General features: G+C 47.4%; 1 protein-coding gene across 1 annotated transcript; it reads right to left on the minus strand.

Annotated features, from left to right (window-relative positions):
• Positions 1–50,414: 50,414 nt before the first annotated feature.
• Positions 50,415–116,512, minus strand: TEDC1 (tubulin epsilon and delta complex 1). The gene is made up of 8 exons (XM_053950911.1): positions 116,357–116,512; positions 115,400–115,478; positions 109,489–109,691; positions 98,207–98,365; positions 92,564–92,662; positions 73,866–73,952; positions 70,618–70,830; positions 50,415–51,640 (listed from the first exon to the last, which is right to left on the minus strand). The coding sequence occupies exons 1-8, from the start codon at positions 116,510–116,512 to the stop codon at positions 51,284–51,286; spliced, it is 1,353 nt and encodes a 450-aa protein (XP_053806886.1). The 3' UTR covers positions 50,415–51,283.
• Positions 116,513–121,896: the final 5,384 nt, after the last annotated feature.

Here is a 121,896-nt window from a genome sequence, read left to right on the forward strand (position 1 = left end):
TGACACAGGCACAGGGCGAGCAGCTGTGTCCCCAGAGGACCCCCCATGCCGTGGGGCACTGGGGGCTGGCAGCTCCTGTGGGCAGCACGTCCAGCAGGGATGGCCCAGCTTGTGGCTGAATTGCCCTCCCATGGGTGCCAGGCTCGGCCAGGAATTCCTTTTCATTAGCAGTTTTCCAGGCTTTTAGGCCATCAAGCAGCCATGCCTGAAAGACTCTGGGGTGAGCCGTCATTACTGCACAAAGGTAGCTGAGCTCCTAAATCCTATTAGTGCAGAGGAAAGAAGCACTGGAAACGACCTGAGGCAAGCAGAACCCAGCTGTGACAGCCAGGGAAGGGCAGCAGCACCTTCCTCACACCTCTCTCACCCCACACCGGCAAGGCTGATGGTCCTTTCTCCCTCAGGCAGCTGACCTGGTGCAGCCTGCACCCTTCCAAAGCTACCTGACCTCCGTGGTACCCCCATCCTCACTGGGACTGCCCATACCATCACCTCCTGACACCATTCCCCAGGCTCCTCTGCTTGCTCCTCCCTCCACAAGTGCCTTTACACACGGAGGAGCTAAACTCCAGCCCCAGGCTCCCCCATCAAGCACGGCTCTCCTGCTAACATTGACTTGGCAGGTGAAGGTTACTGTGCAAATTAACTATATTTATCCCCCCAGGTTTTTGCAAGACACTTGATTCAAGCATTGCGTGACATTTCTATTTTTAAACAATAATGCTGCCTAACATCAATGAAGCTTAAGTCAAGAAGAGGCAGAAAAATTGGCCAGGCTGGAAACTGCCACAAGCAGGGAGCTGCTGCCACTGACCCAGGGAGGCCCCAGGATGGGCCAGACCAGGGGCAGGGAGCGATGCCAGGTGGTGAGCAGTGCCCAGGAGTGGTCCTGTGGCCCTCACACACACACACTCACACACACACACTCACACTCACACACACACTCACTCACACTCGGCTGCTGGATGGGACAGGGCTGCAGTTTCACTCCAGGAGGCACGAGGAGAGCTCTTGTGCACAGCCCCTCCTGTCTCGTGCTGCCCATCGCACTGCAGGAGCTTCCTGCCCTCTCTGCAAGCCCTGCTAGCAGCACTCACTGAGATACTTCAGATTTCTCGGGTCTAATTCACCCCCCCCCCGCCCCGCTCCTCCTCCTGTCCAACAGCATTAGCCCATGAGGCTTTTAAAAGTGCAGCAGCATCAAGACACCTTCAAAGTAACACATTCCCTGCAGCGAGCAGGCAGCAGCTCGTCTTCCCAAAAGTCATAGAGACGCTGAATCCCTCCCAAAATGAGAAGCCCTGTGGGTCGGGGCTCTGCTGAGTTCCCACACTGCCATCTTCCACTCTCCAGCGCTGACTTGGGTCCAAAGGGCTGAAAAGAGTCACAAAAAGGAACGGTGGGCTGACTTTTCTCTCCAAGCAACTTTTATACTTCTGTGATTGCCTGGAGTGTCCCTTGGGCCTTTAAGTGATAAGTTGACAAAAAAAAAAAAAAAAAAAAGAAACCACCAAAAAACCAAAAAAGCTAGTGGGGTTTGCTGTTTTTGTTTCCCTCTTCATGGCAGAGCACTGCAAAGGGCTTAACAAGCCACCCCACATGGCACAGGGTCACGGTGTCTGTCCTGCATCTCAGCTCGTGAACTGGGGACACCGGGAAAGTCTTCATTCACCAGAAATTCCAGCAGAATTTTGAAGAAGAATAATGCCATTATCCAGGAGGGACCGTGGCTGTGGCTGGAGATGGAGAGCAGGGAATTTGCCAAGGAAATGCTTGCTTGTCAGAGACATGCGGGGCTTCCTTTTGGGCTCAACACCAGACCACGATTTTGGGGAGCAGGTGCCGATGTCAGACCACCCTGAGCCCTTTTACTTTGCATTTCCCACCCTGACGGTGCAGGTGAGGCTGGAGAGGGGAGCACAAAAGCACAGCCATGTCTAGGGAGCTTTCTGACACTTTCTGCATGTTATACTCTCTGTCAAGTGATTTTCACCCCCAGCAAGTTCGAGGCAGCGTGGTGTGCAGTGAAGAATACAATAAAATTGAATTATTCTGGTGTGAGAAGTTTCCCTCCTCCCCATTTGTCAAGCTTTCTGCATCTCATTCCAGAGCAAAGAAAAATCACCCAGCGATCCATCAGGAAGGGGAAAAAACATAAAACCTCCACAGCAAGTGTGTTGGATGGCACAGCATCAGAGCAGTCCCTGGGGTGCTCAGGCTCCCTGCCAGGCTCCTGCACTTCCCCCAGCTCATCTCCCTGGAGCTGTGCCCCTCTGACCCCAGTGCTGGGTGATTTCTGACAAAATAATCTGCAGTGGAATGGCTGCAGTGTTCTGCAGGCCAGTCCCAGGTGAGGCTGTTTCTAGGGGCAGGTTTCCATTGCCCCCAGGGGGACTGGAAGTTGGAAAGTGTTGCAGATGTTGTGCTCTCTGAGCTCCCCCCTCCGCGTGCAGCATGCCAGGGAACTCAGCTGCAAAGATGAATTTCATATCGATTTCTATAGCTCTGCTGAAATTCTTTATTAGGGAGCTGAGCAGCACTCGGCGATGGGAAACTGCAGGGATGGCTTGAACTGCTGAAGGGTTTTCTGAAAATCAACAAGAAGCTGAAAGAGCCACTGAGGAGGAGGGGGAAAACACTCGGCTGTAAAAGGCACAAATGGGGAGATAAAGAGTTTTGCAGGCTACATGCTTCTTCTTTCTTCTGAAGGGAAATTATACCCAAATTCACATCTTCCTCCAGAAGCTTTTGATGAAGTAGCAATTTTTGAATTGAATGACTGTGTTAAAAGGTGTCCAACCAACTCTATTCTGCATTACCACATCTGTTTTATCTGTGAACACAGACCAAGGACTTTCTTTCCATTTGCCTTTTTTTCTTTTTTTTTTTTTTTTCTTTTGGGACTAGAAAAGGTCAAACTTATAGTTTGTACTGAACTTCTTAGAAGAAGCTGTACTGAACTTAGCAGGTGTCCTGGGGGTGAAGGAAGCAGCAAGATGTGGCTCAGGGGCTGGAGGGGTGAGGGGCTGGGGAACAGGACAATTCAGCCCTCAAGGCAGGGCCAGGAGCTGGACTCGATGATCCTGGTGGGTCCCTTCCAAACCAGGATATTCCAGGATTCCACGATTCTATAAGCAGAATACCAGCAATGCGAGAAAACTTCATCCTTTCCTTGCAAAAGGGTCAACTTTGCCTGCTAAGGTTTTGTTCCCTGCCCACCCTTCCAGCTCCCTGTGTCTCCTGCAGTGCAGTTCATCTCTGGCTGAGCTGAGGCTGCCTGCACCCTGCCAGCTGGCAGGAGTTCCCTTTGACAGCCAGAATCTGTCAGCAGCCAAATACCTTGAACTCTGGAAGGTGTCGTTACAGACATTAAAGAAAAACAAAGGGGTTGTCCTTTCAAGGAATTTATTTCTTAAAAAAAGTCACAAGCCTTTTTTCTGTTTAAATAAATTTAAAAGTTAGTGCTTTTTTGTTTGTTCTGTGTACTGCTGTTCTAAAAAATTGCCTTTTAGAGAGGTGCTTTGCCCTCGCCCAGTGATGACACCTAGGGCTCTGCCTCAGCACCACTTTGGTCTCTGTGGGTGCAGAGGTGGACAAGTCAACAAAATCTCCGCTCTTTTTCTCCTCTGATAGTTTTGAAGGGTAGGAATGATCTGTCATGGTTATTTTGTGTCATTGTCAACAAAATAGAACACTTCTTCTGTGACTTGCAAACAGCAAATAATAATGTCATGCCATATGCAAGAAACCATTTCCTTGACTCTTAAATGGAAGAGGTTTCCCATTGCAACTAGTTTGTCACTGTCCTTTATGACTTGCTTTGAATAGAACCAAGAATTCTTCCCATTAAAAAATGCTTCCCATTTACTTCCCATTAAAAAAAAAAAAAAGGAAATATTATCGGGGTCAGAGGGTGACCCAGTGGTGAATGCTTCACCACTTTTTTTTCTCTTCTTTGGGCAAGAGGAGACAAATCCAACTTTCCAAATTCTCCTCCAAGACATTTGGCCAAAGGTTTCCCTCTCTCCTGGGCAGCAGTGCTCAGGAACCCCTGGCTGGGAAAACAACACCAGGAGCTTTGCTGCTACCTTCCATCTCTTCCATCCCCTCCATCCTCTCCCTCCTCTCTCCCAGACAGCTGTGGGGAAATGCTGCTGCTCCTTGGCAGCCACAGGCAGGCACAGCACAGCAACCTCTGTGCCCACCAAACCCGCTCTCACATAAGCAAGGAATACACATTAATCTAACCATAAGCATCCTGTAGGAGCAAATATTTGGCTAAAGAAATCAGGGTAAAAGAGAGCTGACCAGGCTTTATACAAATGACATCCCTCCTGACAGCAGTGTCATTCTCTGTCTCGTCCCCAGCACGGCTCCTCTGGCTGGCCAGGTACCTCAGCCATGAGGGACCTCTGCACCTTTGTGCTCACAGAGCAGGACAAATTAGGCCCCCGTGTCAGTGAGTCAGCGATGCTGGTTTAGTTTTACCCTTTTTCTCTTTTATAGAGTCTCTGGATTCTTTACACATATACGTGTAGCTTTGTAGCTTCATATCGTGGCTTAGTTTCAACCCTTTCCTAGGCAGAAAGACAGAACAAATTCCAGGATCCCTATGCTATCTTGGTTCTCCTTAGAAACCAAGGCTGAAACCAGCTTTCTGTAAACAGGGCCTAGATCTCATCCTAAGGGAGGAGAGTGTAGAAGGGCCAGAGAAAAAGACATCACCAGAGGTAACATCTGGGAAGCACAACCCTTTTTCCAAGGCTGCCACAGCCAGAGCGCCTCAGCCCCAAAAAGCCACGAGCAGGGCCAGAGGGGGATCTGTCCTGGCACTCAGCCCCCAGGCATCACCCAGAGGTGCTAGGATCTCCCCTGGAGTTCTCTCTATTGGGCTGTGCTGGCTCCACTCATTAAACTCGATGATTTCTCTGGGTATTTCATGTTTCTCTGCAGCCCCGAGTCACACCTCAGTGAGGATTAGAAGAGCCATTGCTCTGCCACATTGCCTGCAGGACCAGTTCTCTGCATCCCTCACAGACCCCAGGCAACAAAGGAGAGGGACTGTCCACAGGGAAAACAAGAGCAAAGCCTTTCTTGGAGAACTGGCCTTAACTGCACACTAAATTAAGGTTAATTATGAACACATGCTCCAAGATAAAACTTGAAGGAAGAGCTGAGCATCAAATACACAATGAATCTAATTAACGTGAACACAGCTAATTAGATTTGAATCTGTTCGCAGTATTGCATGTGCGTGCTTGAAACTGCTGGCTTTATGGGAGTAATTTAAAAAGTTAAGTAGGGTTGGATTCACAAATTCAGCAGCCCCAACGATTTCTTTTTAGGCATGTGGTCTTTCCATACACTGTAGGTTTATTTTATTTCTTGAAGAAGCTGTTACTTGTGGATCATTTGCTCCCCCAGAACCTGACAGATTGGAGTTCCCAGAGGTGCTGCTGCTGCTGCTCCTGAACGGGGGGTGGGGATCTGCAGGAGGAGCCATTTGGCACATCCATTTAGGGGAAAATGTCTCCTGCCTGGGAGGCTGCCTGCAGAGCAGCAAGGGAAGGAGCCCAGCAGCTGTTTGGCCAGCTTGGGATGGCCAGATCCAAACTTGGCTCCCAGGGGTTTCCCGAGGTTGGGAATGATGAGCTCGAGACAGCTGCTGCCCTTGCAGGCTATCCTCCCTGCCATGAGCTGAGCCTGCCGTGCTCTGGAGCCTGGCCCGTGGCTGCTGAGCACATCTGGGCAACACTGGGAATGCCGTGGAAATGCCCCAGGGCCGGCCCAAGTGATGGGAATTGGTATGGGGCAGCACTGCTGGGGGAGAAAAGCAGTGCTGCCCCATTCCAGGCTCATGGGGATATTTTAGTGGTGGGAGTTGGGTTGGGGATGTAGCACGGGCTCTCAGAGAGAAGCAGCAGCTGCTCTGGGAGGCTGCAGGGTGAGAAGCTGGTGAATTGATGGCTGAAAACATGACATTTTGCTACTTCTCATGGTATCTGTGGGTTAAGCAGCCTGCTGGGACAGCCCCTCTCCCTGCGAGGGAGCAACCAAGGGATGAAGCCTCTTGAAGCCCCACTGGGCTGAGCCCACAGGTGAGGATGCTCCTGAAGAAGGGCTGTGTGGGACAGCCAGCAAATTCCATTAGTCCAGCCCAAAGGCCAGTGCAGCTCCTGGGGTCCCTTGCAGTGTGCTGCTAGTGATGGAGAGGGTCTCTGCATGTCATGGAAGCACATGTGTTAAATGAGATGTACCACAGATCTTGGAAAGGCTTAGCCCCCTAATGAAATCGGACTCAGTCCTTAAAGCTGTTTCTTTCACAATTTTCTTCTGTTTTTTTTACATCACTTCTAAAGGTGAGACTTTTTTAAAGGAACTGTGCTTTTGGTCTGTGTTTTATGCTTCTTACTCCTGCTGCTGCCTTTCACTGTCACAGAAAGACTGCTCTGGCTAAGGCCCCGTCAGTCCCTTTGTAGCTGGAAATCCACTGCAGCTGATGCTGTTGGTTAAAGGTTGCCCTTGTGATCTCGTCCCCTGATCAGTGGATCCAGCCTGGACCAAAGCCTCACACAGGCTCTGCACAGTGTGCACAGCCCCTGATCTGCAGTTCATGCCCCACTCCTGCTGCCTCAGGAGCCTCCTGCCTGCTTCTGGGGCCTGGTTGTGTTATGCCATACCTGAGGGGAAAAATCGGAGTTTTGTTCAAGCTCAGCGTTTACAACGAGGAAATGAACAGAGTGGGGGAGATGCAATGGAAACTTGCCTGGGAATTTTGGACAGTAGCACTTCCAGCAGAGGCAGTTGGCTTTACTTAATTAAAATGATCGTTGTGCTGAGATACCTAATTAGATTCGGGCACCTGTAGCCAAACAACCACAGTGCTGTGCACTGGCTCTCGTGGCAGAGATGCTGCTGCTCTCCCGCCTGACACCGTGTCAGACGGATGCTCTGCTTCGCTGGGCTTCTGCACGTGGTGGGCCCGTCTCGGGGACAGCTCTGCAGAGCAATTTTCCAGCACGAACAAAAATTAACTCGACCTTTTGCGCACACCTTTCAGCCAAAGTGCTCGAGAGTTTAGTTGATCAAGAAAGATCTTCAGTCACCACCCCGGTAGCAAACACTCAGTGGCCACTGAGACAGCCCTAGCCATGGGTTTCAGGGAAGTTGAGGTTTTGAAGCTCCCAGCCCCAAGGTGGGAGGCTGGAAAGGTTGGATTCGTGGGATGTGTGTCTTGTTGGGAATGCTCAGCTCACACAAACATCTCCAGGGCTGCGAGGAGCTGGGGCGGGCAGTGGTGTGAGCTGGGCCAGTCACTCGTGGTCCTGGGGGTGGACAGTGCTCTGAAGTGGCCACGGCCTGGGGTTTGTGTCCCTGCCTTCCACCACGGTGCAGAGCTTCCTTCTGCCCCTGGCAAGCAGACCCCAGGGCCTGCAAGCTGCCTGTGCAGCCCTGGCATTGCACACAGACCCTCCGAGCACCCTGTGCTGCACCCTGCAGAGCCCTCCTGAGCTGGGACAGGGGTCCCCAGGGCCCGGCTGGAGAGGCTGAGCTCAGCCAGCTCTGTCAGGCCGTGTGTGGGGGAGCTGGCTGGAGTCAGGACCAGCAGATTGCCAGGTGCTGACGCGCTGCTTTATCTTCCAATTGATCCGGAGGCAGAGGGAGCTGGGAGTTAATGAAGCTGGCTGTGGATGTAGACAGGTGAGGATTGCTTTCGTTCCCTTAATGGGCATGAATCACCAGTGATGGCTTCCCATTCCTTGCTGCTGGAATGCAAAGGGCTCCTGCAGCCCCACAGCCCCTCATGAAGTTCCACAAGGTCATGACGCAGCTTTTGGGCCAGGCAGCTGCTGCAAGGGGGACATCCCCTCCTCTGGGGATGCTGCACAGAGAGCGGCAACCGGGGCACAATTTTGGGTGCTGGGGCAGAGAGTGACACCCCTGAGCCGCTGGAAGAATTTCATGTGTCACCGCGTCCTGAATTTCACTGCAGCCCACCCATCTGTCATGACTTGGCTGCAAGACAGAGCCGTGAATGAGTGATCTTCCCACACAGAGCAGAGCAGAAACAGACGGGAATCCGCCCTGCACTTCCAAAGTGGAGGTTTTGATTACCACAGAGCACAATAACTGACAAGCTCCTTGTGGAGTAATTACTGTTGTGAAAGTAAAAACCAGCGGCGCTTGCCTTCACACGTGCTGCGAGCGCTGCTCTGTCGGCACAAGGAGCAGCTCCAAGAGGGGGATGTCTGCACACGAGGAGTGCCTTTGGGGGGGAGGCACAAGGGGGCTAACGGGGAGAGGGAAACGTGGAGCCCTTGTCTCCGCAGGGCGTGCCAGCACCTCCGGGAACGCAGCCAGGACGCGGCAGGGCTCCAGCAGGAGATCCTGCAGATCACGGTAATGTGCCTGTGTCTTACAACTGCACGCTGTGGGTAGGAGAGGGATGTCCGGGCCAGCTGAGCCTTGTCCTTCCCGGGATGGCAGCTGATCGATCTCCCTGCTGGAAGCCCTCTGACAGGGAGGTGATGCCCACAAGCCCTGATGCTGGCAGCAGTGCATGGAGAGGCTGCAGGAGGCGGGCGTGCGGTTTGCTCCTCGCGCCCAGCCCGTCTCCTTCCTGTCAGAGGTGCAAATTGGAGTTATTGCCACAGTATTTCCCAGTCTTCTTGGAGCCAAAAGCACATCAGAGCTTATTTTGTTTAATTTACGCTTAGTTTCCTGCACGGAGCTTCTTGCAGTTCTATCCCCAAAAATATGTTCAGAGGAAAAGGTCAGCTCTTCAGGGCCCAGCACTCTATAAAGCCCACAGAAAGGGACTATAATAGAGCAGATAGAGCAAAATTGGTTTCTCTGTTGCTGAAAACCCCGCAGGTCACTGGCTTGTTTGCCAGGCTCTGAGTAAATAATTTCTCTCCATTTCAAGTGTTTCCCAAAGTACTTCCTAGAGGGTGCCCAGCACCTCCATTGCCCAGCTCAGAGCTGCAGGGTTCAAAAGCCTCGCTCCCAAGTCTGGCAGTAGGATATAACTGAGTCTGGAAATTGTATTTGACCTTCCTTGCTCACAAAGGCTTTGCTAGTGGCAAAGTGCTATTTCTGTGGGGGAGAACACCCTCTTCATTACCTGGTGAACAGCTCACTCACTTACAGCTACTGCTTGGGTAGTACCAGGCAATTTTGGAACCAGTTTTTGTCCAAAGTCCATTCAATTTCAGAGCAAATCAAACTCTGGCTGTTTTCTACCAATTGTGTTTCTGGCGTGTGAGGAGCAGAGCCATTTCCAAACAGAGATCTTCCCCTTGAATGCTAATGACTACTGGGTTTTACAGAGCCATCAGAGACCTTCCCAGAAGGTTCACCATACTGGGCTTTCTTGAGAGGGGTGGGGGAGAGATTATTCTTTTCCTCTCCTAGCTCAGGGGTCCTTTTCAAGCCAGCAGTGGGTAGGATGGCTCCCAGCTCCCCGATGATTCTGCACATTGTGCAGGACACCCAAGGGCACCTTGCCCTTCCCAAGAAAAAGAAGCTGGTCCATCCTCCAGCGACTGCCAAGCTGGGGAGGGATGTACAGGGAAGCTGGCATGAGCCTGGGTGCTTGGGGGAAAAACTGGTTGTCAGGCTGAGTCCTGTTTCCTGAGAGTCTGGGTGAAACCTTGAACTTGTATTCAGGAAGCATCCAAGCAGTGTTATCAGCCAACTTCCCTCCCTAAACTCATTTGCAGAAATTAATTTCAAGTAGCATTCTGGGGAAAAAAAAGAAATTCTTACTGTTTCACTGACCAGAGATGTGTTTAAAAAAATAAAATCCTTATTTCACATTGAATGGAGCACTTGATTCCACTTATAAGCAAACATGTTGGTAAGTACTGCAGAACAAACCCATTCTCATTTAAATTTAGCTTGATTTCTAAATGAAACATTTCTAATAGATCACTGGAGCCTTTCAGGATTGTTTCTATTTAACATTATGACTTAGCAACTACCACATTTGGTGGGAGGAAAAACACTTTGCCAAACGTACAGTCGTTTAGGCAAGCCTGAAATGGTGAACAGCCTCTGCACAGATGGCCATGTTTTCTGAGCCTTGTTTGGGCCCACTGACACTGAGGTTGAGCTTTTGTCCTGGATGTTTCTCCCAAGCATGGAAAAGTCCCAGGTCTTCCTCTCCGTCCATGAGAGGCTGGGTGATATCTGGCAAGACGTGCAGGCAGGGAACCAGTCATCATGGGCAGGCCTTTAAACCTCTTCCCCATTTCTCCCCCTGCCTCCCACAGCCATAAATTATTCACTTCATTGCAGAGATCTCATGAATTATTGATCTCAAATTTGGTGTCTCCTAGCAACATGTTTACTTATTCCATTGCCATCCTTGTCCATCTCTTGGACACACAGGATGCCTCTGGCCCCTCTCCACTGGCTGCCCTCTCTCCCCCTGCCCCAAGCCAGGTGTCACAGCATGGCTGAGCCCCTCTCTCTGCCTCTGGGGGGGATGTGGGAAGAGTTTGCTTGAAGCTCTCAAGCTGAACTCTCTTCTAAGGGCAAAACCCGTGGGCTTTGTGCCATTCCAGGAAGGGTCAGTGCTGCGCTCCACAGGGGATGCTCCTGCCTGTCTTGAGCTGGATCCACTGCTCCAAAGCTGCTCCCAGAGCCCAGGTCACTGTGCTTGAATCTGGAAGTCGCCTCTAGGAGTTTCCTGCCTCTTGGGAACCAGAGAAAGGAGGATCAAGGAAAACAAACCAGCAGGGTTCAACTTTTTCAAATAGTGTAGCTGGAAGGGAAAAAAGACGCCAAAATCACCTCTGTCTTTTAGCAAACTCTCTTGTCTGGTCATTTCCCGGGGAAAGCAGATGAGGAGGAGCTTTGCGGCATCTCCCAGCCGTAGTGTCCCCCAGTGTCTCCATCCCTGCAGCCTGCATGGCCATTGCTGAAAACCTGCCTGCAGCTGGATGGCTGTGCAGGTGGGCAGCAGCTGGACCCACCTCTGGCAGCTCTTGGGAGCTGTCCCCTGCACCCAGCTGTGGGGGGTTCCCGAGGGGGCAGGGTGAGCACTGGAGGATGGAGCCAGGTTCCCTGCTGAGGGTGCTTCAAGCCATGCCCAGTTAGGCAGCCCCTTGGCACAGTTTCCTGCCTGCAGGCACCGTGCTCAGATGAGTGGGATCCAAGTGTGTTGGGACTGCCCCCGTGCCACACAGGACTGGTGGCCACTGAGCAAAGGGAACCTTGCATCGCCATCCGCCGATCCTCTATAGCTCCCCCCTGAGCCTCCCTGTGCTTGAAGTTGAGCTTGGCTTTGGGGTTGGCATGGGTCTGGAGGGTGTACTTGCAGCAAATCTTTCCTTCCAGCTCCTGCTGGAGCAGTCCCACACTCTGCAGGTACCTGGCTGGACCCCCAGTGCTGTGTTAAGAAGGGGCTGATGCAGCCCCATGCTACAATCTCCTCTAAAATGCCACCTTCTCTCATGCATAATTCAGAGGTTCCTCTAAAAATAAAGTTCCTCAGGCAGCCTCTGAAGCCTGAGTAATTTGCCTCCTGATCACAGGAGAGGTGAAGAGCTCTGCTCTCCCTCGGGGCCGCTTGCTCGAGACCTGGCTGAGGTCCCAGCCCTGCACTCGCTGCTGGTGCAGCTCAGGGAGCAGAAACCTTCCTGGCACGGGGCAGGATCACAGTCACTGCTGTGTGGGGGCATTACTGGGCTCTGCCTTTCTCTTCTGCAGGGACAGCAGCCCATGGAAAACATCCACTGACCCTTTTCTATTTTTTTCCTGGCTGTGTTGTCCTACCCGTGACCTGCAGTGACAGTAATGCTGTGGGGGCTCCAGGGGACCCTGTCATGCAGAGCAAGAGCAGCAGAGGCTGTTTGTTAACAAGGCAACAGCAATGAGATGACTGCATTGGGCTGTTGCATGTTGACTTATACACACAAATGCCTGCTACCAAATCGAGGGCTGTGCGAGGTAGAACACAGGACACCTGCCCATGGGAAAGTGTTTTGAGTGTGATACATCACCCCCAGCACAAGATTTCATAGCCCTAAGCAAGTTTTAACAAAAAAAGGAAATCCCAGCCTTCCTCCAGTGCCTTCAGCTCCTCTGAGATATTTTGATGGTCTTCTACTTTACTGAACCCAGGTATGCACCTAGGTCCTAATATGCAACTAGTGGTCATCATTATTTAGTGACACTCAGTGTAACATTTAAAAGATCAGAAAACTCTGTTCCCTCTTGTTTGGTTGGGTTTTTTTAGCATGCTGGCAACCCAGAGGTTATTGCTAGAAATTCTTTTCTGATCAATGGACTGATAAAGACATTCCTTATGCTGTCAATTATGCCAATTACGTTTCCCTCTGCCGAGGAAGATATCCCTGCCAGTTTGCCTGCAAATCTGCAGCAATGGCAGGCATTTCCATGGGTGGGAGTGACAGGCGGTCAGTGGAGAGGATGTCAGTTCTTCCTTTGGTTCATGGACTTGCTGGCAAATCCCAGGAAAAGCAGAGCATGATGAAAGGAGCCCAGCAGCACTGCTCTTTGGCCCTGGCTGTTTCCACCCTGAGCAGTCAAGAATGGGTGGATTGCTCAGGAGTAGGAAAATGACGGGCAGCAGACAGGAGCCCCTTCGCATTTTCTGCCGGTCTGTTAGTCACTTCCTGATTTCCCAAAATAGCAAGCAAAAGAAATAGTGCTTTTGCACTGCTATGACAATAATAAATAGGTCTGGAGGGACTCTGTGCTCCGCTTGGGCAGGGTTGCAACCCTGAGATCCTCTGAATAAAGCATTCTACTGCATGTGCCAGCATGGTCCCAAGGCCAGCCCAGGCGGCTGTGCTGGGGAGGGAGGGAAGGGCAGGACAAATCCCTGCATGTTGGACACGCTGGCTCCTTTCCCCATGGTGGGTTACTGAGGCACTGGGCCCAGCAGCGCAGGGTGCAGTGAGTGCTGAGCATCTGCACGGCCTTGAGATGTTACTGAACAAGTAATTGAAAAGAACCCGGCCCCAGAGACTTGCACACCTCCTATGGATCCTCCATCTTCAGGACCCTGTGACAGGCAGGGGTGTGGGGATGGCTGCTGCAGACTAAAAGATCAGGGGACTGCAACTGTAGGTAAGAAAGCACCTGGGGACTATGTAGACAATGACTCTTAATTTAAAATATCGTTTCCAGACCGTGGCTATTGGTGTGGGACTTCTCCTCCTGACACTTTCGGAAGCTGACCTCATCTCATTTTTTCCTGTTTTACTCTGATATAACTCCCTGGGAGACAGTGGGGTGAGCCAGGGTCTCACTGGAGGTCAAGGGTCTCCTTGCTCAGCCTAATCCTGGGTCCACAGCCCCACAGTGTGGCTTCAGGGAGGCTGGGAAGTGGCTGAGATATATCTTGTTGGACAGGAAATCAATACCTAGTTTTAAGATACTTTTCTATTGCTGTTGATTGCTTTATATTATATTAAGAGCCCTTCAGGGCTCTGTCTTGGAAACAGTGCTCTGTAGTATCTTCATCAATGGCAGCGACAATGAGTTTGCAGATGACACAAAGCCAAACAGTGTATGACTCAACAAAAGGAAGGGATGCCATCCAGGGGGACCTGGACAATCCTGAATGGAGGGACAGGAGACACTGAAGGGTGGGAGAGTGTCCAGCAAATGGCAACAAGTCTGGGGAAGGGTCTGGAGCATAAGTCTGAGGAGGAGTGACTGAGGAGTTTTTGGCCTGGAGAAAAGGAGGGTCGGGGGGAACCCTTTCACTCTCTACAAATTCTTGAAAGGAAGCTGTAGCCAGGTGAGGGTCAGGCTTTTCTCTCGGGTAATAAGTGACAGGACAAAAGGAAATGGCCTCAAAAGGGTTGTGCCAGAGGAGGCTTAGACTGGACACAGTAAAGAATTTCTTCCCTGGTTGTCAAACATTGGAAACAGACTGCCTAGGGAAGCAGGAATTCTCCCTCATCCCCTGACCTTCTCTGTTAGCCAAAATAACACTCTTGCTTTGCAGCTATTGTTTTCAGCATGGAAAACATGTGTAAGTGAATTGGAGACAGCTGCTGGGATTTGCAGAGAGCCTGAAAGAGTTTCTGCAAGACACCCACAGCTGCGTGCACTTGACTGTGCTCCCAATCACAGTGCAGGCAGCACCTTCATTACTTTCACTGGCATGTCCACGGAAGAAGAGATCAGATAGTAGAGCTCTAACACAGGAAAAGGAAGGAGGTGGGGAGATGTACAAGTTTAGCTGCACCATCTGGTAGATGAAGATATTGAAGAAATATCCCTGGGTCCTTGGATGGTGCCAGGGTGACCAGCGCTCCAAGTTCCTCCTTCCCCAGCGTCTGGAAGCACAAACCTTGTTGGGGTCCAGCACGGATTGAAGGGGCAGAAAACCAGAGAAGTTCCCCGTCTTTCCTACGCCAGATAAGGAGGCAAACCCCTTGGCTGTAGAGCAAAGAAACAAAAGCCACAGTCCTTGGAGTGCTGGGACATGAGGCAGCTGTTTTTTCCTTTTTGATCTAAGCAAAGCAGAGACCTGATGGGGATGGCAGAGCACAAGTGCCTCTCTCAGATGCCAGAGGGCTGTGCAAGCAGGAAGACTGCAGCACCCTTGAGGACTCTTTTGTCTCAGGAACAGCAGGATTTGCCTTTTGCTGTGTCTCTCCACATAATTACTGAGCACTGCTGGCTGAAGCACTGTCAGAATCCCTCCCACAGGCAGCAGGGAGGGCAGAAGCTCTGTCTGCACCTTTGAGCCGATGGGCAGCAAGGGCTAAATGCCAGAGCTGACCTGAGGGAGGAAACAGCAGGTTTAGATCTCCACAAAGCCATCAACCCTCACAGCCAGGAGGGGAAGGCAAGTTATGGCTCACACAGGCTCTGGGCTGCACCTCTGCTCTCCTCCAGCAAGACACACCGTGGGCCAGGCCAGCACCTGACACTGGTTCACGTTTTATTTCCTGCGAACCGGGCGGAGAACGGGAAATTCCGGGCACACGGACAGCCCCTCCCCATGTCTGTGCTGGGTGAGAATGGGATCGTTTGTGCAAGCCCAGCTCCCTGCAGAGCGTTTTGGGCAGGGCTGGTGACATGCTCTCCCTTTTGCTCAGAGACTCCATGGGGCCCTTTCCGAGCTGCACACAAAGCCATCCCCTGTCTCGGGGAGCATCTCTCTGCCACACTGGGAGCGTGCAGAGCATCACAAGAGCCTGCCCTGCCAGCACACAGCTCTACTGTGCCTGTGCAGCGAGCCCCACGCCCGGCGTGTTCTCCCCAGCCCCGTGCCCCTCAGCCCTGGGCGCGCTCACCCACCCAGGGCTGGGCAGGTGGCACCTGCTCTCCTGGGGGCTGTGTCAGACCCCAGCTGGCTGGCAACCAAACTGGCTTATTTGGCCACTGTTGAGGGCCTCTGGGAACATGACCTGCCTTGCCAGTGCACTTGTTGCCTTGCACAGGAATTTGTTTGCTCTGGCACCTGATGCTGCAGCTGCCAGTGACAGAGAGGCTTTGGATGCTGCAGCATTCCCACATCTGTCCCTTTGCAGTACTTTAGGAATTTAGCTTGAGAATATTTGTTTTAACAGCGTGACCCATTTAGCACATTCGAATGTCTCCTGCTGAAGTGACAGGTTTAACATTTCCCTTTAACCAGTGCAGATCGTGCCACCTCTGGGTAATGTGTGAACAGATGCCATTGTTAGCACTGTGTAACAAACCACTTTTATCTCGTGCTGGGAGAAGCCAGCGAGGCCTCGCCGACACCACACTGGCATTGAAAGCTGGGGGCAGACCTGAAACCAGCTGATATTGGCTGCCCTGCACTCTGCACAAAGGTTGAGCCTCCAGGAGGGAGGTGGTGCTGCCTGAAATGGGAGAGGGGATGCCACAGCTGCCAGGGGTGCTGTAAGTGCCACAGAAATGACCTTGGCATCACCTGAGAGTGGACAAAGTGTCAGAGGCCAAACTCCCCTTTTGCCTCCCGTCACTTGCTCCAAAGAACAAGGGGAAGGCAGCAACAGTGAACACCAAATTCTTGGGTGGTGGCAGCCCTGCCAAGGCCATGCTGCATCCCCACATGCTGAAGACATCCTAGTCTGCAGGTCCCAGTCAGAATAAAGCCACCATTTGATGCCCCTTTCAAATCCTGGTGGTGAGAAAATGGGACAAGGTACCTCAGTATCTCTCCAGAGTCTGTTGCAGGTCTTTGGGACAGAGGACCCCAAAGGAAGATTGGTATGATATATTTATTATTCCCATAAAAGCTAATTTTTCAGGGTTTTTTGCCAGATGGCTCCTTTGATAAGAACCTGTTTATTCACTGGGGTGGTCAGATCTGTGTAACTTCATACACTGGGAAAAAGGATAAGCACTAATGCCATATATATCAGCTTGCACTGACCCTAACAGCCACAGGGCATATTTGCTGTTTAAGAAGAGGTTTTTAATGTACTTTGCATGCTTTAGCATCATTAATAGCTTAATGAACAAGGCTAATAATGACTTTTGAGTTGGGTATAGGCTTCCATACAGATGTTTAGCATCCTGCATGGGACTGAAAAGATGATTCCCCTTTCCCTTGAGGCAAGCTGGGAAGAGGAGGAGATGCACAGTGGCTGAAAGGAGCTGGAGATGTGCTGCTGTGTCAGCAGCACTGGTGGGTTCCTGGTTGTCCCTAGGAGAGCTCTGCAGCTGATGGAGCCCACAAAAGCAGGCTGATGCTGCTCCAGGGAGGCACAAAGGGAGGGGGTTTCCTGCCTTTTGGGAGGGAGAGGGAGAAAGAAATAGGTGTGGGGGTCCAGCAAGAGAATAAATGCAGAAGACAGAGCCTGGGACTGGGTGCTGGGGAGAGGAGCTCTGGTGGCTTCAGGTCCTGCTGGAAGAGCACTTGGATAAAGCTGCATGCTCTGCACCAAGGCAGTTTCTGGAGCATTTAACCATTAACATCCTGGCACAGCTGGCCACGGGCTGTGGCCCAGACCCACCAGGTTGGTGGCCCAGCAGCCTGCACTGTCCTGTCCCTACCAGAGTCCTCCAAGGGGACTCTGTGAACCCTGTCCCTGCAGAGCCTGGAGCTCCTTGGTTTGGCTCTGGGCCCTGGGATGCTCAGGGCTGTTCTCACCCCAGGAAGGACTCGGCTGTGTCTCTGCCTAAAAGTACAGGATGCTGCTTCCAGCTCTGCTGCCTGCGTGGTTTTTGATTCACTAAGTGGAAGAGAGGAGGAACTGGTGCGCTGTGGTGATTTTCCTCTCCGTGCGTTCGGCTGCTCATCGACACTGGCTCAAACACGAGGAAGCACATCAATAAGGAGCAGCAGTTGCAGGGCAGGCTCTCAGGAAAGCCTTTCATCTCCAAACTGGGCCTGGCTGCATGGCTGCAGGCTCAGAGAGAAGCAGTCCTGCCCTGGACACATAAGGAAAAGGAGCAGAACGAGAAGGCTGTGGATATGCTGGAGCCAGCCCAGTGAGGTCCAGCAAGACTTTGAGGTGGACTGAGCACAGGTGAGGAGAGGCCAAGACCACCAGAAGGCCTGGGGGATGCTACTGCTGGCTGGAACTGCAAAATGGGAGGGTTATTGAGGGAACAGGTGAATGCCACACGAAGAAATTCAGAGTAAAGCTTTCCAAGGAAACAACCCAAAGGAAACGAGCGCTTTCCATCATCTCTGCATTCTGCGCTCCCATTCTCCTGCCCCTCCTGAGCTGGCAGAGCATCTCACAGGGATTTTTGCTTCTAACCCTCCTGGTGCAATCTCTTTCTCTTTAAACAGCACCATGTGGGAAGGTGAGTTATGTCTGCCTTGTGAAGCTGCCAGCTGGAGCTACAATGAACTTTTACTTGTACCATAAATCTTGAGCCCGACCCCTCTCTCAACCACGGCTTGGCTACAACTTCTCTGTTGTGAAAAAGAGTCGAAGGGTGGAGGCAGCACTTTGTCCTGGTCAGGAACAAGAAGCTCACAGCTTCCAGCTGGCACTTGGGTGAGCATAGGTTAGCCCTAAGCCCCTCTTAGAGGCTTATCCCTCTAAAAATATCCCTCTGGTGATTCAACGGGGCATTGATCATGCAGGCTTTTATTAATGGCTGAGGACTGTGCTGATCAGCCAGGTAGCAAATACGGTGTAATTCTTCTAAAGTGCTGTGCAGCTGGGGATGAAGGCACTGTCAGGATGCAGGGGAATTATGAGTGCTCATGAGGAGTTTAATGCTGTGCACAAATGGACTGGTGAGATCTTTGGATGAATAAAAAAGGAAAAAGCTGAGGAGAGATATGGCTGATATTGGCATTTACTGATCTGCCTACACATCTAAAAGCACAGGTAGGAAAACCCAGAGAGCTCAAAGAAGGGTCATTTCTAAAAGCCACTTTACAGAGAGAAACTTAATGGTTTCAACCTATTTAGTTTGTCCTGAAGATTGAGAGGGTTTGAACAGAGTTTTGTAAAAATCTGTGTGAGGAGATTATGCTTCCAAGTCTATTTATTTAAAGGCTTGTTTATACACAGGCCTTTTAAAGCAGGCAAAGCCATAAAAAAGATTAAGGACAGGATGCCCTAATGTTTTTTATGCAGGGAGTGTAATTGACCCTCAGATGTTCCACCACAACTCCAATCAAGCTGTTTCATCATGTGGCATTTCAAAGACAGATTTTGATGACTCTTCAAAGAGCCAGGGTGTAGCTGGAACAAACTGTCTGGAACAAGCTAGAAATGATGGTCTGAGCAGTGTCCTGTGCGGGGTCTCTTGGAGCAGGTGCCTTTGCATGGAACAAGAGGGGTGGCTGGGGACTGTCCCCACAGCCTGCCAGGGAGGGGGCTCATTGCACAACAGCCTCCAGGTGAGTGCTGGGAGGAGGACAGGTGGTGCTGGTGGCCCAGGAGAGGCACCAGCAGGACAGCCACCCTTGCACCTGCACCTGAGCCCACCAGGGACATGGGGAGAACACAGGGGAGAACATAGGCTCTGCTCCTCTCCCTCCTCGCCTCCTGCTCCCTTTATTTTCCCCTGCCTTGTTGCCAGGTAACTCTGTTTGCCCAGCATGGAAGGACTCTGTTTTCAGAAGAATTCCAAACCAAAGCCTTTCTTCTTCAAACATAAGAAATGATTAATCAGAAACTTTGCTTGGTTTTTAGGTTTAGATTTTTTTAATGCAACTACAGGCAGCAGGGAAAAAACAAAAGAAAAAAAAAAAAAAAAACTACCAAAAGAAAACACCAAAGAAGGAATATGCTTAAAACTTTTGAGTACAAACCGGAACGGATCTGTTTGCTGCTCTTCTTAAAATGAAATCCAACTTTGAGGTTTCAAGGCTGTCATAGGTGTGGCAGCACTTGAGACAAGCAGAGAGTGAGCCCTTGATGTGGCATACAAGGGGACAGTCCTGACCAAGCAGGGGTTCTTGCCCTGTTTTCAGACCACGGGCTGATTTTTACCTCAAGCACAACCCTCTTCTGCTGCTCCTCCTGCATCATTTGCAAACTCCCAGAGGTTCTCTATGTTTGGTACGCAAAACAGGGAAAGCTTCAATTTCTCTCGTCCTTCACAGCCTGCTCGTGGGTCTAACTGCAGGCTTAAAGTCAGCTTGAAAAACGTGCATCAAGTCAGACCTGCCAGTGCTTTCTGAGGGAACAGGTCACCTCTGCCACCTCTCTGCATGGGTGGTGTTTGCTGGGAGCCAGCAGCGCCTCTGCCTCGCACACCTGGGCTTCCCCTGGCAGATTTTCCTCTCCCCAGTGCAGACCAGATGAAACTGTTATCTCCATCTAAAATGCGACAGATTTCTCTCCTGCCTGCCACAGCCCTGTCAGAAGCAGATCTTATATCACAACACACTAATCAGACACCTAACAGGAAATGTTTAGAATAATGAACTGAGAAAAGCCGTGAAACTCATTCCCTGTGGCAGAAGGAAAGCTGCAGGGAAGAGAGTTTGCTGTGGTCCAGGAAAGTGCTGTATTTCTCAGAAAGAGAGATGTGAAGCAGCCCCACGCCTATCTCCTGACTGTTACTTAGCAGGCACTAAATCAGGTACAATGAGCATGACAGGATTTTTCACAAGGCAGTGGGTCACTGCCCAGCTCTCCTTGGGGAGCATAAATAAGAGCATGTAGGGGAGAGTCCATAAATAACAGAAAGAATTCAGAAGCTGCAGAGAGGCAGCTCTGTGCCCTAACCCAGAGCAGCATCCCAATGTCCAGGTGACCTTCCTGAGCTTTGGGGCACACCCTCCTCCTCCTCATCTTCTGTGTGAAAAATGCATATTTTATGATTGGCTTTTCGCAAATATTAAAATGAATATTATATGTGTGATGTTAGAAAGTTATGCTGTATTAATCCTCTTAAGTAGTGTGTTAAATATAATTTTAGGTTATAACACAATGTTAAAATAGAAACTCTGCAATGTAAGATACTTTTTAATTAGCTCAAGAAAGGGATGAGATAATCAAGAAACTCCTCGCACAGAGACAACAGCAACAGGAAACCTGAAGAGTTCCAGCCTCCTTATCAGAAAAGACAAACATTCTTCCACCTTCTCTCCGTCGTCATGGAACCACCAGGATTAAGGGGAAGAAGTTGACAAAAACCAGAAAAGTTCTTAATTTGCAAGGAATTTGTGCATCATGTATGAGATACATGAATATGCAACAGGCTGTTGCTTTTAAGGGTTATTCCTCTGTTCACAAGGCATGGTTTTGGCAGCTCAGTGCCCAAAAACATCCAGACGTCCGTAATTCTTTGCTTTTATTGTCTTGTAATTGGCCTAACTCTAAATTTTTATTACTCTAATTGTATTACTGTTTTTATAACCATTTCATTATTATTAAACTTTTAAAAATTTTAAAAACCAAGTGACTGGCGTTTTTCACATTCTGCCTCTGCTCCTCCTGCCTTGGAGCTGCTCCCTGCCCAAGCCCAGCACCAGGCACTGCCCAGGATCCAGGGCCCTGCTCATCAAAGAACCGCCTGCTGAGGGATGCAGCCTCCTTGATCTCATGCAGACTGGGGAGAAATACATAATGTGTGGGTTTAGGCAGAGCTGCTTCTTCCCCAGGACATTTGAAAGCCTCTTTGGCTGTGTGGGGCCTTGGGCCAGCTCAGGCATGGCTGGCTTTGCCAGCTGCAGGTGCTTCCCGTGATGTTCATGGGAGTCTTTGCTTTTCCCCACCCTCATTCTGCTTGGGCTTCATCTTCTGCCTGCAAGGCCAAGCAGCACAGGATTGCACTCAGGAAATGCGTGTGATTTATTGCACCTGCCCGCAGGAAAGCAAGCACCAAGGGGAAGCGTGATCGACATCAGTGTACATAACTCACAGAATCTTTTCATCTTGCTGATATTAGCAGCTCTCTGGTCCCAAATTCCTCTCAGAAGCTCTCCATGGGATGACTTCTCCTGTGTATGGCATGCCTGAACTGCAACCAGCTCCACCAAATCAATGGCTGAGTAAAATGAGAGGCAACTATTTTTCTCAGTAGCTAATGCTTCAAAGTGCTGGGTTTGATCCCCACCAGTGGGGGAAGGACAGGGGCCAGGTGAGCCAGCATTCCCCCTCCATCCTCCCTGCTGTCTTGGCCAGAGAGGGATTGAAATCCCTCCTTCCCCTGGGATCTGCTCCTTTGAGCAGCTGCCCTGGCCTTTTGCTGCTGCACAATCATGCTTGATTAGTTCCTGGAAATACAGAGCATTATTTCCATTGCAATTTATTACAGTCACTGAGACGTAAACCCAGGAGGAAGGGAACAAGAGGATACTGCAGGTAAAGGTTTTCAGAAGGCAGAGGAAAAAAGGCAAGAAAATTAAACCCTTGCCATCTAATAGCTCAGAAAAGCTCGCTGTAAGGTAGTGCTGTTGAGGAGCCATGCCAGCCTGAAGAGAAATTTGCAAGGACACTGCTGGGAGGCAGTCCTGAAGGGAAGAAATTGCATGGCAGAGCAGAAGAGAGGGGGCAGGACCAGCAGGGCACAGCAGTGGGTGTTGTGAAAGGGCTGGCAGGAGGAGGGGAGCTGATTGCACCTGGAGTGGGTTCAGCTGCTGCCTCAGCTCCTGTGGGATGCATTGCCCTTTGCACCCCCCTTGGAGAGAGGGAGAGAGGAAATGCACTGCTGAATACTGAAAATCAGTGCTTCTGCTGGTATTTAGAGAATTACTGCCAGGTGCCACGTGCCAGCTCGGTGGGACAAAATGGAGCAAAATGTGCCAAGAGTTGGAGCTTGCTGTGGCAGCTCCAGAGTGCCCATCTGGGACCACGTGCCCATCCCAGAAGCAGCATCCCACCTTGGCAGCGTCGTTTTTGTCACTGCACGGATGCCTCCTAGAGCAGCAGGAGCAATCCTTCCGTGGGAGGAGGAGGCACTTCACTGGCACTTGGTTAAATTCAAACTGAAACCAGCCTGTGGGTGGTTGCTTGAATCCTTGCCAGTGGGAAAGAAGGTGGAAAAAAATAAAATTATTGCTTTGCAAATGACCTTTTTCTCTGGGTTTATCTAAATTCTCAATGTTATTCCTGATCGGCCAGAAAAAAAAGACAAAATGAAAGGAAAATTCATTTAATTGAAGCATGTCTGAAAAAGAAAATGTAATGATAGTGTAAATGTCCAACACAATTCATTTTGCAAAGCCAGGAGGTGAATGGTCCCTCTGCAGTCCCTGTAAAAACTCCAGAAATGGAGAGACACCTGAATGAGGGAATCCCAGGGACAGACTGAGCCTGTTTTGGCGTGCTTTGTGAGTGAGTCATGTCTGTGTGAGAGAGAAAAGCTGCTTAGGACATCATGGGAACCTTGTAGCTGTGCATTTCCAGCAGCCATCAGCTGGGCCATGCTGGGCCATCCCACTGGGGGCCAGAAGAGCATTGCCCTGCTCCAAATTCATCCTTTCCATAGGGTCCAGGCAGGCAGGACAAGGGCTGAAGTGTGTTGATTGCTTAATGCCAACAGATTTATGCAGCAAAGAACCACGGGGGTTTTGCTCAATAATGAGCACACAGGGAAAAAAAAAAAAAAAAAAAGAAAAAGAAAAAAAGCTATGAATTTAAAATTATTTGCGATTGAAGCACTTTTGTGATTGTGAGCTCCTTCTGCCAGGCTGGATCTTCAGGCAGGTACAGCTGTGACAGGCAAGGTCCCTTGCTCCTTCAGCAGCAGCAGAGGCCAGGGAAGAGGAGCATCCTGCAGGAGGGATGTGTTTGTGAGCAGCTCCCAACGCCAGGGCAGAGCCAGCCCTCAGTGCAGCAGGTTTAAGCACGGGGCTCTGTGCTGAAGATCACAGTCATGATGCATGAAAGGGCAGAGGAATGTGAGGGTGAAAACTCTCCAACCACCAGGAACACCTCTGCAGAGCTGCAGAGGTCCTGGATGGGTGGGGTTAAAGGAGGGAGTGGGAGATGCTGAGGTTTTCACGGGCTGACTGAGCAAGCAAGTGGCTTAAAGGATGTGCGAGTTGCACAAGGTCCTGGCACATCACCCTTCCCTTGCCACAGAGAGCCGTGGGGAGAAACAACCATGGACGCCGAGCCAGGGAGGAGGGAGAGGGAAGGAGCCAGCAAGTGTTCCCAATATTCCCCAAAAGCTGCAGTGAGGCTCGGCTAGAAGTGAAGCAGGAAATGCGATGAGGATGGAGATGCCAGTGCAGCAAGCTCCACACTCAGGCGGCCACCAAAGTGTGTCAGTGACACACCTTTCGGTGTCCCTGTGGCCTGAAGCAGCCCTGGGTGCCAGGAGCCCAGGTAAGAGTCTCTGCACAGAAAGGCTGCGTGCTCAGTGCAGGTGCAAAACTCAGGTGGGGCGAGGGCTGTGTGCCCACGCTGCTGGGCCCTCTGGCAAGGGAGCTCAGGGCTGCGAGGGAGGAATTACCAGTGGCCTGCAGCACCCTGGGACTCAGGGCTCTTGATGGAGGCAGAAATCTTCTGAGCCGTCTTTCTGACGGGTGAGGGGAGTGAAAAGAGCAGCCAGAGCCTGCCATGGCAACAGTGGGTGATGAATTGAACTGTGCTCCAGCCCCACGGGAGGAGCTGCTCTGCCTCACAGAAGATGAGCCTTGACACGGGGCTCCAAGCAGGCCAGGCCAACCAGCACAGCCAGAAATGCAATCAGAGATGGCCCTGCTTGTGTCAGCGCCTCACCCAGGGGGCTGCCAAAGGCAGCAGGGCCGAGGGGCTTGCGGTGCCCAGGCTCCCAGGGCTGCAGGGGAAGGTGGGCAAGCCCAGGCTGTGGGCAGGGGATGGCTGGCACCAGCAGCAGCAACAGCAGCAGCAGCACCCACGAGGCCCCAGCACGATGCTTCCCTGGGTTTTGAGCCTGGCAGCACAGATGGCTCCACGGCTGCAGCAAAGCTCATTTATTCGGAAAGCTCAGCTCAGACCCTCTGCGGATAACCCAGCCTGCAGACAACATCTCAAGCCCTGTGAAGGGCCAAGGCTGATTTACATGCTCCCTTATAAATTTAGTAACTTGGAGTTAACAAGAGCAAACAGGCTCAAACCATAAACACTGGCATGCGGATGACAGGCCTCTCCTCCCTCCGCAGAAGCAGAAGCCTCTTGTGGAAATATTGCCTGAAATGAGATTTTCTGTGGTTGAAGGGATTTGCATTTGGGGCTGCGCTTGGGGAAGCAGCTCAGAGCTCCCCAGGCTGCCCCTCTGGCCCTTGGGGAGCTGGTGGGGAGGGGGTTCTGCTGCCAGCAGCACCCAGGGGATGCCCCGTGAGGGCTCAGAGGTGTTCTCTGCCAAGTAACAGAGCCTCGGTGTTAAGAACACGCCGAATAATTCATAGGGATAAATTAATTATTAAATAACTTCTCATTATTGCCATCCTAATTAGAGACCGTTAATTTCACACCTAAAAGGTGCTGAATCATGTCTGGCTGGTCTCAGATCTGAGGGTTTCAATATGTCTGCAGTGTTGGAAGGTAAAAGCAAAGCTGGGGGAGCCAGGGCAGGGACCCCAGGGGCCATTTCACCATTCGCTCTGCAGCAAAACAAATAATTTCGAAAATGCCTTTTCCCCAAACCCCGGGCAATTTCCAACACCTCAAATCGCCTTGCTGCACACAACTGCAATATATTGTACCAGAAAGAGCAGTTTGGAAGCCAGAGGGTCAGTCTGCAGGACATGGATCTATTTGTGGGAAGCCAAAGTTTGTCCAAAGGGTCTTGCGGTGGCCGGGTACCCCTGGGAGCATCCAGGCTTGCCTGTGATGCCTCCTCAGCCCCGGGGAGCTGCCTCTGCCAGGTGGGCTGACCCTCTGGGACCTCTCCTGCGGTGGGCTGTGTGCTTTGGCAGCTTCCCCAGCATCAGCCAGCATCTCCTAGGAACGCTGCTAATGGGCTCCACGTGGGTCCCGGCTGCCGAGAGAAGGAAGGATCACTCTGGGGAAATGGCAGTTTTGCCTGATTTGTGTGAGTTTCCTTGTGCTTTTATGGCAGCCCATAAAACGGATCATCTGTCTTAAAAGAGATGGGCAGGTGATCAGCAGCTCAGCTGAGCTCTGCCTCGCGCCCTGGCGCAGGCTGGGGAGCCTGGGAGCACCCAGGGGAGGCTCCACGTCCTGGGCTCCATCTGGGCCCTGTCACTGCTGCATTTTTCACCAGCAGGCTGAGGGATCCGGGGGCTTTTCAGGGAAAGCGCCTGGGTGGGGGGAAATGCTCCTTTCTCCTTAGGAGAGCAGGAGACAGCCACAACTCTATTTTCAGCGGAGGTTTCCAAGGCACTTGTTTACCAGCACTGCCAACGGAAGCTGTTATCACATTGGCACTGCTGACAGCTCTGTCTGCAGCTGATTTTCCAGGGGAAGCACCTCAAAAGTGCCGGAGGCAGTGTGGAAGGGAGACAGCAGCTGCACGCACTTGAAACCCATAAATCAGCACCTGAGTCAAGGGACACTGCTCTCCTTATCCTTGCTGGACAAAACCTGTCCCTGCTGACCAGTGCCAGGAGGTCAGGAGGTCCCCCTGGGGTGCTGCCTGCTCTGGGAGCAGTGCCTGGCAGCTGGGTCCTGCCCAGCCATCAGCAGGGTTCGGTGCCAGGGGTGGCCAGTGCCATGACCATCCCCGCCGAGCATCACCTGTCGCATCAGCTAGATCCAAACCTGGCCTCCTGGCCGTGCCTGGGGTGTGCAGGGGCTCTGGAGCAGCCCTCCTGGAGGCTGTGCTGTTCTCTCTGCCGTGTTTCTCTCGGCTAGTCATTAGGTAATTACCTGGGAAGTCAATTGGGCCTGCCTGGATCCATTTATTTACCGCACAGCCATCCTGCTGATTTCTCCCAGGCCCACGAGCTGTGAAGAGCTGCTCCCAGGCACTGATGCAAGAGGCTGGCACCCTCAGGATCTGCGTCAGGAGACATTGAGCTGCTCTGGTGGAGCAGAAAGCAGCACCCACCCTCTCTGCGCCCTTTTGCAGGGTAGCATCTGTGCAGGAGCCTTGTCCTGTCCTCCAGCCTGCTGCTGTTTCTGCCAACACCCCCATCCCGGCTGCCTGCGGCCACGTCTGGGCACGCTGGGGAGCTGGCACGAGGCATCTAGCCCTGCTCTGGCCGGGGTCTCCATCCCTGCAGAGCGGCCACGGACACCCAGGGCAGCCAGGGGACACTGCTCCCGCAGAAAGGGACGGCACTGCGGGGACAGGAGGGATCCCGGAGCTTCTCTGGGCTGTGAGGTCCCATTCAGCCCTGGCTCAACAGCCCTTGCAGCATGGTGGGGCAGGCAGCTCAGGGAGCATCCTGTGAAGATTCCAGCCTTACGTCAGTCTCCCATCCATTTCCTGGAGTAATGAAGAGGTAATTAAATTTTGCAGTGGAAGGGAAGCTTCTCCAATGGCGAGAGCGTATTGTAGCTGCCGAGCTCATCAGGGGAAATGCTGGGCTCCAAATTAAATGCATTTACTGTTTCATGTACCCTCACTTAGAGTCGTTGTAATGAATCTGGGAATTAATTGTTTGCCCATTTAAAACGAGTCCCCTCTTGCACTGTGCCGTGCTCCCCTCCTCCCAGCCCTCTGTAATTTGATATTTCAGTTAGAAAACAAATTGACATTCACTGGAAAATCAATCTTTTCATTGTTTAACTCTCATTTCTCTGGGGAACGTGTGGGAGTGGAATTACATCCTCTGATATGAACCCTTCCTGAATGCCTAATTGGGGCTGGGGAGCGGGGGGGCTGCTTGCCCCCCAGGAGCCAGCAGGACCCGCTCTGGCAGCATCCCGGCCCGAGAACACGAGCCAGTTGCCTCGGTAATGAGCCCGATAATAGAGCCTGTCATTTATTAGCTGGGATAAAACGGGAAGTGCTTGTTGTGGCGGGGGAGACGACAGCAAAGAGTGTGAAGAGCGGCCCGAAGACACGCCGCCTTGTGTGTGTCTGGGCTGGGGAGGGGAAGAACAAACAGAACGTGGCATTTTGTGTCAGTCTGAGAGGAGCACGGCACGCTCCTGCCACCAGGGTCCCCCGGGACAGGGCTGGCGGGTCCCCAGGGTGCCCCCACAGCCTGCGCCAGCCGTCCCCTTTGCAGGAGGACAGAGCAGTGCCCGCCCAGGGCTCCGCTTTTTCCTTGGCGCTTTCTGAGCACCCCGTGCAGCTGGCCTGGCAGTGATCCTTCTGCTTCCCACGGAGACACTCGATGCTGGAATAAACTGCTATTTTTATGGGTAACATTGGTTGTCTTTTACGCTTACTGCCAGAAAATGAATAGCCACTTTTATGCAAAAAGGTTTTACTGCGGTATCAGAAAGTGCTAATGAATACACAGAACCAAATTATAGGGTACCCCATGAGCCAAAATGCCTGGGCAGAGATTTACAGTAAAACGAGTGGCAGGCAAAGATAAAACCCTGCAACCAAAGTGGGTCATATAATTAACACTGGGGATAATAAACTCCTGAAACATTGAGCTGTCAGTCCCTTCCATCCAAACTCCCAGCTCCATTTCAAAGCTATGTAAGTTGTAGTCCCAAGGAGTTAATGCAGCAGACAAAGCCCCACAGCTAAAGCAGCTTCTGCATTCGCAAGGGATGAGGTTTCCTCTCCCAGAGCATCACGTCCTGCAGGGCACGGGCAGCCAAGGGGCTCCCTGACCTCCTGCCAGAGCTGCACTCTCTGAAGGGGAAGCCAAAGAGGGACTCTCCATCAGAGTCTGTAGTCATAGGACGAGGAGTAAAGGGTTCAAACTGAACCCGGAAAAATTTAGGTGAAATAGAGGGGGAAAAATCTTGACGGTGGGGATGGTGAGGCACTGGAAAAGGTTGCCCTGAGAAATTGCGGGTGTCCCATCCCTGGAAGTGTTCAAGGCCAGGTTGGACGGGGCTTGTAGCAGTCTGAGATAGTGGAAGGTGTCCCTGCCATGGAAGGGGGGTTGGAACAAGGTGATCTTTCAGGCCCTTTTCAACCCAAACTCTTCCATGATTCCGTTTCAAGGGACTCCCCGGGAGCCACCCCACAGCCACCCAGTGGCGGCACTGGGGGGAACCAGCCCATATCCAGGTCCTCCTAAGAGTCCGAGAGGGAAGACTAAAGGTCCCCAAAGTTTAAGGTGCAATCCTGCTGCTGGCCCCATATCCAGCCTGCCCCTCTCCCACTCCAGCCCTGCCGTGCCTTTGGCACAGGGAGCAGTGGCAGTGGTGCTGTGAAAGACAGCGTGTCGCTCTCTGCAGCCCCATAATCACACTCCCTCCCTTTTCTCATATTCTCACTTAGCAGCACCATATGAGCATCTTTGTCAGCTGCATATTAGGAACCATTCGTCATAAAAAATTCAGGGCTATGAAAATAAAGTGACCTCTCCGAGGGCTTCAATTACACTGGAAGGTAATTGTGTCTTCCCCGGGCCTCCATCAGGGTGTTTGGGAGTCTTCAGGAACAATTTATGTATTTATTACAGTTTAAGCATCCTTAGCCCTCAGCTCTTTCCAGTAATAAAAATATATAGCACAGAACCCAGCAAATAGAGACTGAGCCATGTGTAAAATACCTCGGCCATGGAGAGAAGTGGCTGTAACCCCCACCACCCCCACAGGCTTCACAGCTGCTCCCCCAGCACCTCCACAGGGCACAAACAGGCAGCAGGGCAAGAGCAATCAGGGGCTGAAACCATTCAGTCTGGGACTGGTACCATGGTAAGGTAGAAAGCCTTTCCCAGGGAAAAAAACACAGATTCATTATTGTTCTTGGCACTAAAGGTTGCTTGGAATTGGGACAGAAAGGCAAAGCAGGCTTTATTTCTTTGTGGGTTGGGTTGGTTTCTTTCTCCAAAGCATTTTTTTTTTTTTTTTTGCAGGCAAGGAGCAGCGAAGAGCTGCAGAGGCTGGAGGCAGGTTCAGCTCGTGGCACACCAGGAGCGGGGCTGGGGCTGGGGCTCTTTCTGCCTGGGGGTTTCTCTGAGGCACAGGCAGGACAGCGAGGCTTCACCTCACCTCTGAGGTGCCACAGGTGGGCTGCAGGTGACCCCTGCAGCCGTGCCCCGCTGCTGAGCTGCTCCCACGGGAGCTGCTGGCTCTGGCCAGCACTGCTCCCTCCCTGCCTGGCACCGACACCACCAGAGGAGAGGAGATGCTGGGAAAAACAAGGCAATTCAGGTCCTCCCCCGCCAAGTCCTAGCCTTGAAGGGAGTTGAGTACATTGGTAGCAAAAGTCATCTGAAGGGCTCAGGCTTTCTTTCCCCTTCAGCTCTGAGGAGCAGGTCTCCCTGGACCTGCACAGCCAAAATCTGTGCTGAAGATGCAACAGAAAAAAAAAAAAAAAAAAAAGAGCCTTCTAAGATGCCACTGGAAAAAGCAAGACAAAAAGCAATTTTTTTTTCTTGTCAGAAAGACACCGAGTCCTACACCTTGGGTGAGAAAGATTTGATTTAACAAGAAAAAGATGTCACTAAATCCCTGGGCTATAAATCATTCCTCTTACAGTCTTGCAGCAAAAACACTTAACAGGCCTTCTGAGCAATGCCCGTGTGGGGGATTGCATCTGATCCAGGATAAACGGGCAAACGGGCCCAGCCACTTGTTTTATGGTTGTAGGAGAATTACACAGCACCTGGGAAATATTTCCTGCTCCTGCTGAGTTGCAGGCTAATGTCATGAAGACAATGCAGTCGGCAATAGATGTGCCGGAAGATTCAAGGGCTGCACCCTGGGAGGAGAGTGTTAAATAAAAATAATACAAAAAATAAAAACCTTTTGATCACTGATGCAGGTGGCTTCACCTGGCAATTTACAACTTATTTAAATTTTTGGCAAGTAAAAAGAAAAAAAAAGGAAAAAAATGTCTGCTGCCTTAAAGCAGAAATTGGTGCCAGCAGCCTCCCACCCACAGGGTCCAGGTTCTTCTCTGGGCATGTGTGTGACCAGGGTGAGTGTCAGGAGAATTTCCAGAGGGTTCAGACTGACATATCCTGATACAGAAGCCACTAAGCCAGATGCAAGAGGATGCTCTATGGCTGCATTGATTTAATTGCTAAAGAAGAGGTAATTGCTTGGGGAGTAGTGCCCGTGATCCGATTATAGTCGGTAGGAGCAGAGGGCAGCCCCAGCCAGCAATAGAGCCTCTCACTGCTTCAAAAAATGCTGAAATAAATCAGGGGAAATCACCAGCAAAACTGACTGGGTGGAAAAAAAACAGTAACTAAACGGCTGTGAATGGAAAGAGCTCTTTAAGAAGTGTTGTAGAAACAGTGAAGGGAACAATTTAGCCAGACGTTAGGCTGACAGCTGTTAGAAATCAGAAAATAATAGCTGGGAAATGAGAAAGGGAAAGGTGTCTGAAGAAGATGGCATGAGAAGCACAGGAAATTGGGATGAGAAGCAAAGTAATAATAAAATTTTCACTGTTAGTGTAGATGCCACTGTTCCAAGGAGGCAAATTTAAACAGAGCGAGGAAAGAGACAGAGGATCCTCCTGTGGGCAGAAAAGGCTGGCAGTGTGGAAGAGGCAGGCAGGTGTGATTGAAAGAAGGAGGGCATGCATTTATACCAGCTGAAGGTGATGGATGCTCTCTCTTCTATTTGCACCAAAGAGGCATATTTAAAATTGGCTGACCTACCTAGCTGCCTGTCTGGAGCCTGCAGCACTGTCCAGGTCACTCCAGCCCCGGGTTTAGTTGCTGAACCAGGCTGGAGCTGCTTTCAACTGCCTGGAGCATATGGGAACGGATGGAAGCTGATGGGCTGGGACACCATCCGAGGTGGATGGCAGTGAGTACTGTGTCCAGGGCGTGGTGATGCCACCCTCCTCCTGCCCCCTGCTCCCCACAGGTCCTGTGCAGGGCTGATGGCCCCAGGTGGTGATGAGGGGCACCGTGTGCCCACCAGTGCCTGTGAACTGTGTGAGAGAGGGCCAAGGGCAGCTGGGAGCCGAGAAGATCCCACCAGGCTCTTGGGTGCCAGCTGTGGTCCTGATGTGACCCCCTGGAACTGGGCTCTACTTCTGCTTCAAGCCCACATGAATGAAGGCAGCTTCCAGCTCCTGGCTGCAGTAGGCAACATCTCCCTGGGGAAAAGCCCAGCTGGTGCAGGTGAGGAGCCACATCCCTGGGGATGGCTGTTTCCGGAGCACTGCTGCTCACCCACTCTTCTCCCAGCAGTTTTACTCATTTGAGGGACACCACCATTGTGGTAAGTGACTGCTCAGCATCCCACTGCCCTTTCTGCCTGGCAGAAAGCACCACAGACCCCTCTGCCCTGGCTTCCAGGTTCCCATAACCACCAGAAAGCAGATCTGCCGCCTGGCCCACATGCATTTGGAGAACCGCTGGCATGGCTGAGGACATCCCCTCCTCAGCTCTCAGTCAGCCTGCTCTCCTGTTGGACCAGAACAACTTCATCATGTTTTTTACTTTTGGTTCAAATCTTTCCGCTGTTGATCCCAAGGAGAGCAGCAACGAGTTAATGAGGAGTCTTTGTTTTCCTGAACTCTGAATGTGCCACAGCAGTGAAGGTGTAATTACTGAGAGCTGGGCATTAACCTCCACATGAGCCTGGTCTCGCTGCCTTTCATTCCTTTGGTGTTATTGATCCTCCTTTCTTGACTTGTTCTTGCTTCCTCTTTTTTAAAGACTTAGAAATAAATGGGCAGCTCAAAGGAAGCACTGCTGCTGTAATGAAAAAAGATAGCAGTTCAGTGCTCTAACTTTCTGGCTGTTCTCTGGGGCCCTCGTTACGTTTGTTTCCAGCTGAACCATTTCCGCACAGCGGCTCCAAACAACAGCGTATTAGCCTTAATTCTGACCTGGCTGCAATTTCTACCAGAAAGCTGTTTCAGCTCGGAAATGGGCAGATTTGTTCTTCAGGCCAATGAAAACAAGTCTGCAAGGTTGAAAAGAAGATGTCAAAATCAGGCACTAAATATCGCTTTAAATGATAACAGTTGTACTTCAAGCAAAAATTATATACAAAGCTTTCATCTAGCAATTTTCATCCTCAGGCAGCAAAGTGCTTTACAACAGAGTTCACTGTCAGCAGCCCAGTTTGTAGAGGTGAGCAGAAATATGGCTTTTGCTTTCTTTGCTGTGTTTCTCTACCCCAAATCAGCTTCTTAACCAGACCCAAAGGCTTTCCTGCTCCTCCGGGACGTGTCAGTGCCCACCTGGCTGAGCAAACACGTTCCCAGTGATGGCACCACAGAGACTGGCACTGGGGCCAAGGAAGGGTTTGCCCCTGCCTGATTGGCTGAGTCCTCCTTTTTCCTTTTGTCTTCCCACTGAGTAGAGAGAGTTGGCTTTGATTTGAGAGGGAGTAAGCAGCTGCCTGGCTTCTGTGCCCTGTTGGCTCGTCCTCATGCTGCAGAGGTAGCTGGACCCACCAAAACATGTCCTGTATCCCCAGGTCCTCAGCCGTGTGGCTACCAGGCCCTCTCCCCCTGTGTCTGAGCTGAACCTCGTGTTCATTTCAATGGAAAGGGTTTCCTCAGCTGCTGGAAGTGGGTGGATTTTTCCCAGGCTGCCCGATGGCACCCTGACACCTGCCCACTGGTTTTCCTCATACCTCCTTACTTCTGCAGAGTATCTGGTGCAGCAGAAATGCTGCTGAGATAGCTGCAGCGGGGTTTTTATTTAACCCTGAGAGCTGGCCAAGGGGTCAGAGGCTGCACCTTTGGCTGGGCTCCTGCTGGGCTTCCCCTCTTCACCCCCTCTCTGCTGGAGAAATGCTGGCACCGCAGGGCTTGCTGCCGAGAAAAGCTCAGCAAGGAAATCATTCCTGCAGGAAGTTTAATTGCAGCCATTAAGCCTTTAATCTAAGTGTGGTGTGCATCTCTAAATGGCGATGCCATCCCTGAAATACAGGCACACAGCCACACTCCTGCTTGTCGCTTCCTCAGCGTCGTGTTCACAGCTATTTTTAGTGACCCAGAAGCAGGTAGCTCCACACTTGGCCAGAAAATTAATTTTCAAACAAACAAATAACTCACACACACAGAGACACACCAGCAGACCTCTCTATCCTTGGAGAACATCCTCCCCCAGCCCGCAGTGCCAAGGACCGTGAGCGCTGATGGCACAGGGGGTTCCTGCTGCTGAGGCCTTGTAATGAGACATTAATTTTGAAGAATTAAGAATTTTAGGAAAGTTCGGATGATAGTTAAATTAGATGTTGCTGAGTTAGTGGAAGTAGATAGATAGGCTTTGTTCATAGTTTTAGCAGGAGATCTTAGATAAGATATCCAGGATCCAGTAACTCATTGCTTGTCAACTTTCTGTTTGGGTGGCTGTGCTTATCATGAAAAACAGAATGTGATAAACAGATTTCAGGGACACAAAAACAGCTGCAGACTTCCCATATTGAGGAATCCATTGAACACAGGAAAACTACAAGGATTCATTTGTCACCTACGCATTGAAAAGGCAGAAAGGTCAGAAGGAGGAGGACTTAGTTTACATCCTCATTTTGGAGACCCCTCCCCAAAATGGGCCCCCGACTCCTTTCAGGGAACAGAACTACGCATGCTCAATGGCCTTTTTGCCAATTAGCATACCGAGCGGAGCAGAGGGAGTGACAGGGATATGAATATGCATTCATAGTTTGTGTATTCAAGACTTCTGTGATTTTTGCAGTGTGCATTAGGGAATTATCCCACGTTGCAATAAACACACGCTTTCTAACTTTGTTAGAGAGTTTTTTGTCCGTCTCAGTTGGCTATCGATATTAGATCGATATTCATACTTTAGTAAATCAGTGGCCTGACCCCCCTGGGACACAGAGCCCCCACCCTGCTGGCCCAGCCCCTGGCCACAGGCACACGGGTGGAGGGCAAAGGTCTCTGCCCTCCCTCACCACTGCAGCCCAGCCCAGCCTGACCCTCCTGCTCCCCTGCCGTGCCTGCGACCCCAACCTCTCCTTGCTGTCCCCTCGCTCTCCCTGTGGTCCCACCAACACGCTCGTGGATGCTCCCGTTGATCCCAGAGCCCAGGATCAATGTGCTCCAGTGCTCACGTTACAGTGACGTGCTGCAAGGTGCTAAAAAAGGAGGAGCAGTGTGACTCGCCTCGGGGGCTGGGGAAGGACTTGGGCTCGTTCACCGGTGGAGCTTCGTGCTGCAACTGCTCTGCAAGTCCTTTCCTCTGGCTCCTTGAGGTCTTCATCCACAAGGAAAAAGCCCAGGAGATCCCTACAGAGCCCTTTGGGGATGTGTGGCAGGAATGAAGCTTGCCCACCAAGAGGAGTGGCTGTCAGAGACACGCCAGCTTCCAGGTGCACAAAGAGCTTTGATTTTTGTCCAGCCACACCTAAATGAGCTGTCCTGTGAGAAAACAGACACTAAAACTTTTAGAGAAACATGGACAAATTGGGATACCCCCCAAAAGGCTGCTTTTAATAGAGATTTCATTTAATCTGGATGTCTTATTGCAGTGAAATCTTATCTGCAAGTTTCAGGGCTGCCTGGGAAATCTGGCTGCCTCACCAGGGAAAAGGATATTTAAAAAGGATTAAATCTGACAGTCTTATACCAAAAGTGGATTTTTAAGACATAAGCAAAGACTCGAGATGGAAAGGTTAGTGGGCTGTTGAAAATGCATCTGCATTTAAGCGAATACAACTTAATTTCTAGCTGGTTATTAACAGGCTGGGTGTGATGAGCCCTGCTGGTCGCTGGGCTCGGCTGCTGAGGAAGGCAGGCAGGTGCTGTGGCAGTGCTGGGAAGAGAGGGGATCAGAACTCCCCCTTGAGCACAGACTGCCCCCAGTCTCCCCAGATGCTGCTGAGGTCCTGGCTGGGCAGAAGCAGCAACAGCAGGCTGGTGAAAGCAGGCACTGGGGTTGGTAGATGGAGACCCCGCCAGCAAGACAAGTTTTGACCCAAATCTAAAGCATATTGGACACCAAAGAGTCCACTTCTCCTTCCAGATGGGAGGTCTCATCACCCCTCCCCTCACCCCACCGCAGAACTTGTGCATTAGTTAGGGCTTGGTTCACCCCACAGCTATGAAGCAACTCAAATCAATCAAACACATCCTCTCCTTGGCCATTAAGGCTTGCTCCAATTAGCTCCAGCTTTAAAACAGAAAGAATAGGATATAAATTTTGTTTCACAAAGCTCCCACCTACATTTCTCTCCAAATGTTGAAATGACATTTCTGCCCACTGGAAATAGGACCTTGGAAAAGACTCTCTGGATAGTTCATTTGCTGGAAAATAGACTTGACAGCCCAATTAATCTCACAGCCTGTGACTTTTAAGCCAGGGCTGTGGGTGTAGGTGCTCTGGGATGAGAGATCCAGGAGAGGCTGGATAAATATCACAAGATGCTGCTGTCCTGGAGATCTCCAGCCTCTCCTGGTGCCTGGCACGCTGCCTGCTCCGCCCCATGGTCTGTGTGGCTGCCAGCACATCCACGGGCTGCCCTGAGCCCAGACCTGCATCTGTCCCTCTGTGCACAGCTGGCATGTGGGACAGGGACTGCTCACCAAACGTGCTGAGCCAAGTTGTGCTGTGCCACAGAGGCACCACAGAGGCACCAATTCTGTCAGCCAAAACTACTGCCCCCTGAGGGGACCCAGAGCCCAGGGCCAGCACGGAAAGAGCCCCAAAACCAAAACACTTTGCTTCCCATTTTCCTTTACAGACAATGGTCCCAGGGAGCTCCGCGGCCAGCCCTGACACAAGCTGCAGACACAAACACCCTTGGTCACTAACTGGGCTCCCACTGCCACGTGGCTCAGCCTCACCAAAGGAGCCCACCAAGCTGCTGGCCAAGGCAGCTCCACCTGCCCAGGGCCAGGCATCACCACAGCTCTGTGTCCCCTCTGCGTGGATTTAGGGTCATGGCTGACACCATTGTGCCTGGCACCACAGCAGCCACATGTCAGGGATGGGGGGACAGGAAGGCAGTGAGGGCTTTGCAGGCAGCAGGATGTGCCTGTGACCTTCCCAAGAACCAGCCATCCCTTCAACTCCCACACAAATTATAGGATCAGCCTCACAGTCCATTCAGAGCATTAATACCTATTTCCTCATGTTGCTTTTGTTATTCTTATTACTATTTATTATTATTATTATCATCATCTTCTTCTCCACAGGTGTAGAAACACCTCAGGCTATCAGGTTCTGTTGTGGCAACAGCTCAATTCCTCTCTGACTCCTGCACGGAATCCTTGCCATAAAAAAGGCATTTATGGGGAATGACTTTCCTCGGCTCCGTCTCTGTGTGCCAGAGGAAATGGCAGCACTTCCCTGCTCCTTTGTTCTTGCTGCTATCTCCTGATCTGCAGACTGAATACATCACACTGTCATCTCCCAGCCTTGATCCCGAGGCAGGATCAATGGGATTAAACTCCAGCTCTCCTTAGAACCTTTCTCCCAAGAGCTGGCTGGAATAACGCGTTGTGATGTCCCTCAGTAGCCCCGGCCGCACCCCAGCAGCCGCAGGCATCCCCCTGCATCCCTCCCTGGCAGCAGTTTCCAGGCTGGAAGCTGTCTCGGGAGGGCAGGACAAGTGCTGCTGAGGCGTGGCTGTTGTGACCCAAGCTGTGACGGGTACCACATGTCAGAGCCCAGCACATCCCTCTGGCTGCCCTGGCTGTCTCCAGACCCTGGCAGGGGGCTCAGAGACCTTGGCACGAAGTCAAAAACACCCATGGCTTCGATTTTAGCCTGTGGAAAAAGCTGCCAACTTTGTATGAGGAATTACAAGCCACAAGGGTTTGAGTAGTGCGATATTTGAATTAACACAGGGTGGAAAATAGATTTTTGGGGTTTTTAAGATAAGGGTTACAGGGGACAAGAGGGAGGGATTTGGGCGTGTCCTGACCTCCTTCTTGTTCTTCTTGCCCTCCATGTCTTGCTGTGATGGTGACACTTTTCTATTGGTTTAAGGTAGGGACACACTGTCCAGCAGAAATGATAGATATTGGTAATAAATTGTAGACATTTTATACATAACTTTTGATATAAAAGGTAAACACCGCCTGACAGGGGAGGGCAGAATGCCACGGCTGCCTTGCTGAGAGGATCTCGGCAGGTCAGAGAAAGAACGTTTATAGATAAGAAATAAGAAACGACCTTGAGAACACAATCTGAAGCATTCCAGACTCCTTCTTTGGTGGCTCAGGCTGGGAGAAAAAAGGACTTTTACAATCTTGGGGTCATCAAGACTTCACAGAGACACAGACCCCGAGACCAGTGAGAGCCTGGGAGGTGCTGGGAGGCGCCTCTTGTCCCTGCCCCTTTCTAAACTCACCGGGAAAGGGAGCAGCTCATTCCAATGCAGACTGAAAATTCCCAGTGTGGGCCCTACCCCGAAGGAGTGAGCCCTCTGCTCTGCCCCCAACACAGGGAAAAACTGCATCTCAGCCCTGCCCTAACACTCAGCACCATTGGGTTCCTTTAGAAAAACGTGTTTGCTCTACTCTAATTGCTCTGAATGGAGCAATTGCGTTCTGCTCCCTCGCAGCCCTTGTACCTCCACCAGCTCACCGAGTTTGCCCCAACACAGATTAGATCTGAGTGCTCAGGAGGTGGAAAAGTGTCTGCCCTGCCTGACACCCCCTGCTGGGAAGGATGGGTGCAAAAAGGCCCTCCCAGGTTTCCCAAACTCACGATGCAGGCTGGAGGGGAGGGCCAGGAGGCGAGCAGGCTGGGCAGGGATCCTCACCCAGCCTCACCAAGGGTTAATTTAGGGTGGAGGGAGACCAGGCAGACCTTCTCTGTTAAGCAGGGGTGCAGCCTCACTACTTTCCTCAATCCCTGCTCCCAACCAGAGCTTTGGAGGCTGTTCCCGTGTCCTGAGCTCAGCCTGGCTCTGCTCCCGTCCCAGCAGGTTCCCAGGGGATATCTGGAGCCTTGCAAGCTCCAGACAGTAAGATGTCACTTTGGTGCCACAGCACTTAGGGAAACGAGCAGAATAAATGTCCTTACAGAGCTGGCATGCTAAAATATGATACAAGTTAGGCCATAACTCACCTGACCTTGCATTTCCACATAATTTCTAGTGACATTTGTCATGAATAAATAGCCTGTCACTTCCCTCTGCTCTGGGGCTGCTGCTGCAGAGCACAGGGTGTCTGTCCCTCCTTCAAGCATTTACCCCGGGGAGATGTTCCCTCCTGCCATCATTTTCCCATTCAGCAGCCAGCAAGGGGCAAAGGACCAAAGGGCTGGAACCCCTCTGCTTTGGGATGGCTGGGGAAGGGCTGGGCTGGGGCTGGCTGTTCCCTGCACCCCCAGCCCCCTGCACACACACACACTCGCTCCTGTCTGCTCGGGAATCTGCCCATTGCCATGGAAACCGTGCTGACATCAGGCACTGCTAACGTTATTCCAATGACTAATTGCTTTATCAACGGTGAGCCAAATCACTGAAACAATTTCCAGGCCCCAGAGATCTGTATTTAACATCCAGACACATGCCAAAAAGGGTCCCTCGCCTGCAGGGATGCCAGGCAGGGCCGTGGGAGCACAGCTGGAGACTCTTGTCCAGGCTTGGGTGTGTGGCACAGAGGGGCTGTTGAATCCTAATTTTCTGTGCTCCTTGAGAGCTGTTTTGTACCTATCTAAGCTGCCTGGGTAGTGCCAAGACTCCAGTTCAGGGGGTACTCCTGTTTTTCCAGCTCACAGGGATCTGTGGTACTTGCTGCTGCTGACAGCAGTCTGCCTGGTCTTTTTACTCTCTTGTTTTCCTCCTTACATGCCTTCTTCCTTCTCCGTGGCTCTTTTGAGTCGAAGGCTCACAGGACGAGGCTCCTGTGAATCCTCCCAGAAAGTGCAGCTTTCCAGCACGCTGCTTCCAGCTGCCCCTGTGGCCATTTCTGTCGCTGGCTACGCCATTGGAAGCTGCACACATGGCAAGTGCCTCCTTGTCCCCATCCTTCACGGGAGCTGCTTCTCCTGCTCCTACTCCAGAACCCTTCCCAGCTTCCATTGCCGTGCCCAGAACCCCTCCAGGCAGGGCAGCTGCGGCTGTGCAGCTCAGAAAGGGAACAGCAACCCCACAGTGCACTCCAGGGCTTGCATCCACAACGGCTAACCCCAAAGAGGAAGAAGAAACTGCTCGGTTTCAACAGCAAGACTGAAAGCTGATGCATCACTTGCCCCCTCCTAATGCTCAAGGATGGTGTGAGAACCATTGTTGCCTCTGGCAGAATCAGAGAATGTGGCAGAGACACCTTCTGCTAAACCAGGCTGCTGAAAGCCCCTTCCAACCTGGCCTGGAACACTCCCAGGGATGGAAGCATCCACAGCTTCTCTGGCACCTGTGCCAGGGCCTCTTCACCCTCATAGTGAACAGTTCCTTCCTAGCATCTAATCTAAACCTGCTCTCTTTCAGTTTGAAGCCATTCCCCCATCAAATGTCCCTCTCCCTGGTTTTCAGGAGTACTGGAAAGATGCTGGAAGTTTCAGGTGCTGGAGAGAGGCCTGAACAACCAACAGTGAAGGCAGGCAGTGTCTGGGATGCTGCTTATCCCAGCAGTCTGTAATTGCAGAGCATTCATCAGACTCCCGAACAAGGCAAAACTCCAGGAAGAAGGTGCTTTGCCAGCAGAGCTGACGTGAGGGGCACTCGGGGGGTTGGCCTTTCAATGATTTCATTTTGAAATAACAAACAGCATAAAAACGCCCCAGTCAGAGGCATCTCACAGGACAGGACAGCGAAGCTCCTGCTCTCAGCATATAGCTGTGGGTGCAGGGCTCACAGCTTGTGGGCTGCTTTTCCCTGAATTTGCTGGATCCTGCAGCCAATCTGATGGAAAAAAAAAAAAAAAACAAACCCAAAACCCAACCAGGCCAGCTCTGAATATTTATTCACTTAAATATTTTAAATCCCTTCTTTAAGGATATGTGATAGCTTATTGCATCAGCAATTTATAACCCCTGCCTCCCTACAGCATCCTAACTGTTTATGGCTCTGTGTTATTCACTGCCTGGCACCGAAATAAGAAACATTATGAAAATTTGTTCAGTAGTATTTCGGGTGCCCAGAGGCAGGGGGGAGGCGCTGGCACAGCTGTGGTGCGTGGAAACCTCGGTGCCCAGCCCGCAGCAGCAGGGCCCGCGTCCCTCCCGCATCCTCCTGCGAGCCCTCCGCAGCATCATCACCTTAATGAGTGGCAGACACCGATTGCACCCGTGCCGCTCCGGGAAGCGTTAATTACGTTAATTACACCGGGCTAAGGCTGAGCTGCTTGTCGCTGTGCCCGAGCCCCCGGTGACACCGAGCCGATGCACTCGGGAATTTTCCCAGTACGTTCTCCGCGGCTGCATTTAGCACGGCAGCCCCACTCACAGATCCCCATCCGTCACCAAATGTCAGGCCCTCCCACTGTGACAAGTTAAGAACAGACCGGCCTTTTTTTTTTTTTCTACCGTCAGACAAAAAAATATTAGCATTTCTCTTTTTTTTTTTTTTTTTTTTTTTTTTTTCTTCTTTCTTTCCTTCTAGACACAGAAGTGCACCTTCCCGCGCCGGACAGACGCACGGCTTTCCCCGTGGGCTGCCAGGGGCTCTGGCTGAGCTCTTGCTCATTAATAGGCTCATTTAGGCAGCTGTCCCCCGCAGCGCCCATTAACACACATGAGAGAGTGCCCGGAGGTGAGAGCTTCACTAATCAAATGTGCTATTAAGATCCTAATCCATTTCATTAGCTCATTTCATTTGACACTTAGTGAGGCTCAGAGATGCTCTGCGTGACGGGGCTGAAGGCACACGGCCTGTCCTGTGGAAAAATAATCCTTTTTATTAGACCCATAATTCCCTTTTATCTTGTATTCGTTTGTTTCTCGAACTGGAGGGCGCCTGGGATTTGCAGCTCCGGCAGAGATGCCAGGGATTTTCCCTTCGTGTGTGAACGTGTCATCACACAGTGCAAGACTGGGAGGGCAGCAGCAATATCCAAAAATAAAAGGAAAACAAAACAAAAAGCAACAACAACAATAACAACAACAGAAAATCCAACTGAAAACCGGGCCACGTGATTATTTGATTACACATTACCGGGCTGTATTTTGGGGCTGATATCTAGATGACCCTTCAACTGATATTTTGGAGACTGAAATGATTACAAGCTTCAGGTCTATTTGAAATAATTCCTGATTTCTCTCTTGCTTTGAGTGACAGCCACGTGAGAGGTGTCGGAGTTGAGCAGAGGGGCGGGATGAGGAGCGACGCACGCAGGGAGGCTGCCGAGGCGGCGAGCTGAAGGTGCCGGGCAGGGGCTGACACCGCCTCGTTCCCTGCACAGATCCCGCGTCTCCTCCTCCAAACAAACGCGCGTGAACACGATGCTGCGGGAGGGGATTCTGCCTGGGAGCTCTGCAGCACCCCGGGGATTCTGAGCGTGGGAAAGGTCGTAAGTTATCAGCTAAGCGGGTCTTCGTTGTCAAATATGCATCCCTAAAGGTTTGTACTTCCCACACAAAAACACACTTGAAACGGCATTATAAGTTCGTACTATTAAAGAAATATTTTATGGAGCAATAACTTTGTGGGTATAATGTTCATCTTGAGGAGTGGATTGTGGCAGTCCTTCAGAAACAGCTGAGGGAAATGCCTCCATATCACTGAAATGTTCCCACTGAGCAAGGCTGAAATGTTCCAACCGCAGGATAAGCAAGCTCCTGCCTGAATGCAGCCTTCTGCCTGCACTTCCAGGGGTTCCTTGGGAGCAGCCCCATGCGCCAGCAAGGCTTCCAGGCCGTGCACTGGCACCAAACCCTCCCTGAGCTCACCCCACATCGCTGCCTCTGCTCCCTGGCAGGGGAGAGGAAACGCAGGGGGCATCCAGGCTGGCTGGGCTCGAAGCAGGTCAGTGCACCCCTGGAGCACCCTGTGCCACCCTCTCCAGCAGCACACACCTCAGCTCCCATCCCCAGGGACGTGGGGGAAGACAGGAGGTACAGCCCGGTGAGGTCCTCTCGCTTTTCCTGGCTGGGGCTGCTCCTGAGATGGGTGAGCAGGGACAGGCCCCAGAGCCAGAGGTGGCAATGGAAGGGATGAGTGGCAGCCACAGCATCTCTTACAGCAGGACTCTTAGGGGGACACAGGTCCTTTTGGCAATTTATTAGCACACAGAGTCCCTGCAGCCAAAACAGCAAAATCCCTGTTCCTTGCTCTGTTCTAAGCCAATTTCTGAGCAATTGATGGGGGAAAAGAAACCACCTTTAAAAAAGCACTCTTAGAAATTCAATGCCATCTGCTCCCTCAGCATTGCCCAGGGCATTTGCCTCCCCCTGAGCAGCCAGTGGATGGAAGCTGGCTCCCACCTGTGCCCACCCCCGGGCTGCCACAGGCACTGCCGTGCTCTGTAGGGCCCCTGGCAGAAAAACAGAGCTCAGAGCCCGGTGCCACATTCCTGTGCTTGAGAAAACAGCGTTGAGAGAGAGGGAAAATGCACGGCACTGCTGGTGGCAGGGAGCTGCCAGGGCCCCCAGACCCAGCAGTGAAGTCGGGGCCCAGTGCAGATCCAGTCAGGGCTCGTGTGGGAGCAGCACAGGATGTGGGCAGCAGTTGGCACAGGGGGAATGTCCCCACAGGGCAGGCTCGGCATTTAATGCCCACATTAAACACACACAGCTTGACTGCAGCCAGGGCAGCACCAGGAGACTTCTGCCCTGGCTCTCTCCTGAAGTGGATGGGAGAGAGCTGGTTTTTTCAAAAGCACCATCGTCTCCAAAGGATGTGAAGCACAGGGGAGCGAGGAATCCCTGCTGTGGGACCATAAATCACTGCCACCCCTGAAACATAAACTTGAAGAGATTTAGAGATTTTAGAGGAGCTAAGATTTTAGTTAGAGATAAGCCTTACTAGAGTTAATTAAAATAAAGGGATTCTGTAAGTAGGCCTTGATGAAGTTAAGAGTTAGTAGTTAACTAATAATTGATTGCTTGTCAACACAATGTTTACTTAGCTGGGTTTATAATGAAGAATAGAGAAACTGACAAATAGCTTTTAGGAACATAAGACAGTTGTGGGCCTCCTCTGTTCTGAAACCAATTGAAGACAAGGAATGGGAGTTCTACCAAGGTTCATATTTGCATTGAAAAGGTAGAAAGGTCAGAATGAGGAAGACTTCATTGACTTCCTCATTTTGGGACCCCTCCCCATGAAAGGGACCACCGACCCATTTCAAGGAACAAACTACGCATGCTTAATAGCTTTTGAAATGATTAGCATAGGAAGCGAGGAATGGCATGTACCAAAATGATGAATATGTCTTTGTATTTTAAATATTCAATTCTTGTGTGGATAAAAGGACTCTGTAATCATTGGAAAGGTGCAGTGTGTATTTGGGAGCTATCCCGCACGCTGCCCGGCGTCGCAATGAACATACACTTTCTAACTTTAAAACTGTTAGAGAGTTTTTGTCCGTCACAGTTGGATATTGGTGCTAGATCAATATCCATATTTCTTTAATAAATCACCCCTATCCCTGCCGGCCGCAGGGGCTGCAGCACGGCCCTGGCTGGTGGGCAGCAGTGTGTTCTTGCACAGTGTGTTCTCCAACCCCCCTGGGGCTGGGATCTCCTGCCTGGGAAGCCTCCCAGCCTGGGGAGCCTGTTCCTGTCCCCAGTGCAGGTCCCAGGGGAGCAGCAGGGCAGCGCATCCCGGGCTGCCTGTCCCCACAGGACCCTCACAGGGATGGCACCTTGGGGTGACACTGTCCCTCCCCAGTGCCCTCCCCGTCCTGCAGCCCCCCTTTCCCCACAGCACTTCCAGTCCAAACCATGGCATTTGCCTTTCCAGCAGGGCACCAGTCTGTGTCCATCCCGTGCCATCCCCGTGCCCAGCCCGGGAGGTGGAGACCCCAAGCGTGTCAATGAAAAGCTCTTCCTGGCTTAGCAATATGAATTGCAGCATGATATAAAGGCCTATTAAAGGCTGATTTCTAGAACAAATGCTGCCCCCGTGGCTAATCAGAAGAATATTTCCTTCATTGAGAGAGAAAATTAATATTGTAGTTTGGCAGATGCAACGATGCCAAGCAAATAACTTGCAGTCGAGCTTTATTGTTATGACGCCTTTGGTTGCTGGCCTTGGCCTCGAGAGGGTAGCAACAGAAATGGGGGAATACAAATGGAAACCTCTACAATCCTGAAATAAATGCATGCCCTGAAACTGCAGGGAAGCAGGGTTTAATAGGAGACATCAGCATGCACAGCACAGGCTGGGCACGCTGCCCTGGCCCCTGTGGTGGCACCCAGCAGGCAAGAAGACAGGCACACAGCCTTGGCCAGGACATCTGCCCCAGCCTCCAGGCAGCCTGGACCCCTCACTGGGGGCTTTACAGTGTATTTGCATTTTTAAAAGGGGTTTGGGAAGCAAGAAGGCACTGTGTCAACACCATGAAAGCTGGCATTAATCAAGGGTGATAGCGTGGCTTCCTTGCCAGTGGTTAGCATTAAAAAATACATATTAGCATTTTTAATATTAATCAGTGTAAACAAGAAAGATCCTTCTATAAAAATTAATTAGAAAGCTCCTTTCCTTAGAGGACACTGGTGAATTAAAATCGCACCTCAGGGCTGTGAAGTGTTCTCCCAGAGCGAACCTTCTCAGGCTCGTGGCTCACCCACACCTCACGTAAGTCAAGGCTCATTCCCTTGGGTCAGAGGATACTCCTGCCCCAGGAGTCTCAGGCCACCATGAGCCACCAAAAGATGAACTGGGCTTCGGAGCCCGTGGTCAGTCCAAGGCTTCTTCCCCCTCCCTGCGGAGCCCGTGGCAGGAGTAGGTACAACCTGGAAAAGCCGAGCCATTCCAGGGCCTGAGGCTGTCGAGGGGCCTGAGGCTGTCGAGGGGCCAGAGGCACTGATTGCTGTGCTTACAGAAAGCACACAGTCTTCCACCTGCCTTTCATCCCTCCCTGCCATCGGGGCCACAGCAGCAGGAGCCTGAGGGCTCCCACACCACACTCCAGGCCAACCGGGCTCAACAAGGAGCCTTTGTGGAATAGTACCCCAAGAAAACCTCTGCCCCCTGCCCTTCCATAGCCAGATCTCCCATGCCCTGGGTCCTCCTGGGACCTGGCTGTCAGCACAGCCCTGGCACCCACTGGCTCATGGCCCAGGAAAGCTGCAAGTGCCACGTGGAGGACAAGAGGCTGGTAGGATTAAGCGAAGTCCTCTACTTGCCCCTGCCAAGTGCTGGAGATTTTGCCAACTGAGCAGTTGGAATGGCAGAAAATACCAGCTTTTAACCTCGGATTTGTATTTGTAACATAAAAGGTGTTTGGTGGCTCCTGCAGGACGAGCCCCAGGGCTGGCACAGCCCTGTTGGTGCCCCACAGCCCACTCCCTGCACTGCTCCACTGAGCCTTGCGGTCTTTCCAGAGCATTCGCAGCTCTGCTCCCTCCAGAGCAGCTGGGGGCTGCTGCAAGGCAAAGCAGGCATCTTGTGAAACAGCCAGGCTGATTTAATAAGGTCAGATGGGAGAAGAAGAGCATTAGCAGGGCCTGAGAGCCCGCTCTGACTCTACCCCAGTAAATCCCTTGTTTGCTGGTCTCCGATGCAGGCAGCCACGCTCAAATATTTCTTAGCTGTACTTGATGCTAAATGAAAGCAGGAGCCATCAAGAGAGCCTGGCTTCTTCCCAGCCCCACTGCCCCCCCAGCCCAGGCTGGTTGGGGGGCCATGCCTGTCCCCCTCCTCCTGCTGACCCTCCCAGTGCCCAGGGAACCACAGGGGTGGCTTTCCCCAGCTGCTTGTGTTCCCTTTGTTCAAGTTGAGTGTCTAGCTGGACCTCCAGGAGGGGTATTTCTGGGCAAGTAAAGGGCTCTGCAGCCCTTCAGAAGGAAGCAGGACCAGATGCAGACCCTAAGATTCACACTGGGAAATAAGCTGGCACAGTTGACAGTGAAGGTACCTGCTGCCAGTGAAGGTGACAGCTCCTTGACTGAGTGGGACACGGTCACCTCATGGCTGGGGGATGATGGCGTGGCTGGCTGAGCCATTTGTAAGCACAGATCCCATCAGAGACAGAAGCTGGGGCCAGGCCAGACATCCCCAGCTGAAACAGAGATTTTTGGAGTTAACAAATGAATTAAGCATTTATAATTTAGCTTATAGAGGTGTGTATTGAATTTTAACCTTTTACTTAAGAAACCTCTGCCTGGTACAAAGGGCATAGGAAAATGCAAATTTCTGAGGCTTCTTGCATAAAGAACAATACCAGAAGAAGCAAAGAACCCAGATAAAGAAGCTCCTCTGTCTCCAAGCCTATCAAGACTGACAGACGTACTCAGATAAGCACCAAAGGACCGAAAGCGCACGCGCAGAGAGGAAAAGTTCAAAAGTTCAGTCATGAGGAAGAAAGACCACAATCTTCAGCCTCAGGACCACCGAGAGACCCCCGTGTGACCACCACAGGAAACCACGCGTGCCCAGAAGGGCGTGGACTTATTTAGCATGAGAGGCGAGGACAGGCGGGGCCAGGGGTTGAATATGCATGGAAAGGTTGTGCAATGTATTGCATATGGAACAGCTTTGGGAATAAAGGTGTGGGTCAGACTGAGGCTCGGGGCACAAGTTTTGGAGGGCTATCTCACTTGTGCCGGGCGCTGACATACAGACCCACTTCAGAACTACCCCAGGCTGTGGAGTCTGTTTGTTTATTCCGCGTATCGCCTCACAGCCTGGGCCAGGAGCTTTCATGGGAGACTGGATTCTCACGTGAGGGTGCACACACACCTTTGTTTTCCCTGCCTCCCATTTCAGAGCAGAAACAGAACAGGACACTGTAGGGATAGGAACAGGGATCTGGCCATGGCCTGATGGCTGGGATGCAGGCTGGCTATGGAGGGGCTGCAAGGACAAGGATCTTCCCAGCCTAGAGGTGAGACACTGGCAACCAGGGCTTGGGCTGTGAGCTGAGGAGCAGCAGCACTGTCAGACTGCTCCATACGAGCTCTTGGCTCCAGGAGGCGAAGCCTGAGGGTGAAAGGCCCGAGGCTCTCACTGGAAGAGGCTGAGGGTCAGAGGAGAGGGAGCTGAACCACCAGGCATGCATTAACTCCCACGGAGCTGCACCACGCTGCCACACAGACACTCACACCAGCTGCCAGCAGCCCGTCCTCCAGCCGGGGCTGGTGGAGGAATCCCAGAGGGAGCCCAAAGCACTCCAGGCTGGAAATCACTGTTCACAGCAGCTCTTATTTTAAACACAGGTTGCAGCTCTTATTTACCAGCAGGCTCAGCGTCGTCGGGAGCAGTGACTGCGGGTGCCGCGCTTGCCTTTTGCAAAGGGAACCTCCTGTTTTGACTGCAAGCTAAATGATGCTCAGTTATTTGGGGAGGAACATTTCCAGCTACACAGCGTGAGCCAGAGTTATCAGCCAATTAAGTATTTATGGCCAATTCCATTTTCCTAGCGAGATGCTTGGAAAGCAAGCCTCAGTTACATCAGAGCAATGGGTTAAACTGCGCCGTCCTACAAACACCTCCATGCTGACCCACCAGAGCCTGCACAAGTCCTGTAAAAACTTCTCTTAAGGCTCTGCTGGAAAACAATACTCAGCAGCGTGGTTTAAACACTGCAGCAGTATCTCAGCCTGCCTGTGGTGAAGCATCAGCAGAGCATGAAGCAAAGGCCAGGTGCTCCCAGCCCCACAGGGAGGGTTAGCTGTGATGGGGGCTGCACGTGGACAGGCTGTGCTATCAGCTGTCTCCAGGTGAACATCTGGGACAGCTCTTCCCTGCCTGACCCTCACCAGGGGTATCTGACGAGCACGTGCAGCATGGTGCTGGTTTAAACCTGGTCTCCTGCTTTTCCAGCATAGGCTCCTCTCTTTCCCAGCATCACTTAGTTCCCAACTGGATCCAAACCCAAACTGCACCCTTCAGGATTCACCAACAAGGAGAACTGCTTCAAACAAAGCAGAAAGCAAACCAAACCCTGCTGCCCACCCCAAATGCTTGGACAGCATCAGCACCAGCCTTCCGCCACCACTGGAGTTCAACATCCACCTGCACACAGTGGGACACTCCCACAGCTTCCCTGCCTCGCACCCACCTACTCTTCTCTGCTGAACTCCATCAACAATGTTAGGGCAGGCTCCTGCTTTCATGGGAAATGTACAACCAGCATGGTGGTATGGCAAAGGGCAAACCTCCTAACAGCTTCTGGCTTTGTTTTCAGTCTGCAGGGAGCTGTTTACTCTGCAGTTTCTGTGAAGTAATGCTTAACATTGCAGAAGCATGCAGGAGCCCATGGATGGCATGAACCGCTTGAGTCCCCCTCCTCCTGTCACAGCATCTGCCACAGACAACCAGGCACGTGGATGCTGGCTGTCACACAGCCATTCCCAGGGCAGCCATTCCCCCTTCTGCAGCATCCTCAGCTGCTGACACAGGGCCAGGCCTCAGGGACTGAAAGGAAAATACCACAAATGCCATGCTAACCGTGTGAGGTCACAAACACCTATTTGCTCCTAAGGCATGCCACTTTCAGTGTAACTGTGGTCACTCCGTTCTCTTTCCTGCCCTCACTGCAGCTGGTGTTAATCCAGGGATGTTTTCCTGGGCTTTTAAGCGGTGTTTATCATTCATCAGTTCCCAGCAGCATTGGAGAGACAGCTGACGGCTCACCGAGCTCACGAGGACTGGAGAGCTGTATTCCAGATGCATTGATATGCCTCAGAAGTTGTGACCAGTCACCAAAGCATGACCAGAGCTCAGCCCCTGCATGCCCAGCTCCTGGGGAGGTGCTGCGATTTTTAAAAGGAAAAATGACCCTCCAAAACTCTGTGTGGGAGAGCACTAAGCCCTCATAGCATCTCCCACTTTGCACACTCTGTGCTGAGAAGAGAGGCAAAGGAAAGAGGAAGCTGCAATACTTTCTTTAAAACCACTGCCAGCTCAGAACAGACCGCTGACCTTCACCAGGGCCCGCAGAGCAGCTGTTCTGGTTTAAGCTAATTGGTACCTGAAACACAAGGCAGTGCAGAATCGATGCCAGAAGATCCAAACAGGACTCGGCCACGCTCGCAGCACCCCAGGTGGAAAGGTGAACCTTTCAGCTGCCTCAGCTGCAGCCCCTCCCGATGGACACTCCAGGACAAGCAGCTCCAGCCCACTGGCTCTCCTGACAGCTCCCGTGTGGCCACTCCAGCAGAGTGGCTTGTGCCATGCAGATTTCTGCCACTCACTGTGGGCACTTTGCACATCACACACACGTTGTACAGACACACTGAGCACTGCCATTCTTGACCTGAGAAAAAACCACTTCTTCAGGGTCAAGCAGGGGCAAGGTGCTGCCAGTTGCAATCTCTGCTGCAGGGGGCCCTCGGCTGGACACCGAAGCACAGGGCACTCAGTGTGTGTGTGGTGACAAAGGGCTGATCCCAGGAAATCAGTCATCCCCAAGTGACTCCTGTCAGGTTCAGTGCACGAGCTAGACCGGCACTGGAATCTGAGAGCTCTTGAATATTTGCCCACTCTTCTCTGCGGAATATCCCAGGAGAAGGAAAGATCTTTTGAGGGCAACATTTTAAACCTAAATACGATGCAGTATGAAAATTTCCCTGTATAAAAGCTAAAGGAGGATATATAAAATACTCCAAGAGAGAGAGACTGGTGCTGCACTCTTGCTAGTTCTGGGATATACTGCTTCACTCCCATTCACAAATAATCTTCTCTGAAACCCGTGTCTGAATGAGTCCCCTTGTACATTAAATGCCAACAGTCCTGGAGCCAACACCTGCCCAAAGTTGTACCAGCCTGAAACAGGTACCCTGCACCTACAGAGATGGCTTGGAAAGCAGAGTGGTGTGGATTGGCTTTGCAAAGCCACGGAGACTCTTCCAGGAGCAGCAGCCTGGGGCCACCTGCCCCAGACATGGATCTTGCCAGTCCCACAGGGTTTTTCTGCTCCAGGACTGTGTGTCACTCCCAGTGTCAGCTGCCAGCAGGAACACTGGCTGTGACTGACAGCCTTGCACAACACACACACAAACACCCTGCTCCCAGGGGCTGCTTCCCCAGACAAAAGAAATCCCACTGCTCATGGCAATTCACAAATGAAAAGCAGACCAGTTTCTTTAAATATTATTTATTCCTCAAAGTGTACAATTAGAACAAAAAACAATATTCCTTGGTGAAAGCAAACCAGAAAAGGGTAGGAAATTAAGGCCAAAGGAAAGGCATTTCACTGTTCCAAGGGAAGAAGCCTTCAGAGACAGAGCTTGGAGACTCCTCCAAGCTCTAAGCTTGGAGGTTAAGGTCGTGTTTCTGTAGCACAGACACTCCCTATAGCAGGTCTGTAAGTTATCCGTCTCATTGTGACTCATAAGCTGATGGAATGGGTTTCTAGTTTGTTCTCTTTGAGAACCCAATTACTTCAAGTGCATCACACCAGTAAATGAAATCAGTGCAGTGCTTTATTTATTATTAGGCATTTGTTTTTCTTTATTGTGACTACATTATAGCTGCCACAAATACTCCGAGCAGCTGAATTAAAACAACACACTCCTGAATATTTCCAGTCTCTCTAAGCCTTGGTATTTTTCATGTTCTCCAATACTTGGATTTTTCTGACTAATGAACTCTTCCAATTGCTGGAAAATATTGAATGCAATCAGTACTTCAATGCACAGCCTCGATGTACGCCGTGCCTCGCAGCTGAGCACTGTGAAAGAGCCCGGGGCTTGGCAGAAGAACTAGAAATCCAGAAGATAAAAGGGAGATTTATGCACACTCCCACCAAGGCCTAATGCAGAATTTAATTGGCAGGGTTAGCAATAAAGGGGCTGCAGAGAGAGCACTGAGGTTGTGGTCCCAGTACAACTCACAAAGCAGTAACAAGTTATGATTCCCAGGCTAAAGAATTAGAAATTACATTTGGCTCCTCAGCTCACACACGTGACCAAGCCACTCTACCCCCTTGCTTCTTCCAGCCCAGGTTTCTCTCTTCAAGGGGAGATACAAATCACTCCCTCCAAGCCTCCTGCAATTCTATCCAGCCTGTGCCTGCACTGCTGCCGCAGCTGCTGCAGCTCTCTCTGCAGGCTGGCCTCTCTCACCTGCAGCTCTGTGATCACCTCTGCAGCACTGACAGCCTCAGCAGCCTCCTTGGACACACACCGACCTAAGCTCATTTTGCCAGCAGGGTGTTTGCTCCTCAGCACCAGCCTGCACAAACCATGTCTCTTGTTTTTCTTTGGAGCACAGAGGGATGTGACCCCTCCCAGTTTTAGTTCAATGCTTTCCCGTATCTTTCTAGCAGTGGCAGAGAACCTCTCCTTCTGTAGCTCTTCTCTTGTTGCCACCTGTAGAGGGAAGAAAAAGAACAGGAAGGGAAGAGTAGGGCACATTTCTGTGAAAGAAATCCTCCCCCCAGGAAACAACACAAAACGTCATGTTTGGACTAGGACCTACCAAAAAGAGGAGCCAGCTGTGAGTGTAAACTTAAGCATGTGGCAGAGCAAACTGAATTAAGCCATCGTGTGCTTTCAGCCAGGCAGCAGCCTCAGTACCCAGAGAGCTGCCTGTAGTCATTTGTTTGCAGATTCCCAGTCCAGCAGCCCCTCCAGTGATGATTTACATAGTCTGCATTCTTCCCTCTCACTGGGGAGTGGGTGGGGTGGCTTCAGAGCAAAACACACACAGCAAAAAGGGAGACCCAGCAGTCACCTGCATCCCTGCGTGCTATGAGCCACCAGGTTGTCATAACAGATTAATTGCCTGGTGAACAGCAGCATTATTTCCGTTTGCAAATGTTTCCTGCGCTTGGCAATGGTGAAAAGTAGGGGTGACAACTGTAAGCAAGCAATTCCTTAATTCTCAGTTCTCAGGTAACAATTAGGAAAAGGAATATAATGGAACAGAGTCAAGCAGAGGCCAAGACCCAAATGAGTACCAGGCAGCACACTTTCACTGGAGACAAACCCCAATAAAATAAAAGCTTTTTTTGTGACAGCATCACAGTCTGGATTATAAAAGCAATTGTATATACTGGGATTTTTCCAAAGCATTTGATTTAATGTTCTCTAACAATTTGATTTGAAGAACTTGCAAGACGGTAATTGCCTTGCCAATTTTACTAGTGGATTAAATATGAATTCAGTGACTCATCTCAAAATGCACTTGTCAGTGGGGAAACATCTGTAAAAGAGGTACCCTGCTAAGGCCTTCAGGGAAATGGTTCTTGCCCCAATGGGATTTTCTGTTTCTGCTATGGCAAAGAGCTGCCAAATCAACTTAGTCAAAAAGCAGCAAAGTTTCCCAAAAGCAATGCTGCCTCGGCAACCTGCATAAATCCCAGAGCTCTCCTGGGACTTGTGCACAGTTCTGGAGTTTGTGCCTCAAAAATCCACCGGGAAACAGAGGATTCACAGGCAGGGCATCCAGTGACCCACTGCCAGAAAACAAACCGTAGACTGTGAAACTTAGAGAGTTCAAAATATTCCATTCATGGAGACAGACACACAGTTTGTTTTACTTCCTAAAAGGAAGTGGGAAAAAAAGGTGGTAAAGTTCAGACTTTGCTGACAAAGCCGTAAGAAGATCAAAATTCGAGTTAAGATATTCAGCTTCAGAGTAAGACACTGTTTCCTACTGTGAGGATAATGAACCATGAAATGCTTCAATGCAGCTCCAGGGATGAATCCTTTGGCCAAAGCTCAGCTCAGGTCAAGCTCAGTGCTAATGATACCCCTTCCAGCCTCGAAATTGCTCTGCAACCCCTCCCCTTCCTGCCCGTGGGTGAAGCTGAACAACTCCTTGGGGTTTTAAATCTGCAGATCTGCATTAAGATATCGGTACATCAGACATCACAGCTTTGACAAGTTCCCTGTGAAGTCAGGGATATTTTGGCAGTTCTCTGAAGCATCAGAGATCAGGCAGAGCTCAAAGCAGCCCCAGCTGCAAGGACAAGAGTCCTAAGGTAGTGAAGCACCTGCAGCATTTCCCCCTGTCGAGCTACAGCTGCTCAGGGTCAGACCAGCTGCTCTCTGTGAGAAGAAAAGGATTTTTATCCCCCAGATCAGGGGGGAAGGTTTTATTACTGAAACAAGTTCCAAAGGGTATGACATGCAGGGGATCAGTCTGCCCTCTCTGACAGTGAAACACTGCAGGGGTGACGGCTGCAGTCACAGTTAAACTCCTCCACTGACACCAGCTTCACCACAGCTTCGCTCACTCATCCCACATCTTCCTTCAGAATATCTTCATGAGTTTTGCAGCCAAGTAATTAATCCTCTCCATAGTCTTCTGATGAGTTATTCTCACCCCTCAGCCTTGGCTTAAAGAAGATTAAGAAAATCAATCAAATCAGAAAAGGAGTAAATTTCTCTGAATTTTTACTAACACATTAGAGGCTTTATCGATGCAGAACCATCTGTCAAAGGAGACCTCTGTTGAATAAGGCATTTGAACAGAGACTTGAAGCTGAGGGAAGTCTATCTTTGTCCTTGTCCAAGAACCAGGGGTCCCTCTTTATCATAATCCCCAAGGAATCCCAGGGACATCTCTTGCTGTTGGCTGTAAGAATAACTGAGGCGCAATCCTCTAACACCACTTCAGAAGGAACAAAACTGAAAAAATAAATTCAGTGTTATCTGTTCTCCCCACAGCCAATGAATAAATGGAAAATGATGTTTGCACAAAGTGGATTTAACACTGGAATCCAGGATGGGAAAAATTTCCAATCAGTTACAAACAACAACATCAGTCAGCAAACAGAGCCCACAAGATGTTATTTATTTTTCACATTAAACTCCAGCAGAAGCACAGTAAGGCTGTATAAAAGCATTCTTAATGAAACATAGGTTTTCATACTCTCCACCAGTCAAAACTGGAGAATTTTATTATCCATTAAGCAAGGCACATGATGGAGGAGCAGCATGCTCCTCTCAGCACTGAGTGCATCGAGTTCTAACCCCCAGCAGGGATAGGAATTACTACAGGGAAGCAGGAGCAGTTGCAAGGACAAGGACAACAGCCCTGGAGCCAGGGAAACTGAAGTGTAACAGAACCTACACCCAAGTATCAGAAGGATGTTGCACATGCCATCTGCTATAAAGAGGAGCAGTGTTTCCTGAGATAACATCAGATAAAACTAAAGAGGGGAATTTTTTAAAATTATCAATATTAAATAAGATAACAAGTTCAGCAAAGCACTGTTTATTTCCTATCAGCACAATCTGGAACTGGAAAGCTAACTCCAGTTCTGTTCTTCTTGGAAGGCTCTGCAAACATATGTATGGCCACAGATACTTTTGTTGCAGTTTATAGATTTCAACTGCTAAAAATCTCCGAGGGTTACCTTCAAGCAATATCCTTTACTCTTCACATCCTGAATGCTTGTGAAAATACTCAATAATCTCCTCCCGTATGGTTAATTGATGCTCTTTAACAGCTTGCTGTCTCCCATTAGTCAGCACACAATGATTATTCTACTCTGCAAAACAATCTCAATAGACCACTTTGTATTAAACAAACATATTGTAAAAGATTAGGAGCCTCAGCAATTTGTGCCTGCCCATTTCCATCCCACAGCTCTGCCTTTCAGCCTCAATCTACCAGCTGGAATTTGAATTCCCAATTAGGTGTGTAGTGCCGTCTGAAAACTGCTGCACATCCTCTCCAAATAAATACAACATGATAATCATCTTTTCCAGTTGTACAGAACCATCCTCATCCAAAAGGGACCCGGTGCACTTTGAGAAATTCACTCCAACCACAGAGGGAATCGGCTGATGAAGAATCAGCATCTTCAAACTGACACATATCCTGGTCTGCAGGGGGTTGGCTTCTCCCTTCCCAGCTCTTAATTTCATGGCTGCTCTTTGGGACAGGACAGTGGCCAAACTGCCCTGAGTGTGCCCAGATGTTTTCCTTTAGATAACTTCAGTCTTCAAAAGGTATTAGGAACTAAAAGCTAACAGGAAAACTGTAATGACTTAGATATTCTAAGAAGAAGCCAACAAACCAGTGGAGTTGCAGGGAGCAGTATTGCATCTGAGATCAGACTGAAAAGGGACCAAAGTGACAGCTAGCCTGGGCTGTCCTCCCCAAAGCTGGCACGGTGCTAAGGGCTGCAGTGTGCACAGGCACAGATCCTGCTGGCACATCCACAAGCAGGAATGTGCAAAGGAACAAGCACTGTCATGAAACAGACCTCTCCAACATCGGCTGGAGGGTGGGCAGAGACTGGTGGCGGCATGGTGGAACCAAGCCAGGCAGGACACTGGGCAGGTATGGAAAGGATTTACCATCTCCCTGGGACATCACTGAGATGCTGCCTCCACAAAACCATTCAGGCTGGCATCTGATTGAGGAAAATGGCCAAGCCAAAGCAGAAAAGGATGGGCCCAGTACAGAGCTGGAAAGGGGAATATCCAAAGGGGAGGCACATCCAAACACCAGGCTGAGCAGGCAGCTTGGTTAATCCACCGTGGTGGATTAACTCCTGCACCAATGCACAGAAGAGGCTTTGAGCCTGCAAGCACCTACACACATGATTAACTCCTCCAGCACCTCCTCAGCCCAACCTCCTCTGAAATGTCTTCTACCCAAAGATAGCTAGCTGAATGAAAAGAACAGCCAGTACTACCTCACCTATTTTCAGCCCTGGGAATCCTCTGGCTTTGAATAAATCTTGTAACAGTGACTCGAGTGGGCAAATCACGGCAAAGGTAACATTGCATCTTTTGAGGAAGCTGCCTTTCAGTTTCTTTGCATGTTCCACAGCTTTGAGGCCAGAACAGTGTTACCCCATTCACCTCCCCTGGCCATGTGACAATTTGCCCTGTGGACAACCCCACTCCTCCTGCTGCCCACCTAGCGAAGCTCTGCTTCCATCACCTGCTTGGACGCCCCACACACTCAGCTCAGCTGATCCCTCCTCAAAAGGAGACCTTCCAGCCCCTCAGCTCCCTCACACTTGCCTGCACCTTTCTGGTAATGAGCTTCCCAGAGCTCTGTGTTTCATTCCAGGGTCTGGAATCATGCCAGAGAGGCTGATCTCTCTCCCATTTTTAATAACTCACTAATAAAAAAGTGCAGTAAAAATTACACACAAATGATTTCTTTTTCTGCTGAAAAGCAAGCTGAATGTGAATTTATTCAGAGAGAATGTAACCAACACGCAAGACATCCCAAAGAGATGCTAAGAGATCTAGATAACCATATCATGTTCCTTACATCATTTCCAGTAATGACCTAGCTGAAGTGACAATCTCCCAAATGCTGGAAGTCAACATTTCAGCTTGTTGAAACTTCACATGGCAACCTGAAAGCCTCACAGTTGCATCCTTGAAGGAAGCCACTGGCTAGAGATGGAAGGTTTAAAAAGCAGCAGCAAGGAAAGGTCCAAACATCTACTTCCAGGAAGAGGAGGGGGAATCATAGGAGCATTTCCATTTTATGATTGTACTGCTGCCAGCTTCAAAGAAGGAATAGCAAACAAATGGCTGGAATTTCTTTTGAAGTGGATGATAAAAGACCAGAATCGTGTCATTACTTTTAAATCACAATCTCTTCATATTATTCTAGGAGTTTTGCAGAAACAGCTAGAATAGTATTGTTCAGAAAAAAATACACTGCACAAGCCTAGAAATGGCACATTTTCTGTCTCCAGTCCTATCTGTCCACTCCTCCTCTCATATTTCCCTTATGAACAGGGAGAAGACCCCATATGCATAGAGGATGAAATACAAATTATCCTTGCCAAGCTGTACAGATACTACAAACTGTGATGACTGCCTTTGCCAGAAAACACAATGAGCTTGGGAGCCTCCTTTGTGCTCCCAGACACAAGGAACAAACAGAAAAAAATCTCAGATCTTGTCTTCTGGGGTTGGGGAGCGAAAGGAAATTAGGAAATATAAACGGACAAAATATCCAAGCCACCAAGTCATGCTCCTTGGCCACCAGGGCATAATAACCCAGCACATTTCATAAACTCTGAAGGCACCAAACAGCATCTGACTTGCAGAACTTTGTATTCCCAAAGGCTGCTCATTTCCAAGTTTTATTTTAAACCCATCATGTCTAAGAAGGGCCCTATGCCTGGGGATTTGAAAAGGATGAAGTGAAATATTACATGCTTGGCAATGTAAGATTAATGTAGGGTCAGACTGCAGGAACAGAGGAGACCTGCCAGGCCAGCCAGTGCACTCTCCACCCTGGCTCCAAACAGCTCCCCAGCACATCACAACATCTCCAGCAATGGATTCACCAGCCTGGAGGAGCTGCCCAGGGCTCCCAGCCTCCATGCAAGCTCAGGAGACTCTAATTCAACAGACAAGAATCAATTTTAGATAAAGATCTGTAAGTGAGGAATGAAAGCAGGATAAGCACGGAGATATCGCTGGGATGGATGCTGAGCAGAAATCCTGACAGCCAGCCACTGGAAACCAGGAATGGCAAATTAACACTGCTTTAGGAGCTCTCTCTTTCCAGAGTGGAATCCAAATCAGTCCAGGGGCTGAACCTTACAAGCACTTGTCTTTAATTGGTACAAACACTTGATAAAGGATCATTATTTATACCTTGTGTTGCCTTTCAGTTTAGTGTTTTTTCCATACCAGCCCCCAAGAAAAGCCTTGCAGAGCTGCAATCCCAGCTGACAGTCTGTCTGGGATACAGAAAACAGGATACAGAAAAAGAGATAAAGAAGGATTTGCAGACTACTTTTAAGAAAGTCTTCCTTGTAAGCACTTAAAAACCAGCATCAAGTACAAAAGAAATGAGCAAAAGGAAATAATAAGCAGAAGTATCAATAACATAGTAGGGGGAAGAGCAGAGTCCCCTCTAAATAGAGGAGAAATACCTGTAAATATGAAAAGAAAGTAGAATACAACCAAAACAGCCAGAGGGATCCCAGGATTCCCACCCACAAGCCCTTTGTGTTCCTGTGCAAGGATTTCCTCACTGTTCAACATGCATTCTGTACCTTGCTGCACATGGAGTAGCCATAAAAAAGCAGCATCCAGAGAGGATGCCCAAGCAGAGTTTGTCTCAAATATCCTCAGAGACAGCAAGAACTGAACATGCCAGCACTGCTTCTCTTTGTACAGAACGAAAATCAATAACCCAAGAAGCCTGTGTGACCCCAAAGACATAAAAACAAAGCTTTTTTCACACATAAATAGGGTGAGGGCTTTAGCCTTATTTAACAATGAACAATAATTTGGCTGGGGCACCAGTTTCTTTTAACAAAAATGTTTGCTTTTTTTTTTTTTTTTTTTTTTTAACAATGATGATTGAGGGTTTAACAAATGCTTTCCTTCCTTAGCTGTGGAGAGTGACCCATTCAGGCTCAGAGGAGCAGAGAAAGGCACTACTTCAAGGGATGCTGTGAATGCATAATTGACGGAAAATCAAATCCTGCAGCTCCTACTGCTGGGAAAAATAATAAAGCAGGGGGAACAGGACCCTGCAGAACCCATGAAGTTCAGACATTTGCTGAGAAGGAAAATCAGGCCCCCAATCTTCAGGAAATAATCTAAAGGCATTTGCTGCTTATATACAAAAGCTCACAGGTTAAAGCCAAAGCAATATCTGAAATCAGCTGTTCTGGAAACACTACAACACTGAGTAAGCAGGTGTTCTACTATAAAAAACACCTTACCCTAATTTCAAATTCATGTCTTATAGTAACTTGCCCAAATGTAATTTCAAGCCTGTAAGGAAGTTACAGAGTTAGTACTGCAGCTCTATAAACCTTGTCTCATTGAATCAAGCTTCTCTGCTGTCAGCTTTCAAGGGTTTTAATTTTCTGCTGCAATTTCTACATACTCAAAACTAACCAGTTTAAAAAGCTAGAAACCATCCCTTTCTATTTTAATAGCTGAAGACTTCCCACACTGTCCTTTCTAAATGAGGTTTCTTTCTTCTCATAAGAGCATTGATTGTACACAAAGAGACTTGAAATAGCCCATTTAATGCCAGTTTTCTTGCACTGGAGGATTAAAGTCATAATAAACTGTTTGAATAGCCTAATCTATCACAAAGCACAGGCTACAGTCTCTCACCTGGTAATTTCTGCAATGTTCTGCTACATTTTGGTAAACTAGAAACATATAGTTTTGGGTTTCTAAACACAGACTCCAGCAGATTCAAATACTACCCTATCACTGCACTAGCCCAGCAGTGAAATGCAATTATGGTTTGAAACACACCCCTTTTCAGCAAGTTCCACCTCAGCCACTGGGTCTGCTCATACCATCTTTCAGCCAAAGTCTAATACCCTCAAAATCCCACTGCTGCCTAGGGATTTGCAGAACATGGTCCAGCTAGGAACTTTGCTTTGGTTAAATTACACTTTTCTCACTTCTCAAAAAGCCAGACCAAATGAATTCCTTTATCAGCCTTCCGTTAATCCTTTCCAACCTTTCAACCATTTCCCACCTGTGATGGTGGTATAAGTGGTGCCAGCACGTTTCATTAAACTCTGAATTGGGATCTATATCTCACCTGTCCTTCAATGACCAGTGGCACATAGCAACACTTAGTTGCCAATAACCTAACAACTTTTCCATGACCCATTACCCTCTATTTCCAAAGGCCATAAAATGGAATGGTTTGCACGTAACCAAAATCAAACTGTCCTGAGGTACAGGAATGGGTACTTCTTACTAAACCCAACCCCAGCAACAGGAAGAAATTTAAATGATGTCTTTTGGCTTAACAATAATTACAGCAGCTAAAGCAAAATGTCACCTTAATATAATCACTAATTTTTAACACTTGCTATTAGTTCGGCATGAGGAAAAATCTCAGTCCTTTGGAACTGGTGGTGAATAAATGAAAGGGGTGATCCCAAAGTAACATTAACAGGGGCATTATTTGTCCCATAAACTATGAAGATATTTTAGAAGGGCTGTAAAGCTGAGCTATAGCAATTGACAGAAGATGTAATTATACAAGCAGCTGCATTCCAAATTTTGCTGGGATCTGCAATTTCCTGCAATTAGGGAGGAATGTATGCATCTCCAATCTTATGCATTTTGAAGCAAGACATTCACCACCAGAATGCTGGCTCCTGGTGCACCTACTGTCATTCCAAAACATGCTGACAGGGAAGCCAGGGAGAAGATGGTTACCTATCTTACCTAGGAACAGATCTGATAACTAAAAATACCGTTTTAATACCCAGAACACCCTTAGCTGCATGTGAGGAGAAGAGCTGGCACTGCTGCTCCCTGCTTCAGTTAAACATCAGATACTGCAGAGCACTTCCTAAGCCTTCAGATCAGCATCCACACTGCTCTCTCCAATGGGAAGACGGTGAGGAAGCACAGTAATGGGAAGGCAGATGCTAATTAAAGCATTTGACTCGAATAATTTCATAACAAGGAGTGACCTGATCTTGTCAGGATGGATAACAGATTTTCCTGGGGCTTGCTTGGTTTGGGAGCTTTTCACTTTGGTTTTTCTTTAAGATAATCCAATGGCTCTGTACTTAAGGCTCAAGTCTATAAATTCCTTGATGGGAGTCAGAAATGTCAATTTAGCTTAAGGTAAAGGAAAAGGATATAGGACTAAGGAAAGAGAACAACATTAATATTTTTCAGGGTCTTTACCAGAAGCTTACAAATACCCCCCGAATATCAATACAAAGGCTGATAAAAGCACTGCCTGTGTGCTGAGCCTACAAAGCCAAGGGGAAATGAATCCTCTCGGGCCTGAGAGCAGCTGAGCTCTGTGAGAGCTGCCCAGTGAGCCCGTGTGCCAGAGCTGCTCAGGGCCAGGGCTGCCCCAGCTCTCCTCCTGCCCTGCATCTGCAGAGGCAGCTCCTCCAGAGACAGCCCTGGGATGGATCCCTAAGGGCCAGGCCTGAGGCAAACAGCCCAGACTCAGCTGTGCTGAGAGCCTCATCACATCCATCCCTCTTCCATGGAGCTATGAACAGGTATCCTGGCCCAGGGGAGACCTTATCACTCTCTAAAACTCCCCAAAAGGAGTGGTAGCCAGGTGGAGATCAGCCTCTTCTTCTCCCAGGCAAGAAGCAATAGCACAAGAGAAAATGGCCTCAAGCTGTGCCAGGGGAGGTCTAGGTTGGATATCAGCAAAAATTTCTCCACTAAAAAGGTTAGCAAATGCTGGAACAGGCTGCCCAGGGAAATGGCTGAGTCACCATCCCCAAGGAATTTAAAAAGACACGTAGATTTGGCACTGACAAGATGTGCACGCCTGCTACTCTGCCCTGAGAAGTGGGACAGCTCCAAGCAGCATTAGCAAACTTGCAGACTCTTTACCAGCAACTGCAAGGAGGCACAGTCCAGACTTGTGAAAGTCCCATAGGCCACACAATTCTGAATGCACACCACAGGAAATAAGAGAAAAAAAAACCCTATTTTCATCTCCAAATTAGAAATCTTGAGCATTTTACAGTAATTTTAAAAGTTTTATCTCTAGACTTTCCCAATCCCTTGAATTCCATTAGAAGATCACAGAAATTAAAGTAGGAATAGGCACATTCTGAAAATGTATGATATGAAAAACAGAATATGTCAGTGTAAGTAATTTAGACACTTGCAAAAAGGCTGCTGTGCTACTCTGAAAAAGACCCTGACAACTACAAATTACAAAGGAAGGCAACAGACAAGTATTGCATTGGATAATAAATTGCTCACTTACTTTTCAATTTGTTCTACCAAACTTTTATCTTGGGCAGCAGAGACAAACACTGATGATAGATCATCTCAGATCTAAGTGGCCTGCAGAGGCTTGGAGGGTCCCACTTTGCTTTTAGAATACTTTTATCACTGCACAACATGAAAGTAGCCACTTCAGAAAGAGTGCTGCTTGTGCCCTGCACTTCTCTGTATCATCCTGCTTTGAGAGAACAGGATGTGAAACTTGAAATTCAAGCAATGGTGTCCTTGTGTGGACAGCCAACAAAAGAATGTTCATACAAACCACTCCTAAAATACCGAGGTGAGAGGAAGGTATTACCACCTAGTCATACACATTTTCAGAAAAGGGCTTTTCTTACCCAAGAATTACAAACAAAAAGAAAGCCCCAAAAAACCCCATGACTTTCTAGGGAATTTGCTCACCCCCAAACTGGTTTTGTTCCCAGTTAGAAAATACTCCCCTGTCCCTTCCAGGGGCTTTGCATGACCACTGCAGTCCCCCAGCACCCAGCCCTGCAGCTCCTATCCCAACTTTTGGGATCCAGAGCAGTAAAGGTCATTCCAGCAACACAGCCTACCCACAGGAAAATGTGGGTAAAATAAAAAATTCCTACCCACAGGCACACAGAAAATGAACTTGAACTCCCAGGTGGAGATTTTCTACAGAAAACACTTTCGGAGGTTTGGTGCAGACATTTTCTAAAGCCACGGCTCTTACAATGCATTCAGCAGGGTCTGTTATCTCACAGTCTGAGGGTGAGGAGCAGCTGTAGGTGGATGTGAGGCTGCCTGCATGGCCCCTGTGACTCCTGCAGCAGCTAAAGACCAGGCCCTACAGCCAGCCTGCAAAGGGAGGCAATCAAACAGCTCTCAGGGCTTAGAGAGAGCCAGTAAAATGAAGAAAAATGGTGAGTCTGGAGCTCAGAAGAGTACTAAGGCTTTATTTAGATGCATTTCTGGCTGGAGAGAAGATATGTGACAACACTAAATTACAGATGTACTTTTATGTCAGCTCTTCCACAAGCACAGGGGACAAAGACAGAAACAAGGTGGATACTTTCTTCTTTTACAAACAAGAACTCTTGATTTCCGGCAGGCAACTGAGAGAACAAGGCCAAGGTTTCAAGAACAAAGGAAACAAAGTTAAGCTTCGAATGCCTGGATGCAAAGAATCCTTCTAAAAGCACCTCTGTCAACTCACCAAAAACAAAAACCCAAAACCAACCCAAGCAGTGCTGCAAAGCACACACCCCCCGCTCCTGCTGGCAGAGGGGAGCCCATCCCCACAGTCTGCCTGGAGCTGCAAAGCCAGCCAGGTGCCTCCTGAAGTTCCTGTCCCCAAAACCCACTCTGAAAGGTGCAGTAAAGCACACTAATAGAGCTTCAGGGGGAGCTGTCTAAATCGAGCCTCTGGCTGTGGGGTTTAACACGGCCTCTGTCAGCCAGAATTAGCTGTGACCCCAAGGTGCTGCCCTTGTGGAGGATGTGTGCTGTTGTGGCTCACCACTTGCAAGACAAAATCCAGCAACTCCGTGGTTTCTGGTACCTCAAATCCCACCCATCAGACTTGAAGCTTTTCAAAAAATAGTGGTGCTGGGACCTGTGCTTCCATATCTTGTGCATCTGAGCCCTGCAGACATTCTTAGTCTTCATCCTTGTTTTATGGTGTGCTTTAACTGTGAGAGCAGCCTAAGTGCTATACTTATTTCTTAAAAATGCACTAAAACATTTACAGTGGCTACTAAACAGTGGCTTCTCTCACTGCAGTGGGGTTTTTTTTTACACTTTATCGTTAAATAAAGCTCATCTGAAATTTACTGGAGTATAATTCTCCAGCTGCATTTATTACATGTTTCATTGCCTTGGTCAGTATCCAACACCTTCGTAAATAATGCAAGTAAAATATTAACTCTGGTTATTTATTATACTTTAACTGATCCTGTCACCTGAGCAAACATTCTGCGTTTTGGCAAAGGAAGGGAAAGCAGCATCTTCTGGGAAGCAAGAACAACTTTCACCCACGCTTCCTTCAAACCCCAGAGTTCTGCACACAGAACAGGAGACAGCACTCGAGTTTTTAATGTTCCCCTCCTCCCTAAGGAGCTGCAGTCTTTCAGCCTACATAAGCCCCATGAAAAATGTCAGGCTAGGTAATTTATTTCCAGTTACAGTTTTTGTGTTTGAAATCAGTTTGCTGATTTAGGCACTGGTACACAGAGTACCTCTGTGTCTCACACAGCAATCTGCACAAAAGGTTGCATCTGCAAACGAAGAATAAACACTTTTCTTTCCGACCCTTTGTATGCTGCAAGCTTAACATTGACTATTCAAGCCTGGCCAGTCTACACAGAGCTCTCAGAAGCGAGCAAGAGTCTTTCAAACAATCTTCCAGCTCTGCTTATGTACAGTAACTTTTCACATGCACTCTAGCTCTAAAGCAGGCCAACTTGGGACTGCAGTTCTAAAGCAGATTTTAGATCCTGCTGCCAAAAGGAGAACCAGGTGCACAGGTGTGATTCCCTGTCTCCTTCCATCACAAGAGAGAGCACAATGCCTTCCATCAACAATCACCTGGATCTCTACAGGCACTTACCAGAAACAAGCAGCCTCGGACCTCCTGCTAGGAATATTGATGAGAGAGGAACAAACCAATGCAAGGAAATCCAAGAGCAAAGAGTGAATGTAAAGATCACTATTTACTTCCTACTGTTTACAGCAGCTTCATGTTTTCTAACAGCCTAAATCTGCTAGAGCCACAGCAATTCCACCAGCAGCAAATTTAATCCTACATTTAACTAAGAACTGCACATAAGAGCCAGCAGACTTGTCCCTCCTTGACAGCCTCCCGTCCGTGTCCCCCACTGCTGCCTCTGATGGATGTTTTGGTTGATCTCTGTGGGTTCCCCCCTACCCTGGCATCTGGGCCCAGCCAACCATGCACTTCCAAAAGCTGCTCTTGTGGTCTTGCTAGTTCTTCAATTCCTTTTCGCATGAGGAGCTCCACTGACAGCTGCTCAGTGCTCCAGATGGAGGTTTGCAAATACAAAGTGGAACACAGAAGCGTGCTGGGACCAGGAAAGGGAATGTGCTGACTGAGGAAATACACCAGCACTGAACCATTCCCCACCACTCCCCCGCTTCCTCCACCCCAGACAGAAGGGATAAATAACTGCTTGCTACACTAACATCTTCATATTAGCAAAAAGCCCAGGGAACTAGAATAAACAGCAGCAACAGCAAAGATTAAATGGGAACAGTGTGCTTACAAAAAAAAACCACAGGGAAAAAAAAAACACACAAAAAAAGGTGCTTTTGACAAGCTTCAGAGCGTTCTTCAGTGAGAGCTCAGCTGTAGCTTTGCCACAGATCCCTGGTTTAAGGTAGAGGAAACATAACCCAGCCCTGCACCAGTGCAGGAAGGAACTCAGCCCACGGGGCCAGCCCAGCCACACCCACGCCCCTCACCATTCCCGTGCTGCAGAAAGCAACAAGACTTTATCTTTTCCTAGCAGTGGCTACTAGGGCCCCACAGCTCCTCAGCCCCCGTCTCCAATCATCATGAGGCATAAAGAAAAGCTTTGGAACTGCATTTTTCTGAGTTGATAAAATTCAACTCAATCTTGGTAAGAGAAACAAAAAAAAAAAAAAAACCCAACCAGAAACAGAAGTAGGACCATGTTCCATCATCAGCTTCTGAAGCTGCTTCTGTACTCCAAATATTGAAGCCTTAAATCAAAATGAATCAAAAACCATTTAGTCTTTTATAAATGTAAGAACCTCAGAAGAAAGATCTCTCTTTGCAGACTCTGTGAGGTCTCTGGCAGCTGTGATGGCTGGCAATTGCTGGCAATGGCAAAAGTTTACATGAACCACAGATCTCTTGGGATGGGGTGGAAATGCCTCTGTGTTTCAGTCTCCACCACCTTCACCTGACGGGGTGCCCCAGGCCGTTCCTGCCACCCCTGTATCCCACCCTGTCCCCAGGAAGAGAAAATAAAACATCCCTGTCCTGTCCAGCCCTCCCCAGCCCACTGTGAATTCAAAGGACGTTTCTTCCGACATGGGGCAGCCCTGCATCCTCCCCTCCCTACCCAGGAGACAGCTGCAAGGGCTTGGGAAGGTTGGGGAATACTGAATGGAGGGGAGGAGATGGATCAGGAGAAAAATACAGAAACAAAGATAAAATGTAGGTTCCAGTGCCCTCCCACTGTGATGATGGAGGTCTGGTCCAGGTCAGTCTCGCCTGGGTACTCAGACACCACCAACCGAGCAAGCACAGCCACCAGAATTTCTGGGTGGAATTCTGGTGTGGAAAGAGCCTGTTCTAGCTCAGATTAATGGCTCCAAGCCTTCCTGGTCTGTGCCTCAGAGATGTATGCATGAGCAAGCTCCACCCCAATCATGCCATCATCTCAAAGGAGTCTGGCTTGCTTTTAAATGCAAGAGAACTCAGAGGGTCCCAGGATATCAGCAATATCCTAAGTTTCAACAAAAGCTGGGAACGGTACAGGCATTTACATGATGAAAACTGAAACGATTACCATTTGGAGTCAAACACTCTGCATTCCAGCTTGTGGATGCCAAATGTTTTAACACAGACTGAAATCAAATCCTCCCCTCTAATAGAGGAGCAGGTAACTGAATATTCAGAAAGGAAAAAGCAAACAAACAAGTTCTCTTCTGGGATTAGGAGATTTCATCTTTTACAGTTAAGTTTGTTTCTGAGAGGAGAAATGTTCTTAAAGCTTAACCATTTCCCTCCCCTTTTTGATCATTTCCAGATCCACAAAATGTCACCAAAGAAATGATTATTTGCCCAATACTGCACAGAAAAGAGCAAAGCTAACAGAAAGAAAGCCCCATATTCAGATCACACCTCTGTCATATGCCTTTTCTCCTCCAAGATACTGAACACATTGCTGCTTAGAGATGGGTATCAGTCAAAATGTCCTGTTAATCAGGGTTTCACAAATCACCCAAATCCCATGGCAGCATTCAAATGTCTTCTAGTGAATGTCCCTGAAAGGTTAAATCATTTCAGGGTCATTCCAAGCACATAACCAAAGAAACAGCTGGGGGTAGGCAGAAACAAACAAAAGAAAACAAGGAAATGAAAAATGAAACAAGCAAAATAATTTTCTTAATTTTAAGAGACTTAAGATTGATAGCTGTAACTACCAGAATCACAGTGTGCAAATGCTCAAACTTGCAACAAATAGATTCATTCCCCCTGAAACCACATCCTGAATCACAAATTATGTTCAGTGGTGCAAACCAGGCATCGTGGCATAGCAATGACTTTAACACATCTGAAATACCTTTGCACAGTCCAAAATAAATAGATTAATCAACTGCAGGCTTTCCTAAATGAAAGACACTTCAACAGGTTTTCAAGCCCAATCCACAGTCTTAGAGCAGGTCGAGTAATTTCCTCTAGGTTCACCCATCATGAAAACCAAGGAGCATCAGAAGAACATAAAAAATGCTTCCTCCTGCTCCACTGTGATACCCCCTCCATCCTCTCCTCTTCTTATGCAAGGCGCCCAGTAAGTTTCCTCAAAGAAACCCTTCCACAGCTTGGGTCATCACTGCATCCCCTTCCTGTTCCTTTCCAGCTCAAACACTTCTTTTAAAATTTATGAATGGGACTAGCACTGCACATCGCATTCCAGAAACTGATGGGAATGTTTTAAGTTTTACTTTTTTTCTGCTTCCCTAACAGTTTTAGGATCCAGTTTACTGTTTCTGACCGCTGACCTTTCCACAGAGCTCACTCACATGCTGTGACAATCCAAAGAAACACGTGTAAAATTATGATGCTCCCTTCAGATGTGTTAGCCTGGATTTATCTCCATGCCGTTTTTCTGACATTTTACCACTTCACTACTCGGCACAAGGACCCTCAATAATCCCTTGCTGTTGCTTCTAGGGATTCAGTCTCCTCTCTCCTTGTCGGCACCTCTCCATGCTGCCCTGTATTGGTTTTGCCTGGCTTGGTTTTTGGCTCCACCAGTGACCACCTCCACCAACCCACCCCAGCCATCTCCTGCCGGCTTCCTGCTGCTGTTTGCTCAAGGGGGAGAGGGAACACAGCCACGTGGGCAGTTTATTTTTGCTGAGAATCTTTTCAGGGCTTTCATCAAATGCCATTTGCAAATGCGATTAAGTGGCATCAATGCAGCCGCCCCTGCCCACACGCTCACCAGTCCCTGCAGAGAGCTCCAGCAGATTCCAGTCAGGATTTCTCCCTGCAGGAATTGTGCTGTCTCTCCCCCAGTGCATCACGTTTCAGCACTCAGTTCTGCTGTTCAGAACAGTTTCTATTCCGTTGCCTGGCACAGACATCAGGCCTACTGGCAACAACAGGCACAAACACTCTGTGGATTATCAGGTTCTTTGTCAAGTACAAGGCAGTGGACATAAGAGCTGTAATAAGCTGTGCTGGCTCTCAGCTGGGCACGCCTGTAAGAGCCAAGACAATTCCCAGATGTCTCAGTACTGCAAGATACAAAGTTAGCAATAATGGCTTCAGCTACCGCTGTGTCTTCTCTTGGTTTGATTAAAAAATAATACAGAAGGAAAGATTTGGTAAGCCTATTCCTCCAGGGAAAAGAAGGGGTCAGAAACATACACTTGATAGACGAGCCTGCATTCAGCAAGCATCCTGGCTATGGGGAAAAAGGACAGACCACAGGAAGAAAGCATCACACAAGCAGCAGCACTATGCAAAGCAAGGCTTGATATAAAGAGGATTGATGGAGTCATCTGACCCCAAGCATGCAAAAAAATGCTGTTATGTAGCATTACAAAACAATTCTGTTTCAGGGCATATGTAGAAGAGAAGGCATTTGTGGTAAACCAGCCTTTTAACAACACGCTTAAGATGCACTCCATTTATCACAGCCACAAACTCATATGACGTCCAGAGAATCTCAGAAACATTGGAACATGACCAACCATTATTCAAATCCAATCAGTGCATCAATTTTAAAGAAGAAATCCTCAGTTGAATCTTTCTGGACTTAAACCCTGAATTTAAGTATTAAAAAAAAAAAAAAAATCAGTGTGATACTATATAATTTAACAGCATATATATTGTTACATATAAGAGAAGTCAGAGCATATCTTGCTTTAGAAATCATGCACTGGAAGTTTTATTTTTAGAATTCGAGGTCTGAGTGGTCCCTGGTCCATTTTGCCCAGGAACAACCAAATCTGCTGATTCTAGAGATCTGTCTGGTCCAGTACCCCGTCACTGACAGTGAGTGACAGTAAGTGCCCAGAGAAGACTCTAAGACAAATGTTAATACATGGATATGCTTCCTCAGAATATTCCCCCAGCCTGCAATGATTTGTTCTCCCACTAACTCATAAGGTTGCAATTTGTATCTGCATATTTTATAGTCTTTGATGGATTTCATCTCCCAAGAATGTGTATGGCAGATTTCAAATCCATGTACACTGCTTATACCCACAGTGCCCGGTGGGAAGAAGTTTTGTACCCTGTGTGAGGCAGCAGCTCCTTATGCCATCCCTATCCAACTGATCCTAATTAGCTGCTTATGCGTATGGTGGAAGAGAGCAATTGCCTCTCCACACACCTTTTCCATGCCAGACGCCTTTCGAACTCTTGGGCAGGTATTTTTGATCTGACAACCTGCCACTTTCCATTTTGTCAGCTGACCTGCAATCCTGTCTACCAACACTCCTGTCTAAAACCACACACTCCCCTCTGTCCTGAAAAGGAAAAAAATTAAATACTCTGGGCTAAAAAAAACCCTCTCCTGATTTAAGACAGACACAAAGTGGTGATACAGCAATTTTATTACTGCTCTGTGGTCCCAACTGTTTCTTTCGCTTTTTCTCCATCCACAGGTATTGTAGATTCTCTGGTAGCCTTCTCTCCATTTGCTGCCCGGAAAGATTCACTAGTTTTTTATGCCTGCTTCTTCATTGTTCTCCTTGTGCCAGTATGTTGATACTCAGATTCACCTTCCACATCTACACTACCTAAATCTCCTTTATTTCTGCCCCACCACCCGCTCCGGGTGCTTCCCAGTGTCTTCCCATCCTTATACAGCAAATACCAGGCACACTTCCTTCATATCACCTGCTTTCCTCCACAGCCAGCCTCCCACAGCCAGTCTGTTCTGCCATCAAATCTTGTGCTCAGTCTCTTCCCTCACTTCACAGGTTTCAAATTCCTCTTATTCCTTCTCCCATCAGACATTTCAAAGACTCCTAATTCAATGAAAGATGACAAGCTCTGGCCTCTCTCCCTGTAAATACTTCATTTTCTCACTGTGACATTACCGCTACTTTCAGCCTGCTGCATCCATCCCCTCTGGGGGCTGCCACGATTTCCTCCTCTCTCTTTTCTCCTCCCCTCTGCAATGCCTATGCTTTGAAGCCTGCCCTTCCAAGAGAACACTTGTTTTGTTTGTCCTCTCCGGGACAGATGCCTACTGTGTGCTTGAAAGAGCACTGAGCATGCTGTGGGCACAAAGCCCCAAGGAGCTGCAGCCCTGGCACCGTGACTGCAGCAAGGGTGGCACGGAGCAGCCACAGGGACCTGCCCTAGGACAGGCCATGGACAGAGAACTGAAAAATGCAGGATCCTAAAAACCTCCAGTGGTCATGAACAGCACCCAAGGCCTTACCTTCTCCCACCACGCAGCCTTTCGCTGAGCTACGAGCTGATGCAGCTGCTCCTGGAGAGCCACCAGGTCTCTGGAGAACCTGTCCATTTGCTCAGTCATCTTGTCAGCCCAGGGGCAGCAGGAGGTCACCTCTGGCAGCCTTCTTTTCTCCACATCAACATCCTGGGACTCACACATATTTCCCTCTTCAGCCATATTATCCAACACAGTTTCCTAAACAAAAAACAATAAAAAGTTACTTTTCAGCAGGAGCTAAAATGGCTCCCCCCATCCTCCTGGTAATTCATAGCTAGGAATTCACTGCTGCCATCTCAATATGCAGTTGCTCCACAATTTCAGAGTTATTTTAGGAGAGAACCCCCTCAGTTCACTATAACATATTTCCAAGTTAACAGAAAACTTATGTTGCTAACTTAGCTTATTTTAGAAAGCACTGCACAGTCAGCTACTCTCCACTGCACTAAAGCATGAAGTAACACTCCTGAATGGAGGTGAACAGCACTGCAGCAGCTCTAGATACGCCCTTCCTCTCAAATTCTGAGCTTGGATGCACTTCTAGGGCTTTTGGTAACAAAGTGATGACCAGGGAGGCACATGCCTACACTGCTCAGGAGAGCCCCACCTGCTCTAACACCCACAGGGTCACTTGTGCCCATGGAAAACTCCACAAGTTGAGAAACTTGGGATCCCTGATTCAGCCTGGTCAGGAGCTGACAGCTCTGCTTGACCATGACCATCTAGCTGGTTTGATAATTAACTGTGCAACTGCCTTCCAAGGTAGCAAGTGCTATTTCAAATACTCAAGGAAAAAAACAAAAACAAAAACAAAAAAAACCCACAACCCAAAACCAAAAGCATTTAAACAAAACATTCAGAGCCCATCTATACACTCTGGTGCACAGACTGTGCAGAAACACACATTTTTCAAGCCTGAATAGCACAGCATAACTAAAGGACATAGGCCTCACTCATAGAATATTAAATATTTATTTCCATACTGTTATCAAGAAGACATTCAATAGAAGAGGTCATAATCTCTTTTAAGGACATAATTTGCATCCAAAATTATCTTTAGCAATTGAAGAAGTAATTTAGAAACGCTGGCAGGAAATTCAGCAGTTGAGCAGCGTGGTCTATACACAAGCAAGGAAAAACCAAGTGCATAATTACTGGCACAGCAGCAACACTGCTGGAGGAGACGTCAGGGAGCCAGAAGTCACCAGTGTCACACTGCTGCAGTCAAGCACCGTGTCACAAAGTATAAACACAAGTGCCAGTGACAGAAGAGTGCTGACTGTAATGCTGACATACAGGTGAGGCACTTGAAGTTAAACACAGACAAACGGGAGGGGAAGTCCCAGATGAGAGCAGCAACGAACATCAAAAGCTCAAATGAATGGCCTACAAGGACACATGAAGACATCAAAACTTTAGCTTAGCCTAGAAACAGGGACTGGGAAGGCAGTGGAATGCTAACAGCCTTCACTTATATAAAAGATTGCTATAAAGAGGATAGGAAATGTTATTTTTTCTCCTCTTTCTCCTCTTTTCTCAGAAGGTAGGTTAAAAACTCTGGCTTAATTCAGAGCAAAAGATGCTTAGACTCATGCAAGAAAAAGCTTCATAAGACAGCTAAGAATGGCATAGGACACCCTGCAACAGCTCCTTTCCAGGCAAACACTGGTGCTGGGAATTGGCACAAGGCAGCACTGAGGGCAGCAGCTCCTGCTGCCCCATGGCCCAGCTCACGAGAACACAGACATGGCAGGGATATAGACAGGGTAACAAACTGCAAGGAAATAAAGCAAAGGGCTTTGGCTTTTTGGGGTTTGGGGGTTCTTCTCTTTATACCTTATTTTGAAATTGATTAAACAACAGAACTGTAAAGTAACATTAACAGTCAGACTATGTTCTCAGGCACGTGGTGGGATTTTTGGGCTGTCTTGTGCAGGGTCAGGGGTTGGACTCAATGGTCCTTGTGGATCCCTTCCAGCTGAGGATATTCTGTGATTACTGCAGTCACTCCAGTTCCTGCAGAGATGTCATGCTCCGTTGTGTTCCTGCCCACCACCAGCAGGCAGAGCTGGCAGCAGCTGTGCAAGAACCACCCCATCCATCAGATCAACAATGCAAAACACACAGAAAGAGTGTTTGGTAGAAAGAGAAAACTACTGTCTTGTCTAAGCACATCTCATTCCCATACATCCTACTGCATCCAAGATCAACCACCACCATCAGCAAAACAAAAGAAAAAGGCAAATTCACCATCCAGCACACTGAATAGCTTAAAAAGAGGTTGCTGGTCAATTTTCAAGTATTTATTTAGAACTTAACTCCAGAAAGCAGGCTAACACTCTTCAACATGTCAAAGGCAAATGTTTTGGCAGATACACAGAAATAATTGCAGTTATATTTTATCTGTTGGGAGCCAGGCCTGTGCTAATGTTTATGCTTTCCAAAAACCCTAAGATGGTAAACATGTAAAGCAAAAACCATTAGAGAACTAATGGAAATTGGAAGTACTCTTCAAGACAGGTGAGGCAATTTCACACTGCCCCTTTGCCTTGCTTTTAGTGTGGAAAAAGGCACATGGGCAATTAGCAGTCAGCTCAACTGATTCTCAAAATTCTGTAAGCTCATAGAGCTAATGTGGTGTGCTAAAGAATTATTTCAGCAACACTGAATGGGCAAAAGTCGTAGAGAGAAGTGAGATGGATGGCATCGTTTGCACTCACTCGAGAAATCCTAAGATGCACAGAGGAAGGGTTATTGATTTTCTTATGATCATTCAACACAGTTCAAGGGGAAATCAGCAATGTCAACACACTATTTAGCTGGGGAAAAATGAAGTTGTTTTCAATATCAGCTGCCTGCAAATTTAGTTGTTCTCAAGACTGCAATAAAGCTTAGAGGCCCTCTTCTAAAAAGCCATTTAATTTTACAAAAATGTGCAACTGCTATGTTTAAAAACTATTAAAAATATGAAGATCAGACCTTTTTACTTGTGTTACCTATATGAAATTCTGCAATTCCTCAACTTAGCTGCATGAGTCCTGCTGAAAAAAAAAAAACAGGAATAAAAGAGAACTATGAAAACATTCCTTACTTTACTGAGACTTTTTTTCCCCTTTTTTAAAAGTGCTGTTGAACAGATGGTTTGCAACATTTAATCCTGTGGAACTTAAGGAGTAGCCAGCTATGTTAAAGTCAAGAAAGATGCAGCCCTCAAAATCAGTCTGATTTGTTACCATCCACTGCCAGTAAACTGGTTCCAGTTGCTTCCATTCCAGAAAGGCTTCCAGCTGCGTGGTCTCAGACTCCAGGAGCTGTAACAGCTACAGGAGAGGAGACAAAGGAAAGGACATCAGGTAACCTTGGCCACTTGAGAACTACATGAAACGTGTGCTTAGACTGAAGTATAAAAAGAATGTGAGTGGTACATGGGACAACAGTGGGTGGCTTTACAAGAACATTTTAAAAACAGATGAGGAAATGTGAAGTAAAACACTTGTCCCAGTAGCACTGATTTATCCCTCGCCCCAAATGTACCAACTTCATCAGCTTTTCCACACACAAATGTGTGTTTCCTGTTGTTTTGAGGGAACAAAGAGACACAGTTCTGATAGACATGCTTAGTGAATGGCCAGCTTCAAATCTTCTATGTTTCTTGACCACCAAAATAAGCTGTTTCTCCAAAAGTATTTTTCCGTGTCCATCCCTTCACTCTGAAACAGCATGGAAAAACTCCATCTAAAATGTTATGTATTTCATAAACTGTATCATCTGCTGTATGAGGAATCCCTCCCTTTGCCTGAGAGCACTCAAAGGAGAGATGCTGCATTATAGGTACACAAATTATAATCTTTTCACAAATATATGCATGATACACATGTGTGCACACCCATACATGGTGAAGGAGACATTTACATGGTGAAGGAGACATTCCAAGATTAAATATTTATATATCAGTAAAAAAAAGGCTCTTGTAAAGAGTGATAAGGTGAGCAAATTTGCTATAAATCAGAGCTCACCAGCTTTAACAATTTTGCTTCTGACCATACCTTTGAAATGAACAATTTTAACACCAATCTGACACCAAAGGCAACTTCTTAAGATGACCACAAAGAGTGTAGGGCCTTGAGGAGAATGATAAAGACCAGACCAGTACCAGCTAAATCCATTTTATGGATTGTATTTTATACAGACAACTATCTTCTGCTAGCTTTGTTCCATTTAGTTACGTAGTACATAACATAATTTACGTAAGTGCAAAGCATGAGTTGACTTTGCAATTTTATTATGCAGGTATTACTTGAAGATAAAAGAACCAAAGAAAGGAAACCACTTTGCAAGGGTAACTGCTGGAAATTGTACGCAGTTTGCTCTAAAACACTGCTGGATCCAAAATACAATTATTATACATTTGCTCACACCAGACACTTGGCATTACACTTAATGATTCTGCTGGTTTCAAGCTCAGCTGGGATATAAAAGGTGGAAGAATGGCTTTCTGCCTCCTTTTTTCTTTTCTCCTTTTTTTTTTTTCATAGGTACATCTACAGCACAAATGGCTTACATTATGGAATCTGAGGCTTGCAAGAAAACCCAGCCAAAAAGTTGATTAAATATTCAGGCAACAGTGGAGTTCCTTGACTTTAAAGTAGCTCTGTAACGTGGTCACGAGCTGCGTGTGATTGCAGTAAGAATATGTCTTATTACAGCTAAAGAGGGCTGAAGGTTGGGATGGGGAGTTTTTCATTCTGAGCCTTCAAAAAAAGAGTGATCTTAATGAAAACACAGTCATCATCTTTATTCTCACTGGAGTGTCAGAAGCACCATATGCCACTTGCTTGCACAGCACAACTGAAAGGATATGGTTCTGAAACTTCACCAAACCTCTACAGGATCTGCTGCAGTTAACTGACCTCAACAACAATCAAAGCTTCCTGAGCAGTCTCCTAATCTCAAACCCTTTGGGATCTTTTGTATTTGGGTGCTCTTGTTGCCCTTTTTTTTTTTTTTTTAACTGTTTCATTAGCTACACTAACTATAAAACTCGAGCAGCTTGTGTGAAAGGATTCATCTGACTCACCCACTTAGAGCATCCTCACCTTTCACTGAGGTATTAACACCCTCAGAAACAGCAGGGCAGCAATTCTGTGCTGTGCTGGATTGCTTCAGTCATAAATCAGTAACGGGATGACTCCAGCTATCCTTGGAGGAGAGTTTCCAGCAGAGCTGGAATATACCGTGGCAGCCTCAGGCAGGCCTGCAATAGCCAACATTTGAGTTTCCACCCTGAGGGACTTTAGGCACTGCTCCTGAATGCCAATATCCTCCAACATCCTTTCTTTACAGGCCTTGCAAGGCTTTGATGTTATTGCAGCACGGAGAATAAAGCAGAACGCAATAAAAAAATAATGTACTACAAATATCCTTGAGATACCTTAGCAAAAATCATAAAAACAAATAAATGTTCAAGGTTGGGAAGGGACAATGGATTGTATGTCCGTGTGCCTTGAATTTGGTCACAAAGACAGGGTCCATATGCCCCAGGGGTGACAGGTTTTTCCTCTGACATGCTTACACTTAGGAATGAACATTTCTGTCAGGCAGCCCCCTTCCCCCAGCCTCATCCTTTTCATGAGCTTCTCACGAGCATTTTGTGTTCTTTAACAGACTCTGCTTTTTGTGACTTTGAGGCCACAATGCACATTGTCTTTGGTCACACATCACAGAGCTGGTATTTCAGAAACCAAAGCCCAAATTGTACCTCTGCATCCTCCCCTCAAACACAGCACTACTTCTTGTTCATTTACTACCAACAACAGTTCACACACATGCCACGAGCAGTTCAACTCTGATGCTACACAAACCTCTCAAAACAAATTCCCAAGCTGTAACTGAAGCTGCCAGCCCATTTTCAGTCAACTAAGGACCCAATGTCACACCTCCTAATGAAATTTAAAGACTGAAGTCTGTAGAAGAGCATCAATTTTGTTTCATGAAGAAAAGTGAAGCAGCAAGTCAAAAAAGTGCCTCACGTGGGTATCTAAGTGATGCTTAAGGATAATGCCTGAAAATTGTGTTTCCCTCTACACAAAATTAAGACAACCAAATCCATTTCCTTCATTCTTCTGGAGGAAGTTATTGCTCTAAAATATTTACACTGACTGAAAAAGTAACAACAAATTCAAATTGCTAATCTCTGTGGAGAGGCAATTCCATAATGAATGCTGAGAGCTAACGCTTTGCAGGAACAACTTCTTTAAGCCGTTGTACCGAAACCACCCCTGGTGCAAGCAGCAGCTTTGCTACAGAGGGTGAACTGTGCCCAGCTGAGCTGCCTCAGAGCAGGCTGCCAGGAAACCCCAGTGTGCTGCACAAGGGTACTAACTCTGTAAAGAGTACGCCTTACTTCCTCCAGCACATGGCTGTGACCTCCAAAACCAAACATCCAGCGCAGATCACAGACCTCAGGAAACAGCGGGGGCTTCAGCAGCAGAAGTCTGAGGTGACAAGATGCTCAAGGTGGTTTTGGACACTTCCCTGAAAATATTCAAAAGCCATCTGGACACAGCCCTGAGTAACGTGCTCCCTCCTTGAGCAGGGAGGTCGGACTAGGTGGCCTCCAGTGGTCCTTTCCAACCCTGCCCATCCTGTAATACTCAACAAGAGGCCAAAGTCGAATCTTCCTCAGCATCCCCACGTGCAATTTGCATGTTGTTTAAAGATACTTGCAATTACTTTTTCTGTAGAGATATTAATCTCTTTCATATTATTTACCACCATATTAGAAAAATCATTAGTGCCTGTAGACTGTTATGGAAATCAATATTTAATAAATTTGCAGCATAATGCACCCTTTTCAGAGGCTCAGTTCCAGAGAGCTCCCCGCAACAAGTATTTAATCTCCGATGCCCACAGCTCATAATTCAACATCCACAGCACTGGCAAAACTATTTTTAATCAAAAATTGCTCCGCCTAAATGTTCAGAAAATCATTTTATTGTTAGACAGACCAAAAAAAAATGGTCTTTCAGCAATAAATTCTGTTTCTTGGCTCAGAGACAAAACACTGCTAATTCATCGCTGTTCATATATGTCTGTAGACAGAAAACTTGCACTGGACTCCTGAGCCCTGCAAATCTCACTAAATGCCAACATCTCTGGAGAATTACTCAATGTTTGAGACAGGGTTGGCTAGCAGGAAAGCTTATATGGGGAAACTACCCTAGACTATTCAAGAACTGTTTAATAGGGAATGGCTTTACTCAGCGTGCATTTGGGTAATCTGAATTCTAGGTCTGAATATCTCAAAAGCACAGGAGAGAAGGTAAGTGGAGAAGTCCATTCCAAAAAAATGCAAACAAAAGAGGTAAACATTCATGAAAGTTATACCATTTATGGTACCAGAAGTAAACCATAAGTGGGATTAAGGCTTTAGAGACCTAACCAAGCATCAGATGAAACAAAAAGAATTCAACACATCTTCTCCTCTATCAATACAAAACTCCCTTAACTGAAAAAACCTGCAAACCTTGACGAATGAGAGCCTCTCAGCAGGCAGGTTTTCAGGTTTAAATTTGGTTCAAAATGGCACACACAACCCAAATTGAACTTTGGCATGGCTAAGTTTTAAGACCCTCCCCCCTCACCACAAGAAACTGAGAAAATCTCAGTATCACAACCATCTCAGGCTGGGACAAACCAACAACACTGTAGGTGGACACACTCAGTGCTCCCAAGTTTCAGCTCCACATCGTGATTTTTCCAGAAGCAAAGCTGTTTTAAGACATTGCCACATATCCCTTGAAGGCTAAAACAAAAATAAATAGTCCTGAAAACTAGAAAGTCACGATAGAGTAGTGTGAAATACAAGCAGCCGAAGAGCACAAACCTAAAGAACAATAAGCAGCCTCTAGGCACAAGGCAAATAAAGACCTTCTCTAATTTCCCTGCCTGTGAAACACCTTTGAAAGCCAAGACAGAGGAGGAGGAGCACTGCAGCCCAAGCATCACGAGGCAGTGGATCTGAAAGGCTCTTGGAGGACAGAAGTGGATAAGAAGCAGGACTTCAATCTTTTGCAGAAGACGCAATACATAAAATACAAAACACAGCAGTTTTGGGTGCCAGACTATAATTCCAGATGCCTGGATAAGTGCAAATTCTCCAACACCGAAACCAAAATATGTGACCTTTCCACCCACCAACACCAGTTTTATGCCACCACAGCTCAAACTCCAATTGAGCTATCTCAGAGAGCAGAAAATCAAACCACTAGTTAAAAATTTAAATGACAAAGACCATCATTATAAAATGTAACTGCTATTTGTGGAGGGATTCAGAAAACAGCTGTTTAAAATGCAACTCAGAGAAAATTATATTTAAAACAAACAGAATGAGGCATTTGGCAGACAAAAATTGTATTACAGCTTTCACATTGATAGGCAGTGAACTGGGATGTATTGATGACATTCATGTGCAGAGGAATGGGTCAATGAAGGGACCACTTGGCATTTTCCCCATGGAAACATATTAAAATATGGAAAAAATAGAAGCTTGAAGTTTTATACTTCAACAGTCAAGATCAATAATGTAAGAATGAAAAAGGTACATATTTTCTTCCCCTAAAGGTACCAATGATTTTGGGTGCCTAATTTGGCATCCCTGGAGAGCCAAATTTTCAGGCAGTACCAAGTACCTTTAGCTCAGTTAAAGCATATCCAGCAGATACCAAAAATCACAATTTACTTTAGAGAAATCTCAGCTAGAGGATTTCAAAGAAAAGCATCAAATTGTATCACAGTACTGCCTGACAGCTGTTATTATTGTACTGCCAACCAAAACCCCCATGCAGCTGATGTCAAAAAAAGACCATTATTCTTCTGCTTTTATTCAGACTGTTTCTGTACACAGAACAAAGCATTATCCATACTAATTTTTTCCTTTCCTCCCCCCCATATACTTGCCCATTTCCCAGTATTTTTAACAGGCCACAGACAATTAATTTAAAAATGTATTCAATATGTGGATTAGTCTAAGATTGCCACTTGATATGAGTACAGTTTCTCCCAGCCTAGCTCTTCGACAAGCCATCGTAGACTATTTGTGCATGCAGGTATTTTCACACATTTTAAAATGTGTTACTGACTAGAGAAACTACTAATTTAAAGTCTGCTATAGTTCCTCATGCCAATTAATTTATCTTTCTAGTCTCTTTCACACTCCTTTAAATTAAGCAACAAACTTTAAAAAGAACCACAAATCCAAGATCTCTCGCAAAACATGAGTAACAGCTGATTTTATAACTCTATTTCCTTGGCTATTTAAAAAAACAAAAATACCTGCCAGTAGAGCTGAGTTAACATTATGGGCCAATTGCACACAAAGTTTAATTTTATAAGGTTATAAAAACAGCTCTACCAGTCTCCTCACAATCTGAGCTGCATTCTCACATCCAGAAAAGCAGTACAGTTCAGTTCAGCTTTCCAGCAACAGCTCAGCTGTGGCCAAAGCCATTGCAATATATGAATTTAACTGTGGTCTGCTTCTTGAATGAGCAGTGAGGCTGGAGAGTGCAGTGCTCCTGTCCTGCTTGACTTTCTGGATGGGTTATGTGTATTTTTGATTCTGAGGTGGATGCAGGACAACACAGGGCCCCAGTTAGGGATCAAAAGATCACATAGTTCTGGGGCACTTCAGAATCAGCCTTCATCAATAGCTGTACTTTGGCACAAAAGAAGATGGGAAGCTTCTTTTCTGTCAGAAGCTGATAACTCTTTTCTCTTTGGCATGAAAACAACAACAGGGTAGACTCCTCAAGCAGCTCTGCACTTTCTAGTGACTACTGTTAGCTTCAAGGCACAATTCAAGAGATGAGTCAGGAGTTTTAAAGCTCTTCACCCAAACTTTTTGTCCCTGACATTTAATTTGCTCATTCAGGGTCCAATACCCCAGATAAGATCCCCTAGGCTGCACCAGCAAGACCCTTTCTGACTCCATCACCGAAACCTATCAGCAAGTAAGGCACTCTCACTCTGAGTCTCCTCTGCCAGAAAGTTAAGAGACAGCACAGCATGACCAGGGGACTTGGATGTGGATACAAGACACTCCTCTCACCACACGAGCTTCAGCTGGTCAGTGGCAGTTCCATCTTCAGCTTCATCATCAGGTATGATGCTGGTGCAACCTTTGCTGTAGCACTGTGGGACCACAGTGCCTGCCTGTCCTCCCTGTGCAGACCCAAAGCATCCCCTGGGCTGGACACTTGCTCCTCACACTGGGTTTGCTTAGCACTTCCACCAGGAAAAGAAAAAAAAAAAGAATGCCAACTGATGACAAAATACCTGAGCCTTGTCTCTCCAGCTTATTAATTCCAGCTGCACTGTCTCAGGTGGAATTACATTATAGTATATCACTGTCACAGCATTCAAATGATGTTAAGTATGGCATGAAACAAGCAAAAGCACAGAAGCAGCAGTGAAGCTCAGTATCATTTCATCAGTTCTGCTGCTGGCAATCACAGCCACGTGTTCACATCGGTGCAGTATGTATATTCTGTGTTTCATGTGTTTCAGAGACACCTTCCTTTCTTGTGGTGGAGGAGTCTAGCATATTACTGCTACATAGTCCAACAATTTATGGAGTCTGTGATAAACCATTGCATCATTTTTCAAGGTCCAAGAACTCTATAAGCTTGGTCAGTAAAATGTACTAAGCAATAACTCATCCCCAAAAAAAAAGGTGATGGCAACTACAGAACTGCAGCTCTATTAAGTCCTTTTTTTTTGTATGGATAAGTTTAGCTGAAAGCAATATTAGTGACAAATTGCAGCCTGGGGAAATTTTCAGATCAAGGTAATAATGCTATGATGTAGAATGATTTGCTTTAGTGTTGCTATATAATGCTGCCAGTTCCCTCCAACTGGACACTAACTGCAGCCAGAGGCCACCTTGCTTAAAAAAATATCTGAAGAAATATTTTAGCACTAAACCTGTCTGGAGTAATTAAAAAAAAAAAAAAAAAAACCCAGAGCATCCTTCCCAAGAAGAGGCACTGGGAAAGTAAAATTGGGTAAAAAGTTCAACAACTAAGTGATTCATGGCTGATGACAATCTAGTGCCTGAGAGCTGAAGGAGCTGGCTTCATGCCAACGCTGCTGGGAACCACACAGCTGGGAAGGAACCTCTGCAGGTCTGTAATCCAATCTCCTGCTCAAAGCAAGGTGCACACCCAGCAAGTCCTGACACCAACATCACAGATGTCACCCCTTCTCCAGATCTGCTCTTCCAGAGTTTGTCCAATTCATGGCATTTTTCTCCTGTTTAACCTGGCCAGAATTTCTCATGTTCCAACTGGTGCCTGCTGCCTCTTCTCCTGTCCCGGTGCACCTCTGAGAAGGGCTTGCTCCATGCTCCAGCTCTGACCACCTCCGTGGTCTTACTGGATTTGCTCCTGGTCCTTGTGCTGGGACAGGGACACCGAGCACTCAGGCTGGCAGGGACTGGGCAGAGAGGCAGGATTCCTGCCCTTGCCCTCCCAGGGACTGGGCAGAGGGGCAGGATTCCTGCCCTTGCCCTCCCTCCCAGGGATGTGGCAGAGGGGCAGGATTCCTGCCCTTGCCCTCCCAGGGACTGGGCAGAGGGGCAGGATTCCTGCCCTTGCCCTCCCAGGGTGTGGCAGAGGGGCAGGATTCCTGCCCTTGTCCTCCCAGGGATGTGGCAGAGGGGCAGGATTCCTGCCCTTGCCCTCCCAGGGATGCGGCAGAGGGGCAGGATTCCTGCCCTTGCCCTCTCAGCATTCCAGCTGACAATGCTCAGGGTGCAGTCAGCCTTTGCTGCCTGGGCACACTGCTGACTCCTGGGCAACCCTCTGCCCACCTGAGCCCCCAGGTATTGGTAAAGGTTCCTGGACTACCAGCTGACCCCAGAGGGACACCACTAACAGCCAGACACCAATTTGAGCTCAGTGGCCCAAACATTTTCCCACTGCTCCCTTATGCAACCCCCCTGTAACCAATTTGGCCATAAGGATGTCAGGATTTTCCTTCAGTGATACACAAACACAGGCACATTCTCTGTGCCTACCTGCCTTTCTCAAAGCTCCTTAATGACATGTCCCTGCCTCCTCCTGGGATGGGACACTCCACACTGCTTTGAAAGAGAACCAGCAGCAGGATCTGAGGGACTGCAGAGGTGGAAAGTGCCTGTCCCAGAGCAGGTGGAACTGAACCAGCTGGGAACAGCAGGCATCAGAGGAGCAGAAACCATCTCTGATGCCACAGCCAGTTGCAGGGAAGGAGAATTGTTTTGATCATATTCACCTTTTGAGATTTAGAGCAGTTTAGCTCCTGCAGAGGCTTCTTTCTTCCTACAGCATGAGGAAGAGTCATTCATACATTTCTAGCCTCTCCACTCTCCCTCAATTAACTCTCCTTTCTCCTGTCAAGCCTGAACTTCCACCCTCACCTCCACCTACTCCATGGCTCTGGATAGTGCTCGTCCATTTTCCAGACAGGATCTGGAAGCCAAGCCCCCCTGCTTCTGGAGGGCAAGTAAAACCTCCAGCAGCAGCACCACAGGGATGAACAGGGAAGTTAGGAGAGAATTCCTCACCAAAGACAACTGGTCCATTGCCTGCCCCAAGAGGAGACTACACAAAGTATTGAAAGGCAAGTAATTTATATTAAACATTTTTTCAGCCTTCCCTTCTGAAATCGACTTCAGTCTGCCTTAGAAACTGCCAATAGACATTATCACACACAATTTGACTGCTCTTGCTTCCACAGTGCACAGCAGGGCAGAGATTTCCAAGATTTTCCTTTCTTAAGAAGGATCAGGAACTTGGCTACAAGAAGACGCTGTCTAAAAGCAGCTTTGAAGCCATTTGACCTCTGTAATTCTTCCTGAATGTACACGGATGACAAGGGTTGAATCTGTTCTACCTCATTTTTGCAAATGAGTACCTGGATCCACTGTTTCCAAGAGGTTTTAACAACTTCTACAGCAAACCATGTTTTATGTGAAAAATGTCAGGAAACAAACTGAAAACCATTTGCCTACAGCATTTCAGAAGGAAAATGACATGGCAGCCTACCCTCTCCTCTTGTAAAGTGAATCATTAAAAAAGGCAGGAATAATATTCTTTGCTCCTGCCATGTAGCACAGGGTGGGCAGCACATGCTGTCACTGACAGCTCCTTTGCTTTCTTAGCACTTACTCTTGCCTTGCAATGAAATGTGAGGAAGAAAAATTACATCTGAATTGCCCAGCATTCTTTGGATTTCTCTTTAAATTGTTTTCTCAGTAGCCACTCTCCTATTTTACAGGAAATACATAAAAACCACCAAATCACCTCTTTTGTAGTACAGCACCCACTGCTGCACCAGGAGGGGTGGGGAGGGGTTCCCAGGCACACAGGCAGAAGGAACAAAATCCACCAGAGCTTTTTCCAATCCAAACAACCTTCAGTGTACCAAGCTTCAAACCAACAGAGCCTTCTCACAGAAAAGCAACGAGCAATAACTATCCTGAATTTTAAAGGTGATCGAGGCAGTCCCACTAAGAAGACACAACACTTAAAGGGATTGTGTTGAGCATCTTCACACATGTGTAAACGTGGATTTCCAGCAGAACTTATCCTCCCTGGGGAGCTCTGGAACTCCACCCATCCCAGCACAGCAATTCTGGTGCACAGCACCACAGCAGCCACTCTGCTCTGGACATTACACCAGCAAAACACCAGAGACAGCTAGAGAGAGAGAATAAACCCCTCAACCAACAGAACCCAGGGAGGTTTAAAGCTCATTCTTGCTCCACCATTCATCTGAGTGATGGCAGGGCACCAAGGGGAAAGCAGCAGTCCAGAAGTCTCTGGCAGGGTCAGAAGGTCAGCTCAGAAAAGGGTTGCTACACACCTGACCCTGATCATCATGGAGCAGCACCAAGGGTATAAAGGGTATATTTCATTTTAGCCCGCAGGTGACCTTCATATTAAACCCATCCTTACAACCTCCTTTGAACAACCACCATCACAATTCCAGCACTCTGGATCATTTAGCTCCCTCATGCTTTCCTGTGTGAGCCTCCAGGCCTCCAGCATTTAGGTGCTGGAGCCTCATATATAATGCAATACATCATCAGATCTGCTCTCCTCTGCAATATTAATGCCAGCTCCCATGTTATTTCTCACCAGCCTGACTACCATGCATGTAAAATGTCTAAAGTAACTGTTGTTGGAAGAGCAACACAAAACATTAAGTCATTTAAGAGGGGGGGAAAAAAGCATTGCCTTTCACTGGCAGTGCTGTTCAGAGCACGTGGCAGGAAGCATGTTTTACACCTCTAATGCACAGCCCAGCAGGATAAATGCTAAAGTTGGAAACTGCAGCATTGAAAGTTAAAAATGCCAGAATTCAAGCTGCCTGAACAACACTAATTTGACCCTCCCATGTGTATAAGGTCTAGCCTTATGCAACCAAAATGTTTCCCTTCATCATCTGTCTCACCAAGGGCACAGACTGGCTGGTGTTCACTCCACATGTTATTCCTTTCCTTTCAAATGGCATATTATTCTGTGTGTTCTTCAGAGGGAAACCATAGCCTTATTTGTCACACATCATTCAAATCCCATTCTAAAGGCAGAATTTTTATCTTGAAGATAAACAAGTTATCTTCACTAATGACCCATGTGAAACAAGATAATAGCATTGCTGCCAGGCCACAAATGGGAAATGAAAACAAGGAGATGTAAGTAAAATGCTTCCATTGCTTTTTGATGCCTTAACTGAGACTTCCAAGACATGATTTTCAGGAAATTTAGAAATTACTATAAAGCACTTCATGGATACATCTACCCAACACAGCTCAACAACTTGCAACCCTCTGCACAGCCCTCCATGGAAAGTTTAGTTAACTTGAGGATCCAAAGGCACAGAAGTCTGGCAGCACTCCAGGACAAAGGACAACTGCCTCAGCTGCTAAGGCTTCCTTCCTCTCCCAATGGTTCTCCCCCCGTTCTTACCTTCATCACCCACTTTCTTCTGCACATCTGTGATCCACAAACAAGGCACCCTGCCCTCTGAACGACACCACAGTTCCTAATAAACATGCCTTACACTCCAAAATTGTGCTCCCATTCACATTACTGAAAACTTTGATGTTTTTAGAAAGACACTTTCGGAAACTCCTCCTGCAGCATCAGGAGGTTGAACACTTGGACCTTCACTGGAGGGGGATGACAATTCCTGCACGAGGATGACTTCTCAGACTCCCACAAGGAGCAAGACACTGATCCAAGTCTTTAGACAGATCTTCCCCATTCCCAGCTCCCTGTCCTCATTTTCCCCTCCAATCTTGGTCTTCCTGTCTATATTCAGCCCCTTATGCCTCACCCAGTTTCTTTTTCCCCCTGTCATCTGAATTCTTTCACATCAGAGCTACCCTGCTCCCAAAATGCCTCATTCAGGCTTCTTGTCCATGAGCCTCTCCCAGCTGCTGACTTCACTGGACAAGGGCCAGAGCAAAAAGGTTCTTCACTCTCCACCCTGTCCCTTCCCAGAGTCCCGCTTCAGCTTCCAGCACAGTCCACATTCTCTATGTTCTTCAATGAATAATGCTGGAATGGCTTAGTAAAAGCAAGTTAAAGACAGGAAGAGAGGAAAATACTGTAAAAGGACAAAGCATTTGCTATTTTTATTCCAAGTGTCGGGGTGAGCATAATTATGTAAATTCAAAAAACTTGTCATAATTGACCTTTTCAAAACATGTGTGTCCATGGGCCTAACATACAATTCTTTGGTGAACCTTGAAATTTATTAAAGGTCAGCAGCTCTAAAACTTAATTTCATTTAATCATTGAAGAACTTATTTAACATGCAGCCATCACCAATCATCAAGGAAAAATAAACTTGCTTAGAAACAGGTAAAAATTTTGATGCATTGGACGAGCAAAACCCGCAGCTTTAAAAAGCTGTAAAAGAAAATTTTAAAAATGTTCTTGCTACAGAACCTAGCAGTTTAGTTGTTGTTCTAAAAATTTAACAATGCCAAAATCCAAAGGGTTCAATTCAAGGGTCTATCTGAAGCCCTGGAAGCAGACCTGGGAAATGGTCAGAAGTCACTACTGATTCAAACTAAGTTAATTCCAGCAGTGTGTAGAGTAAGTCTAAAATCTCACTGTGTTTAGATTCTCCAAGGCTTGGCTGTCTGAGCTACTACTCCAAGAACTGTCGCAGATCTTTGTGCTCCTTTGGGGAAAATTGTTCTCCACCTTTAAAATCTCATTTGCAGCAATACAGTCTCTGCCCACCTCAAAAAGTGGTTCTTTCTGAGAAAAGCTCACACGGACCCTGGCACAGCTCCTTGTAAAATGAAACCCCATGACGATTTCTGAGACATCAGGACAGGCCAACGAGGGATTTTGGACAGAACAGGCACAAAAAGAAAACCAAAACAGGAAAACCCCACGTTTTCACAAACACTCACAAGCCCCAGTGCAACTACTCTTATGCTATATTATTTTTTATGGAGGAGCCATTTGAGAAATTTCAAGTATTCTTTTTTTTTTCCAGGAAAGTAAAACATGATTTTATTTTACAAATAGGCAAAGCTGCCCTTAATTAGACCAGGAGCTACAACACAAAATACTGATCCCATTCGAGGACAGAAATGACAGAACTATGGCTTTTACCAAGGGAATGAAACAATAAACACATAAAAAGCTGAAGGCCAGACCAAACAGAATTAGTATCCAGAGCACCACAAAAGATCATGAATCTATGACAATTCATACCAATGAAGGCAGCTTGTCCTTGAAGCTCAAGGACATTTTTTCACTAAACACCAAACCTTTTTTCTGGAATTTACATGCAGTACAAGCCTTCATTTCCTGACTTAAATCTTCTGCCCAGCAGCAACATGGTCTATAGGATGAATGTCATTTTTTCCCATTGGTATCTATACTCTGAGAAATATGTTGCTTGAACTGCTTCTTGTACAACAGATGGAAGGACATCATAAAATATAAAATATCAGATGGCCCCCTAACAGGCTCTTTGAAATTCAAATAAGGTTACATATCCTTCACCTCACCATACAAGACCACAACAGGTTTGATTACAGAAACACTAGCACAGTCTGTGTCAAATCAATAACGTGACACGGTGTCAAGCTTATCAGAGAGGTTTAACTGCTTATTTTCATTCAACGCCTGCTTGCAGCGCCTGTCACCACCAGGAACGTTCCAGGAAGTCCCCAGCAGCCAACACAAGGACACCAAATATAGCCTGGGACACAGCAGCTGAAACTGTCCTGCCACAGTCAGTCCATTTTCACCCAAGGGGGTGAACAACCAGGGATCCATTTGTGGAGATAATGCAGTAGCACAGTGATTATTCAGCAGCCAGACAAATACCTTGTGTTAGCTGACAGACCTTACTTTGGCAGCTCTGCCCCCACACACGTTCCAGGAGGTGGTGCTGTCCCCTGGATGTACTGAAATCACTGGTTTGTCTTTGCAGAGAAGAACTTCAGCAGATACAGGGCACTTCATGCACGTGCACGAGCCCGTGACACCAACTGAAGACTCAACTTTCATGAAAAAGTAACTGCTAAATGCACATTCAACATTTCTGAGAATTCCAAGACTGTCAGCTCCTAATCCAATCTGAATGCACTTGTTCTGGAAAAAAACAGCAGCTCTTTAGTGCTTTGCATGAATTCAAACCATAGGCTGTTGCTCACAAGAATAAACCTGTTGTGTCTCCCATCTGTAACAGCCATCTGGGACAGATGTTTTAAATGGAAACTGCCACAAGATTTAGGGTTCACTGACAACCTACCTTACATCTTGATCAGTTATCCCTCAAATGACCCAATAAGAAATTATGGATCCCACCTGACTGAAGGAAGCAATACAGGTACTTCACACTGGTGTCCTTTCCTGATAAATCAACAGTCCAGAAAGCAGATTAGTGCTGTGCTTGCACATCCTACCCCATCCCACCCAACCCCTGCTGCTTGGAGAGCTAAAGCTCCCTTGAATCTTTTATGGACATGGAATTGACCATACATTATGTATGCAAAGTCAGACAGACTATTTGTTTGCTCCCATTTACTTGCTACCAAGAACCGTAGGTTCTTATGCCAAATAAATCACCTTTAAAACATGTTAATGATCACCAAACATAAACATTCTTCATAAAATTCTGAAACAAAATTATTAGCTATTCACATCCAAGTTCTATAAATTTCACTGCATGTCCATCTGGCAGACATCTGCATTATTTATTTGCTGTCACACTCAGTAAATTGATTTACGGGCATTTAAAGGTGTCATCTTTACTCATTACAATTTCAGTGATCACTCCAGCACTGCCAACATCGCACCAATGACCCGAGTTTCAACTTTTAATCTCTTCTAAGATTGAATTCCACATACAAAGCAATATATGAAGAGACAGAGGAAACTGAAGGACTGAGGTGCTTTGATTTAAAATTCATTGATCTCTATACAGTAACAATTTGGTGAGAAAGTTAATTTAATGACTCAAGTGCAACATACACTTTTTTGAGCCCAAGTTAAACTTCAGAACTCTGCCGTGTAAAATTAAGACAGGTGGACTTGATAGACAAGAAAGAGGAATGAGACCACATCCTTGGAAAGGATTACTGCCCTGGAAAGCTTGGGGCAGATGTGGCCACATCACCTGCCTGCTCTCCCAAGTGTGCCTTCCAGCTGGATCAGCTGCAGTGCCAGAGACCAGAACCCCATTCCTGCCCTGGAGATATTTCAGGCTGGCAAACAGCAGCAGCCCCCTGCCTCACCCCAGCTGCTGGGGGGAACCATTTAAACACAAGCAGTACCCATCAGCTTGGAAAATGCATCAGAACACAAGAGACTCAGGGTGCTCTGGACTATATTCTAGGACACTTAAGTGCAAGAGATTTTCAAGAGAAGATGCAATGACCCGCCCCCAAGCTCCCAAATTTGCGTGCTCCAGCATGGGCTCAGGGAAACAGCTCCAGAACCATCCCCACTGACCAAGGCACTTCTGTGCTTCCACTGGAAACTGAGCTCCAGCTGAAATAACCCCACCTCCCCTCCTCTGAGAGCCCCAGGCAGCACAGGAACCAAAGAGTGACCTGCAGCTCACAGCCACACACATACATATATAACCACAGCCAAACCGCAGGAGAAGTTGGGAGTTTTGATCATGCCTCACTAGAGAAAAACATAATTAAAACCATTAGGTTTGGAAAACTTCCAGCCCTATGAATGTGACAAAGAAATTTATGATGATAGAGGAATAATAATGTCCAGTAAAATCCCTGTACATAAAAGCGCTAGAAGTACTTTATAGTCAAAAATCCAAGGAAAGAACATTTTAAATAAGTTAATATGCACCTTCTATAGAAAAGGAGCAGCATGACTTCTACATTTCATAAAGTGAAGCTTGACTTCACAGCTATCTGTATCTTATCACACTTTTCCTGTCAGACTAAACATCTCTTGTTTTGATGCAAACAGAGCAACTTTTCTCACAGGGTATTTTTGATTAAAATGAACTCGAGGCTTAAAAAAGAAGAGTCCAAGTCCCTTCTGTGATAGCAAATTTCCGACGCCGAGATCCACTTTGCATTGCTAGGCTTTGAAGGATGCCCAGGAAAAGAAGGAATTCATAACACCCTCCACCAAGAGAGATGCATTACAGTAAAGCATACTGACATGCTTGCTCTTTTTATTCATCCATGCAGCAGGTTCTTACTTGAGGTGTCATTAAGAGGAATGTTTCATTTACTTGAAAAGAAAAAAAAACAATTTCACAGTTTTTGGAGAAAGCATTTGGCAGAGTGCTGCCATCTGCACCAATATTTGAAAACCAAGCCATTCAAACACTCATAATTTACTTAATCTTAGCAAGATATTGGAAAATTAGAGGCTTTTTGTTACATTTTCCAAAGTAGCATCACTTTGCATATGGAGTATTAGATCCATCTGGAAAAGTGACACCCAAAACAACAATGCCTTTTCAAGCCCACACCACCTTGCTGTACCAGGCTCTTCATACATACTGAGCATCTGACTTCCAGAAGCTGCTTTTGGGAAACAAGGGTAAGGGAAGACAAAACCTACAAAGAATGTTCAAATGGTGACCATAACAATTATAAGGCCCTCAAAAGCCTCTATACTCAAGTGTTGCAATGACTTCCTGCCATTTCTCCTGTTTATTTTAGAATCAGGCTCAAGAGAGCAGCTTAGAACACCTTTCTTGAATAGCTTTGAGAGCTTTAAGAGGTTAAGAATTTCACAGCTGATTATACTGACAAATAATCCCAATTTTGGATCAGTCCGAGCAGTAAGCGACATAAGAAAGGAATTTTCAACACACATGCACTGGAGCTGAAGCCTGTTTGGGATTGCACCTGTCAGAGCCCAGAAACTGGAGACAGACTGTGGCCACTTGTAGTTTATTTAAAGAAAACATTTTCTGTCACCCTGCCTCTCAGTCATCACCCCAGTTTTGTTTCATGTATTTGCTGTTTAAGCCTGGGAAAGGTGGAACGAAGACTTTAACTAAGATTTTAACTAAACAACACAGCTGCCCACTAAACCTTCTTGACTACAGCACTCTACCTAACCACAATGCTTACAACACAGAAGAACTCCTTCCATTTCATCCTGAGCCTCCCCTGAACAGAACACCTGGAGCAAGCATCCAGGAAAAGGAGCAGAATGCAAGAAAAAAACTCCTGGAATGACTCATTACCAAAGCAGTCAAAACCAAATACCAAGAGTATCATTAAGCTTTATTAAAACAGATCTGTGACATACTCAGGGTAAAGGCTTTGGGGAAAAAGGTCATTGCAAAGTCCCTCTGCAGAGACTGGAAGTTTCTAACACCAGCCTGCCAGACCTTTACAGGCATTTGCTAAGATCTGGAAGACTACAGACTTCAGAGCAAGGTGCTGCTGTGTGTTCTGAGCTGCTGAACCAACCACAGGAGGGGCACTGTGAAGCACAAGTGGAAAAGAAATCCCAGGCTGACTTAAGGCCAGAAAAACAGTAGTTTTCCAGGAAAATGTTCTACACAGATGAATCTTACCAAGAGGCTGGATATGAACTGTTCATCCAAGAAATACTCAGCAATGAAAGATTAACATGCACTTTACTTTAGGGGCTTTGAACATAAAACTATCCTCCCACCTTCAAATCTACTTTCCTGAATTTCTTTGTGCGGAATATTTACAATGCCCACTTTCATTCTTAAGCAAACAGCAGAGAGAATATCTTCTTTGAGCAAACAGGTCTGCAGAAATTTGCCAAATATTGATTTTGTTAGGGATGAGCTTGAAATTTCCATCTTGTTTCAGTTTCACACTGAATGAACTTTTAGAAAGTGATTTTTTAAAACAAATGTATTATACTGCATTAAAAGAAGTGAATTAAACTACTTCAGATAATGAACTGAAACACCTATGATAATTGAGTAATTGAGAGCAGTGGGAATTTATCCTTCAGGGTAAAACAGTACACTGGGAAAAATTATGTTTTCCTAAGAGGTTCTGTCTTGTTCAGGCAGGGCCACAGGCAGACACTGTGCCTGACTGGCCCAGATGTGGTTACTGGCAGAATACAACAGGAAGTCAGCCAACTTATCTGGAGTGTTTTATTCTACCAGCCTTTTCTCCAGCAGCACTTGCAGTCAGGTCTCTTCCCACTTCTTGTCTATCAGGTTTTATAAAACTTACCCTGATACCTCTGGGCTTATGTTCTATCAAACCAAATTTGGTGAATACAAATAAGTGAAGAAACTGAAAATTCAATATATAAGCCCTTATTTCTGCTGGAAACTAAGTCCAAAAAATGCTGTAAGGAATGCAGTCTTCACAATGTTTGTGTAAAGCATACTGAGCATCCAAGAATTACAGGAGAAGCATTACCTGCTTGTAGTTCTCTGGTTGTCTAATGAGATCTGTTTCTGTGACAGAAAAATGTCCGAGGTTCTGGTCCGTGTGGGAGCCACTTGTGAATAAATGGATCTGGAACAGATTAATTTAAAAGCTATTTGTCAGTGCAAGGAGCAGATCATTAAGATCATTATCTACCACTCAACAGCCGTGTGGGTGGGCAGGGTGATGTGACCAGTGCTCACAAAGCCTTTCCCAATGCACATGTACAAGTGTGAGTGCTACCACCAGTACAAGAGCCAGAATGGAAAGGAGGAACAGGCACCACAACCACCTCACCAAATGGTCCACCTTGGTAGCATGCAGGAATTGCAACCTCTGCTGCCACAGGAAAACTGAAGGTTTCTCTCTTCATCCTGTCTTGAAGTCTTTTTCCTTACAGTACACATGCTGGGTGCATGGCATGAAAGGAGAAACCATTTACACAGACAGCAGCAGTCTTAACTGAGCTAAAGCACACTCAGAATAATTTTTATTTCTTTAAGTAGAAAATGCTACCTAGTTACAGTAAGGCTCTCTTTTGCTGCTCTATACTGTTGGCTTTTGCTTACCAAGACCTTGTCCCAGCTGCACTGGTGATAGTATCATCAATTACTTGATGAAGAAGCTTCCCAAGTTAGTCAAGGGAACAATAAAAAGCAATTCGTCCTATTCAGAGCTGATCCCTTTGTAACTGTAATAACTGCAGCTGCCAAACAAGATAGCAGTGCACATTTGTCAGACAATCACTCATATTTCATTAATATTTCTGCCACAAGACAGAGAATGTTTCCTGCTTTTCTCCCTTTATTCTAATATGAACTTTATCACACACTTGGGTATTGACAACTATTTTAAAGTTGACAGGCACTGGATAATTATCAACCCTTCCATGAAACTTCAGAATATTTTAGCGTTCCTTTGCCAAACCTCACTGCTGGTGACAACCATCTGTCACATGTGCAGAGCTATGCGAGTTTAAAAATAAAAGAGCACCTCCCCACACAATGTTCTTCCTTTCCACTTGCCACTCCTCTCTCTCCCTGCTGCATTCTTGCGTAACTCTGGCTGCCAAACCTTTGGGCCCCCAGCACCAGCAGTGAATTCCAGCCCCTTTTCCAAGGCAGGTGGCAGCAGCATCCCTGGTAAAGCCCAAAACAAATACAATAAAGCTGTAACAACAGAAGAATAAGGTGTTCCCCTGAGACCAGACTGGATGGATACCAAAATAATCCAGCATTTGTATTTTTGCTATCTCTTACTGATGCCTAATAGAAGACAAACAAGGCTTAAAGAGGGAAAGAGCACCAAAGCAGAAGTGAGAGAGTGAGAGGCAGAACATGCCAAGCTATTGCTCCTTGGCACTGGAATACCCCGAGGTGGAGGCAGGTCTGATTTAACACCACACTAACCTTTCAAGAGAGCACAGGCACAACCCCCCACACTCAGCACCACTTCTGGGGAGTTTCTAGCACCAATTCCTAAATGCCCTTGAGTTCACTCAAGCTGCTCTCCCTGCAGGGTGCCTAATTCACCTAGAGAAGATGAAAAGGGGGCTTGCTCATGGTTCACACACATTTGCATGAGAGGAAAAAAATTCTACCGCATTAAAGAATGTGCTTCTGAGATCTAATGGCAAATTCACGGTAGGGAAAAAAGCGAAGATTTTCAAACAAAATAGACAAAAAAATATATAAATAAACAAGGTAGCAATTCCCGGAGCAACATGGTAGATTTTTCATGTCAAGATACAGATGCATCTAACAATTGCAGTTTAGCTCACTCATAAATTACTGACAATGAGGTAATTACCCAGCACCAGTCCCTGCCCTCTGTTATTCAGAGATCAAGACTTTGTCCTTGTCCCTTTACTCTTACTACCTCAGATACATAGAGACAACTGATCTGATCCACTGCACTACATCTTATTTTATATTGCTAACAGATAAATTATTTTATATTGTTAACATCTTAGAGGGGGCACAAGAAACCACTCCATTCATAGGTGGTAATTCCCAGTGCTGCTCTGCATTCTCACTAACAATACAACTCTTAGTTTCCAAGCATATTGAAACAATTTTTGTTGCTTTACCATGTACCATGATCTGATAATTCCAGTTATGTTAAACTCTTCTTCTATCATTGAGAATTCCATTTAACATCATTTCATTCTTACTAACCCATACATACAGCCCGTAATCAGATATTCACCTCCTTAAAAAAAAAAAAAATCATCTCTGAGCCTGATCTAACCCTCCACTACTTCAGGATGGAAAATAACCCCAGGATATTCATCAGTTTTGCAGAAACTCACCTGTTCCTCTGTTTTTTATAACATGCTGACTGTGGCACAGTGCATTTAACACAGGCCCCCAAAAATGAAAGCTTTAAACTATACAGGTTCCTTCCTGTTTCGCTGAAACCGTGCAAGGCTTCTTACATTTTTTAAGGTGAAGTGCTACCTCAAAGACTAAGTAAAAACAACTGCTCTCTCCTATGAGTTCAAGAGGGATCAAAACCCAGGGAGACAGACTCTTCTGGCATTTGACAGAAAGAAAAAGAAAGAGAACAGAAGGAACCAAGAGACGTGCCTTAGCACAGTGATTTATTCTCCACGTCCCCATGTATTTGAAGGCACACCAGGTAAATATGCACCACTGAGAATTTCGAGGGAATGAGTATGGTATTACTACATTATACTTTCAAAGCGAGCCAACCTGTCCATGTTGAGAAGCCACTAAAACGTTATTCAACAGCTCATTGCCTCAGGCTGCAAACTTCCTCAGAAACAGAGAGGTTAAGATTTCCCTCAGGAAGTCTTCCTCCTACAGCAGGACATGTGTGCTTCTGAAAGCTTCAACATGCCTTCTGGGAGCTGAAGTCACTGAACAGCAGCTCATCAGAGCAGCCAGCAAAGAGGAACAGCCAGGCAGGCCACCCAACAGGCAATTCCCAGCACAGGACCAACTGTAGCTCCAGGGAGGCTTCCCTCTCTTGGGGACCGCAGAACTTCATCCCATCAACCTCAGGTGGCTGCAGGCAGGACAGAGTAGATAGAGGACACAGCAATATTGGTACTAAAAAATACAGAGTGGAAGGAAGAGCAGTCATCTTCTAAGTAAGAACATTTTTTTTCCAACTGCGTTGTGTTCTTCTCAGAAAGGCCCAAATAGAGAAAATAGCATTTTAGAGCCCGTGTGAGTCACAGAATGAAATCTGCAGAAGTGTTGCCACCAGTTGACAAAAATTATAGCTCCTGATGAGCAGTAAATAAGATTGTTCCACAGCTGAGACACATAACCTGGTACGTTATTAAACACAGAGAGTAAAAGCCGTAATTATCATTTTGTAGAGAAAGCCCTCTGTAAATCTGCCAACATAATTAAAAAACATAACACTCATTAGCCTTTTGCATACTGTGCTTGTGGTTTATTAGAGGAAAGCAGCAGCTCATATAGAGGTCATACTGGGTCAGTTCAGTCTTCTAACACACAGGATAGTTTAAAAGTTTGGAAATTAATGCAGTAGTAAAAGCAATTTCTCTAGAAAGAGTCAGGAAATATCAATTATTGTTTATACAGCTGTTAAATTGTGTAAATGTTGTATTTTGTGTTACCCTAAATGCTAACATTAATGTGGCACTGCAATATAGTCCTTGCAAAGTCACATTTACCTTTCTATTCTCCTACTTTTAATTCAAACCAAAATATAAATCAGAGCACTGCACTTTATTACAGCTCTGAGCAGAACTCCCACAGCTGCACACATAATACCAGTGTGGGTTCACGTGTGGAGGAGTTGGGCTCAGTTCCACCCTCCTTTGGGCACCCCCATGGTGGCAGCCCTGACTGTGACAGTCACCTCCAGCACCACTGCTGCCTTCAGTTTCACTCAGCAATGACTGCTGGAGAAGGCAGTAATGGCAGCTTTGGGAAACTGGATGAACAGAGACACAATTCATCCTCCTGCTTATTCCTCCAGATTCTGGAAATTGTGGTCCAGGGACCTGCAGCATAACTAACCTGTCTCTTGTAGTTGTCTGACTGTCCTAACTTTAGCACACATTCTGCCTTAGATAGCCAAGAAGGGGGGAAAAAGTCCAAGTTTATTTAAGTACAACTTCCACAGGAGGGTCATCATCTCTCATCTCCCTTGCCAACAAGATTTTAGCATGTTGCCCCATCAGCACATCTCTTCATTACCTCAGAGCCTCATTTGGACCGCTGAGAATATCTCTGTTTGTACTCGAGCTCCCAGGTCTGACCTGCTCTTAATTCTTCCTTGGCCTCATTAACTGCAAGCTGAGGCACTGGAGCTGCCTAATGATTTGTTACTGTCAAGTCTCACATAAATCAGAGCACTGATGATGAGTTATGGAGGCATTTGCCTCACCTACTAGAAAAACCAGCATACCTTAAATAGAGGTTGCTTATCAGGGGGAGAAGATGCCAATCATTTCATTTGAGATTGACCTCTCCCAACCCCATCACAGTCTGTGATCACAGTGCAAAAAGCCAAGGACTGCACGGGCACTTAGAGGGAATTGCCACCTTTGTTCCCAGCCCAGGGAAGCACATCAGTAGTGGCCAGTGAGAAGCAAAAGGTTATTTTGGATGCTGCACACACAGCACCTGATCCCTCTTCCCTAGGGCTGTCCATCAGACATCTGCCCTAGCAATCAGTTCATGGAAAGAACAAAATGTAACCTCATTAGAGTTTTTAGCACTTGCTCTGTCAGACACAGGATTAAAACCAAGAAAGCATCTTCATTCAAAGGTGAAGATGGTTCTGACAACTTTTTGATGTGTACTTTGGGAAGAAATTTTCCCCAAACCATTTTTAGTCTCAAAAAAAGGTTTTCTGTGACGGTTTTGAGTACAGTAATAGCTGGCTCATTTAAGTTATTTAAAGAGGTATAAACAGAGAAGGGGGACCTAGGGAAAGCAATACATAATAACTTTTAGGACTATCTTAAGAACTGTATTTTTTAATTTGTTTCTGAAGTCACCACCGCTGTCAAATTTGGGACTGAAGGTTGGTTCCATCCTGAACAGATATAATGCTCCCAGATATCTGTGATCAGACAGGCATCTAAACACTCATAAATGGGAGGAGAACTGGAACCTTAGCAGTGTAGGGACCATTACTGATTCCTGATTTAAAAGCAGGTAAATTTTGGGTTCTGCTGAGATGTCCCCTAGTACTTTGGAGAGAGATTTTGCATTTTATTTGCTATTACTCTCAATATTTATGCTTAACATTTTGAATCCACATTTCCAGTGAACTTATAGCTCTGCATCGCTACTTCTTGTCTGGGGAACCAGAATGCTCTGTCTTGTTTCTACCAGGCATTTTCTGAGGAAAAACAGCAGCAGCCTGTGATTGCTGAAGTGACTAATGTGCCAACCTGCAAAAGAGACTTTTATACAATTACAACCTTACAAACACTGAACATACTACATTTTCTCATGGCTCTGCCACACTGGGGAAAGACAGAGGTGCTTATATTCAGAGTAATTCACTCTTACCCACAGAAAATGCAGAACTAGCAAACAAGAATAATTTGTACATTTAGCTCTAGCAGACAAGGCTTTTAAATAATAAACTATGTCATAGTGAGTTAGAAGAATCATTTACCTTGTGCAAAAGTTTGCATTGCTCTTGGTGCTGAGCATGCAAACTGCACCACTGCAACCTCAGCCTCCCGTTTAACCACTGCAGGTATCGAACATCCACTCTGTCTTCAGGTCCTGCTTTGCTTGTGCCTTCCTGGCTGTTGGGCAGTTCATCTTCACACTGAAAGCAGGAAAGAATACCAGACTGGTTTTAATCAGTTTCAATATTTTCAAGTCATTCGGTAGTGAACGTACAAGATACATAGGCCAAAGAAGAAGAAAATCGCCCGAAAATCAAGTCAATTCCAGCAGCACAGAGAAATTAGAATACGGGACTGGGAACAGACTAAACAAATAGACAAGTGTGGAATAAATATCAGCTTCTCAGCTGTAACGTGGTGAGCTGTCTCCCCTCCTGTCTTTCATTTTCCATGCCCAGGAAGACACAGTGTTTCTGAGACAGCAAGCATGTTCTTTACCCAGATGGGAAAAACTGTATTTTGACTACATTCTAATATGTCAAAGAACATAAAAAACAGATTTAGCTCCTGCAGTGTGTTCCTGAGACCCTATTTTGTAAATCAATAACTTTTATAGGGACAAAATCGTGGGCCTGTGCTTGCCCAGCTATTTTCTTTTCTCCATCCAGCACTTCCCGTCTGGCAGGATTGAGGAAAAGAAAAAAATCCTGCAGCTGGCAGAAGCCAGGACTCCACAGAGGCACTCCCAGCTACAGTTGCATCATCTGTCTTGCTTGTTTTGCCTTTTTCTAGAGTAATTTGGAAGGAAGAACAGAAAAGCAAAGAGTTTCCATTTGTTCATCTTGTCCCACTTTCCTTCTGCTGCAGATGAAAACCCAACAACAGCCAACACCTTCATCTTCTGCATGAAATTTTTGCAGCACATTTCTGTCGTATCTCTTTCCCAGGACCACGGGGAATTCCACCCCCCCAGCCCCCAGCACAAAGAGATCATTCACATGTACAGACAGATCCCTCCGTTTTCAGCTGAGACTCCTGCAGATTGCAAATTAAAACGGGAAGGTGACATGGGTAATTTTACTTCTGATGCCAGTAACACCATTTAAAGTAAAGCCTTCCATTTCATGCAGTCTATAGGAATTACTCACAATAAACACAACCCATCATTCCAAACGTTTTTACCACAACGTGTCATAAGAAATAGAAATAACACAGAACTGCAAAGACCTGGTTATTCAGAATGGATGTTTGCCATTCTGAAAGGAAATGTCTCCCAGTTCTTAGACTCTCAAGACATTTCTTTTAAGCAGAAATTTTAAAAGCCTACTTGAAACATGACTGTTTTCAAGAAAACACTTAGGCAGATATTTGGACCCACAGACATTGTTGGTATTTAAACATATGTGCTTCCCTGCTTCACAGATTTCCACGTTCAGTAAAATCTTCAAAAGATCCAGTTGGCAGGCAAAGCTTGAATGTAGTTCCAATTTGGATCCTAAACTAACAATGCAAACTGTAAAATGAAGAGATTTAATCTTGCCTTAAATGCAGATTTCAACAGAAGTGTGTCTAAAACCATGATCAAATAACCCCCTAACACTTGTTTTAACCTAAATATCTCCAGCTGACAGGGCCTCTATTACAATGAGTGTTCCTATTATTTATAAGCACAAAAACGCTGTTCTGGTCACATACCAAACTGTATCAGTACTAGAGGTTTGTTCCCTTTTGCTCTGTGGCTCAGATAAACAAATACTATAAATCACAGAGGTGCAGGGCTGGTAAAGGGTTTCCCCTTTTAAAGGCAAAGATTCACCTTTAACAGAAAAAAAAAAAAAAAAGAAAAAAAAAGTAAAAAGAGTTTGTGCCAACTCCAACGTTCCTCTTCTTCCTCTGCTCCTTTGTCTCCAGGCTCCTAAACCAAGGCACTGTGTCCTAGGACACTGCAGTCCAAGCCAAGCACCTCCACAGCTCAGGCTGTTTTGCCCCAGACAGGATGGTTTCAGGACCAGGACACCATGCAGATATGATTTGCAAGCTCTCCATTAGCATGATAAGCCAAGCAAGTTGGATATTAGTCACGGCAGCAGAGAAAACCCCCATGTAAAGAACATTAAAACACCTCATATAAGCAGCTAGAAAGCCACAAGGCCAAAGGCAGACTTGGGAATCCCAGATTAAAATCTGCAGTGTCCATAATTTACAGTCCTACTCCAACTTCCCTGGTTAGAGGTTTCAGAACAGCACAAATACTGCTCTCCTGGGGATTTATTTCAGGAAGGAATGGCATTAGACTCAATTGCTTTGGCAGTACAGTGACAAACACCATGCAGAGCTAATTTTATTGTAGCAACCTGCCTTATTAATATTAAAATAAGGAAGCCAGCCAATGCATTTTTAACAGGATCTCTCCATTATTTATTTCACAAACTGCACAAAAAATTTACTTTTGCTACGAAATACTTAGCCCGGCATAAAGTAAACAAGGTAAAAAAAAAAAAAAAAGGACTTGCATATTATACTGTGACCTCAATTTCCAGTCCCATCTTTACAATCTCAGACTATTTACTGCTCTCCCAGGGGGTGAAAAATCACTAAAACACGAGTGCAAGCTATAGGCTTTGCTTCGAGTATTACTGTGAATTTATCTAATCTATGCAGCAATCCAGGTACACACCTACATTCACTCTGAGATACAGAGGTGCATATTTTTTTAGTCCAGTTCACAGAGAGAGAGCAGCCAAGGCAACTACCCAGAGACCTCAACGGCCTTCCCACACTTGGAATACTCCACGCCACTTTTGGAAGAGATCATTCCACTTCCCAGAGAAGCATTTTGTTTGCAAACTGTTTGCTGCAATTAATGCTTCTCTTTGATTCCATTTCAGAGAAGGGACGTGCTTGGATCAGCTTGAGGAATTGGTGCCAGAGCCTTGCAGTTCAAAAGTCACATGAGTAAATACCAATGCCCTCATCACCATGTTGAGGTTTTTTCCCATTACTGGTGATACCTGAGCTGCTCTGGTCAAACTGGGTGATGTGGACCTGCCAGAGCACCCCTGAGCAGAATTAGGAAAATTGATTAAGCATAAGATAGAATGAAGCTCCTCATTTCACTCCCACCATAGCTCACCCCAAAGGAGCTTTCTATCCTAAAAGCTCCAAGTACTGCTGTTAGAACTTTTCAGGATCCTCTCATTGGCAAGACTAAGAAAAGCAAGCACAAGCCTGATCAAAGTGACAAGCATATATTTACACGAGCTCTCTCCAAGCCAGTTTCTGAACTATCACCCTGCCCACACTTCAGCAGAACCAGCTCTCCTGTGCTAAAAGATCCAGGAGAAATAAACAGCTAAGCCCCAGAACACATACACTTTCCAAGGCACCACCCATTACCATCCCAGTTAAGATAGCTCACAAACTACAAAACCTACCCCAGCCTCACAAATAAATCTCAAATACACCTAAACATGGTTTATGTCCCAAAAGCATATATTTAACAATTTCCGCAAGGCAGCCTAGAGTTCAGTCTTTAGCACACAAGTTTTGCCCTAAACATTCCATCCCAAGCTACTTCAAGTAATATTATAAAAAAAAAAGATGTCAGATCATTCCCAAAAAGTGTGAATAGGCTTGTCGTTAGACAATGCAGCAAGTGCATAAAAAACCCCAACACTGCCAAAGTCCTCCTGGCAGAATTGTTCTGAGCAGACAAGTCAGAGTCATGAAATACAGTGAACTGAAAAAAGCCATCAGATATGAAAGTACTCAGAGGAAAAGAATAAGGGGTGGGAGAAAGGAGAGTGTGGAAAAGACATGGTGCTTTATCAATTTTCAGTCACATTCCATACATCTGAGGAAACAATGTGCATGCAACGTGCTTAGGGAGAAATTAAAGATTAAGAAGTTTCAACTGCAACAGCAGAAATGAGGCTGTTCTTTTAGGTTTGAAATACAAAGCAACTCCACGTTATCAGAAATCAGAGAGCAGGTGTACCAACAGTGGATGGAGATAAATTAAACAAGTACTTCATCATATAAATACTTCATCAAAGAACAACACAGGCACCAGTGTGTTTACAGACATGTGAGACAGGAGCATTTTTTCCACTACTTGCTCTGTTTGAGGATTTTAGTGACTTGGTACAGAGTAGATCTTGCTCTGTTCATACACTTTGAATTACTAAAACTCAAAAAACTGATATAATGCAAAATTCCTTGCAGATCCAGCAATATGCCATAAGCAGGACTGCAGAGGAAACACTCTGCTGTGCAACTTCATCTAGCCTTTCTATACTATTCCTACTGAATCTTTAAGGCCTATGAATCCTTACCTAAATAAATTCACTGTGCCCCGTGCAGGCAATGGAATAGAAAGGCCGTGCTGCCTGCACTGCTGTAAAACACGGTGATGGCAGGGCTGGCTCCCCCAGAGATGCTCTTTTCTGACTGTGAGCTGCCACCTGTCGGCCCAGGACAGAGCCCAGCTCATCCCCTCCAAGCTGTGGCTTTTCCCAGGCATCTTCCAAATCCCTCCAAGCACCAGCTCTCTGCCTCCCACATCTGGACAAGCAGCAAACAATCTGCTGCTCACACTACCCGTGAAGAAACAAGCCTGCTGGAACATGGATAAGATGTTTAACCCCACGGATAGATGCACTAGGTCAACCCCCTGACACTAATCCTTGAGCAGAGCAACACAAAGCAACTGCCAGCTGAACCCTCCAGTGCACGTTCCCAGCCCACTGCTCACCTGTACTGGACTGACTCTGGGTCTAGACAGAAAATATTTACTCACTTACCACTCAGATCTTAACTACTCTAAGGCCACAGCCTGGTATCACCAAGGTGGGTAGGAGCACATTTAGATCCTCGCTGCAGGGCTCAGGAAAGGCAAGGCAATCACATAAATCAAGCCAATAAAGTGCTTCTGCAGCTTTCACTGAGCGCTCATTCCGAACCACTCATAATTCAGACAATGGTTTTGATGTGACATAACATATGTTAACTTCTGTAATTACACATCTTTAAGCAGAACAGAGTTTTTTGTTGTTTTTTTCCTAATTAAACACCATAGCCAGAAATAACAGTATCAGACATGCCTCCTTAATTAATATAGCCATATATCTATCTGCAGGAGGGGAAAATATGAAAAGGAACAATCTGAACAGATGAATGCAAAAGGGACAGCACTATTTTCATTAATAGCACCATAAACAACACTAAATGGATTTCCTCCTAGACAAGGCAAGATCCAGATTAGATTTATGCAGGGAAAGATAGATGGTGTAAAAACCCATTCCACATAGTGCACATACCAATTAAATCTCCAGATATTTGCATAGAAGAGTAAGTTTTCCACAAACGTAAGTGCTCACAACATCGAAGTTATGCTCGTATCGCGTTCAGCAATTAAAATAAAAAAGTGAAGTCCTGTGTTTCCGCAAGGCCTTTTAGCTTTTAAATTTCTATGCCTCTTTTAAGAATTACTACTCACAACAGCACTCCAAGAGCTTACTCTTGGCAAAGAGTGAAAAAGAGAGGGTGCTGAGGGAAGACAGAAAATGCGAACATAGCTCTTACCCATGCCTGCCTTGCTCAAACAAGCCTCTCTGGCAGTAGCCACAGGCCTGAGGCACTAGAGCACATCAGTCCTTTATCCCATCCCTCCCCACTCACTTGGGATGTTATTTAAGAGCTCTGCAATACAGCAAAAGCACGATGCCTTTAAAAGAGCTCGGCAGCGCTGCCTAACCTTTGGAGCTGCATGGTCAAAAAGAACATTCAAATCCCAGTGCTCACTGTGTTATATATTCAGACAGAAGGTGGGAACTAAACATTCTAAGACCAACACGTGACAGGGTAGACCTTAACTGGGAGAGCGTTCTGCAGGGCTCATGAAATGCAATGCACAGATAATACCTTGCACTGCTTTTTTCCCCTGCCTGCAGCTGTAGTTCCCCTTGCCCATGGCCATTTGCTCCAGTGTGGCAAGAGGGGAGCCCCTGGAGATAGAAAGATGCAGCTCTCTGCAGCAACAGCACACCTGGAGCTAGAGGGACACAGGGGAACAGCATCTGCCCTCCAGGAGAGAGAAGGCAGAGCTCTGGTAGAGCAGGTAGGAGCCTGCCATGCCCCTCTCCACACGTTCCTGAAGGAAAAGTCCTCCTGAGGGAAAAGTGCTTTATTTCAAAGGATCCTCTCAACCTCAGACCCAGGTTGTTTACAGTGGGACACCAAAAACAGATGTTCTCATTTAACTCCAAAGGCTGTGAAGATAATCAGAACATACCAAAGGCACTGGCTGCTCCCTGGCACTGGAGGGCAGGAGAGGCACTGAAACACCTCAAAATCCCTCGTTTCCCCAAGACCCAGGAAGGAGCTCCCTGTGCTGGATTTCAGCAAAGTACCAGTATGACCATGGTAAACCTTCCTACGAGCACACCAGTCCTCATCATTTTGTCCTCAAGCTGCTCAAGCACCTGTTTGCTGAACCCCATCCAGGAACACGTCAGCTGTAACATCAAGTTCAAGAAACTCAGCAATTCAGACATTACCAGAGACACAGCAGATTCAATAAATTATAAGCCTTTCTGATCAGTTCAGACTTGTCTTTTAGAGTGTTTTACTTTGCCATGCTGTCTGGGAAAAAAAAATTAAAAATACTTCTTAACTGTGCATTCACTGTGTCAAGCAAAGACAAATGTTGGTAACTGCACATCTTCTAGTGTAGCACAGGAAGAAGGTACCATGACAAGTTCAAAGTATGCTACAAGAGACTTGTCAGCCACACTGAGGTGAGGAAAATTCTGCAGGAGAAACCTCAGGGATCCTGCGCCCTCTGCTCAGGTTTCACAGATGGCTTTTAAAAAAAGAGTGTTCCTTAGCAGCTACTGAATCCAGCAACAGTAATAGCAGAAAAAGGGCAAAAACGTAAACGGTGAGAGTTACTAGGAAGACAGAAGGACAAAGAGAATAGAAGTGTAAGCTGAGGGAATAAGGGAGGAAAACCAAAAAATGAAAGCTGACAGACTAATATAGCCCATAAAGACCTGGAAAGTAATTACGCCTCTGAGTCAGAATCAATAAGGTTAATAAAATTCCCTCCTCTCTCCTCACTGGAATTGATGAAGACATGGAAAAAAATGCAGAAAACTACTTTTCACTGAAACTAGTGCCCAAGGTTTCCTCATTTTCTACTGGGGGGAACATCAAGCTTGGCTGCTACTGTAATACTTTCCTCTAATAACATGGTTTATGGAACAGCAGTGACTGTCAAGTTTTCTGTAAAAGAAAGGCATTTCACAACAAGATTAGGCTAAGCAAAAGCCTTACACTATACTGGAAAATAGCCAGTGAGCCAAACTAGACCATGACAAAAGATGAATCAAATTGCAAACCTAAGGCTCAGAAGGCATGTTTATCTTCATTTTTGCCCACCAGAAGTAATTAAACTGAGTTCACTTTGGCATGCTAGAGACACATGCTTGAATTCCAAGCACAAGAGACATAATAGCTCTATTTGTTGATTACTACAAATTCACAAGAGGGGAGGGGCATCCAATTTAACTCAGAGGGCCAGCAGCAGACAGAGGGAATTAGTGGAAACAAGAACCAGTGTTTGTACAACATCTCCTGATGATCATGAGGGATATAACATCACTACACCCATTTAAAAAGCTCAACAGTCTCCACACATAATTAAATTACAGGGGACACAGACTAATTTCAGCTGTAGAAATAAAAGAAGCACAGGCAGTATTCCTCCCTGGAAACAGGAATATGTGCTCACAAAGTACTGCTGTTACCTGCCCAAACCATCATCAGATTTGGAGAAAGCTGGGATGGTATCACTGAAACTTAAAACACGAGGTAAATATGAATTAGTCAAATATTGAATGTGCTAAAAAGGCAAGTTTATATCAATTATATGCTTCTCAGAGAGAATGAGAACTCCCCAGGTGTGCCTCCCAAGTTCAGTGAAGGAGACAGTTTCAGCTACAGATTTTCAGCTGTGTCTTGTACACTAGGATTTGTTACGTGTGAATAGGAATCAATAAATGGCACTTGAGAATAATCTGCCTGTACATGATCAGCAAAGCAACAGAAGACGTTGAGACATCACAGCAGTGAATATCTGAGATGGAAATCCACAAGGGGTGTCAAAAGCCTTTGAAAACCACCAATTACTGGCGCAGCGCTTTAATGCAATTAACAGGCGAGAATTCCCAAGCAGACACTTCAGTGCATCGATGTGAGCCTCCAATCCAGACTGTACTTAAGTCTTTATAGATCTAACAGAGTTAGTGATTACTTCTTCTAGAGATGGCCCATGCAAGGTTTGAACTTTCACTTACTGCCTCTGGAGTCACCAACCTGCTGACAGATGAGCACAGTAAATTCCGAGAACTTGAACTGCTGCAGCCCATCTCTAAAGTTTATCATGGATTATGGATTCCAGTTTATCATGGATTATGGATCCCCTGCTCCTCCTGCACAGCTACACGGTTTGCTACCTCTTACCACCTTTTATCATCTTTGAGTTTATTATTTCAGGAATCACTTAACTTTTGGTTCTGAAGATGTAACTACATGTAAAAGTCAGCTTGTGGAAGGCTTCTCCCAGCTCAGGATCAAAAGATTAAGAATTCCATGCAGAGCTTGAGCTCCTTGTCCAACATGTGTCATAAATACCCTTGTACCTCTAAAAATCCTTTAGAGCTGATGGAAGTGTTCCATTTGCAGGGAAAGAAAATGGTGTTGCTAAGGAACTGCAAAGGAAAAAAAAGGCCAGAGTGTGGTAGCCTGAAATGAAATTATTTAAATTAATTGGTCGTTGATATGTTGGGTATTTGGCACATTATCAGCAATTCAGCAGGCTTTGTTTTAAATTTAGGCTGAAAGAACAGTCAGAACATGATTGTACACTTAATTTAGGGATTAGCTCCATTCTCTCTTCTCACACAACAGACCCTGTTCATCTTTGTGGATTTCAGACAAAATTTTAAATGCAAACCACATGAATATCAGTTTGAACTAGAGCTATGCCTACAGTTATTGAGACTCCTTTCCTTTTAAATGAAGACAAAGGGTAAGGATTCTCTCCTAATTTATTCTCACTGGTAGACCAACAGATGTACTTTTCCAGCAAGTTCTGGCTTTCACACTTTGCTCATTTTGGCAGAGATCTAAGGCATGCACAGAACCAAATGTATTTCATGGTTTGTTTGTATTTTTGTTTTGTGACATTTTCACTTCAGGAAAATTGTTTGTAATCATTAAAGATTCCATTCAGTGGAAGATTTTTCAAGTTCTCAACTGAGAATTGCATTTCAATTGTCTCAAAGAGCATTTCCTTTTCTTTCTCCTGTTTTGTGAGACAGAGCTTTCCCCAGTGAAGGTTTTTTCCTCTTCTTTTACCTTTTTCCTTCACTTTACTGAAACAGAAGAGAGTTAAGACTGCAGAGACTACACGTCTGGTGTGTTAACTTACAAGATGTCAGGTAGCAAAGTAACAACCTCACCTTCCCCCTCTCTTACTGAGATTTTGGGGTCTTATTGCTGAACACTGGCTGATGAGCAGGCTTTGCCACATGGTTACCTCACAAAATAACAACAGCCAGCAAATAACATTATTGCTGTTGCAATGCCTAGTTGATCAAATAAAAGAAAAGACCTCTCCCTCAAAATTCCATTTGTTTTAACTTTCTTGTGATGGAGAATCACAAAACCCACTAGTTATGCTGTAACTGTATTCTTTTTTTCCCTTGTAAATATCCATTTTTATTGGAGCATGAAAACTGCTGGATGAACACCATACAAGAATTGTTTCCATTAATACAATGAGCTTTACACACACAAGCTAACTCCAACTTCTATACAATTTTTGTCTGGTCATTGAAAAAAAAAAAAATCAGACTCTTAAGCCTTTCCAAACACTGTTTTGGACAGTTATGGAGTAAAAACATTTAATATGCATTCTATGCTTTTTGAGAAACACAAGTACAGCAGGTGAGAATTGCAGTGAAGGACACACCAGTATGTGTGGCCACAAGAGATAACATTGTATTACCATAGTTCTTTCATCCCTTTTTGGGAAATGCAAAACTTAAAGCCTTCAGAGAAAACAATACAGGTGCTGCCCCATTCCCTGAATTCGTGTCACATTTCATTTGTCACTCTTTTGTAACAGAAATTGAGGAAAATTTTAACAAAAAAAAATTTTAAGAAACCAAAAAAAAAAAAAACCCTGGTACTGCAGATGAAAAACAAGAAAAAGGTAAAAGAGAAGTTTAAAGTAAAAAGTTCTCCAGCAGTGTGTTTTTATTGAAATCTCAAGACACCCTTCACATAAGTAGATGGCACTGCCACTCAGCCTCCTGTGCTCCCTCTTCTGTGCAGAAAATAATTGTAGTGCAGCAAGTGTGGTCCCTTTTCTCAAAATACTTCCTGTATTGTTGTTACAAAGAGGATTCTTTCCCTTGTTTTCCATTTGTACAAACAAAAGGGTTTTCCTTCTGAAGACACTGTTTTTATATTGCAGATTTCCAAACTTTCGCTTTCCTGCTTTGCTGCCTCCTGAAAAGGCTCCAGAAAACCAGGGGAAAAAACATATATGGGTTCAAGAAAGACTACAGGCCTTAGACACCACAAGATTATCAGCAGGTAGCGTTTCCGACCCACAAAGTCCTCTGCCAAAAAATTAAGAAATTCTGTGAGCCTGTCATTTTGAAGCAGACTGAGCAGTAATTAGTGTCTGACTAGATGATGGTTACTTCAGAACAGACTTTCTATGATATCAGCAGCTTTTAGTAACGGAAAAAACAACCTACTCCAGTGCGTTCTCAAAGGTCCTTAGTTACCTCAAGAGCAGGAGCTGCCATTTGAGACGTTGTTGTTTGCAAAAAGTACTATTTGCCTTACCTTTACCCGCTCGACCCAACAGTGCCAACACACCCAGCATTCATTGCTAACCTGTTTGCCTGCCCTGCAGAACCATTCACAGCTCAGTCTGGGAGCCCAAAACCCAGAAGCAGCGAGACTGAAGAGATTCACTTACCTCCACAGTGGTCTCAGCTGTACTAGAAATAGAAATCAGGGAATTCAAGCAAGGGTAGGAGTTTGATAAAGAGAAAGAACCCCTAAGCTTTGCACACAGAAAGCTTAGAGAATGGAAAGAAAATAGACGCTGGCCTTTTTTGAAGCGGAAGTCACTTACCTGGCAAGGCACCACGACAGCACCCATCACACACTGGTGGTGACACAGCTGCTGTCACAGGTGACTCGTGGACAGGGTGGGGTGGAAGGACACAGGCATGCTCACCGTGCACACAGAGGTCTCATCCCCAGTCTGCACTCTGTTCCGAGCCAGCAGCTGCTCCAGGAGGCCAGTGCTGTGCAGCAGCCAGGAGAAGGCCAGCAGCAGCTCCCGGCTGCCCGCGGAGCCGTCGGCCGGCAGCCGCTGGAGCTGGGGCCGGCCGTAGCCGTGGTACCACAGCGCCCACTTCACAAACCTCACCTGGGCACCTGCAAGAGCAAAACAACGGAGAGTAACAACTGAGAGCAACCCTGCAGTGCTGCAGTCACCCACGCAGCTCCACAGCTCCTCGGAGGGCAGCATTTTTAACCCAGCCTCAGGAAGACAGTGGGGACTTAGTCTGTATCAACTGTCCTTGCAGCCTCGCGTGAGAGAAATGAGATGAAGGAGATGCTCAGTTTTTTGTATAGAATAGCTGAATCTTTATTGTACACAGATAACTTTTATATGGTATTAGAAGGCACCGTGTTCGAATTTAATAGGTCAGCAAATTATTGAAACTCAGTTGATTGGTTGGTAATGGTTAATGCACATGTTGATCAAATTTTTTTCTTTCCAGATAGTTTATATTTTTTCTTCATGGATTCTCACAGGATAGACTTCTTATTTTGGTAGGTGCAAACTCTTTCTCATAAGAATAGATGGTTATGTAAACTGATTTTTATTTTTATGATTTTTTTCCTCATGGGAACTTAACAGGTTAGTTTAGCCAGAACAATAAGGTTTAAACCGTGTTTTATAAGGCCTTTCTGTTATAAGGTTTTATCTATATGCAACAATCAACAACTGGTGAAGGACAGGGGGGAAAGGATAAAAGCCTTCTTTATTCAGCCCCATTCTGATTACAGGAACTACTGCTCAGGGAAAAGAAGAAATTCCAAGTTGGGATCAAGACAGGTAATGGAAATTAACAAAGGCAACAAAGGCAACTAGCCACCCCCACTACAATGGGACTCCAATTCACCTATTCATTTTTTATGAGTCACCAAGCATGCTATGAATTAGCAAACACTCTGAACCACTCTACTCCTGAACTAAACTGGAATTTAGAGATAGGAGTTTCACAGCCTGCTGCAGATCTCTGAGCACCAGAGAGCAGAGATAATGCAGCACAGCACAAGGGCTATTAAATTCTCAGGAATGCTCTGATCCATATTCCTTCACACCAGTAAATGGTACCTGACAGCTACAAGACAGGCACTGCAGGACTGTAAAATACTGGAGAAACACAGAGAAAGTTATTATTAAAAAAGGTTCTGCCCAATAAACCTTGGCTCTGTACTAAGTCAAAAACAGAATAAAGACCATAATTAGGAGGACAATGAAAACAACACATACTGGCTAAGAACCAACAGGTGTAAAAGGAAGACTCCAGAAATTTTCTGGAGTTCTCCGAGGGCAACAAGAAGTAAGTGATGAAGGAAGATTCAACCAATGCAAGACATTTAGACTTCCCACTGGGATTCAGCTTGCACAAAGAAACCAAGGCACTGCAGTGGAGGGAGAGGAAAAGCCCTGGATCAATGACAAGTACCCAGCAGACAAAAACCAGAGGGCAGGAACAAACAGTGGTTTCACATGAGGGCTCTGTGCTAAACAGCTGCTGTTCAACCAACTCAAAATGACACTTAGACAACGTGACAGTGACAGAAAACTTGGTGCTGATGTGATATTAGTAGTAAAGAATGCAGATCATGAAGGACTGCAGAACCCTGAGCCCAAGCTTTAAAAAGACAGATAAAAGTATTTTTAGAAAAAAATGAAAAATTATGTGCACAAATAAAGAAATGTTCCTAACTTTACTGCCTTACAACATAAGACTGGACGTGGAACTGCTCCGTGGGCTCAGGAACACAATCTCAGATGATAAGATTTTTAATGACAGTATCACAATTGCTTCTGACAGGCATCCAAAGGCAAACTCAGTGTGAGAAACCTACCAAGGACACTGAACAGAACACAAATACCCACCGTGACCCTTATTTCTTCTCTCCCATTAAGGCTACAGAAGATTTGGAAAGAAATGAAGAGAAAGGACAAGTGCAATCACAAGTACAGAACAGCTGCATTGTAAGAAGCAATGAAGTAGGCCAAGAAGAAGAGCAAGAATGGATATGACACAACTCTTCAAAATCCTGAGTGCTGTGCAATGGGTGAAGAGTGGATTATTTGTTTGCACAACACTCAACACAAGAACTGTGAGCCAACAAAGTTAGCAAGCATGTGAGTCAAAACATAACAGAGATGCTCTTCACACACAGAGCAAAATTCTGAAATTTCTCACTGTGGGACTCTATGGACTCCTAAGAGTCACTCAGGGTCAAGGAGAAACTGGATTTACAGAACAACAGTTCATGGAAACTTATGAAACACAAACATATCCCCTCTGGAATGGAAAGTCTGAGATGTAAACTGCTGGAGGCTGAAGGAATATCCCCCCACGCCATGAAACCATCCTTCTAGATTTGCTCTTTTCTTTTCTTTTGACAGCTGTCACAGCTGGGTAGAGCTAGAGGAATCTACAGTTTCATGCAGTTCAGGCATTCCTACAAAGCAAAAGACCTAAATCACTCCATTTGCTCTTTCCACAGAGCCTGTGAATGAAACAAGCAGCTTCCCTTCCCCATGTCAGGGTGGCAGAAATGCCTATGGCTTCCTAAAAATCTTCCTGTAGATGTGCACTCCAATCCCTCAAGCACAAGAGGAGCATGGAGATATTGCAGATTTTATTTTGATAACTTGTGAACATTCTTACATGAGCAGGGTTTTCATGTCATTCTTTCCTTTTCTGTGTGCATTTGTCAGGAAAGGAATTGCCATAACAGGTAAAGGCAGAAATCCTCCAAAAGGAAGGATGATCAGTACATGCTTTCCTCCTTTTTCAAAGCAAATAAGCATCACATGCTGCCATCTGCAGTTCAAGGAGCTCCTTAAAAAATAACGTATCAAAGTGGAGGAAAGCAGAGCAGGTCAGGTGTTTTTTTATTTTCTTTTATCACCATTTCCCTACTCTGACACATCACTCAGGCCAGATCCACCAAGGTAATTCAGCACCTGAATTTCAGTGTTGTTCTGGTCCTTTATCTCCACTTCTTTCATGTCTCCCTCTGCAACATGCTACCCTCACAGGAGACGGTACAGTTGGTGTACCAGGCAGGAATTGGGAGTGAGCAGTCAAGACATGGATCTGGAACTGGGGCTCAAGGAGCCTTCCTGTGACCTTAGAGAAGTCCCTCAGTTTTCCCCATCTCTAGAGTGCTCAAGTTAGAAGGCAAAAGTATCAATGGCAGTAAAGGTTATGTGAGTACCCAGGACCAAGATGGATTCTTCCGTAACACGCAACCAAGAGAGAGGAAAAAATATCACTCAGATAGAAGATCAGACCTATCTGACGTTTTCTTATGGCATTAAGATTAGGAAATTTATACAGAAAGACCTTTACAAGGCTTTCAACTAATCCCCTTCTCCACAGATATTATTTATAGAAGTATACTCAGCAAGTAAGACCAAGCTGGGGATGAACCTCAGGGTTCAGCTCACTAAAAACTATACTCAAGCTGTGCTTTCCCACTGTGAGTCCTGACAAATATTTTCAATGATTTACAAGATGGCATTCAAAAAAGAGCTGTGCACTAGCCTGGCAGGCTAAAATGGAAAGGAACTACAAACCAAGTGCAAGCACAGACACAGATACATTACTTCATGCACTCAGACAAGGAACATCTGCACAGGGAGTGGGATTATGGGAAACTACCGCTTCAGAAAAACATTTTCTGCTACATTTGTCAAACAAAGAAAAATCTATTGCAGCTTCAGACCTCTTTCCCATGCTATAAAAACAGAACAGAAATCCCAGAAAATAAATGTGTCTTCCAACTGCCCAAATGCATATTGCACTGCTACCTGGTGTGGCTGTCAGGTTGTTAACCAAGTTCATCAGCCTCTGTGAAGGACAAGCAGCATGAAACCACTAATCACGATTCCATCAGCAAGGTTATGCCCAGAGTATTCACACAGCTTACTCTGACTCTCCACTGTCCAGTGACCCACTGCTGTGACATGTTTAAGGCAATGGATTTTACAGTAAGTTTACAGCAAAGTTTACAGTTAAGTGCTTTTCACTGTGGGAAGAAAAAATTCCCACCGAAGAAAAAATTCCCACCAGGAGCCAGTTGCAGAATTTTATAACCACTGACTGGCAGGCTTCAGTGGCATTCCTGAAGTGGCCAAAGATCAGTGTTTCCTTCTGAAAAATAACGGATGCAAGACCACTGGAGAATGGCTTCTCTTTTCCAGAAAGCTGTTTCTAAGCTCACAGCAACCCCTACACCAAAGGAGTCTTCACAGCCTTCCTCTGGGATCTGGCAACTGCTGCTCTCCTTGTTTTAACCAAGGTAATTAAGAGGTTGTACAAAAAGACCAGAGAAAAGCAAAGCTTGATCTGTGGACTAAGGCACTAGACTTGGATTAGAGGAATCTGTTTCAATTCTCTATTGTGTAACAGGATCCTACACAAACCTGAGAAAGTTATTTAGTGCCTATGCCCAAGGCTTATTTCATTTGCATTAAATACACAAGAGGCCAGAGCTGGGGCAGAGAAGAAAAGCAGTAAAATATCGATTGTGTTCAGAGCAGACAACTCATTCACTTGCCAAGCAAAAGTAATTAGTGTCATTTGAAAAACAGCCCAGCTCTCCAGCCTGAATTTCAGCTTTAATCACCAAGTTGTGACTAAAAAGGTTGCTCAGAAATCAGCTGAGCAGTTCTCAGCAGAACCTCACATTGCTACCTCACAACAATACCAGTGGAGGCTGTGTTTGCTGTCTCCAGAGCCAGAACCTGCCACATGCATTTGGAAATTCTGTCCCCAAATGCTACAGGCAATTAGTATGGGAGCAGCCAGGATCCAACAAGGTTGCACATGTGCAGGACCACATCCACAATGCTGTGGGAGACAGTCAATAAATAGACTTGCCCTACACAGCAGATTGTGCATGAGTGGAAAAATAAAAACAGCCAAATGAAAAATAGCAGTCCTGCGAGTAACAGGACTGCCTGCTGAGCCACCAGCTAAACTATGCTGGTGGTTTTGCTCTGCATTCCACAATGCTTAACCTTTCTTAATTCCATCTACAGAGCCACCAGGCTCACAGCTGATCAGGGGCTTATACAGGGCTGTTTGGGGTGTTTTGCTTTCAAGGGCAAAAGTGAGTATTAAGTGGATTTGGTATGAGGAGACCTTGATTCATCACAATACAATTCTCATACAGTGAAAAGGCCCTAGATAGACATGTTTCAAGAGAGAAGATGGGGAGTAGTGTTGTACTTGGAACAACATACATTCAAGAAGTAAACAGTCTTCTGCTATTTTGAGAAGTCAATCTGTATTCAGCTCCTCTCTGGAGCAGTGGCCCTGTCCGTAAATGTATTATTCGCAGTTCCCCTAAAATAATCACACACGGTCCATTTCTTGTTTTGTCTAGGACTTCAATCCAAAACACTGCCTTTATGGCTCTCATGTTGCAATTCCTGGCTCTGACACAGGACTGGATAGAAAAGTACCAACAGAATCACGGTATGAATGGAAATGGGAAAAGAAGGAACCAAAGGAAAACCAAATCTGCTTCCGTCTTTGCAGATACTGAGAATGCATAACATCATTGCAGTGATTTACCTGCAATAAAATGTCACAGGGATGCAAGAGCCTGTGGAAACATCCCCGTTTCCAGGACAAAGCACACCAGAGAGTAGCAAACCTGCCTCACAGCACATTTACTCATCACTAAACCTGACACCCAGTACGTTGGTGGCACAGGTGTTCAAAACAGAGTGCTCACTACAGGGCGAAAGGAGCCAAAGGTGCTACAAAACCAGTCCCAGGACAGATGGAAACTGCAGTCAACCAGAATGAAGTTACCTATGGCATCAGACTCTGTCCACCTGCCCCCATGGATCTGCTTCAGAAGCACGTACAGCAGCTTCCAGAAGTCCAGGCTCTGCAAAAGAGAGGGGTGGAAGGGGAGATCAGCAGGAAAAATATCTGCCATATTATTTAGACTTAATTAGGCAATTAAGCCCATATCTGAACATCACACATGGAACAGCACACCTGCTGATCCAGCCAACACCATCTGATCAGGCAGGTTCATGTATGTTCTCCTACCTGATGAACACAGAATCTACAGAAAAGAGCACCCAGAAAGAAAAGGGCTAATGCTGGCTGTACAGCAACACCCAGCACTACTACTGTGAGACCCATGTGTGGAGGAGCATTCCAAAATCTGCTGATACAACCACATATGGCACAGCTCACCCGCAGTCAAACAAGCACCTGAACACACCGGTAAGATCTGACCACAACGGTGTCAGAAACTCACAAACAAAGAGGCACAACAGAATGAGCTGGAACTGGGAATCATTTCTTGGCTGCACAAGGACACCATGCTGACAAACTCAAATAGTGATTCTTACGGCTGGAATGTCAGTCAACACTTGTAAAATCCTTAAAACAGCCGAGGGAGGGAGGTATCCTGTGTGCGCGCTGGAAGCCTCGGAGACAGAGCAGCAAGACCCAAGCAAAGGGCAGCAGGCGACACCGAGAAGGCGTCGCAGACTAGAGTGAAACACCAAGCCTCAAGTTACAACCACAGCAAGGCACAGCCCTTCCCAGCGCAGAGACTTTGCTGAGAGTTCTCTAACACGTGTCAGCTGGGTGCACACCGAACCGGGACCGCACGCAGGGCCTGCCCAAGGCTCGGTGCCCGTCGCGCTGCTATGCACAGCCTGTGCCCGGGCCCAGCCGGACTCGGGTGTCCCGCTGCTCCCCGCTGCCCTGTGCCCCGCAGGGTCTCCGGGCGGAGCGGCCGGCGCTCACCGCCTGCGGCCGGTCGAACCTGGCGCGGCGCAGGGTGTCGGGAGCGGGCCGGGCGCGGGGCGGCAGGGCCCGGCACAGCGCCCCGACGGCGGCGGGCAGCGCCCGACCCCGCTCCCGCTGCTGCTCCCGCTGCTGCTCCCGCTGCTGCCCGCGCATCGCGCCGCTCCCGCCGTCCCCGGCCCCACAGGGAGTGCCCTTCCGGGCCGCCCGCCCGCCCGCGGCAGCGCCCCCTGGCCGCGGGGAGGGGGCACTGCGGGCGCGGCAGCCCTGCTTGCCTGGATGTCCCTGCCTGTCCCTGCCTGTCCCTGCATGTCCCTGCCTGTCCCTGCATGTCCCTGCCTGTCCCTGCACCTCCCTGCATGTCCCTGCACCTCCCTGCCTGTCCCTGCCTGTCCCTGCACCTCCCTGCATGTCCCTGCACCTCCCTGCATGTCCCTGCATCTCCCCGCCCGTCCCGGGCCGCCGGTGGTCCCGAACTGCGCGCACGGCTCGGGGCACAGAACGCTCCTGGCCTGCTCCGGGCAGTGAGCCACACGTGTCACCTCCCCGAGCCGTGGGCGCGCCTCCTGCCCCGGCAGAAAGCACCCGGGGGAGCCCTGCGAGCTTCCCCCGTCCTTCCTGGCGGACAGAGCTGTTGCAAAAGCCGGCTCCGGCTGCGGCAAAAGCACAGCTCCGCCGCAGGCAGAGCAGCTCCTCGGACGGCGAGAGAGCAGCGTTTGGCAGCAGCAGCCCTGCGGATATTCCCGGATATTCCCGCCTGCCTCCTGCTCTGCGGGGCGCGCTGCAGCCAGCTCGGGTCCCCCGGCATTTAACCCTCGCCATGAAGAGATCCCAGGGATTAATCCTTGGCGGGCGTGGGGGAGGAGAAACGGAGCTGCTCTGAGTTGCAGAGAGAAGTCTGCCCATGACCAGGATTTACAGAAGCCAAACCTGGCACCGAGCTGGATTCCTGCTGTGGGTTTACAGAGGGAGCACGGCTGGTCTGTGCCAGGGACACGGGTCTGCTCCGCCAGCACCGCGGGGATCCTGCCTGTGCCTGGACATGAGACCTGCTGGAAGCCCCCACTGGTGGTTTCTTGGCCAGTTCCCCGGCTCATAGCCCATTTAATGCGCTCACTGTGCATCTAGCGTGGTGCCTTTACTTTTTTTTTCCACCAGTATCTGAACAACACGAAACAACACGTGAAATTCCTTCCTGCTACGGAACAGGCCAAATGGCTGCTTGCAATGAGGAGAGAAATCGCAGTGGTCCAAAGGGTCCTTGAACCCACGTGAACTGTGTTTGCACTCCTTCCCTCTGGTTGCTCCTCTCCTGCCTCCCGCCCCTGTGCTGGGGAGCGCAGCCCTTTCCAGTGCTGAGCGCTGCTTTAGAGCTCTCCCCGTCCTGTGGATCCTGGCTCCTGCTCCAGCCAGCCCTGAAAGGACCCCTGGGTGTGAGTTATCCAGGCTTAAGGATTTTTAAAAGATCTTCTCTAGCAGCTGTTGTCTCACATCCTCCTTTCCTAATGACCTGGAAAGCATTTTCCTTATTCCTTGTCCAGTTCTAGCTCAGCAATCTGTATCCACTTCTTTGCTCTCCTTCCTAACAGGCTTGGCATTTCCACATGGTTCCTTGCCTTTGGTTTCCAACAGCCCATAAAGTCCCTTTTTATTGCCCAGAGCCTTATCGAACCGGGACAATCCTCTGCTGTCTTTGGCATCCCTCTTGGCTTTCCATGCCTTGCTGCTATCAGGCACTGTCTGCTCCCTCCATGACACATCGCTTGTCTATTTTCCCGTCTCTGCTGCAGTCTCCAGGCAGGAGGACCTTCAGCTGCAGCCAATTTCCTGTGTTTTCTTGACCACTCCATAAACCCAGCTCAAAGCTATCCCTGTCCCCACACACATTCCTCTGTCTTGGCCTTTCCTCCTCAGGGCAGCTGCCGAGACAAGAGCTCTCCTGCATCGCCCGGTGAGTGGCTCTGTCCATCACCCCTCCTCTGGGCTCCCGTTCCCCAGCCAGCCCCCAGGCCAGCACTCAGCAGCTGGGATTCACACCATCCCCGCATGCCAAGAGCCGCCTCTCCATGCCGCTGGCCAAACCAGCCCCGTGGCACCCCAGCACGGGGCTGGCTGCCCTGCCGGCCAGCGTGCCCCGCTCCCTTGCGCCGTGGCTCCCCTGGCCGTGGCAGCCCCGTTGACCCAGGACGCCTGGCGCTGTGCAGGGCTGGCGCTCGGCCACGGGCGGCTCGGAGGCCAGGCAGAGCATCCCAGGCTCCCAGCATCCCAGCAGTGCAGCAGGAGCTCGGTGCCGGCCTGCGAGGCCCCACTTATCTGCTCCGCCGGCCGCCTGGGCCGTGTTCCCAGCGTGGGAGAGGCCGATGGGAAGGCGATGGTTTCCTGCTGCAGAGATGGACTGTGTGCTGTGGACAGACGATGGAGGTGACGGTGTGACGGCCCCCGGCGTGCTGTCCCAGCAGGGGTGGCGATGGCACCCCGCTGGCAGCAGAGCCCTGCTGCGTCCAGGCCACCCTCACCTCCCCTCTCCCAAGCAATAGTGTCCTGGCAGATGGAAACCAGCAATGGCTGGCTGACATCAGCGCACAACCCTGATGTCATCGTGGAGACTGGAAGCCCCCAGGACCCTCTCTACAGAAAGGAAGCAGGACAGAGCTGGCTTATCAGCTGGTCCCCGGCTCCCAGGCACTGAGGCAGATTCAGGGCGAGCATAGCAGTGGGGAGGAACAAAGGGAAGGGAAAGCCCAGGCACGTGCTGAGGGGCCAGGGATGCTTTCGTTGGGAAAGGCCACTGGACTTTGGCCTCTCTGGGTTGCTGGGCCCACGTGGTGCCACACAGCCACACAAACGCCCATTTTCGGCGCGATGTGTCAGCTGCGGTCATTTCCGTGCTGGGTGACTCAGTGGAGCCAAGGGCGCCTGTTTGCACCCGTGCCATGGCAACTCGCCACCACACGCGGCCCTGCTGCGTGCACGGGGTCGCCAGAGGTGGTGACGGCGGCCCTGTCCCATTGCCTCATGCCAATTGTACGCGATAGCAGCCATCCCTGCTTGCTCTCTGACGTCACCTCAGCCCGCTCTGCCAAGGGCAAGGTGTGAGCTGTCCTCCTGCAAAAACAACTTCTTTGTTTTTTTGGGTTTTTTTCTTAATGCTTTTATCCCCGTGAAGGCGTGGACGGGAGCCAGCCTGTCTCCTGGCCAGGCCCCCAGTCCAGGCATCAGCGCTTCCCACGCTCCACCGCCAGCTCGGGTGGCCTGAGTTCCTCGCCTCTCCCCTTCCCCTCTCCTTTCCCTCTCCTTCCTGCGGTGTGGTATCTGCTAAGCAGCCATCAGAGCAGAGCACAGCTTCCCTCCCTGCCTGCTCAAGGGAGGCCTTGGGTGGCAGGAGCATTTCACACCCCAAGCAGGTCAGGCAGGCTGCACCACTTTCTGCTGCAAACATTTCCAGCTCCTTCCCCATGTGCCCTTCTGCCCTTTTATACACACTTGCTCTACCCTCACTGGGACATCAGGTTAAGCAGAGTGGGAAAAGGCATGACCTGGCAGCATGGCCATGGTGCTGGCAGAAAGGAGCCAAGCACGCACAGGGACTGCCTGCATAGATGGGCTGCAGCAAGGCTGTCATGACTCCACATGCAGGCTCTGCTGCAGGTTTTCTGGACACAGGCAGTTAGTCAGCAGCAGGCCTGTGTGTGGACTGTAGCACCAAAATTCAAGGTCAGCTCCCAGCAGCTGGATGGTTAAGAAAAGTGTTGGTATTTCAGGCCCTCTTATGTAGGGCTTTCAGTATGATAAGTGAATTTGGGAATGATTAGAAAAGAGGTCTGAGGTCTCAGCAACTCTCTTCTCAGGAGTTTCACCCTTTTCACTCTAATAGCCAAGTTCCTCTGCACAGAGGGAAACTCCCTCTGACTTCCTCCCCCAGGGCCTTTAACTCGATACTCACCAAAAGAAGACAGAGGCTTCAGAGAGAAGTCCTTGCACCCTTCCCTCTTGGAAACTCTCCCTGTTTCGTTGAAAATAACACAAGAGATGTGAAAGTAAAATTCACCTCTGGGTGCCTGACGTCAACTTTTCTGCTTCTACTCCTTGCTTGGGCAAACCACCCAGGACCTGATAAACACCACCAGGGCTTTCTGCACCCAGCTGCTCTCCAGCACTGGATCACCAGCAGCAGGAAGGGGTGAGAGTAGAGCAGTCTGTGCCCTCCTCTCCTTCCTCCCTAGCTGGACCTTAATTTTCAGTACCTCAGTTCACGGTCCCATTCATTTCTTGTTACACCCCTGGTTGTCATACCCAGAGTCCCTCTGCCTTCAGTATCTTCAGTGTTTGCTGGAGATGTTGTTCCCCGTCAGGAAGTAGGTTTGACTCCCCCCTTTTTCACCTCTGCAGAGCTGTTTCCGTTGCTGAGATGGGGGTTCCCCAAACCACTGCTTTGCAGAGCTGGATGGGAAGTCCCATCTCCCCACGCGATCTGCCAGAGTTCCTGCTGCCTGACATCCGCTGCACAGCCCCTCTGTCCACACTCTCTGCATAAGAAGGCAGATTTCTGAGTCATTAGGAGATGGGCAGACACTTTTTTGACCTAAAATATGTCAGAGCTCTTTGAACTTAACACAAATCAGCCTTAAAAATCCCCAAAGCGGTGGCGCACTGGATGCCACCCAGCTCCAGCCCAGCTTCATCCTCATGAGCTCTGCACAGCACAGAGCAGGAAGTTCCTGCAGCCACAGCCCCTGTGCCACTCTCCCCCAGCCAGAGGCTGCACAAACCACCTCAAGGGAAGTGGTAGAAGCATCACATCAGTGTCCCCATCAGCGCTGGCAGGAGAGGATGAGTGGCCCTGTTGGTGCCCCAGCAAGGTAGCATTGACCCGGGCTCCCAGCTCATGTTAGTCCAGATGGGACCTGAAGGCTGCAGCCACACTGCCAAAACACAGCCCTGTCCAGGGGCCGAGCCCGCTGCCCTCCCTAAGCAGGACCCTGAGGAGAACCCTGCTGAAGGACTTCCAGCCTCAGCTACCTCCCTTGCCAGCTGCAGGCACAGAGAAACATCTGTCCTCTGCTTCAGATTAAGGTCTGTCAATCTGTGCTGAGAGGAGGACACAGCAGGGTCAGATCACCCTCACTGGCCACTCCTGCCTGCACTGTGCCCCCACGGCTGAAGGGCCCCCCAGCCCCCTTTTTGCTCCCCTCTCTTTTTCTATTCTGTACAAAAAGTCACAAAGCCGAGATGGGGAGCAGCAGCAGTTAAGTTTCTAAACCCATCCTGTTTTCTGTCTTTGCCAAAATCTCTTCTGCTTCCCTACCCAGGGCGTTGGGGCTCGCCCACACCCAGCTGCCAGAGGAGCTGTGATGTTGTTTGTTTTTTTGTCACAGTGATGAAGTGTTTATAGCAACTATCACTCCACAACCTACGGACTGATCTCAGCCCGAGCTTAGGAAATAACGGCAGAGGAAGCACGGCCCCTTTCTTCAGAGTCACCAACGGTGGCGTTTCAGGTCACCAAAGCAGGGAGGTTTTGTGCTGGGCGTCACCATGCT

The sequence above is a fragment of the Vidua chalybeata genome, chromosome 9, assembly GCF_026979565.1.
Source record: "Vidua chalybeata isolate OUT-0048 chromosome 9, bVidCha1 merged haplotype, whole genome shotgun sequence".
NCBI lineage: Eukaryota > Metazoa > Chordata > Aves > Passeriformes > Viduidae > Vidua > Vidua chalybeata.

What these genes read in the sequence shown, in the direction of transcription:
- TEDC1 (XM_053950911.1), bottom strand. Translation starts at nt 116,512, where the DNA reads ATGCGCGGGCAGCAGCGGGAGCAGCAGCGGGAGCAGCAGCGGGAGCGG. An exon ending in GACAGAGTCTGATGCCATAG is followed by an intron (nt 109,692 to 115,399) that starts GTAACTTCATTC and finishes TTGCTCTTGCAG; the next exon opens with GTGCCCAGGTGAGGTTTGTG. An exon ending in AATGCAAACTTTTGCACAAG is followed by an intron (nt 92,663 to 98,206) that starts GTAAATGATTCT and finishes AATCTGTTCCAG; the next exon opens with ATCCATTTATTCACAAGTGG.